The sequence below is a fragment of the Oryx dammah genome, unplaced genomic scaffold (assembly GCF_014754425.2).
Source record: "Oryx dammah isolate SB20612 unplaced genomic scaffold, SCBI_Odam_1.1 HiC_scaffold_19, whole genome shotgun sequence".
NCBI classification, from domain to species: Eukaryota; Metazoa; Chordata; class Mammalia; order Artiodactyla; family Bovidae; genus Oryx; species Oryx dammah.
This window is the reverse complement of record NW_024070203.1, coordinates 53632558-53776736: the sequence shown is the minus strand read 5'-3', so window position 1 is coordinate 53776736 and position 144179 is coordinate 53632558. Positions and strand designations below refer to the sequence as shown.

The 144179-nt window shown below is 37.2% G+C and overlaps 1 protein-coding gene across 5 annotated transcripts; it reads right to left on the bottom strand.

The window, feature by feature from the left end:
- Window positions 1–25307: 25307 nt before the first annotated feature.
- On the bottom strand, window positions 25308–125109 carry PKIA (cAMP-dependent protein kinase inhibitor alpha). Of its 5 annotated transcripts, none has more exons than XR_005724682.1 (5): window positions 124948–125109; window positions 67853–67980; window positions 50792–50863; window positions 33285–33462; window positions 25308–28753 (listed from the first exon to the last, which is right to left on the bottom strand). XR_005724682.1 is itself a non-coding variant. In XM_040261985.1 (5 exons), exons 4-5 carry the CDS (start codon window positions 33433–33435, stop codon window positions 28674–28676), a joined length of 231 nt encoding a protein of 76 aa, XP_040117919.1. In that variant the 5' UTR covers window positions 33436–33462; window positions 67853–67980; window positions 77030–77148; window positions 124948–125080; the 3' UTR covers window positions 25308–28673. The 5 variants fall into 5 exon arrangements, 4 of the variants coding, with proteins under 4 accessions (XP_040117919.1, XP_040117918.1, XP_040117920.1 ...); XM_040261985.1 differs by lacking the exon at window positions 50792–50863 and adding an exon at window positions 77030–77148 and having other exon boundaries at window positions 124948–125080; XM_040261984.1 differs by lacking the exon at window positions 50792–50863 and having other exon boundaries at window positions 124948–125080.
- Between the last annotated feature and the right edge of the window lie 19070 nt (window positions 125110–144179).

Genomic DNA, 144179 nt, shown 5'->3' with positions numbered 1-144179 from the left:
AATCCCATGAGAGAGAAACTCTTTATTCTCCCAACTGTGGTTTAAAGAAGATAACTAGTTCTTCCAGGTCACACAATTAGCAAATGGCAGAGCTTGATTTCAAAGCCCAGTGGTTTGACTCCAGAAGCATATTCTGTCTGGAAAATCAGAGGATAGCATTGGCTTGCTTATTTATAACAGCCTGTTTCCATGATTCAAAGACTGGGAGAATTGACTGATCAGTACTTTTATTTTTTTAAACACTTCTCTTTCTGTTGTCCTTGATTTAAATATTCATTCTATTTCTGTAAAAGGCTTTTTTATTGTATAGTTGCTCATTTCAGAAATGTCAATAGATAATTTAATCTACATTTCCCTAAATTTCTTTTTAATAACTTTAGACCTTTGAGATTCAAAACTACTACAACTGCTTCTTTGTAAATAAAAGCATAATTTATCTATATGTGATTGATGTGTACTCAGTCACTAAGTCATGTCTGACGCTTTGCAACCCCATGGACCTTGCCTGCCAGCCTCCCCTCTCTATGGGTTTTTCCGGGCAAGAATATTGGAATGGTTTGCCATTTCCTTCTCCAAGGGATCTTCCCAACATAGGGATTGAGTCCATGTCTCCTGGGTCTCCTGGATTGGCAGGCTAATTCTTTACCACTGAGTCATGGAGAAGGCAATGGCACCCACTCCGGTACTCTTGCCTGGAAAATCCCATGGATGGAGGAGCCTGGTAGGCAGCAGTCCATGGGGTCGCTAAGAGTCGGGCATGACTGAGCGACTTCACTTTCACTTTTCACTTTCATGCATTGGAGAAGGAAATGGCAACTCACTCCAGTATTCTTGCCTGGAGAATCCCAGGGACGGGGGAGCCTCATGGGCTGCTGTCTGTGGGGTCACACAGAGTCGGACGCGATTGAAGCGACTTAGCAGCAGCAGCAACAGCATGTGAGAAGCCCTCAATACATGAATGTTAATATATTAAAGTTTCTCAAGATGAAATTCAGTCAAAATTAGATTAAAACAAAAATTCATTTGTGCACTGACCAGTAGATTTCCTTAAAACAGACTGTTTATTATAGCTTATTATACTTACATTGGGCTTTCTAGGTGGCTCAGTGGTAATGAGTACACCTATCAAGCTGGAGATGTGGGTTCAAATCCTGGCTCAAGAAGATTCCCCTGGAGAAGGAAATGCCAACCCACTCCAATATTCTTGCCTGGATAATTCCATGAACAGAGGAGCGTGGTAGGCCACAGTCCATGGGGTTGTAAAAAACTTGAACATGACTTAGCGACTAAATAATAACAACAAAAATCTTCATGTTAGCACATAATTTTTGAAATGCTAGGAAATGTTCCTAAGCCTCATTGTTTTCATGTTAACATATTTTATTTTCAAACTTGTGGTTAATTTATGTAGTGCATAAACCTAGAGTGAATGAAAAATCCACTTCTGGTGGAATAAACAATTCATAGGTCACATTTGATCTGATGCAGATTTTAAGATGATTGCAACTGTTTAATCAAATGCTTTAAGACTAAACAAAATGGGGGTTTGGAAAGTATTTAAACTTCTTGTGACTAATTTTATTGGATTCAGCTTTGTTCAAACATTTCTAGTAGCTTGGAAGGAAAATCTTCAGGAACACCAATAAATTAATTCATAGTGAAACACTTATACAACATTAAAGTTATATAAATAATGTTAGCAACCAGAACAAGCAAAGAAAAGGAAATGATGTTTGATCTCCCTCTAGTGGTTTTGCATCAGAGTTTAGCTAGCAGAAAATGCACTAGCATATTGTTGTTAGTGGCTAAGTCCTATCTGACTCTTTGAGACCCCGAGACTGCAGCATGTCAGGCTCCACTGTCCTTTGCTATCTCCCAGAGTTTGCTCAAATTCATGTCCATTAAGTCAGTGATGCTATCTAGTCATGTCATCCTCTGCTGTTCCTTTCTCCTTTTGCTTTCAATATTTCCCAGCATCAGGGTGTTTTCCAGTGAATTGGCTCTTTGCATCCGGTGGCCAAAGGACTGGAGTTTCAGCTTCATCATCAGTCTTTCCAATGAATATTCAGGGTTGATTTCCTTTAGCGTTGACTGGTTTGATCTCCTTGCAGTCCAAGGGATTCTTAAGAGTCTTCTCCACTACCACTGTTCAAAAGCATCAGTTCTTTGGCACTCAGGCTTCTTTATAGTCCAGCTCTCATATCCATACATAACTATTGGAAAAAATCATAGCTTTGGCCAAATGGATTTTTATCAGAAAAATAATATCTCTTCTTTTTAATATGCTGTATAGGTGTTTCATAGCTTTTTATTTTTTAAGTCTTTTTTATTTAAATTTATTTATTTTAATTGGAGGCTAATATAGCTTTTTATTTTTTAATTTTGTGGCTGTGGTCACCATTCACAACAGTTTTGAAGCCCAAGAAAATAAAATCTGTCACTGCTTTCACTAATATGGGAACTACACAAAAATAAATTATATATATATATATATAAGCTTCCCTGGTGGCTCAGTGGTAAAGAATCAGTTTGGCAAAGCAGGAGATGTGGGTTGGATACTGCATTGATGCTTTTGAACTGTGGTGGTAGAGAAGACCCTTGAGAGTCCCTTGGACCGAAGGAGATCAAACCAGTCAATCCTAAAGGAAATCAGTCCTGAATATTCATTGGAAGGACTGATGATGAAGCTCCAATACTTTGGTCACCTGATGCGAAGAACTGACTCATTGGAAAAGTTCTTGAAGCTAAGAAAGATTGAAGGCAGAAGAAGAAGGGGATGACAGAGAATGAGATGGTTGAATGGCATCACCAACTCGATGGACAGGAGTTTGAACAAGCTCTGGGAGTTGGTGATAGACAGGGAACCCTAGTGTGCTGCAGTCCATGGAGTGGCAAACAGTCAGACACGATTGAGCGACTGAACAACAACCACCACCATACACATAGGGCTTCCCAGGTGGTGCAGTGATAAAGAACCTGCCTACCAGTGCAGGAGACTTAGGAGACACAGGTTGGGAACATCCCCTGGAGAATGAAATGGCAACTGACTCCAGTGTTCTTGCCTGAAAAATTCCATAGACAGAGGAGCCTGGTGGGCTACAGTCCATGAGGTTGCAAAGAGCCAGACACAACTGAGCAACTGAGCATGCACGCACAGGACAGAGATATATATGTGTGTGTACATATATATATATATATATAGAGAGAGAGAGAGAAAGCGCAGTATAGATTTTTCTTTCCAGCAGAAAGAATACAAAATCAGATTTTATCGTTGCTGCCTTCAAAGGAACTTACAATTTGGAAGATGGATGTATACACAAATACACAAAGTAATAAGCAAACTTTGTTTATGCTAACAGTGGGAAGATGTTTATGCTAAGCAAAAACTATGCTAACAGTGGGAAGATGAGGGAAGAGAGAAGAGTTTCAGTGGGGATGTTTTTTCCTAATTTGCTTTAAGCCATCAAAGAAAGATATATCTACTATAAAAATATGAATTGTTCACAAATAAGCAGTATATCATCAATGGATATCATATTGGTTTCCTGTTGCCAAAACTATTGCACTAATATGGCATGTTTAAGTGTCCTTCCTGGATTCCTTCTAATAGGGCCTGAGTCTATTGTGGAAACACAGTAGGACATTGAGTTGAAGAAATGATAGCAACAGATGCTGCTAAATATAAACCTGATGCTTAAGAAACCATTATGCCAAGGGTAGAAGTAACTGTTTAATTCCCTTTTGTGGAGCATGTACAAGAATATTTCTAACAAAATGAACTGAGTTTCAATGTGCAGGGGGCCATTAAAGAACTAATCTCTGTACATTTATTTTCCTCTTGGATTCAATATTCAAGGCTGCCATGAGGACCAAGTACAGAGACATTTAACGCATATTGGCCTCTCCTGCTTCCTTACTTTTAAAGTTATCCACTTGTAACACACTTATTTTTTTAAAGTTGTCCTTGATATTTCATTTTAGCCTAATTTTATCTGCATACTTGTGGAGACTAAGAAGGAGAACTCTCCCCATAATTGTCTAGCAATACTTGCTGTGTGGATCTTTTTATAGTCTACTAAAATTTATAGTCTACATAACTTGCGAAATATTTAATCCGTGATAGTTTCAGAGCAGTGTGACAGGGTACCTTCAACCACAATTGAAATCAAAATAATTGCCTCAAGCCTTCAATATTATTTTATCCCATATCCTCAGAATAATAAATCTTTTGAGGCAACTGTAGATAAGAGTTTATTTCCTAGGGAGATTGTTCTCCATGGACATGTAACTGAAACTTTGTAACTAAACCCTATATTATTCTCAAACATAAGCTTTTTGTTTTATGAAATAAATGTGGTAATTCTCAACCAAAATTAGGAAAGAATAATAATTCTGTTATTCTTTAAGTTGCTTTCTATCCCCAAAGGAAATAGCCTATTCTAATAGGCAAATTGGGACTAAAGGGGCCATTTGGTGTCTTGTGGGAAAGACAATTGCAAGACAGCCAGGAGACAAATTTAAATTCTGTTAAGAATAGCAGGAAGTATTTTGGTTCTAAGCAGGGTAGCACCACTTGTGGTTTTGTTAAGTACACAAGACAAGTCAGATCAAGTGTGTAGCTTTTTTGTGTGAATGGAAACAACTCCTGTCTGTCCTAGTTCTTCACTGGAATGCTGACATGTGCCGTGCTTGACAATTCAGATCATTTCATTGGAATCAGAGTTTACCCTGGCCCTTGCAAAGAAGCTATTCAATAGTACAGGAGTGTCCAATTTCATTTTAACAGAAGGCATATAATAACATTCAGAAATGTGAGATTTTCTGGTTATGTTGCTTTTATGGTGACATAAGTACAGTGTGGTAGATAAAGAGAAAAAAAGCATGGTTAGCAATTATATTTCTCAAACCTGACAGAAGTGGTAGACAGAATAATTAGGACATGGTATCCTGTATTAAAATTCTAGAATGTAGAGGATTTAGGAATCTTAGATTAAAATTCTGCATGTATTTCACTAGTACTCCACAAATTTGAACCTTTCAGAGTCTATGACTGTGGATTTGGGTCTTTCAAGTACTTTTAATTCTGTTTATATTGGCTGTCATGGGCACAGTGAAAAATGAAGTGAAAAATGGAGGTATAATTGGCAGTTAAGAATAAAAATTTATTGAGCACTGTTGACTGAAAAAAAGGCACAACCTAAAAGTTGAGAATTAATGTTTTGTTCAGTGGACTTACTGAGGACTTAAGCCTCTCAGATAGCTTTGAAGGACTGTTCTGAAGAGGTAAGTGAGGGGCCAGGATACATAAGAGTTTTTGAAAAAAAGAAAACAGATAACTGCTAATTAGTACACTCTGACATAAATCACAGCAAGATTCTCTCTGACCCACCCTCCTAGATTAATGGAAATAAAGCAAAGTAAACAAATGGGACATAATAAAACTTAAAAGCTTTTGCACAGCAAAGGAAACTATAAACAAGATGAAAAGACAATCCTCTGAATGGGAGAAAATAATTGCAAAGGAAGCAACTAACAAAGGATTAATCTCCAAAATATGTAAGCACCTCATACAGCTCAATATCAGGAAAAGAAACAATCCAGTCAAAAAAATGGGAGGAGACCTGAACAAATGTTTCTCCAAAGACAGACAGATGGCCAAATACACATGTTCAAATCAAAACTACAGTGAGGTTTATCACTTCACACCAATCATAATGGCCATCATCAAAAAAATCTGCAAACAATAAATGCTGGAGAGTGTGTGGAGATAAGAGAAACCTCCTACACTGTTGGTGGGAATGTAAACTGATAGAGCCTTTGTAGAAAACAGTATGGGTGGGAGGGGGGTCCAGGATGGGGAACACATGTAAACCCATGGCTGATTCATATCAATGTATGGCAAAAACCACTACAATATTGTAATTAGCCTCCAACTAAAATAAATTTTAAAAAAAGAAAAGAAAACAGTATGAAGATTCCATAAGAAAATAGGAATAAATCTACCATATGACTCAGGTGGTGCTGGTGATAAAGAACCTACCTGCCAAAGCAGGAGACAGAAGATATGCCAGTTTCATCTCTGGGTTGGGAAGATTCCCTGGAGAAGGAAATTGCAACCCTCTCCAGTGTTCTTGCTTGGAGAATCTCACGAACAGAGGAACCTGGCAGGTTACAGTCCATGGGGTCCCAAGGAGTTGGACATGACTGAAGCAATTTAGCACACACGTACACACACACACCATTCAGTTCAGTTCAGTTCAGTCGCTCAGTCGTGTCCGACTCTTTGCGACCCCATGAATCGCAGCACACCAGGCCTCCCTGTCCATCACCAACTCCCAGAGTTCACTCAGACTCACGTCCATCGAGTCAGTGATGCCATCCAGCCATCTCATCCTTGGTTGTCCCCTTCTCCTCCTGCCCCCAATCCCTCCCAGCATCAGTCTTTTCCAATGAGTCAACTCTTCTCATGAGGTGGCCAAAGTACTGGAGCTTCAGCTTTAGCATCATTCCTTCCAAAGAAATCCCAGGACTGATCTCCTTCAGAATGGACTGGTTGGATCTCCTTGCAGCCCAAGGGACTCTCAAGAGTCTTCTCCAACACCACAGTTCAAAAGCATCAATTCTTCTGTGCTCAGCCTTCTTCACAGTCCAACTCTCACATCCATACATGACTACTAGAAAAACCATAGCCTTGACTAGACGGACCATATGACCCAGCAATCCCATTATGGGAAAACCAAAATTCTAAGACACATGTTCCCCAGTGTTCATTGCTGCAACATTTACAATAGATAGGACATAGAAGCAACCTAGATGTCTATTAACACATGAATGGATAAAGAAGACATGGCACACATATACAATAGAATATTACTCAGCCATAAAAAGGAAGGGGTTTGAGTCAGTTGTAGTGAGTTAGATGAACCTGGAGCCTCTTATATAGAGTGAAGTATGTCAGAAAGAGAAAAACAAGTCTCCTATATTAATGCATATACATATGGAATCTAGAAAAATGGCACTGGTGAACCTAGTAGAGAACAAACTTGTGGACACAGCAAGCGAAGGAGAGGGTGGAATGAATTGAGAAAGTAGCGTTGACATATGTACACCATCACGTATAAAATAGATAGCTAGTGGGAGCTGCTGTATAACACAGGGAGCCCAACCTGGTGACGACCCAGAGGAGTGGGATGGGGGGAGGAGGGAGGCTGCAGAAGGAGGGGCTATATATATAACTATGACTGATTTGCATTGTTACATGGCAGAAAACCAACACAATATTGTAAAGCAATTTTCTACCAATTAAAACATTAAAGAAGAGATTACCACTATTTAAAGAAAACCATATATATCAAGTTAATGAACTTAGTGCTTTTCTGTGTATGGTGAGATACAAGAGTCTGAGTTTATTGAAATTAATCTTCTGATACGCACCTTAGCTTTCTAGGGCCAGGTTCCTGTTTTTCTCCATCCTGAATCCCCTCAGGGTACACTTCTGGGGGTGGCTTCAGAGGCTGATGGCTTGGTGGCAGCAGTCTGTTTTTCTCTATTCTGAATTCCCCCCACAGTGTGCCACAGGGGGCAACTGGGTTGATGGCTTGATCATCCTCAGTTTACTGAAATGGCCAGTGACATTCTTTGTTCACAGCACACAGGAGGTGTCAAACAGTTTATATTCAGTAGGTTAGGGTTAAAGTCAATGATACTTACTAAGTGGAATTGTGTACTTGAGAATCCTATTAGGGAAAGAAGTTTGAATGTTGGAGTCCCGGGTATCGGTGGTCAGAGCAGTCCTTTCAATTTCACCATTCTATTTGGTTTTACCTGAATCTCTAGTTTGTTGTTTTTGTTTTGTTTTGTTCAGATTTTCTATGTTTCACTTATGTCTCAGGCTAGCTTTCCAGGAAGGAAGTACTGTATTTAATATGTTGAGAAAATGCATTCTTTCTGACCTCATATTAACTTTCAGAGGAACTTATTCAGAGGGCCTGTGTACAAGGAACATTGCCCAATGTAATCATCTGTGATTTTGTGTAAAAGCTTAAAAATATTTTTTCTTGTGGGTGATTTCTTATATTGTTCTCTCAGTGCTGAGAATTTAAAGACAAATCATAACTCTGAGAAGGTATTTTTTTTAATGGGAAATTGAGTAACTTGGTTTGAGTCTGTTGCATATTGAGTATTTAATTTCATACCCAGTCCAAGCTTTTTAGGTCACAGTGAGGGACTATTTCAGGAAAGCCATGAAACAGCCTCTACTCTATGGCTTATTTTTAAGGAGGACTTTATCAAATGTTAAATTGTAATTCATTATTATTTATATCTTGTGAAATTGAAACACCAATATTCTTTAGAGCTTGAAATGGGATTTTTAGTTTTTCAGAATAAACACCCCTGAAAGATATTTTAAGTGTTAGAAAAATAAATACTAATGTAGAATTATATATCTAATGAAATTATCCTTCAAAAAAATCAATGACAAGTAAAGACTTTCTCAGAAAAAACAATAGCTGAAGGAATTCAGAGGGAAGGAAAATGATAAAGGACAAAAACTTGGATCTACATAAAGGAAGAACATGAGGAAGAGAAGGAATAAATGATGGTAAAACAAAAGCTTTTACTTTTCTTATTCTTAATAAGATTTATTTCCTTTTACTTATTTTTATTTATTTAATAAGTAAATGTATTTATATTATCTTTTACTTATATTCTTATTAAGAATTATTTTATTTTTCTTATTTTTAATGATAACTGCTTCAAGTGATAATAGCAACAATTTTGGATATGAATAAATTTAGAATATGAATAAAAGAAATGAATGACAATAATATAATGGAGAGAAGAATTATAAATACTCAGTTATACATAATTTAGATTTTATTAAAAATAAAAATTTCTGCTCTATGAAAGACACTATTTAAAAAAGGAAAAGAAGCCACATGTTGCAGAAAATATTTGCAAAACACCTATCTTACAAAGGACCTCTGTCCCAAATATAGAAAGGACTCTGAAAATAAAAAATAGAAAACAAACAACCCAACTAGAAAGTGGGCAATAAATCTGAATAGATACTTCACTAAGGAAGACATATAGATGTTAAATTAGCACATAAAAGGTACTCAAAATTGTTTGTCATTAGGAAATTGCAACTTATAAGGAAGCCGAGAAAGTACTACACACCTATTAGAATGACAGCATTTCAAAAAACTTACAATACAAAATGCTGATGAGGACCCAGAACACCAGGAACTCATTCATTTCTGGTGGGAAGACAAAATGTTACAACCACTTTGAAAGATAGTTTGGCAATTTCTTACAAAGCTAAATGTAGTGTTTATATAATCTAGGGATTATGCTTTTAGGTGTCTACCAACTTAAGGTGAAAATTTTGTCCACACAAAGACCTTCATAAAATATTTACAAGAGTTTCATTCATGATTGCCTAAGCTGGAAGCCACCAAGATGACCTCTAATAAGTGAGTGGATGAACAAACTCTGGCTACAATGCCATATTACTCAGCTATAAAAAGAAATGAGCTATCAAGTCATGAATAGACATGGATAACTGCAGAGTGCTTAAATGCATATTGCTAAATGAATAAAGCCAGTCTGAAAGGCTTTGTACTAAAATACACAATTTCAGTTATATGTCATTCTGGAAAAGGCAAAATTATAGATACAGTAAAAACTTCAGTGGCTGTTTGGAGTTCAGGGGCTGGGGACTTGAGTAGGGGGAGCACAGGTGATTCTTAGAGTGGCAAAACTACTGTATATAATATTGCAATACTAAATATATAATGTTATGCATTTGTAAAAACAGGTAGAATTTTACAGCCCAAAGATTGAGGTTTAATGTATGCAAATTTAAAAATCATTACAAATTTAGGAGACTACTGTGGCAATGTGCACATTTAGCACCCAGATCTTAGTTTCTAATCCTCTTCTCCCATAAAACAGCCAGGGATTCTTGGAGAAATGACAGATTTTTGAGACAGGGCAGGAAAAACACAAACTATCCCTAAATCATCTTGAAATTCCAGAAAGGAAGAAAGCCCTCAGAAAAACTCCACATTGGGAAAACTGGTCAAAGAGGCACAGGAGGCATTAGAGAGAATCCCTGGTGACCAAAGCTGGAAACTACTTGAGTAGTAAACAAAACAGTTTTGTTTTGCATTATTTATTATATATAGGGCTTCCCAGGTGGCTCAAAGGTAAAGAACCTACATGTCAATGAAGGAGACCCTGGCTTGATCCCTGGGTCAGGAAGACCCCCAGGAGGAGGAAATGGCTACTCACTTCAGTATTCTTGCCTGGAGAAACCCATGGACAGAGGAACCTGGCAGACTGCAATCTATATGTTATACAGTCCATAGTTGCAAAGCATTGGACACATCTGAGCACCCACACATGCATGCATTACATATTAAATTATTTAGAATATAACCCAAAATATAAATATATATGACCCATGAGTATGGAATAAATAAATGCATGGGGGAAAAGAGACGAATCTCCATGCAGAATCCCTAAAGGAGTGGCTATATCACTCTCCACTCCTTCGCGTGGGCTTGTACATGATGATCACACATCTTCTTTCTAAATATCACACATCTACTTTCTAAAGGGTACAGCATAGACATGGGAAAGAATAAGAATAACTTTTCAAAGGAGAAACCTGACAGAAAGAACTGCCTGGAAATCAAAGTCGACATCAACATGACATCAAATATATGGCATATGTTGATACGATGTGATGAAAATGGCACTTCACCTTTATGATCTTCTCTCTCAAAACCCAGAACCCGAGTCTAACCCCGAGAAAAACGTCAGAGACAAATTTCAGCTAAAGGATATTTTACAAAATACCTGACCAGTACTCATTAAAATTAAGTCATTTAGAAGAAGGATAAGTCTAAAAAACTGCCAAAAGCTAGAAGTGCCTCAGGAGATCTGACAATATGTATACATAATGCTGAGCGCCGAAGAATTGATGCTTTTGAACTGTGGTGTTGGAGAAGACTCTTGAGAGTCCCTTGGACTGCAAGGAGATCCAACCAGTCCATTCTGAAGGAGATCAGCCCTGGGATTTCTTTGGAAGGAATGATGCTAAAGCTGGAACTCCATTACTTTGGCTACCTCATGCGAAGAGTTGACTCATTGGAAAAGACTCTGCTGCTGGGAGGGATTGGGGGCAGGAGGAGAAGGGGACAACCAAGGATGAGATGGCTGGATGGCATCCACTGAATCAATGGACGTGAGTCTGAGTGAACTCTGGGAGTTGGTGATGGACAGGGAGGCCTGGCATGCTGCGATTCATGGGGTCGCAAAGAGTTGGACACGACTGAGCGACTGAACTAAACTGAACTGAACTGATACATAATGTGATATCCTGAATAAAATCCCAGAGTAGAGAAATGACATTAGGTAAAAAATAGGAAATCTGAATAATATATAAATTTTAGTCCTTAATAATGTATCAATATTTTTTATTTTGAACAAATGTACCATAATAGTGTAAGATCCAACAGAAGACGAGATTGTTGGATGGCATCACTGACTCAATGGACATGAGTTTGAACAAGCTCTGGGAGATGGTGAAGGACAGGGAAGCCTGGCATGCTGCAATCCATGGGGTCTCAAAGAGTCAGTCATGACTGAGCGACTAAACAACAACAATTGTAATAGTGTAAGATGTTAGGTTTGAAACTGTGCTTGTTTTGGACAGGGACTCTCTGTACTGTAAGCTCAATCTGCAAATTTAAAGCTATTCTAAATAATTAAAAAGGAACTTTACGAGACTTCTCAAAATTCTAATATACAGACCTTTTATGAATTCAGAGTCAACCTAACGATAGAGTCATTTTATGAGATCATTGTAGAGTGGAATAGTGACAATTTGATAATAAGACATTATTCTTTTTCTTTAGTTGTGATAATGCTACAGTAATAATATATAAAACAATTTTTTTTTGTTAGAAATACAAACTGAAGTATTTAAAATGAAGACAATATGATGTCTGAATCTTCCTCAAAGTAATCCCACTGGGTTTTAGAGTCTGGGAATGTAGATGAGACCAAATTCCCCAAGAAATGATGATGTTGAAGCTGGATAATGACTAGATGGGAGTTCATCATACAACTTCTTACTTGATTTATGTTTAAATAATTCTATTAACATTTTTAAAATTAAAATGTCAGTTCAGTTCAGTCTCTCAGTCATGTCCAACTCTGCAACCCCATGGACTGCAGCATGCCAAGCCTGCCTGTCCATCACCAACTCCCTCATCTACACTCCCAGACTCTAAAATTAAAGTGTATATTAAAGTATACTAAAGAGCTGTCATGATAAATTAAAGTTGTCCTTATATGTCAAGTTTATTATTTCTTCTCATGAATTTATTGTTTCTTTAACTGTATAAGAGGACATTCTTCAATGGAAATGCAATCCTTTTATATTTCAAAACAATAGTTTAAAAGACAAACAAATTTCACTAGTGTTTAACAAAATATTTTACATACAAGTAAGTTTAGTAATTTGGATTCAGTTAATTTATTGTGTTTATTTCTTATGCTGAAAATGATATCCATTCTATTCTTTCCCTTTTGCAGACCAGCACTAATCAAAGGAATACTGTGAGATATATAGAATAAATTATAAATATTTTCTTTCCCAACTAAACCCTCATATTGCAAAAAAACATGATTTAGGAGTCTAATTAGTCTTGAGTTAATTTATATAACAATTTCAAAGTTACAGAACTTTACAGATTAATTTTAGCTGCTAAGATTGTCAATTGAAACATGTTCCTTCTTTTCAAAAGCCATTTTGTATCATAAGCTTATAAATATTTAAGTTAATTATTTATTAGTTAAATGTTAGTGACATGACATGCAACATATTTCACTATTATTTCTACTGAGGAAACACTTCAAAATTTGACTCAGCTTTTGATAAATCCTGGTTTTAAAGATCACCTCAGTAAATTTTTATTTTGACCAACCTCCTGCATTTCTAATGTATAGTTTTAGTAAGCAATGCTATGTTCCTGTCAAGGCATGCTTGATATTTCCCAAAGGTTTTATTTTATTGCCAAGTGAAGCAACTTAACCAAACAAAGAAGCATACCTTTCCGTGGCCATATCTGATTGACACAAGAGACCTTACTGCAGGAAAATGCATATAAAGAATACTCCATAAAGATTATTCCATTTGGCTAAAGGCAAACCATACTGTAACAGGACTGTGAGGCTTAAGGGAAGATATTTGTGATAAATGTATTAGAACTACCAGGTAAACATTTCAGTTTGATCAAAACTGGTTTCCTGAGGACTTGAGTTTATGTGCATATGTTTATAACCTACAAGCCAATGGAGTGAAAAGGGGAGAACTGTGTTTCACGGTGCCCTTGGAAGGCACTCACGTCCTTGGCTGCTGCTGCTGACTTTTTCCCTTCTTGGTACTAAACTGACCTACCATTGCTTTCCAGAATGAGTAGCCTTTTAAACAAAATTCTAAGACAAAATCTCTTTGTTGTGTTTTAAGAGACACAGGGTATTTTTTTTCTTTTAGAACCGCAAATGGCCACCAGGAGGCAGAAATCTATTACTTATCATTTATCGATATTTACAGAAATATGATTTGACAGAAATAAAAATATATAGTTATGTTTTATTTTACACTTGAGATTTATGAGTGATGATTTAATTATTGTTAAATAACTTGATTTTCCTATCTGAGGAACATGCTTTATTTAACACAAATATTTATTCAAGGACAATTATGGAAAATATTTGTCTAATCAAAATGTCTATTATATACAGTTTACTTAGGATGAAGAGGAGAGTTCTTTTTATTTAAAAATTGTTAACAGTGATAACATTTTAAAAGTCAGCTCTTCTGGTTTAGTAAATAGCTTCATAATCCCTATATATGCTAGCTGTGATTTTGAGGGCTTCAGGCCTATTTTGTTTTTAAATCAATGGAAAATACTTCTTTGGTATGTATGAATAAAACGTGAGTATTAATCATGCAGAGAATACTGTATGCTGGAAATAGGTATGTATTAAAGATAGCTTTCACGACATATCTGACTAGAAGAAGAAGAGTCTCTTAGTAGAAATTGGCATAGGAGGAAAGGTCTATAGATGAAAAGGGAGAATTTTTTGGGTAGTGTCTCACCTATCTTTAGATCAGTGGTCCCCAATCTTTTTGGCACCAGGACTGGTCTCACAGAAGACCATTTTTCCACAGACCAGGGTGAGGGGAATGGTTCGGGGGTGACTCAAGTGAGTTATGTTTATTGATCATTTTATTCCTATCAGTATTATATTGTAAAATATAATGAAATAATTATACAACTGACATAATACAGAATGAGTAGGAGCTCTAAGCTTGCTTTCCTGCAACTAGATGGTCCCATCTGGGGGTGATGGGAGAGTGATGGGGAGCAGCTATAGATGGCAATGACGCTTCCCTCACTTGCCCGTCACTCACCTTCTGCTGTGTAGTCGAGTTCATAACAGGTCACAGACCAGTGCCAGAGGTTGGTCTCCTCTGCTTTAGAGGGTCTCATGAGTAATGGGTAGGCCTGGAGATCTAGGACTGCAGTTAACCAGATTGAAAAGAAGAAACCTTCCTTTAATAAGCCAATTAATCTATACTGTCTCTGTTTTTCCTCTTTTTGATTTCCTTGGTGTATATCAGACTCTTTGCCTGGCCTCAGCTTTACTAAGAGGAAACAAAGAGAAAGGAATTTTGTCTGTACTTAAATTAGAAGGCAAAAAAGAAACATCTCTCAGAGGTGCCAATAAGAAATCAACATCCATCCAATGACTTAGCCTGTCCAGTGATTCCCACTGTCCTCCCAAGGCCATTCCCTGAGGGCTTTGTGCTTTATTGCATTATGGGTATGTATGTCCCCTTCTACTATCTATGACACTGTGAAACTTCAAATGTATCAGTTATAAGAAAAAGTTAGAGCTGAACTGAAACTGACCCTAAGGCAGTCCTGAAGTGACTTTCCTCCCTCTTTTTCTCTTTCCTCCCGATTCAAATTTTGCTTCTCAAAATTTGACTTTCCTACATTAGATTAGAGTACATATTCTAAGTATTTCATTTGCTGGGATCCAATTAAACCAGGTTTTATTAGTCAGTAAGCTTCACACAGTTGGAGATTATCCCTATGGTTGAACCATTGTATAGTTAGCATTCTGAAAGAATCTGATGTGTAGAAGGAACTTATTCATACTTGTTCAAATCGTAAATAAGTAAAAACCTCTGTGCCACTGAGTAGCGCTGCCTGTAAAGAAGTGTAAGCTGTTTGACTATTCTCTCTGAGTTATCTTAGACTATAAATACATATTTCATAAAAGAACACAACAATGTTAATAGCTAATATTTATATTGAATTGAAGGCACTGTTTTCAGAGCTTTATGTGTATTAACTAATCTTTCAACTTTCCCCTTATCTATTATTATTCAACATCCTTAAGAGATGCTATATCACTTCCTTTTGCTGATAAAAAACTGGTACTCAGAATAGATAATTAAATTGGGCAAAATTATACATTTTGTCAGTAGGAAGAAGTCTAAGTTCTGGGTCCATGATAAGAAAATCAATCTCTCCTAAGTATATTTGCCAACTGTTTCCTAGAATTATCAGTCATTTGGAGTTTGACTGAATGGATAGATGAAAAAAATCAAAGGGTCTCTCTGATAGTTGGGCAACTTGTGAAATTTCTGATTTCTGATGGTGATGGCAGTTGGTATCCTCTACTATCATATCTCCCATAGTTGGTAAATGACTCACTGGAAATCTGTAGTGATAGAGGTGAAAACTGGGGCTTCCCGGGTGGCTCAGGCAGTGAAGAATCTGCCTGTAACGCAGGAGACCAGGTTCGATCCCTGGGTTGGGAAGATCCCCTGGAGGAGGGCATGGCAACCCACTCCAGTATTCTTGCCTGGAGAATTCCCATGTACAAAGAAGTCCATGGGGTCACAAAGAGTCAGATACAACTGAGCGACTAAGCACAGAGGTGAAGATGACTCTTGCCACCAAGTGTCATTTATGCATTCTTCCCCTCCACTTTCCATTATGCCCCTGTTCCTCCCCAGTGCTTGGGTTGGTGAGTGTGTGCTAAGTCTCTTCAGTGCTATCTGACTCTTTGAGACCCTATGGACTGCCAGGTTCCTTGTCCATGGGATCTTCCCTACCCAGGGATCGAACCCGCATATCTTATGCCTCCTGCATCAGCAGGCAGGTTCTTTTACCACTAGAGCCACCTGGAAAGCCACTGCCCCTCCCCAAAATGTAGCGCTTACTTCCATACTTCTGGCAAACTTCAGGTTGATCCTAGAAGCTTAGGTTTGGAGTTCGTTTCCTTTTTTTTTTTTTTCTTTCTCCCACAAAAAGTTAGGTAGTAGCTGAGGAGTGCAGAAAGTGCTAGGCAGAGGGATTGAGGGAAAGAAAAATCTGGAGTTGGAAGAATGGAAAATGGCAAGCAATTAACTTGGTATCCTTGAGGATTGTAAGAATCATGAAGTGATAAAACAGAGGAAAGTAGTGATAGGTGAGTGGGAGGAGAGGAATGTGGAGAGACACAATGTAAGTGAAGCTGCTTAAGTGAGAAACTGGTGGAATGAGGCAGGTTGCCGAGTAGGATGGAGTCAAAGAGGAAGACAGTTGTATTAGGATATTGTCAGATTGAACATGAAGGGAGGAACAGATGGTCATGTTTTCCTATTTTCAGCTGCAAGTGCTGTCTTTGCAAAGTCAGACTCATTCAAAATATTCTTGTATGGGCTGGAAGTACAACAAGGCACTGTTCTGAGAACAGGGAGAAACAAAACCCAACACTGTGAAGCAATTGTGATTCCAACAAGTGGCAGGCAGAATACTGTTGGGTGTTTAACACAATGAGAAGTTGTTTACTCAGAATTCACTGTAGCATGGGCCTCAGGGATGCAGTTTGCTTTCTTTGCTCAGGTTGGCTGGAGTTAGGAAATATCTTAATTGATGTGTTTTCCTTGATTAAGCCAATGAAGGAACAACTGAGGAGGACACAAATGTTGGATTTTCTCAGAAATGTATTTTAAATCTCTTGAATCTGCAAGAAGAGCAATGACTAGGAAAAACAAATGCAGTTTCCAAGGAATTGAATCTATTGGGCCAGAGATTGTGTTTTGTAATGAGAAGTGCTGGAGCAAAAGTTTGGGGAATTAAGTACCGAGGAAAAGGGTGTAAGCCTGGGTGGTGGCGGTTTAGTCATTAAATCGTGTCTGACTCTTGTGACCCCATAGACTGTAGCCCTCCAGACTCCTCTGTCCATGGGATTCTCCAGGCAAGAATACTGGAGTGGGTTGCCATTTCCTTCTCCAGGGGATCTTCCGTGGAATGAACCCATATCTCCTGCATTGCAGGCAGATTCTTTACCAACTGAGCTACGAGGGAAGCCATGTAAGCCTGGGACTTTTATTAAAACCTGTTCAGAAGGAAATTGAAATTAGTGTTACAGGCTTCACAGAATTTCCATTTGATCTGTTGATGATTAGGGTGGTGAAAGGTGAAGCTCAGGTGAGGAAATAGGTGGATCATCTTGATATATATATATATATATATATATATATATATATATGCTATTGGTTTAGTGGCCAAGTCATATCTAACTCTTGCAACCCCGTGAACTGGAGTCTGCCAGGCTCCTCTGTCCATGGAGTTCTCCATGCCAGAATACTGGAGTACGTAGCTGTTCCCTTCTCCAGGGGATCTTCCCAACCCAGGGACTGAATCACAGTCACCCATGTTGCAGGCAGATTCTTTACTAGCTGAGCCATCAGGGAAGCCTTTTATATGTATATACACCTATATTGGAGAAGGAAATGGCAACCCATTCCAGTATTCTTGCCTGGAGAATCCCATAGGCAGAGGAACCTGGCTGGCTAAAGTCCACAGGGTGGCAAAGAGTCAGACACGACTGAAGCAACTTAGCATACACCTATATATACATATAGCTATATACTCCTGTGTCCCCAAAGTGAACTCTTTCTCTTTTTAATCCTTGAAAAGGAGAATATATAATTTGTGATGTTACAATATGGAAGTCAGTCCACTTGAACTGTGAAAGTGAAAGTAAAGTCGCTCAGTCGTGTCCGACTCTTTGAGACCCCATGGACTGTAGCCTATCAGGCTCCTTCCTCCATGGGATTCTCCAGGCAAGAATACTGGAGTGGGTTGCCATTTCCTTCTCCAGGGGATCTTCCCAACCCAGGGATCGAACCAGGGTCTCCTGCATTGCGGGCAGACGCTTTAACCTCTGAGCCACCAGGGAAGCCCTGTAGCTACCCTGATTTGAGATATGTGTGTAAAGCAGACACTGGATTTTGAAGAATTGGCACCAAAACAACGCAAAAAAAGAATGTATCACTGGTTTTTGTATTGATTAGATATTAATGGACATTTTAAAAATATTGATATATTGAGTAATTTTACTGCTTTCTTTTCATTTTAATTTGGCTACTAGAAAATGTAAAAAAAAATTGCAATTTGGCTTGTATTATTTTTCTACTAGATAGCACTTGTAGAGCTGGAAAAGCATGGGAAATGTCAGAGAAGATGGACATAGTTTTCAGTCTTGGCTTTACAACACAAAAGCTATGTGATCTTGGGCAAGCCACCTGACTTCTCTGAGCCTTACGCTGGTCATTCATAAGGAGAGAGAATACTCCTTTCAAAGAGGTCATGAGAAATGGGGTTCATGTAATCAAACATGCAGTGCATGTTCAGGACATGATAGTTATTATTGCCCTGAGAGAAGATCAACGAGTCTTCTTCCCCCAGATATGGTGCTGAGACATTTCTTTCTTGTACTTGCACCACATGTTGTCAGCTGAGAGGTATGGAGTCTATAAAACTGAGGGATACTTCAGGGCACGAGCAGAAACATGGATAAAGGACAGCGGCAGCTGCTTTCCCCGGGCGGGATCCTGTCTATGCCTGGTTGCACGCATCTCTCCTGCTTCTCATTTTCCCTCTGACGTCTGTTTCTTTCAGCTGTTGGATTCTTAACCTTGATGTAAGTCCTTGTGTCTGTTTTTATCTTGAAACTCTAAGCCTGCCTGTAAAAACTTAACTCGTTGAGAATTCTTCTGTTTCTGTGGTAGGCACTTTGGCATGGACCCCAGCTGTATCTTGGGGTCTTTGTGCCTGGGACACGTGCTGATGCCCACACTCTTCCCTATGAGTGATTTCTTGGAGCTGGTCTGAGTTTTAAGTGACTTTCATCAGCTCCTGGGTCTCCCAGGTTTCCTTTCTGGGGGTCTCAGATTTCTACTCCTGCATCTGTCTCAATATGTCTCCTCAGAGTATGCTCTAGCTAATTTGGATAGTTTTTAAAAACATATATGATGGCATGTTTTTTTTACCTGTAGACCTCGGTTTCTGTCATTTTGTTTCCTATGTAAAATGTGTAATCTTTCTTTCTTCAATACATAAATATATTTTAAAAAATCATTCCAGTGCTTCACTTGATCTTTCCTGTTGAGTGACATCTCTCCCTAAGAATCTATATGGGATGTTCCATGTTCATCTACTATTGCTCATTATACTTAGATATTTATTACAAATATATATGTACTTGTCTTACCATTACAATTAAATGAGTACATGTCAATAAAACTTAAGGTATCATGTGGCCCTCTCTTTGTGTGGAGCCACGTTCAAAAGAAGTCTCATCTGAAACACAGAAATGATTGAAAGGTATTTCCAATATTTACATTTATCTCTTTGAAAATAGTAAAGGATAGCTAATTAATTGCTATTATAGCTAATAGCCTATAAAAATGCTTTTTTTCTGTCCTTTGTCCACATTACACTGATACAATTCTCTTTTTCTCTTCACTGAAGCCTCTTGTCAAACCCCCCAAACTTCTGGAAACCTAGTTTCACAGCTTTTTCTAATCCTCTATTTCTTAGCTTATTATTATACAAATTGACTTGAACATGTTAGCTGGATAACTTAATTGTTTGTTCTTTTCTTTGGTCTGCTTCAATCATTAACTCAATAAAGAACAATTATGGTATGGATTCTTCATAAATTTTCTTTTTCCTGTTATCATCACTCTAACCTGTGTCTAGATCTATTCTCCCACTTTTGTTACAACAGCCTGGGAGTTAGCTGAGCAAAAAGCAGCTTCTCATTAGACAGTGGAAACAGAAGGAAAGTTCTTCCAATGAGGAATTGAGTCATGATGGGGAAGTCTGGGAATGCTGATAGAAAAAAACATGGTCACCATTGTGTATTTCAGTTTTATTGGTCAAAGATTTTAAAAATTTCTTAAAAGTCTTTAAAAAATTTCACTCCTTACAGCATCAAATGCAGAGACTTAAACTTACTAAAAGCTCAATAAATATTTCCTAAATAAATTTGATGACTTACTGAATTTTATTTAGGGCCATCTGGGAAGGCAGGTTCTGTTTAAGTTGTCACTCCCTAGCTATAGCTATTTTTACATAGCTCTTATGCTCTTAAAATTCATAGTTATATATTGTTTTATGGATTTCAAAGAGCATGCGGAGTAAAAGAAAACTTAGAAATTTAATGGGACAGTCATAATAGTCACACCATCCTACTCAAGTGAAATGTGTAAAATGAATCATGGCAGCCAAAGTGCAAACATGTGTTTTGTTAAAAATTATCTATACCATTACCTTAGCCATTTTTATTTCTTTGTTTCACAGTCAAAAAAGTACAGGATATTTCTTTAGTCCTGATGGTTTCCAGTGTTAATTTGATTACTACTATTTTTCTATTTTTTTTCAAATGATACAGTATTCAGGGAAAATAATTTAAGGTTATATATATGTGTATATATGGGTTTCCCAGGTGGCTCAGTTGTAATGAAGCCATCTGCCAATACAAGATATGTGGGTTCAATCCCTGGATGGGAAAGATACCTTGAAGTAGGAAATGGCAACACACTTGAGTATTCTTGCTGAGAAATCCCATGGACAGAGGAGCCTGGTGGGCTACAGTCCCTGGAATTGCAGTCATACACAACTGAGTGACTGAGCGTGTACCCATATGTGTATATATATGTATGTATCAATGTGCTTTTTTCTTGAGTATACAAAAACATGTTTCTTACATTACTTCCCACTTTTTTCTATAGAGTTCTGCCATTGAAATTCATCATATTCTTATCAGAACTCCTTTGTTAGGCTATTAGTCTATATTAGAGTACACTTCTGTAAAGCATATTCTTAGAAATTCCAATGCACTCTTGTTCAAAGCCCACAAACATATCCCCAGAGATCTCTGTCTCTGGCTAATGTGTTCCCTAGGTCTGGAGACTAAGATACAACCTCCTTTTTTGGGTAATTTCAATTCCACAAACTGAAGGAAATTCATACGACAGAATGCCAATAAATACCTTTACCAAGATAATTGCTTAGCTACATGACACACTCTGACTTGCTCATTTATTTGTACATTGTACTGTATTAAACAGCTCATCTCTGTAAGTTATATTAAATCTTCACGTGTATGTGTGTGTGCAGCATAATTTGGGAATGAAATTTTAAAACTTTATTGCACTGATTAGGTGACAGAAATCAAATGTTTATTTTCTGCAGTGCAATTTTATGCAACTTTTACTATTTTCAAACATTAAGTTTATTTCGGAATTGCATTTTTCTCTAATAGATCTGTGTGGAAATGTGTCTCAACTATATTGTGAGCTTCAGGAGGGCAGACATTTATTCTAAATATTTGTTGAGAATCTAATAGACAATGAAGGTACAAACATTAATGAAAGAGGGCTGCTGCCCTCAAGGAGTTCATATTCTAGTTTGAGAGATACATATGAAAACAAATAGCTGTGGTTTACTGAGATATGTTTGCAGACCAAGTGTTAAGGGAGCAAAATCCATATTATAGTAAGTTTCCTAGGGAAAATTATACATAGAATAGTAAGTTTCCTAGGGCTTGGGAATGGGGAAGCAAGGCCAAAAGTCTCTTTAAAAAGGGTGAAGTTAGGCTAGTCTGAAAGATCAATGAGAATTTGCTAACAAGTATGAAGAACATCTTAAGGATAGGAAAAAAAGCTAATATAGACCAAGGAGTTATATAAAGATAAAATATGGTACTTATACCAAAAAAAAAAAAAAAAAAGTGTTGGGTTGGCTAAATTGAAAGATTGGTCAAATTAGAGGAGTGAAACCATGTGACTTTTTTATTAGAAAGATACTTCTGGTTGTAAGATGGTTAGAAAGAGTGTCAGACAAGGCAGGCCATTGCTTAGACATATTTGATAGGGAATGATTTAAAGCATTAAAGTGTAGACAAAAGGAAGTGGGCAGTTTCAAGAGGTAGTTAAAGTTAGGTGGACTGAAAAAAAATTAGAGGAAGAAGAGTTAAGAGATGTTTGAGAATTTTGATGTAAGGTTGCTGGGAAACCAGTAGCACTATTATATGGGATCTGTAATACAGGAAGGAAGTCAGGTAAGGGAATGGTGACATATCCTGGAGGTAATGTTGTAATGAATTTTAAGATGCTTTTGGGAAACCCATGTTAAGCTATCCAATAAGTCAGGTGATTGCAAGTGACCTCTGGGCCAGGGATGAGGACATGGGAATCACGATGGCTAATACAGTGACTAATGATGTTGGAGTGGAAGAGGAGTATAGAGTGGGGTTGGTAAGAGGAATAAAGATGGAATTCTAGGGCAGTAGTGGGGACATAGAAAAGAAAAGAACTCATCAAGGAGAGTGAGGAGTTGCAAGAGAGAAAAGGACAAAAGATAACAAACTAAATTAAATACTCCTGGGGAAAAAAAGGAAGGCAAATGAGACGTCTCGAAAAAACAAAAAAACCATGGTGAATAAGATTAATTTCCATAGGGTTGGCTAATAAAATGTACATAAACTATCCATTATATTTAACCATTTGGATTGATATATTTGTTTAGGAGGTCTAATTCAGAGGACTAGAATGGGACTGGGTGCAGAGATGTTAAGTGTTTTTGCATGTATGTGACTGCTGTTGGAGGAACTGGTAATATCACTGACAGTTATCCCAGGGTATAATGAAGCAGAGAACTCCAAAACATCACAGGATAATATCGCCCATCTCTGGATGCATGGGCCCCAGGTTAGTACCTACCAACAACCACTCCTATGAAGAAATGGACAGTGTAGGCTCAGAGGATGTAGCTGAGAAACATGGAGAGAACATGGTCAGAGAGAAAAGACACATACATACAAAGATATGAAACTGGTGGAGAAAACAGACTTTTTCTTGGGATATGTAGATTCCATCCTCAAAAAGACTTGTATTATATTGCTATACTGTGCCATGCTAATATCAATCAAAATTATAAAATCATTAATTTTGGTTTTAGGGGAAGCTTGAGACCTCTGTAACATCATCACTTTTTAATTTTCACATTGTCCAGGGCTTCTTTGACCGTTACTGAGAGGTCAGATGTCATTAGTAATGGAAAAAAAAAAATGAGCTGGAAGTCAAACTGCAAGAGAATAAGAAATGAGGAGAAGCATCAAAACAGGGAGTGTAGATTGTTATTTTAGGAAGCAAGCAGTGAAGGAAAGAGAACTTGAGAACCTGAGCATATTTGTGGAAAAGGGTAAAGTCAGTGAAAAGGATAACTAACAGACCTCCTGTTAAGGTCAGAAAGAAAATGGTTTTAAACCTCAGATGAAGGAATAATGTTAGGAAACGGTAAACTTCCTCTGTTTCCAGGGACAGGAAAAAAGAGTTGTGAAGCACTCTGTCTAAACTGAGGTTGCAAACAATGAATAAACATTGTTATAAACTTTTCAGTCATCCAGAAGACAAGCAGAGAGAAGGGAGATGGTTTGGTTGTGTTGGATTGGACAGGAGAGAGATTAAGACAAGAAACCAAGGAAAATTGAAAACATTGAAGAGAAAGACTGCGGGGATTCCAGGCTGAGTTGCTGAGAAAATATCTATCTTGATATGATCAGAAAGTAGATGTGGTACAAATTAGAAAGATAATGAGTGATAGTCAGATCGTTGTTAATTACAACTTTACAATGAGAGATGGCTGGGATCCCAAATCCCCATATCCTGGACTGCTGCTGCTGCTGCTGCTGCTGCTAAGTCGCTTCAGTTGACTCTGTGCGACCCCATAGACGGCAGCCCGCCAGGCTCCGCCGTCCCTGGGATTCTCCAGGCAAGAACACTGGAGTGGGTTGCCATTTCCTTCTCCAGTGCATGAAAGTGAAAAATAAAAGTGAAGTCACTCAGTCGTGTCCGACTCTTGGAGACTTCCACAGACTGCAGCCCACCAGGCTCCTCCATCCATGGGATTTTCCAGGCAAGAGTCCTGGAGTGCCAGTACTGGAGTGCCATTGCCTTCTCCATATCCTGGACTAGACAGATGCAAAACATTTACAAGAGACAAGAGAGACTAATGCAAACCGGTGGCATTGTTTGCTAGTATTTTGTCCCAAATTCCTATGTAGTTATTTTATCCTGGTGACCTGAGTAAGAACTTAAAGGTATACACCCTTTATTGCCTTTGGCTATATCTTTGCCTGAGTTCAGGTTGAGTGGTATTTGGTGCTTGTTTTCTCCTAAGCCCTGCCCTGGTCTCTGTATGTGGGAAAAATACTTTGAAAAGAAAGCAACACTAAGATAAGAGTTTACTCTTTGCTCTTCTATCCTGTTATCCATTATATAGTAAAACCCCATGTCTGTGAGCATTCCTTCTTCCTTCTTGTTGATTCATTTTAGTTTTTCAGTGAACAGGGTGGGTTCATCAGAAAACCTTGAACTTCTAGATAAGTGGTTCTTAAGGTGTGGAGGTGGGGGTGGGAGGGAAGCAAAAAGATATGAAACTCTCACAGGGAATGTTTCCAAGGAGAAGAAGATATTTGTGCATGAATGTATCTGTGTGTGCGTAGAAAGAGGAGGGAGCCCTGTAAAAATTTTCAGGAGATTCTGATAAACACCTGTGTTTCTTTTGAGTGAAAATCACTGTCCTGCAGATGAGCAAGTAAGAAGACAGCAGTGATATTGGAGTTTAATATTTGAAGAGGTGGGATGTCTCTGATAGGTGATAAAGTTCAGGAACTGGGCTACCAGCATGGGATGGAGGTGAAAATTACTGGCATAGAGGCCAGGAAAAGTGAGGCTGGAATACTGGGTACGTCTACCATAGGGTGACTGAGCTTTGGCCTTCTCCTCTGTCACCCACAGCACTTTCCGGAGCATCATGTACATAATGTGTGTTCAATAAATACTCTTAATAGACTGCATACATTTCAGAAAAATGTATTATTTTTAATATCAAGTATGTGAGCATGCAACATCGCTAAATACAAAAGTCATACAAGCTCACAAATGACTTCAGAGACTGCCACTCATAATTAAAGCACAACTTAGGGCCTATTAAGACATCATAAACATAGTTCCTTTCCTGTTTTCACTTGATGATTAGACATTTCCACCCTATTACTTGACTTCAGTCAGAAACCACTGCCTGCAGTTACATTTCTTTACCTCTTATTGCTTCTCCAAAGAGAACAATATCCTTTATGTTCTAAACCAGTGCATTTCCACTGTGTCTGAGTAAGACACAGGTGTTGAGCATTTACTGTGCACAGCTCTAGGGGTGCTACCTAAAAATTATAGGCTTCCTGCCTCTTATCTGCTGAAAAACATTTCTATGAATTTATGATATCAATATGTCAGCACAGGATGCTTAAAACTGAAAAAGGGTAAATTTGAAAAGTTTACACCTGTTGCACATCAGTTGAAAACCTGAAATTTTCACATTTCTAGTTAAACAAAATGAGTAGCATGGAACATAAAAAATCTAAACCATGCTACGTTAGCAGACTTCATTTCAGAAAAATGTCTTTGGGGAAGTATAACTCTAAAAAAGTTTTAATTAAATTTATTATTATTTTTTAAAAATACAATTGCTACTCAATCTGTTATTGCTCATCTAGATAACTTTGAGAAAAACAAATGCCCTTTTCAGCACTGTTTCCTCCTCTAAAATATGAAGACTGATCTAGTCCATCCCTAAAAGTTCCCTTCCATATAAACATGCTCTGTAACTGGCTTCAGATTTATGGCATGTGTAGTAGAAAACTCCCAGGAGTCAATAAACACAGGTTCAATTTTTATTTAATCATTTATTAGCTTTTTAAGCTTGTCAAACTTATACCTTATTCAATCTTAATTTCCTGATTTGTGAAATGGAATAATAGTACCTCTTTAAAAAAATTGTTTGAGGATTAAATGGGAGAATATGTGCTGTGAAGTGAATAGCATAAAGTCAGTTGGTTAACAGGCATTCAATGTGTATTATCAAATCAATGTCTTAGTTTTCTACTCTTTCCTTCTCTCCTTAAAAAATCAATTCCATGTATATTACTGACTTTCAAGTAAGAGATATTATGGTAAAACTTGGAAGATACTATGAACTTTTGCTGAGCAACATTTTAGGATGTGAATCTTTTGGTAATTTTCTGCCTTGGGAATATCTCTGCATTTGAATATAGCATACAAAGTAGCAGTAAGAGGTCAAAAATAATTCAAAGGCTCCATATGACTTCACAATTTAGCAACTATAGATATTCAAAGACGAGCATGATACCACATGCATTAATAATATATCACACAGGAATAGAAATCCTCCATATATACTCAGCACTAATCCTAAACTTTACAAAATCACATGAAATCAATTTGGAATTCCACAATTTTAAGGATGAAGAGAACTTTACCTACATTCACAAAAAAGCTATGAGTGTAACAGAGTATAATAAATAAGGATACTGTAAAAGTGATTGTATGGGTTGAATGTGTTAAATGGACTACCAGAAATTGTCTACAATAGCCTCAGGAGTTTCTTTTCCCACTTGTGAGTGTAATAACAGGTCAATTTGTTTGAACATTAAGTGGATATTTTGGATCCTATTGGGTTAAGCAGAAGGAAGTACTCTAAAATTTAATCTTTCCTATTTTCTCAAAGACTTACACTGTTAATTTTTTTTTTTTTACTATATGCTTGAGGACCAAGTGATATCCATGCCCCTATCCCACTCACTCAGAAAGTACTGTAGAGAGAGATGAGGGCAAACTTACCTTTCATCCTTCATGTAAATACAAAGGAGGGCTGAGTTCCTGGTGTATCCAGGTAGATTACCCGTTGAAACGCTGCTTAAACTATTTCATATGGAATGGTATCTAAGACCTTGAGGACAGTTAAGTGGGGTCTTTATTGTAAAGGGTCTTCCTTTTGCCTGCTATGTGTCCAGTAATTCATGAGCCATTGGCATATCACTGGTGCCTTATTTATTACCACTGAGAAATGATTTCATAATACTGACCAGAGTGATTACACAGCTCATAGAAACTTTCCATTTAAGAACCACAATGTCAAAACACAGCAGAGGCCATCAACAGTATTAATAAGGATTTTGTCAGCTTCTAATGATGATTATTATTGTATCAGATTGCAATTCACACTAATTATTAGTAAAAGTTTACAAACATTAAAAAGTGCATAATAACATTTGGATCTGATAGGGCTGAAAAAAGACATGAAAAATACAACACAAGGGCTTTACTTCTGTGATTGGTGTCCACATGATTGTAAGGTCTGGAGATAAGCTGTCCTCCAAATGTTAGTAGTATCATACAGCACTGTAAGAAATTTGATTTCAGAGAAGAAAATATTTCCAGTGCTTAGTATTATTTTCTATTTTCTTTCCCATATCCCCAGTTCTCAAAAATTCTCACAATTGGAAATAAAAATATTAGTCAGAAAAAGTTCTCCATTTGGGAATAAGACAAAATTTGCAGACTGAACTCTGGTCTGTGCAGACACCAAACAGACTGAATTCAGGTAATATTCACATTAATGGATATTTTCAAATGTCTGTATAATAAGCAAAGGAGTCCTGATGAATCTGTTAGACTTAATTCATCAGCAGTGAATTAAGGGGACAGATTATTTTTTAAAAAAAGTGTGTCCTATCTTGTGTACACCACCACGCTATGGAGCAGAATTTTTAGGCAGCCCTTTAAAAAATGAGTGGTATAAAAATTCACAGTAATGTGCATCATTTTTGTTTTTCATAAGCAATCGAAGAAGGGGGGCAGTGCTGAGCATCTATATTGTACAATACAAAACAGTGTAAATAACAAAGCAGGAACACACAGATACATGATGCTAAAAACAGTACTTTCTGGATGGTTCTTTTACTGGGTGAATACTCAGGCCAGAGATATTTAAACTCTGGGGTTCAACCAACCCTTTGCTATTAGACACAATTAAATCCTCTGACATTGTGAGGGGCCAGATGCTACAGGAAGAATCATCATCTAGATCACTGCTACTCTCTACAAGCATTTCATCATATGGTCAAGTGAAAGGATCCGTACAAAAATGACATCCAAACACAAGCCACATGATTTCAACCATTGCTAATGCCAGAGGTAGAGAAAAGTCTGTCTGCAGCCACAGCCTCTGCCCCCACTTTTAACATAACAAGCAGGTTCCTGCAAAGCAGTACAGCCATTTTCTTCTTCCCCTTTTCACTCTTGGAAATAAATGCATTCCAGCCAGGTCTGGAGATTGGAGACATCGTCAGGTGTTGAAGAAGGTCAAAGTGGAGTGTTAACTTTCAGATTTCGCTGCTTCTCCCTGGGCTTCCCCACTTTGTTCTGTTGAATTTCGCTGTGCATCTTCTTCCCCTTCTGTTAGAGACAAAAACAAGGATAAAGGCAAAATAAAAATGACTGCTTTTATTTACTGACTCTCAACATATCTTTTTGGAAATGTTAGAAATCCTCTATTCAGAAATCCTCATACAGACAAGTACATTTTCTTGGTAATCAATGCCCCATCAAGAAAACAGCTTATGACTTTCCTTAGGATTTAGCCACTGGTGGCTCAGTGGTTAAGACTCCATGCTCCCAAAGCAGGGGCTTGGGTTCAATTCTTGGTCCAATCCCTGGGCATGTGGCAACTAAAGATTCCACATGCCTCAATTAAGACCTGGCACAGCCAAAATATACAAATAAATAAATAAATATTAAAAAGAAAGAAAACAGCTTAAATGTTTCAGCGCCAGTGCTAAGCCACTTCAGTCATGTCCGACTGCGATCCCATGGACTGTAGCCCACCATGCTCCTCTGTCCATGGGATTCTCCAGGCAAGAATACTGGAGTGGGTTGCCATACCCTCCTCCAGGGGATCTTCCCAACCCAGGGATTGAACCCATGTCTCTTATGTCTCCTGGATTAGCAGGCAAGTTCTTTACCACTAGTGCCACCTCGGAACCCCTAAATGTTTCAAGGGAAGACTAATTCTGGTTCTGGGAGAGCGTGGCTCAAAAAGGCAAAAAATAACTGAATTTTTTAAGTGATTAGTGATGCTCTATGCTTTTGATAAATAGCTGGGAAATCTCATGGCCAGGTCATGGTCATGGCATGGCACCTGTAACTTCACCAGTTACAGACATCGAATGTGTCTTTAGGCAGAAATCAGAAGTGGGGAACAAGCTTACCTTTTTATGTTTGACTATCTTATTTTAAGAAATATTTTAAAATTATGTTTTACATTATTTTGAACACATGATGATAACCTAGCTGACTTCTCAGAGGTTTAATTAATTTAAATTAAAAACAACAGTGGAAGGACATCATGTCAGGTGGTTACCCCCTAGTTGGATAGTTATGATGGCCTCTGGCCTGCCCTGATGGAACTTATGTACAAATCCAATAAAACCACCTTCATAATTGCACCCTTAGCAGCAATCTAAACACCAAAATGAAAAAATGCTTTCTCTCCATATTGGGTTACTTTAATGGGTGCAAGCTGCAGGCAATTCTTGATTCAAAGATTTAAATATTTACACGTGTTTACTAAGCAACCATGGCTTAGTAGACAAAATATTTGGAGGTCTTGCAAATTTTTACTAAGAATTTATTACCATCACTCAAATTCATAGAGGTAAGTAGGCTGTTCATTATTTAGCTGGAAACGTTGAGGGCAATTTCTCCTTTACGCTTAACAAGTACATATAAGACACCTCACCATACACCATACTTTGTGCTGTGCTTAGTCACTCAGTCGTGTATGACACTTTGCAACCTCATGAACTGTAGCCCGCCAGGCTCCTCTATTCATGGCATTCTCCAGACAAGAATACTTGAGTGGGTAGCCATTCCCTTCTCCAGGAGATCTTCCTGACCCAGGGATGGAACCCAGTCTTCTGAATTGCAGGCGGCTTCTCTCTACCGTCTGAGGCACCAGGGTAGCCCACACCATACTTTAGGGAAATTTAAAGCAGTTTTTCCACATAAAAATCATATTCTGTTCTAAAGGAGTTTCAAAAATATGACACATTATATAGAATGTTCATGTACTATTTTCATTATTAGAGCAATGAGGATGCCCCCAAGGTGTGCAGATAGCCGAATCTGAGATGTGTAGATTAGCATATGAAATAAGAACTTGATAAACAGGAGGAGCTCTTGGCAGCCAAAATAAAGAAGTCACATTAGGGCGGATGCAAGACAGTAGAATATTAAAGATGAAAGTGACTCCATAAATACAAGATGAGGATCTTGACTCCATGAGGCTTGGGACTTTCTGGGTATCCAGGGACACTTCTCAGGGCTCAGCATAATGCTGCAGACACAGAACTGTGGCTAAATAGATGCTTGTTAACAAATCAAGATAAACATGAGACAATAATATTGTTGAACAAACACTTAAAAAGAAGCCGAAATATTCAGGAACTACAAAGGAAGTCCCATAGTATTCTCAGCTAGTGTTATTTAATTTGTCACTGTACAGTTGTCATTTTTTAAATATTTTAGGCTTTGGGTCATAGTTATTATTTTTAGGTCTTTGTATTTAGAATAATAAAGTCAGTGCTATTTATACTTTGCCTTAGTCTGGACTTTGTGATTTTTTTAAGAAAAACAAAATTCTTTCAGAGTCCACTGAATTTTTGCAATTAACATGTAGAAATATTTTAACATCTGGAAGCATAAAGTTTTCTGAGTTATTTTAAATTATTAATATTCAATTATAGTATATTAACATCAAATATAAATGTATTTATGTATTAATATAAAATTTCAATTTATTTAAATTTTAACATAATCTATATAGATTATATTGAGACTATAATTTCTGTTATAAGAAAGGTCTTGTGGCTAATGGGTCTTAATTTCAGTGAAAACAACAACAACAAAAATAAATTAAACTACACTATGAATAAAAATATCCTCATGTTCAGTTCAGTTCAGTTCAGTCGCTCAGTCGTGTCCGACTCCTTGAGACCCCATGAAATGCAGCATGCCAGGCCTCCCTGTCCATCACCAACTCCCAGAGTTCACCCAAACCCACGTCCATCTAGTCGGTGATGCCATCCAGCCATCTCATCCTCTGTCATCCTCTTTTCCTCCTGCCCCCAATCCCTCCCAGCATCTGAGTCTTTTCCAATGAGTCAACTCTTCTCATGAGGTGGCCAAAGTACTGGAGTTTCAGCTTTAGCATCATTCCTTCCAAAGAACACCCAGGACTGATCTCCTTTAGGATGGACTGGTTGGATCTCCTTACAGTCCATGGGACTCTCAAGAGTCTTCTCCAACACCACAGTTCAAAAGCATCAATTCTTCGGTGCTCAGCTTTCTTCACAGTCCAACTCTCACATCCATACATGACCACAGGAAAAACAATAGCCTTGACTGGACGGACCTTTGTTGGCAAAGTAATGTCTCTGCTTTTGAATATGCTATCTGGATTGGTCATAACTCTCCTTCCAAGGAGTAAGCGTCTTTTAATTTTATGGCTGCAATCACCATCTGCTGTGATTTTGGAGCCCCCCAAAATAAAGTCTGACACTGTTTCCACTGTTTCCCCATCTATTTCCCATAAAGTGATGGGACCAGATGCCATGATCTCAGTTTCCTGAATGTTGAGCTTTAAGCCTAAGAGTGGCTAAATTAATGTAGATTATTTAAAATAGAATATTTATATAAAATATAAATTTAATGAAAAATTTTAACAAATTCTCAAAGATTGATGGAAAAAAATATATCTACTTCTTTATGCCACCAAATTGGAATGATTCCCTACAGGCTTTCTCAGAGTTAGCAGTTAATTTTAAATATTAACTCCCAGTAGTAAAGATAGAGAAACAATGAAAACTAAAATATACTTCAATCTGTGTGCTCCACAGAAGTGACTGTTATGGTTTTATTTTCAACCTGAATTTGAAAAGACCAAGGCATAACTTGCTGACCTGTAATCACTGAATAAAGTTCTGTCCCTAAGCATTTTAAGATAGTGTTGCTGAGCTAGTTCATTCATATATGTATGTTTTGACTCAGTTTTCCAATACTATAACTGGAAGGCTTTGCATAAAAATTCTAACAGCATAGAAGTTACAACAACAATATCAAGTTGTTATCACAAGTCAGAAATTGATCAGTGTTTTTCATATGTATAACACTATTGTTCCTTAATCATGAACTGCTTTTTACTTTAAAAGATTTTTTGCACAAATTTTTTTTTCAGAGAAATACATTCAGCTTTGATACTTGCAAAAGCTATGGATGGAAGAACTATCAGGGGATTCAGAAGTATTTTGACATGTCAAACTTGTTTTACTTTTTCATTGGTAAAGTTAGATTTGGTGGGTAGGACTTTGGGGCCCAAAAATAAGACAGCTTTTCAAACTCAGTCTATGATTCAAGGAAAACGAAAAGAACTTCTTACTTAAAGTTTGTTTATGTAACCAACTATTTTACTTTTATTCTCAACAAAAATGGTCCTAGAGACCCTTTTATTTTGAAATGGTTCTTGAAATTGAGGTCTGTCAGACTCACCTGTGAATCTTGTTAAACATCTAATGTTGTTAAATGTCAGAGGTGGCCAGTATTGTCCTAGCTCCAGCTTTGTTAAATGTTCTTCATATTTAAGAGCTTTTATAGAGATAAGGATTAAAAAAAAACAAACAGTCATGTGTTTCATTGACTGAATTAGTAAAATCAGATTAAGGTCTCTGCATCTGAGTAGGAAACTCTGTAAAGCAGAGTGCGTGTGATTAAGAGATTAGTACCTGCCTTTTACCTTACCTTATATATAAAACTGTTTATGACTCTCTCTATTAGGTTACTTCCAAAGATGTTTTTTTTTTCATGCCTTAATCCTACTTAGTGAAATGCTGCAAATCACTCCATTTTCACAGAGAGATGTCAAACAACTCACCTGTCTTGTTGATATCAAGACCTGCTAATTTCAAGGCTAATTCATTGCTGTTGCCACTTGCAGAGGAAACCAGGATATCATGTATTGCATTTCTTCTACCCGTTCTTCCTGAAGCAATAAAATCTGCATATGTAGTTTCCACATCAGTCATTGCTAACAAATATCCACATAGCAGGGGCTACAAAAAAGAGAAAAAATCATAGGTAAATATAATGGCGGACAATGGTAAACACTTAATAAAAACACTTGTTAAATTACTAGCCTAAAATATGAATGTGAAATAACTGTCTTGCTTACATGTCTACAAAGCAAGTAATACTTTGATTACTGACAGTCAGGGAATGTTTTCTGTGAAGAGCCTGGTAGTAACTATTCTAGGTGTGGAGAGTATATATAGTCTTTATCCAACTACTCAACTTTGTGGTTGTAATGCAAAAGCAGTCAGAAAGAATACATTAAATAAAAGTAATAAACTCTATTTATAAAAATAGGCCTACGGCCAGATTTGGCCTGCATGCCATAGTTTGTGGCTGCTGGAGTAGGAAATGGCAACGCACTCCAATAGTCTTGCCTGGAAAATCCCATGGAAAGTGGAGCCTGATATGTTACAGTCCATGGGGTCATAAACAGTTGGACACACTGAGCAACTGAGCACACAGTTTGTGGACAACTGGTTTAGATCCTAAAATTCTCCATCTCTAATATCATTTTAGTCAGTCTTCACCCCAGAGAGAAGAACTTGAGATCAGTAGCATACCAAGGTAGTAGGAGTGGAGCGGAAGGGTTCCATCCTAGAGGTAAGTAGTAAGCAAGGGTGTTATTTGCAGAGAATATAAGAACAATAATGAGACTGGCCAAAATCCAGTTTGCTTTTTATTATCACCATGCACCCGCAATTCTAAGCTGTACCGATGATCAAATACTTTTCCCACCCAGTGCAGGAGGATAGCTCCCTCATTGCCCTTTTGGAAAGTCATTCCTTGAGAAGAATAATCTTTCTTGATTGAATCTTTGAAACAAAACCTTCAAATTTAAAAAGGAGTCAATGAATGTGAGTTTTCCCAAACAGATATGGTAACACACATACTTAAATATTTAATGAAGAAATATTTTCAAAGTAGAATATGAGATACATGTAATTACAAAAGATCACCAAATGTAAGTCTTTAAGTTCATTTTCTATGTTAAAAACCCATGTCTTTTCCTGAAGGTCAATGGCAGATGAATATTAATTTTGTTTAAACAGAAATTTAAAATAACACAATTTCTCTCCTACTCCTAGAGAGTCAAAGTACATTTGATGACAGTTTAAAATTAAAAATGCATAACCAATAATCATGAGAAAGGAAACTTTTCAAAATATATGAAATGTAGAAGAGGCTAAAATTGTGGAACCCATCATGGACATGCACACTGTCACTCTGAAATAAAATGATGCCATTTACAGTGCAATTCAGGATGGTAGTCAGGCACCTTCCTTAAGACTTACTTCTTCTTCCAGTGTGTAACTAGAGAGCTATTAATTTAATCTGGGGAAATATTTTATACTCTCCTGTAAGAGCAAGCTGAAAGAGGAAAAAGGGAAGAACATAATACAAGCTTTGAAATAGGCAATATGTGAATACTGCACACTTTACTGTGACTATATTAAGGATAACATTGGTTTCCAATCACTTGACTATATTTACCATTCTTCTTTATGGCAATGTGATTTAATGGAGATTTAGCAAAATCTCCAAATGCTTCTCAGAAGATCCTAGGTTTAGTCCTGGCTTTGCCATTGGGTTATGGAGTCATAGTCAAGAAATCACTTGACCTTCTGACCTTCCATTTTCTAATCAGTAAAGCAGGACAGCTGGATGACATAATCATTAGTGACACTTTAAGTGAAAGTTTTAAAAAAAAATGATCATTTAAAACTCTATCATTTCTAGAATCTTGAATTTGGAACTCCCTTCTGTGACCATTACCACTTTTTTTTTTTTTCTTTTCCCCTTACTCTCAGAATCTATTCTTCACACTGGTCATATCTTTAATTTCTTTAACCTTCTTTCCTTTTAGTTCCCTCCTAGCCCACCACTTCATGTAGTGTCTTATTAGCATCAAGAAGTGCCTTTGCTCTACTGTCACCCTGACTTTCCTAAACATCACCCGGAAAACAGCACAGTGCACTTTCTTTGATCTCATTACTTGGTGGCTGAGTGTTACCAGAAAAGGCCACAAAATTGTGCCAATTGGCTCAACTAAACATTTTTTTACTCAATTATTTGCATATATTATGAGTTGTGCAGAAATTCTTTTGTTTCACTGTGGTTGACTCTTCACTATGCTGTTCTCTGTGGGAAGCATTTCAAACCTTCTCTACTCCACACAACCAGATACTACCTGCCTTAAGAGATGACTCTGAATCTTTCTTCTTGGAAAAGATTAGGATATCTGTTACAAGTTCTCTTAAGTTTTTTCCTATCTCAAATATATTTCTCTGCAAATGACTATTTTTTTTCCCTAGGTAAACTAGCTGCTTTCTTTTTTAAGGCATGCGACTGATTCTGTGAAATTAAAAGATGTTTGCTCCTTGGAAGGAAAGCTATAACAAACCTAGACAGCATATTAAAAAGGAGAGACATCACTTTGCTGACAAAGATTTGTATAGTCAAAGCTATGGTTTTTCTGGTAGTCATGTACAGATGTGAGTTGGAACATACACAAGGTTGAACACTAAAGAATGGATGCTTTTGAATGGTGATGGTTGAGAAGACTCTCGAGAGTCCCTTGAACTTCAAGGAGACAAAACAAGTCAATCTTAAAGGAAATCAAAGCTGAATAGTCATTGGAAGGACTGATTCTGAAGCTAAAGCTCCAATACTTTGGCCACATGATGTGAAAAACTGACTCACTGGAAAAGACCCTGATGCTGGGAAAGATTGAAGGCAGGAGAAGAGGGCAACAGAGCATGACATGGTTGGATGGCATCACTGACTCAAGGGTCATGAATCTGAGTAAACTCCAGGAGACAGCGGAGGACAGAGGAACCTGGAGTGCTACAGTCCATGGAGTCACAGAGGCAGACACGACTTAGTGACTGAACAACGACAACAAATTGTTCTGTTTCCTATTACCTCCGATAGGACCTTGCTGAATCCTTTTTTTTTCCCCCTCAGCAATTTGTGTCTTGTTTCTCCTCTGGATTTCTTCTTTAAGTTTACAAGCATGTTCAAGTGTTACCTTACTTAAAAAAGTGAACCAACGATTCAACTCAATACCCTTTCCTCAACCTTCATACATCTTTGCACTAACTTCTCTTTTCTTCATCAAACTTATCAGAAGGGTTCAGCTACTTTTATTTTCTCATTTTTCTTGACCCAACCTTTAGAATTTTTCTATTCCATTGGCCTTTGTGTGGGATTTTTTTTTTTTTTTTACACGGACTGCTTTCTTACAGATCACTAAATGATCTGTATTAACATTAAATAATTGCTTCAAGTTCTTGTGAGGGTCCATCCTGTTTGAGCTCTCTGTGACATGATACTGCTAGTTGCATTCTCCTTGAGACTCTCCCCTATCACAAATTAAAAGGTATAGGGGCAAAACAGGAATCATGGAATCTAGGGTTTCCATTTACTTGTTATGTCATGTCTAATCCCTCTGTACTCAGTTCTTTATTTATAGATATGATAATATATTTAGTTCCCAAGATGATCATGAAAATTTACTTGGATTATGTATCTCAAGAGCCTAACACAGTGTTTGGCACACGGTGGAAAAGTGCTGATTAAAAAAGAAAAAACAACAGCTGTCACTTACTTAGCTTTCATACCTTAGTGTCCTGGTTCCATCCCATTTGACCTTTGTATTCTTTACAGATTTCCCTTTCTAGGGTTATCTTTAGAAATAAGGGCACATTTTGTGGAGATTTAGAATCAGTCATTGACCTTGTTTACTCACTGACTTGAATAACTCATCTAATTTCAATGCTTCTAATTTCTCACTATGAATAATACAAAAGTATGCATCTCCTATATAGAATGTTTTCCCAAGCTACTCACACACAAGAGAAACTGCCTGCTGAATAGGGACTTCCACTTGGTTTTGCAAACATTTCAAATTCAATAAAGAAAAGTTAGACAACAATAAAACACACAAATAGAGAAAATCTGCTTCATTAATACACCATGTTGACCATGTGCTATGCTTTGCTTAGTTGCTCAGTCATGTCTGACTTTTTGCTACTCCAATTTTTTAGTTATTTTTCTACTTAATATCCATGTCTAATCATTTGCCAAGTCATGTTGGTTTTTATTTGATGTCACTCATAATTATTCTCTGTAAAACATAAGAAAAACTCTCACCAGGATTAGTGCTAAGTTTTCCCATAACCTGGGAAGAACCCACTTCTGGTGCATTAACTTTAACCACTCACTCTCACACTTTGTATGTTACAGAATAATACATTTATCTTCCCAGATCTTCTCTGATGGTACATTTGCTCAAGGCTGTTAGTCTGCTTGTTTTTTGGGGTGGGGGAGAGGGCAGCATGCATGGTTTTAATCATTCTGACCAGGAATTGAACCCATGCCCCCTGCATTGGGGGGATAATCTTAACTACTGGATCACCAGGGAAATCCCCAAACTTGCCTACTGAAATGGATTTAGCCATCAAAATTCAGCCAAATCCCATCTTTTCTTTGTCTTCTCTCCCTATCTCATCAGTTAGTATTCCCATGGCCCTGATTTGTGCCAATTAAGAGCACTAAAATTCTAACTAGCATTATGGTTGACTCACCTTCTAGACATATCACAAGTTCTGACAAGACAGGAACTGCATTTTGTTAGTATTTTAACTGCAAAGTATTCCTAGTAGAGCTATTAGCACATTATAAGTGCTGAATAAAAGAATGTTGAAAAGAACTGAACAATGAGGAAGAAATATATTGATAACCTTTCATCAGTAGCCACAGAGCACATCCCTATTCCTGATGGAACCTAGGTCTTCTGCACTGCAGGCAGATTCTTTACTGTCTGAGCTACCAGGGAAGCCCTACACTAAATTACCAAATTCTAAAACTCTGGAAAGTTTTATAGATTAAGAATTTGAGGACCAGAGAGTTCAAGTAATCTGCCAATTTTCACATAATTAATTGTTTGGAATGAAGGTCTGCAAATTCCCAGTCCACTCTTTCTGTTCTACCAGGTTGCTTGTCTATGGGTAAGCTACGAATTTGGATGGTTTTTGACCTTGAAGTAATTCAGTACCATTAAATATAACAATATTTTCATTACTTACTTCACCACAATTAACAAACACAGTACTTAGTTTCTATGTTACTTTAAAGATTTATAATTGGATATCTTTACAGATATCTTTCTATGGTCATGTTTTGAAATAAGGACACATGCTGTGGAAATTAAGAATCAGTCATTGATCTTCTTATATCCAGCAAATATATCTGATAAAAAGAGTTACAGGAATAAGTTAATCTCACATCCATTGTTATTGTCTTTCATTCTTAGTCTCTTTATGACTTTTTAAAACATAGGCTTTAAAAATAGCACAACTGCTATTATTTCTCATCTAATAATAATGCTATGAAACAGGCAAAAAATCCTTTTTTAATTGATGAAAGTAAGTTTCAGGGATGTAAAATGTCTGCTAAATGGAGCACAGACTATGGCTTAAACCTAGGTCTGTGAGTTTTGCATAAAGAGTATTGTATTCTGCAATAAAGTTCCTTGTTTTTTGTCATTATTGTTTTTTCAAATATAGACTGTCATAATAATACTCATGTATGTAGGAGTTTACTTCTAATTCACGTTGCTGATAACAGATTTAACAAGATTTGAAATATCAGAGTGAGACACAAAAAAGTGGTGACATTTTCTATGAGAAGATATGAATTTAAAGGAGTACTCTGCTATGACTTATAAATCTGGCGATGTTAATTCCTAGGGATGGTGGTAACTCTACTTGTAAGAGGGGAGCCAATGACTAAATTTGAATTTTCATTAGGGTACTCCTAAAAAAATGAGCTCATGGAAAAAGAAACAGGTTTATGAGTGATGTATTGATACACATATATTGTGTTCACCTTTGAAATGTGTATGCCTAGTTTTCAATTGGATTGAGTAAAGACAATAATGAGAATTATAAGAGAGTACTTCTGTAAACTTCTCTTCTCCTTAAGCACTTATGAAATATATTTGCTAGACTGATGTGCATCCAATTATAAACCTCAGAAACTAAGTACCGGGCATTCAGTTATGGCACCCACTATAATCATTAATATAATAGTTATTTTTGTAAAGTAGTATACCACTCTTCTTACATTTTCTTACAACAGCTGACAAATAATGCATACGTAAATACATGAAGGAAGAATATAATTACATTTTGAAATAAGATATATAGATGCTAGAAACTGGATCTTTTTTTCCCTCTCTCCATGATTACACTTCCTTAGTGAGTTCCCATTAGGTGCTCAAAACAGTAATTTTTACATGCATAGCAGCTATCTTTCCATGTCCAACTAAACATTTAGACACAGGTCTTAAATTTATTGAAATGACTACCAGAGACTGGAAATAACTTTTACAGCATTATAATCACTGTATAATGAGTTCTTGTTTGCTTAGACATTCTGGGGAAACTGTTGCCAAATGTTTTGTCTGACAGATATTCACCCAAAAATGACAACAAAAAATATCTAATAAGTGTCGGCAGCTGGTAGAAGTTTAACAGAGTAGCAATGAGCACATATTCTGGCCTTATATAAAATAAACTTGGAAGAAAATTTGGAAAATGTATTACCAAAGGTGGGCCTTGATTCTTCATTAGACTTTCCTGTTTATGTTGCTATAATTACAATTTTCTAGACATGACAAAATTGTATTTTGTCATGTCTAGAAAAGATAATATTCTTTTATTTAATATCTAGAAAAATATAATATGCTTTTTTCTAGTTATACATAAGAGCTATTTATACTAACATCCAAAGTCTGATTAGAGAAAGGAAAAGACATTTTATTATTTAACTATTGTACTGTTTAAAATCAGATTAAATTTTAAAGCATATCTCTAAATATTGATATCTAAAAATCCAATCAGAGCTCATGACTAAAAAATAATCTTTTCTTTTCACCCCTCTTAAAAAAGTCTCACTCTCCCTTTTTAACAAAGCAAACAGTATATTGGTCTTCTAAATTTTATTTTGTTTGTCTAATGGATTTCTAAAGTGATATTATTCATGTTGGACTTTCCCTTATTTATGCCCTTAATCCTTTTAAATATCATTTACACAAATTGAGAGAATAAACCAGAAGATTTCACCCTAGTAGAATTTATAGATTTAAATAGATTGTACTTACGTCTCCTATATTAAACAAATTAAAGCGTCCACACAGATGTATCCTAAAAGAAGTTGGGTCTATGAAGCTGCTTAAATGATTTTTATAGTGACATTGAGTCATGAGCCAAATGGTGACTGGATAACATGCTAATTTTACTCCTGTAAATGGGGACATATGAAATGAGACTCACAGACTTGGAAGAAAGAATGGAGAGAATGTCATCACAGGCACTGAAGTCTTCTATTATAAATGGTATGATTGCTTTTAAAACAGAAGGAAAATACTCCCTATTTATCATTTATAAATGCAATTGCATGACTTCCCAATTGTTACTTTATAAAATAACGTTAAATTTGTTAAAAGTCCTTGAGTAGTTTACTATGTGCTTAGGGCTTGCTCTATACATTAGTGTTTATGAAACATTTTGGTCTCAGATATCCATTATATTCTCAAAAATTACTGAGACTGCTGATGAGATTTTGTATATATGGTTATATCTGTCAATATTTACTATATGATAAATTAAGACTGAAAATTTTAAATATTTATTAATTGACTTAAAAGATAAATAATAAGCCCATTACATGTTTCCACAACTAATATATTATTTGTGGAATAAAATATATTTTCCAAAGCCAGAAAAAAGTGAAAAGAATGGCATTATTTTACATTTTGAAATTCTCTGGCTTAGTTTTGCAAATGTCTGGCTTAATAAAAGACATCTGGTTTCTCATATCTGGTTTTCATTCAATCTGTCTCAATATGTTGTTTTAGTTGAAGTATATGAAGAAAATCTGGCATCACACAGATTTCTTAGTTGGAAAAGTGAGGAGAACTTTAATAGCTTTTTCAGATAATTGTTGATATTTAAATTTTGAAATGGGGAATCTAAAAACCGTATCAATACGCTTCCCATACTGCTTTATTAAAATCTATTGTCTACTTTGCACTTTAAATGGATCTTTTGACCACATATGTTTTAAAAAATATCATTTGGAAAAATATTGGTTCACTGAAAGTGAAGTCACTCAGTCGTGTCCAACTCTCTCTGACCCCGTGGACTGTAGCCCACCAGGCTCCTCCATCCATGGGATTCTCCAGGCAAGAATACTGGAGTAGGTTGCCATTTCTTTCTCCAGGGGGTCTTCCCGACCCAGGGATCAAACCCAGGTCTCCTGCATTTCAGGCAGATGCTTTAACCTCTGAGCCACCAGGGAAGGCCATTGGTTCACTGGGTTACACAAAATTTTCAAATGGTACCATAGATCATTATACAATATTTCATTTGTTAGTAATGCCATCTATCTCATCAGAAAAGTTTTTAAGAATTGGGAAACTGACAAGTTCACAGGAGCAGCTAACACATTTTCTAAAATTGTAATTTTTGTTTGAAAGCTCAGCCTTTATCATTGGCAACAGATACAGTTGGATTTTTCCTCTTCTGAAGTGACAAGTTCACTCTGTTCATTTTCAAGAAAGTCTCTGCCAAATACCCAAGTTTGAAAATCCACAGTTTGCCTGTCAGGTCTTTCAAGTAAAAATGGTGATTCATGAGAAAAGTTGCAAATTCAGCTCTTGACCCAAGGAGTCATACAAATATGTAAGACAACCATGCGGTTGGTACGCTCTTTAGTGATATCATCACGTAGAATATTAAAAAGACCTCTACTCAAGAGTGGAGATTGTATATATTTTTAATATATTAAATATCTTTACTGTTTGATCATGTACATTCTTAGGTAAATCTTGCATTTTAAAAATACTAACTCTTGAATGTGTGGTGGTGAAGAATACCAGGCTTACTAGCAGAGTTTGCTGCTGCTGACTTGATTCATGCTAAGGTATCAGCAGTTTTCCCTACTATGGTTCTGCACCATTACTGCGAACGAACATCAGTTAGTTAAGTGAAAAAGGCAAATATCATCAGTATTAGTATGAAAATTATTTTGAACTTGTGAATCCACTGGAAGTATCTCAGGGAATGACTGAAAGGGTTTGTGGGACATGCAGGAGTTGGGGGACCAAATTTTGAGTACTGCTGATCTACACAGTAACAGAAAGCTGTCCAACCAACACTACAGAGAAGGGAACCCTTTAGTAAAGAACTTCACTAAGCAAGTTTTTTGATTCCTAAAATATTTTGGAAATATCAGCTATTTCCATGCTAAGCACTATCTTTTTTTCTTTTCCTGTATAAGGTATTACTTATTTATCTAATTCAGGCTTACAAAGAATCTAGTAACTTTTTCTAAAAACAACCCCCCAGTCTCACATATCGGAGGGTTTCAAACTAAGTCTCAGGAGCTCAGAACAGGGTGCCAGAACTTAAGCCTACTTTAATTCCCCCTTTTTCTTGAACTGGTTTATTTCCCAGTGACACTTTGGAGTGAGTGACAGTAAAGAAATCAAGAACAGCACTCTATTAATAGCAACAATTTGAAAATTTCCACAGAAGTCTTCCTCTGCTAAAGCACAATTATAATTCCTGCACTAGATTATGATACTGCATGCTCTGGAATACCATTTACTATAATGGGACCCTTATTGTTATAAGAGTTGGGATAGTGTCCTATCAAAAGTACACTTTAAGAAAGCAATCTCGTATACTGAGTTGTAACACACAATGATGCCGACACATATTAATGCTGTCAAGTCAAACCCTCTTTTGTTCTAAATCCAAGGCACTGACTTTTTTTTAATGACAAAGTATTGGCAGAATGAATTTTGCCTAACATGAGGAAAAAACAGCTAGTCTTTGATGGTTTTTCACAGTAACTCTTTTACTAATACTACTAGAAATAACCCATCTACATTTGTCAGAGGGAGTTCTTTATATCATCCCTGATCTTCAGTGTATAATAAAAATTCTCAAGTTCAAGAATTTCCAACATTTGATACTAATGATTATTCTGTTTTTCCTCTATTCATCATCTCTGATCTCCCAGTCATGTGATAATTGTGATCCTTATGCCTTCATTTAAGATTATATATATACTTCCTTAAATGACGTGGGCATATCTTCATATTGTTTTTGTAAATTCATGACCTAGTTCATTGTATTATTACTTAACTTCTTCTCTCTTCCTTTAGCCAGATTCAAATCCTTTTTGTTTTCTTTCCACAGTACCTAACAAAACTTTGTAATGAGAAATCTGAGCCTAAAAATGTTACGAAGCCAGAAACACAGGCTACCTTGCTTGAGGAAACATTTACAGTATCTAATTAGGCAACAAGTGACCTCAAAGCCACTCATGAATTTCTCTGCTCCTTTCTAGCTGACCTGTTTACCATCCCTAAAAACAACAATTTATTGTTTTGCATTTTTTAAGTCTTATTTCATCTTCTTACTCGCCATAGAAAATCCTGCCTATTGATTTTATGGAGAATGCCAAGGTCATCCTCCATAAATTCCTTCAGTTTCTCTTTCTATATCGTCACATCACAACTACCATCTCTTTATCTGAGTCCTTTTGCCAGCACGAATACTCGACTGCTGCTGCTGCTGCTAAGTCGCTTCAGTCGTGTCCAACTCTGTCAAGCCTCGTGTCCAATGCTGTCAAGTCGTGTCCAACTCTTGACAGCCTCGTGTCCACGAGGCTCCCCCGTCCCTGGGATTCTCCAGGCAAGAACACTGGAATGGGTTGCCATTTCCTTCTCTAATGCATGCAAGTGAAAAGTGAAAGTGAAGTCGCTCAGTCGTGTCCGACTCCTAGCGACCCCATGGACTGCAGCCCACCAGGCTCCTCTGTCCATGGGATTTTCCAGGCAAGAGTACTGGAGTGGGGTGCCATTGCCTTCTCCATTTGCCAACATGAATACTCGACTAAGGCCCCTATTATTGTTCCTTCAATCCTCTTGTGCCCTCCTGCCTTTTCTCTCCTTCTCCAATGCCTATAAAATTGCTTACATTTTACCTGTTATACAATATATTTCATCTTTTAACTCTTCATATTCTTACAACACTCACCTTTTGCTTTCATTTATTCGTAAACTTACAAGAGGTAGATACTAATTTTCCCACATCCTTTACATTCAGTCAGTTCAGTTCAGTTCAGTTCAATTCAGTTCAGTTCAGACGCTCAGTCGTGTCCGACTCTTTGCGACCCCATGAATCGCAGCACGCCAGGCCTCCCTGTCCATCACCATCTCCCGGAGTTCACTCAGACTCGCATCCATAGAGTCGGTGATGTCATCCAGCCATCTCATCCTCGGTCGTCCCCTTCTCCTCCTGCCCCGGATCCCTCCCAGCATCAGAGTCTTTTCCAATGAGTCAACCACCTTTTTGTTTTTGTGGAAGACAATCTTTCCACAGACCAGTGTGGGGGTTAGGGGAAGAGATGGTTTCGGATGATTCAAGCGCATAACAATTATTATGTACTTTATTTCTATTATTATTACACTGTAATACAGAATGAAAGAATTATAAAACTCATCATAATGCAAATCAGTGGTAGCCCTGAGCTTGTTTTTCTACAGGTAGACTGTCCCATCTGGGGGTGATAGAAGACAGTGATACCTAAAGCATATTGCTTATGCCCAGTCTACTCCATAATCTCATTTTGGTTACCGTAACTAGGCTGTGCAGCCTGGTTCCAATCAGGTCACAGACTGCTACTAGTCTGTGGCCCAGGGGTTGAGAATCTCTTCTTTACATTGCTTTGTTTTAATTCCTCTCAAGTTTAACTTATATATCTATCAATTTACCAGAACTAATCACAAAATTACAGATTAATCACAAAATTCAATGGACTTTTCATAATAATCATCTATATTAAATTACATATAACATTTTACATTGCTATTCCTCTCTCCTTGAAACCTTTCTCCCTTGGCTCTGATTGTGATTGTACTCTTGATTCCCTCATAGTCTCCTTATATTTCTTCTTGCTCTTTCCCTCCCTTATCTATTAAGTGAAAGTGAAGTCACCCAGTTGTGTCTGACTCTTTGTGACCTCATGGACTGTAGCCTACCAGGCTCCTCAGTCTATGGGATTTTCCAGGCAAGATTACTGGAGTGGGTTGCCATTTCCTTCTCCAGGGGATCTTCCCAACCCAGGGATCGAACCTGGGTCTCCCACATTGTAGGCAGATGCTTTACTGTCTGAGCCACCAGGGAAGTTATTCTCTTTTGTATTCTTTATATTCTGTTTGGTAATTCCATTTGTCCCAATTGTCTTAATTTTCAACTGTGTATAGATAGCTATGAAATCTATAATTTGGGGGCAAGATTTTTTTTTGAAGCGTAGCTTGGGAATTTTTACTGTCTATTGGATATTTCCCTATGGATGTCCTTAAAAACCCAAATTCATTAAGTTCAAATGGAATTGCTTTGCTACATCTCTACCTCTACTCCCAAAGCTATTTATTATCTTTATCATTTTGGCTCAGACAGTAAAGAATCTGTTTGCAATGCAGAAGACCCAGGTTCAGTCCCTGGGTTGGGAAGATTCCCTGAAGAAGAGAATGTCAACCTACTGCAGTATTCTAGCTTAGAAAATTCCACAGAGAGAGGAGCCTGGTGGGTTACAGGCCATGGGGTCGCAAAGAGTTGGACACGATTGAGCGACTGAATTGAGCTGAACTTCCATCTCACTAGTTCTTCCCACTCAATCAATTCTCAAACCTCCTTAATTCTATCCGTTCAATGTTTCGTAAATATTCTTCATTTCCATTTTTTCTCTGGTCACTCCCTTTATCTTCTCTCTCAACTACTACAATTACAGGCTAACCACTTAGTTATCTAAACTTATTCTTCTCCAATTTACCCTTTACACTATCACCAGAATTAACTTTCTAAAACATAAAATACTCAACAATCTTCAGTGGTTCCTAGGAGGAACCCACAAAATATAGTTTTAGGTTTTTTGCATGGCCTTCTAAATTTGAAGCCAGCCTAATTTACTTGCCTTTTTCTCCTATACTACCTCTCCCAAGCATACAAAGTTAGATCACAGTAAACATTTTGCAGTATCTCTGGTGTTCTCTTATTGGTCTTCTCAAGCCGTGTTCTCAACCTGGAGTGATCTTCTCTCCCAATGACAAAATCCTCCTCATCTTTCAAGCCTAGTTTATAAGCCACACCACCTCCCCATCTCCAGGTATTATATAATGAATAATTTTATTATAATATCTATTTGGCACTATGGACTGAAGTAACAACACATACATGGAAGCATTAATTATCTTCATGGTGCTCTTCTTATATATTCTGTGAACTCTGAGTCCTTTGAGTCCCTCAGAATGCTTGGCACAAGATTCAATATATTGTTCTTATATCTGCCAAAAGTATATTATAGATTTATTTTTAATTATCTTACTCTAGATCTTAATTGTTAAAGTAAATTTGTCAAGGTTATACCATTTTCAATGGTAAAGGCAGCTCAGAAAGCACATTTCTTTATTCATATTTATTTCATTTTCTTGTCTCACAATACTTTTCATCAGTATAAAGAGATGAACTATTATTTCCTCTAATTCATGTTTTCTTCTGTGTATCCTTAATTATGACAAGATTCTTAAAAATAAGAGCAGCAAAAAGCACTCCAGAATTCCAACTAATCTATTCTATTTTCAATTTATGGAAGGCTACTTCTTTTTACATTATTTTATAGAAAATATATGTGACTAAGTAAATTAATGCATGGAATGATTTGTTCTGTCCTTTTGTTAAGGTTTTTGACATCATTTAATATTTCAATAGGTTTATAAATCATTTATTAGCTGATCTTTGAGACATCCCTGATGAGACAGTCAATTAGCTGAAGAAGTACTGCTGGTTGGCAAGTGACAAGTAATAGTACTTGTACATTACAGATGAAGAAACTAAAGCAGAGAGAGGTTAATCAACTTGCCTGTATCTTACACAGTGAGTGGTAGTACTGATGATGTCAGAATGGGGCCCTGGAGTTATTCACATCAAAACCACAAAAGCATCAACAGCCTGGTGCTGGTGCTGTTTTTTATTATATAATACTCTTTAAAGCCTTTGTTTAGTCTCCTTTTCTGGTTCTTTATGAAGCCAAAGAGGAAATATACTTTTAAAATCTGTACCTTCTCATTAAACTAAGACTACTTTTCTACATTAAATAAATATTTAGCTTTTGAAAGGATGTTTGAACATCAATACATTTCTTCTCAAAATAACTCATTATTAACTTTTCCATCTGATCAAATCAATCTCAGTAATATTGTCTGTTCTGTTCAAAGTTGTAACTATGACCATAACAAAACAGATATTGTTTACTAGTTATTTATCAATAATAATAACAAAAATATCAAGTATTTGCCAGAAAGGTCACTAAGACATTTATGTGAATTACATAAATTTATCAACAAGTATATCAAATAGGATGCTCATTATCTCAGTTTTAAAGATAGAATAATGAAGGTTTAGAAACACTGTTATGAAACTGATAGGTGATTTAACCAGTTACAAAACCAATCGACATTTTCCAACATTCATTTTGGAACATAATTTTTTATTGACAGCTTGCCATCAGCATTTATTTTAAATATGTAAGCAGTTCACATACTGTGTTGAGACTTACTATGTAGGGTGATATTTTATTGATATCCCTAGAGAACCCGACTTTTTAATATTGTCATCAGATACTCATATTCATTGACACTGCGATTCATTTCTTGATTTCTACATTTTTTCTGCAAACATTTTGCATTCCCACTTCCACATATCTGGTCTACCTATCCATGTGATGGTCTTTATCTTCAGACATCTTGCTGGTGTAGCTCTTCAGCACTGTGACAGTAAAAGCACATTCACTAGGGAATAAGAGTTTGAGAAGGACTTAGAAAATTGCTTGACACCTGAAAAATGGCTCTGAAATATGAATAAAAATCTACAGAACTGTGATAAAAACTTTTTAAATTGATACTTCCAACTAATATTACTACAACTCATCAATGGTAATGTTACTTAACTTTCTATAATCATATCTATAATCATATTGAATATGCGATTTGGTCAACTTTAATAAAAATAGCATATTGAAAAGCAGAGACATTACTTTGCCAACAAAGGTCCATCTAGTCAAGGCTATGGTTTTTCCAGTAGTCATGTATGGATGTGAGAGTTGGACTGTGAAGAAAGCTGAGCGCCGAAGAATTGATACTTTTGAACTGTGGTACTGGAGAAGACTCCTGAGAGTCCCTTGGACTGCAAGGAGATCCAGCTAGTCGGTTCTAAAGGAGATCGGCCCTTTAGAAGGAATGTTCTTTGGAAGGAATGATGCTAAAGCTGAAACTCCAGTACTTTGGCCACCTCATGCGAAGAGTTGACTCATTGGAAAAGACTCTGATGCTGAGAGGGATTGGGGGCAGGAGGAGAAGGGGACGACAGAGGATGAGATGGCTGGATGGCATCACTGACTCGATGGACGTGAGTCTGAGTGAACTCCGGGAGTTGGTGATGGACAGGGAGGCCTGGTGTGCTGTGATTCATGGGGTTGCAAAGAGTCGGACACAACTGAGTGACTGAACTGAACTGAACTGAGTAAAAATAAGGATGATTTTTAGTTTGCATTGGAGTATAGCAGATTAACAACGTTGTGATAGTTTCGGGTGAACAGTGAAAGAACTCAGCCATACATACACATGTATCCATTCTACCGCAAACTCTCCTCCCACCCAGGCCGCTTCATAACCCTGAGCAGAGTTCCATGGGCTATATAGTATGTCCTCACTGGTTATCCATTTAAAATACAGCAGTGTGTACATGTCCATCGGAGACTTCCTAACTATCCTTCCCCATATAGTACCCCACCCCCAGCAACCATAAGTTCATTCTCTTAAGTCTGTGAGTCTCTTAATGTTTTTAACGTTCATTTGTATCATTTCGTTTTAGATTCCACTTTTAAGGAATATCATATTGCTCCTTCTCTGTCTTACTTCACTCAGTATGACAATCTCTAAATCTATCCATGTTGCTGCTAATGGCATTATTTCATTCTTTTTAATGGCTAATATTCCATTGTGTATATATGTGTGTGTGTGTGTGTGTATCATATCTTATTCATTCCTCTGTCGATGGGCATTTAGGTTGATTCCATGCCTTGGCTATTGTAAACAGTGTGGCAATGAATACTGGGGTGTATCTATCCTTTGGGACCATGTTTTTATCCAGCATATTTTAATTCATTTGATAACATTTAGGGTGAAGCTTCTAACAGTGCAGTTACCTTGGACTGAGAAAGGTTTAAAAATGGCCCTACCCACACTCAAATAGAAGTGACTTCACTAGGATGCTGAGGCAGAGATGCTGGCCCTGGAGAGTGACAGAGCAGGTGTGCATTGGAGAGAGCTTTCCCATATATGAAAGTCAGGGATTCTTATTGAGTGGGGATCATGAAGGCAGGGGACTCTATAATGAGAATCCTAGGATTGCTTCCAAATTTCTAATTTGATAAATGACAGTATAGTATTCTTTGGTGAATACTGAAGTCTGCCTGCCAATGCAGGAGGCTCAAGGGACAGGAGTTCAATCCCTGGGTTGAGAAGATCCCCTGGAGTAGGAAATGGCAACCTGCTCCAGTATTCTTGCTTGGAAAATCCCACAGACTGAGGACCTGGTGGGTTACAGTCCATAGGGTTGCAAAGAGTCAGACAAGATTGAGTGATTGAACACACACAAAGGAACAGCAGTAAAAGTCTAAGAATGACTTCAGCTTATCACAATGCCACATTTAAAATACATTTATCATTCTTTTCTGAATGAATGAAAATGCATTAATTAAAAGCACACATAATCACACAAATGCTAATATCTGCTCTTTTACAATCATGTACTTTCTGCATAGTGTCTGTCTATTCCAGTTGAAGTAGTGCTTGAATACTTCAATATGCCTCTTTTCCGCCAAAAAGAAAACTGTTTTTATGACTGTGTTTCAACATATTTTAAATATATGCATAATCACTGCCAATTTATCTACTTTGCAGATAGTAGTTTCCTATACAATATTCAATAGCTCCCTTTATTGAAAATGTTATTGTTCAGTATTATGATTAATGTTTTTCCTTTTTATTATATGTCTGAATGTTAGGGTTATTGATTAATCTCTTTATTAATGGAATGATCTTCAGCACAATGTTTAATACTCTTCTTATCTATCATCATTACATGTTATCTTGAAAATTTTCCATACATTTACTTTAAATGGGATTTTCAGATTTTTCAGGCATTTTGAAATCAGTAGGATAGGCTTCAGTGAGAAAATGAAAGGCTGGAGGACAATATAAGTTAAACAAATTTAAGCAGTTAAAAAGGCCATTTTTTATCTAGCCATTGAAAAATATGTATTATTTATATAATATATATAAATAGTTTCCAGAGAGATAACTGAACAAAATACCTTAAAATATGAATTAAAGAATGTTGTAAAACTTGTATATGATAAAGACAGTTTTTATAAGCTTAGACGATAAATAATAAGTGCATTTTTGCATAGGAGAGAAGTCGTTACCTGGGAAACCTCATGACATTTTGTAGATTATCAAAATCATTTACCAATCAATTTTGAGCATTTCTCCTATCAACTATATTATTAGCATTGGAAGTTACTATTATGACTGTATTTCATTAATAGGAACACTGAAGAAACTATTTAAAGTGCTAAAGATTGGTTTTAACAAAGAAAACCGATGAAGATATTACAATGAACTGAAGAATTTAAAAAATCTCAAAGTAGAGATCTTTCATTGACTACAGTATAAATAACTTGAGGGTACAGAGCTTCTGTTTTTCTTGTTGTCCTCCAAATTTCCTAAGTTTTATATGCACAGTGCAGGGTACTAGGCACAAATTTAACAAATGAAAAGTACTGAATTCATTACCTTGTGGTACAAATTAGGATTTCTTTTGTATTGACATAAGTAGAAGATTTTAATTTCAGCATTATGATTTATTAGTGTCTTTTTCTTGGCTTCCCTGGTGGCTCAGGGGGAAGATTCTGCTTTCAATGTGGGAGACGCAGGGGATATGGGTTTGATTCCTGGATTGGAAAGATCCCCTGAAGGAGGGCACGGCAATCCATTCCAGTATTCTTGCCTGGGAAATCCCATGCACAGAGGAGCCTGGCAGGCTACAGTGGATAGGATCGCAAAGAGTTGGACATGACTGAAGTGACTTAGCATGCATGTAATGTCTTTATCTAATTTCCAATTTTGTGTCAACCAAACTTATTTGCATGACAATTAGAGGACTTCATGTTTATTTTATCTTCCAGTATTTCACTTTTACATATCAGTTCATTAGTTCACAATTCTGATATTTTTATAGCACAACAAAGACTATAGAAACAGAACAAGCCAAAGAACTCTAAATAAAGCAGATTTCAGAAATGAAATTAGAGCTATGCTTAGTTATACTGCATTTAAGTGCTTCATCCAAAGAGAGACCTCCAGTCCTGTTACATGTATTAATCACCCAGGGTGACTTTTAAACTTACCAGTGGCTGGCCCTTCTATCATATCTGATTTTAGTCTAGATGATAGTAATTATTTGATCAAGAACTTTATTTTACTGGCTGTAAAGGTATGCATGCACACACGCACACACACACACACACACACACACTCACACAATCACCAGTACATTTAAAAACTGTGGGGCAGAATTAATCATATCTATTGAATTTAAATGTCATTTACCAACTTATTAAAGTGCAAGGAAGCAGGTAAAATAAGTTAAAGATAAGACTTCGGTTTTTTAAATTAATTTTTACAGTCTTATAGAAATCTTTATGAAATTAATGTAAAATTATGGTACACAAAAATCTCTTTGCTTTATTTTCTTGTGGTGGCAATGCAAACAATGGAAGTTAACCTGGGATTTAAATTAAGGAAAATATATTGTATCAAGTTTAGACACTGTCTAACTTGCCATTATATTTTTTTCAAACAAATAAATTTTTCTTCTCTTCCCCCTCTTTCCATCTCCCTTTAAAATATGACAGCTCTAACCTCCCGCTGCCTCCCATCCTCTCCACACACACTTTGTTGCCTGATACTTATCTCCTCTACTATGTGTTTTTGTACTTACTGCTACACAATAATTTAACAATAAAAGATGGTAAATGCAGGGAGAGGTGTTTGAAGAATGAAGGAAACTGTCCTCACACATTTTTAACACAGAAATACAATTTTTCAAAAATGAATTATAAAATAGCAAAATTAAAAAAAAAATTGTAACTAAAGCTTGCTGATAATATTATCATCCCTCTTAAAGAAGCAAGAGGGATAAGGCACAGAAGGAATGTGGTGTTGAGGGCAATGAAAATAAGCAGTTATTGCAAACTATTATATGCTGCATTCGATGGATTCAGAAGATAGAGGCTTGAGTGCTGTCATTATTTCTTGTCTGCTGTTTGATGCTGGGCGAAATATTTAATTTCATTGGACTTCAGTTTCTATGCCTCTAAAATGTGAGTTTCCAGGCTAAGAAAATATTTCGAATCTTTTTTATGACTAAAAGTCACTGACTTTAGTGTCTGTATCCTTCACAAAGGTAGCATTCTTATAAAACGCCTTTGTAGAAAGGAAAAGCTATATTTAGAGAGTCCACTCTGTGTCCAGGGTGCTCTCAAGTCATACTGCTATTTATAACCAGGTGTAGGCCAGTAGGACAACACATCTGCTTTAACTAATAACCACCCAGGTTTCTTAGAGTGAAAGATAAGTTTTTCATTATTCTAAGTGTTGACCTTAGAAAGTATTGAAAGCAAGAATTGTTTTAATTTACTTCCCAAATTGTCCAGTTACATGGACTGATATGAAATGTGATTTAAAAGGTTTCATGTAAGTTTGAACATATAGCTACTGTTTCATCATAGACCTCTTAACGGATAAACATATGCAACCATTTTGAATTTCTGCATGGGAGTGCTCTGTATAGTTTCTTTCCCTTATAAATTTCATGCCAATTTACTCCATCGCTAAAGGCAAGTAGACATTCATAAATTTCTCTAAGGACTTATTTTCATTTCTATAAATCTTTATTTTATTTTGATACTGAAAACTTTACCAAATTCATAGACACTGGTAGAGTGAAAAACAAAATGCATAATTAGGGGGAAAAACTTAAAAATCTTGAATAGAAAATAAGATATTATGCTGTTAATAACATAAATCAACACAAATAGACTGCAAAGTTGACCACAATTTTTTACAATGGTATAAATGAGTTTTTAACTTTGCGATTCTCCAAGAAAAAGAGAATTACCTAACTTAGGGATATTTTCCTCTTATTTTGTATTTTTATAACAATCTCAAAAATTATAGAAGTTAAAATGACAATAAAAACAATTTATTTCCCAAACCATTTGAGAATATCTGCCAACACAATCTCCCCCAATCCTCTAGTATTTCCTACAAACATATATTCAATATATTCAAATATAATCATAAAAATTAGGAAATTAACACCAACTCATTACTACATGGCTAGCTAATATTGAGTCCCCTTTCCATTTTGTCAGTTGTCCCAGTCAAGCCATTCATAATAAAATGATCAGGCCAGAATCATATATTGCATTTAGTTGACCTGTCTCTTTAGTATTAATCTCAAAAATTTTCTCTGGCTTTCACTAAATTTCATTAACTAGAAAATTTTAATGACTATAAATCAGTTATTTTGTAGGATTTAATTTGTATTTGCCTCATTAGATTCAGGATATGTGTAATTAGCAGGAATAACACAGTGGTGAAGCTCTTGTTCTTCTTACTGCATCCTATCAAACAATTTTGGCAAATTTTAACTTGTAACCTTACTGGAATATTAGTTTACTCATTTGAGTAAGGGGTATCAGTCAGTCTTCTCCATTGTAAAGTTATTTTTTCTCCTTTAATATTAATAATTTTGTGGTAAACTACTTTGTAATTATCTAAATATCCTGTTCCTCATCAAACATAATTTGATCCTCTTTCTCCACTTGATGCTCAGTTGCATTTCATTGGTGAGTTGCATGATAATTAGTACTGAATCTGATCTCCTTATATCTCAGCAAATACACCAGCCTGCTGTACAGTCACTAAGTTGTGTCCGACTCTTTGCAACCCCATGAACTGGAGCCTGCCAGACTTCTCTGTCTTTGGGATTTCCCAGGCAAGAATATTGGAGTGGGTTGCCATTTCCTCCTCAAGGGGAAATTCACACCCAAGAATCAAACCTGCGTCTCCAGCATTGGCAGGTTATTCTTTACTGCTGTGCCCCCAGCTTGGTGTCTCTTAAAGGACTGAATACCATCTGCAACAGAATCAACTGAGGTACTCGCTAAAATTCAGATCCATGGACCCTGTCATGATATCTGTTCAGAAGTTCTGTAGGGGGTAATGGGTATTTGGAAAAGACTTTAGCTAATTCTCATGAATTAAATATTGATACTGAAACTATGTCTAGTCACTCAAAGTTCAGTGTTTAAAACACATAGGTCTCATCAATTACAGTTCCTTTTTGTTTTAGCTTTATCAATTCACATTTGCTATTTAACCAACCTGTAAACTGCTACATGTGTGAACAGTCTCCAAAGTAAAATGTATCTATCTTTTCCAAAAATATCTTCTACCAAACAACTCTACAAAATGAAATGTAAATGCCACCTAAGATCTCTGTTGGGAGGATTCTTACCAATTTTCAAAATCTTCCAGGTTTTAGGGAATAGCAAGTGCAAAAGTGATACTGGAAAGGCCATTGCAGAAAGAAATTCTGGGTGTGGTTATGAGACAAGAGAGGGCAGGAGAAATATTGAATAAAGCAGGTAAACAGGTAAAAATAGTTAAGTTTCTATTCTAAGAGTCATGGTAACAGGTTTTGAGAAATAATGTGATATGATTTATGCTTTTTAAGATTATTCTGGCTATTGTACTGGTTAAAGACTATAAGGATTGGGTTAAGGGGGAAGCAGGAAGATTGTTGAAGAGGCTGCCTATTGGATTAGATGAGGCAGTAGCAATGGCTTGGAGTAAGGTGAAGATGGCAATAGTAAGACGAGAGGTAGATAGATTCAGAATGTATTTGCAAGTCAGAGCTTACAAGGATTTTTAAAAGACTGGATGTAGGAATTGTGGGAAAATAAGAGTTTAAGGATGGATCTAACATTTTTGGCCTGAACAACTGGATGAGTTATGGGGGTAAACTAGAGTGCAATGAGTGGATCAAAGCAAAACATTTTGCTTTATTTGCTAAATTGGAAATGTCTATTGTGCATAGATTGTAGATACTTAGTGGGAAATTGGAATTAGGAGTCTGGAGGCTGTGTGAATGGTTAGGCCTAGAAGTATGAATTTCGGATTCACAGACATCTTCTCATTAATGTAATGGAACTAGAGTAAAACCTATAAATAGTGACAGTGATAAGGGCTGGGAATGATCGTTAGGGCATTCTAACAGACATTGAGGGGTAGGATGATCAGTCGTAAGTCATGTCCAACTCTTTATGACCCCATGAACTGCAGCTTGCCAGGCTTCCCAGTCCTTCACTATCTCCTGGAATATGCTCAAACTCACATCTGTTGAGTTGCTGATTATCTAACTATCTCATCCTGTCACCCCTTTCTCCTTTTGCCTTCAATCTTTCCTAGCATCAGGGTTTTTTCCAATGAGTCAGCTCTTTGCATCAGGTGGTCAAAGTATTGGAGCTTCAACTTTAGCATCAGTCCTTCCAGTGAATATTCAGGGTCGATTTTCTTTATGATTGACTGGTTTGATTTCTTTTAGGACTGGCTGGTTTGCTCTCCTTGATGTCCAAGGGACCTTCAAGAGTCTTTCCAGCACCACAGTGCAAAAGCATCAATTATTTGGGCTCAGCCTTATTTATGGACCAACTCTCACATCCGCACATGACTACTGGAAAAACCTTAGCTTTTACTATATCAACCTTTGTTGGCAAAGTGATGTATAATTCTGCTTTTTAATATGTTGTCTAGGGCTTCCCTGGTGGCTCAGGGTTAAAGCATCTGCCTGCAACACGGGAGACCTGGGTTCAATCCCTGAGTTGGGAAGATCCCCTGGAGAAGGAAATGGCAACCCACTCCAGTATTCTTGCCTGGAGAATCCCATGGACAGAGGAGCCTGGTGGGCTACAGTCCACGGGTCGCAAAGAGTTGGACATGACTGAGCGACTTCACTTTCACTAGATTTGTCATAGCTTTTCTTCCAAGGAGCAAGTGTCTTTGAATTTCATGAGGGGTGGGAGGCATCACAAAGGAGACTGCAAATGGCAAGTGAGGAGGGGAGAAATCTAGGAAAGTATGGTGTCCTGGTAGCCAATGAAACAAAACATTAATGCTGGGAATTCTGAGGCTCAGTTTCCAATGTTTCCTGAATTGATGATAGTTTGAAACATGATATTTTTTAAAAAGAATTACCAAACAAAAAAAGGGAATAATTTTCTATCACAAGTGATTGATTGCAGTAGCATGGAGAATAGAAAAATTTGTGAAAGGGGAATCAATAATTTAGGTTATAACAATTTTAAACAAAAGTATTCATTAAAAAAAATGTACAGAATATTTAGTCATTATATTTTGTTTTTGTGTTAAGTGTAGCTACAGCATGCTGTAAGTGAAAGATGAAGGAGTACAGGTTAATGTCAAATAAGGGAAAAAGGTAAAATACTTGAATTCTTTATAGATTCTTTAAATAGATTTCAAACCTTTATTGGCTTTGAATCTTATCATATTTCAAACATAATTTTCTAAATAATCATAACAATTTTAGAATCAGAATAAATCTTATGTACCTTATATAAACCTTACTTGAATACATACAGAGTTCATTTTTATGGGTGAAATTATGACTTGAGGCTTTTGATTACCAAGGATTATTTCTTATTGCAACACATTATTTAAATTTATAGATGATTGAAAATAAAAGAGCTTACTAGTGATCTCTTAATTTTCTTTTTACAAACTATTTATAGTAAGTATTTAAAGTTCGGGGAAAATTAGGACTGTAGCCTTCCAGGCTCCTCTGTCCATGGAATTCTCCAGGCCAGAATACCAGAGTGGGTAGCTCTTCCCTTCTCCAGGGGATCTTCCCAACCCAGGGATCCAACGCAGCCTCTCGCATTGCAGGTGGATTCTTTACCATCTGAGCCACAGGGAAGCCTAAGAATATTGAAATCGGTAGCCTATCCCTTCTCCGGAGGATCTTCCCAACCCAGGAATTGAATGGGGTTTTCCTGCATTGCAGGCAGATTCTTTACCAGCTGAGCTACCAGAGAAGCCCAAATAATCATAACAATTTTAGAATGAGAATAAATCTTATATACCTTCCATAAACCTTACTTGAATGCATATAAAGTTCATTTTCATGGGTAAAACTACGATTCGTGTCTTCTTATTACTAAGTATTATTTCTTATTGCAACACACTGTTTAAATGTATGGATGATTGAAAAAAAGAGCTTACCAATGATCTCTTAAATTTTTTTACAAGCTAATGATATTAAGTATTTAACATTAGGAGATATAAGCTCATGAGGATTAAAATACAGGAAGAGCTTACAAGAGGGCAAAAAGGTAGGGAATGCATTTCTACATGGTTATACAAATATGAGATTTCAGGGGAAAATTGCATTTATAGGGTCATGAATCAAGTGAACACTTGATTCAAGAAGTAGTTTAGGAACATAAATATGGTTCAAGAAATTCATGGGTAGTCAAAGCTGTATGTTGGATTATTTCAAAAAGTTAGAGGTAACTGTTAAGTAACTTATTTTTTTTAATAACAGAATAATAGGCACATGAAAAGATCTCATTATGCCACTGACAAAGATAAAATCTCAGGACTGCATGGCTCCACAGTCTAATAGTCTAGATCCTAATGTCCAACATAGCATCCCTTATTAACAAGTGGCTATTAAATACCTGAAATGTGGGCAAGTGTGATTCAAGAACTGAATTTTTAATTTTATTGAATTTTACTTAATTTACATTAAAGAATTTTTTTTAAACATGTGTGACTAATGGTTATAGATTTGATAGCACTAAGGACCTGCAATGCAGGAGACATTGGTTCAATCCCTGGGTTGGGAAGATCCTCTGGAGCAGGGCCTGGCAGCCCACTCCAGTATTCTTGTTTAGAGAAGCCCATGGACAGAGGAGGGTGGGCTACAGTCCATGGGATCACAGCCAGACATGACTCAGCGACTAAGCACAAGCACAGTATAAGAACATTTCCATTATCACAGATAATTCTATTATTGACCAGAGCTGACCTATAACATTTTTATCTAATTTTACATTTATTCCTTTTTGCTAAGAAACTTCTCTCTCTTACTAAGAAGCAATATTAGCAAGATGGATAGATGTAAGCTCAAGATACAAAAACCTATTGGATTCTCTAATCCAGCAAAAAGAAAGAGCTTAAAAATTATTTAAAATAGAAAAAAAGGATTTCTGTGTGTTGATTTTATATCCTGCAACTTTACTATATTCATTGATTAGCTCTAGTAATTTTCTGATGGAGTCTTTAGGGTTTTCTATGTAGAGGATCATTTCATCTGCAAACAGTGAGAGTTTTATTTCTTCTTTTCCAGTTTGGATTCCTTTTATTTCTTTTTATGCTCTGATTTCTGTGGCCAAAAATTCTAAAACTATGTTGAATAGTAGTGGTGAAAGTGGGCACCCTTGTCTTGTTCCTGACTTTATGGGAACTGCTTTCAATTTTTCACCATTGAGGATAATGTTTGCTGTGGGTTTGTCATATATAGCTTTTATTATGTTGAGGTATATTCTTTCTATTCCTGCTTTCTGGAGAGCTTTTATCATAAATGGATGTTGAATTTTGTCAAAGACTTTCTCTGCATCTATTGAGATAATCATATGGCTTTTATTTTTCAATTTGTTAATGTAGTGTATTACACTGATTGATTTGCGGATACTGAAGAATCCTTGCATCCCTGGGATAAAGCCCACTTGGTCATGGTGTATGATCTGTTTAATATATTGTTGGATTATGATTGCTAGAATTTAGTTAAGGATTTTTACATCTATGTTCATCAGTGATATTGGCCTGTAGTTTTCTTTTTTTGTGGTATCTTTGTCAGGTTTTGGTATTAGGGTGATGGTGGCCTCATAGAATGAGTTTAGAAGTTTACCTTCCTCTGCAATTTATCGGAAGAGTTTGAGTAGGATAGGTGTTAGCTCTTCTCTAAATTTTTGGTAGAATTCAGCTGTGAAGCCGTCTGGACCTGGGCTTTTCTTTCCTATACACTAATAATGAGAAAATAGAAAGAGAAATTAAGGAAACAATTCCATTCACCATTGCAACAAAAAAAAATAAAATACTTAGGAGTATATCTACCTAAAGAAACTAAAGACCTATATATAGAAAACTATAAAACACTGGTGAAAGAAATCAAAGAGGACACTAATAGATGGAGAAATATACCATGTTCATGGATTGGAAGAATCAATATAGTGAAAAAGAGTATACTACCCAAAGCAATCTATAGATTCAATGCAATCCCTATCAAGTTACCAATGGTATTTTTCACAGAGCTAGAACAAATAATTTCACAATTTGTATGGAAATACAAAAAACTTCGAATAGCCAAAGCAATCTGGAGAAAAAAGAATGGAACTGGAGGAATATACCTGCCTGACTTCAGGCTCTACTACAAAGCCACAGTCATCAAGACAGTACGGAACTGGCACAAAGACAGAAATATAGATCAATGGAACAAAATAGAAAGCCCAGAGATAAATCCCCGCACCTATGGGCACCTTATCTTTGACAAAGGAGGCAAGAATATACAATGGATTAAAGACAATCTCTTTAACAAGTGGTGCTGGGAAAACTGGTCAACCACTTGTAAAAGAATGAAACTAGAACACTTTCTAACACCATACACAAAAATAAACTCAAAATAGATTAAAGATCTAAACGTAAGACCAGAAACTAAAACTCCTAGAGGAGAACATAGGCAAAACACTCTCCGACATACATCACAGCAGGATCCTCTATGACCCACCTCCCAGAATATTGGAAATAAAAGCAAAAATAAACAAATGGGACCTAATTAAACTTAAAAGCTTCTGCACAACAAAGGAAACTATAAGCAAGGTGAAAAGACAGCCTTCAGAATGGGAGAAAATAATAGCAAATGAAGCAACTGACAAAAACAACTAATCTCAAAAATATACAAGCAACTCCTGCAGCCCAATTCCAGAAAAATAAACGACCCAATCAAAAAATGGGCCAAAGAACTTAAACAGACATTTCTCTAAAGAAGACATACAGATGGCTAACAAACACATGAAAAGATGCTCAACATCACTCATTATCAGAGAAATGCAAATCAAAACCACAATGAGGTACCATTTCATGCCAGTCAGAATGGCTGTGATCCAAAAGTCTATAAGCAATAAATGCTGGAGAGGGTGTGGAGAAAAGGGAACCCTCTTACACTGTTGGTGGGAATGCAAACCAGTACAGCCACTACGGAGAACAGTGTGGAGATTCCTTAGAAAACTGGAAATAGAACTGCCTTATGACCCAGCAATCCCGCTGCTGGGCATACACACCGAGGAAACCAGAATTGAAAGAGACACATGTACCCCAATGTTCATTGCAGCATTGTTTATAATAGCCAGGACATGGAAACAACCTAGATGTCCATCAGTAGATGAATGGATAAGAAAGCTGTGGTACATATACACAATGGAGTATTACTCAGTCATTAAAAAGAATACATTTGAATCAGTTCTAATGAGCTGGATGAAATTGGAGCCTATTATACAGAGTGAAGTAAGCCAGAAAGAAAAACACCAATACAGTATACTAACGCATATGTATGGAATTTAGAAAGATGGTAACGATAACCCTGTATGTGAGACAGCAAAAGAGACACAGATGTATAGAACAGTCTTTTGGACTCTGTGGGAGAAGGAGAGGGTGGGATGATTTGGGAGAATGGCATTGAAACATGTATAATTAAGAAATGAATCGCCAGTCCAGGTTTGATGCAGGATACAGGATGCTTGGGGCTGGTACATTGGGATGACCCAGAGAGATGGTATGCGGAGGGAGGTGGGAGGGGAGTTTAGGATAGGGAACAGGTGTACACCCATGGTGGATTCATGTTGATGTATGACCAAACCAATACAATATTGTAAAGTAATTAGCTTCCCAATTAAAATAAATAAATTTAAATTTAAAAAATAAAATAGAAAAAAAGTTGCCTAGGAATAAATCCAAATAAAGATGTGCAAGACATTTATGGATAAAATGACAAACCCTTATTGAAACATAAATAAATGGAGAAATACATTTTATTTATGAATAAAGAGACCATCATAATGATGTAAAATTTCTCCAACTTCATTTAAACATTCAATATATTTACAATAAAAATATTTAACAGAGGTTTTGCATACCAGCTAATTCCGATATTCATATGAATGGGCAAATGTCCAAGAATAGCTCAGACACACCTAAAAAAAATCATTCCAAAGTGATCCTGGAAAACTTAATTATCCATAAGAAAAGAAAGAAATTGGGAAGTATATATACAAGTCAATTCTAGATACATTAATGGCTTGAATATAGAACACAGATACACTAGAACTTTCAGAAGAAAATCTACTATGAAAGTAAGACAAAAAAGGCACTAGGCTAAAAGATAAATTTGATTTCATTAAAATTGAGAGCTGCTTTTATCACCAGATAACATTAAAAAAGAAAGCAAGACATAACTTTTTTGTGTCAGATATAGCTGATAAAGGATTATTTGCTTGTATTTAAAGAACAATACCAGAGCTTCCCTGGTGGCTCAGCTGGTAAGGAATCTGCCTGCAATGTGGGAGACCCAGGTTCACTCCTTGGATTGGGAAGATCCCCTGGAGGAGGGCATGGCAACCCACTCCAGGATTCTTGCCTGGAGAATCCCCATGGACAGAGAAGCCTGGCAGGCTACAGTTCATAGGGTCTCAGAGTCGGACACAACTGAATGACTAAGCACAAAGAACAATAAGAAATAAGTAAGAAAAAGATAAACAACAGAATGATGGAGAAAAGATATTTTCTGGAATTTCACAGAATACGAAACACAAGCAAATATTTAAACAAATGAAGGATTCTCAACCTAATTATGACCAGTGTCATAAGAAGAGGAAGAGACACAAAGATGCACACACACAGGGAAAAGGACATGTGAAGACACAGCCAGAAGGCAGTGGCCATCTGCAACTCAAGGAAAGAGACCTCAGAAAGACCCCAAACTGCCAACACCTTGATCCTGGCATTCCAGCCTCCAGAACTGAAGGAAGATAAATCTCGATTTTTTTAAGCCATTAAGTCTGTGGTATATTTTTTTAGGGGAAACCGAGCAAACTAATACAAAAACTGGAAGAGAATTTATACTGACTTGATTGCCCATTCTTACTGGTGAGGCTCTAGAACAGAAGGACTAAAAACAGACTCTATAGTTTTGGAAAACACTTGGCATAATATTTTAAAGTTGAATATTTGAATTTTCAGCAATTCTACTCTTAGTGTTGTGCTCTTTTACTTATGTTAAATAAAATCTTGCACATGTGTACTAGGAAACATTAAAATAAATGTTCTTGGAAGTACTGTTCATAATAGGTCCCAATATCATTAATAGACTAATAAATATATTTTCTTATATTTATACAATATGGAATTTTCTCCTCTGCCCATGTGATTCTCCAGGCAAGAATACTGGAGTGGGTTGCCATTCCCTTCTCCAGTAAAATGAATGAACATGAGTTAAAACAAAATGTACGAACCTTAGAAACATGACGTTGAGTAAAAAAGCAAGCACAGAAGACTAAAGTATGATATCAATTTTATAAATCTCAATAACAAGCAAAATCACATAAAGATTAAATGAATGCTGAATAGAAAGTTAAGATGAAAGTGGTTTCTTTGGTGAAAGAAAGGTGAAACCTGGGTAGAGAACAGAGAGAAAGTTCAACAATTTTGATTCTAGTTCTTAATTTTGGTGGTGTGTTTGAAGGAGTTTATTTTATAGTTTCTCATAATTTACATCCAATTTAATATATTCTTTGGTATATTACCTAATAATACTTTAAAATCAAAATCCATTAGGTACCAAAGATAAGTCCCAGACATTAATTATAGAAAAGAGAGTCCACTTTGAAACAACATACATATTTACTCACAAATCTTCTGCAACTGAAGCCTTTTAGCTATGAAATTCTTCCCCTTTACTATGAGGACTTTATGTTCCATAACGAAGCCATCTACTTTGGGATAATTTCCCTTCTTTATTTAAGTGATATTAGTCTTCTGGCTATCTAGAAATTTTAAAAACAACTGATAACTACATCTCCTGCCCATAAGATATTACAGGGAAAGGATGAAGCAGAGAGGCAATGTCATACATTATCGATAACACAGACAAAAACATTATTGGTGCAAAGGTATTTTTCCATATAGCAAGTCTGAATGTTATTAATATATATCTATATAAATATCAAACATTAATAAAAGAAAATTAGTACATCAGCTATTTTGCAATTAGTTCCAGGGCCCTATTTTACATTACTACTTCATATCTGAGAGAGTTTGTGTATGTGTGTGTGTATATCTGTATATCTGTGTGTTTGGTTTTGCAGAAATGGCATTATGCTAAATTTTACATTTCTTTCTTGAATTACATGGCTTTTTGTTATCCCTTGGGAAAAAAGAATCTAGCAACAGCAGTTTACTACCTACCTGTGGAGAGGTACAAACAGCAATTTTAGCTGCTAGTGATTCTGAAATTGCCCTTAACTTTGTAAAAATGCTCCAAGAATCATCTTTTGCATCCATATTCAAGTCATTTCTGTGGACAAAGATGTCTCCTGTTATATCAGTAACAAAGGATGTTATAGTCATCAAGCCGCCAGCCACTACAGCCACCCTCAAAGCTGTACCCTGGGGGGACTCAAGATGGAAAAAACAGAATACTGGCCCTAGATATTTAAACTGCATATCAATCCAATGATTCCAATGAGCCCAGATTCTTGCATCTTACCAGATATTGAGAGGTGCTAAATTCATTAACTTGAGATGTCTAGTTTTTTTAATTAACAGTGATCTTTTGGTATTCCGACTACCTGTTTTTCTTGCAAAATGTCCTAAATATCCTGGCTCCTCCCTTACCTCTTCATAACAGTCCCTCAGAGCTATCTGAGAAGCTGTCTCCTGACTTAAGTCTTCAGTATGTCTGCTGAATAAAACAGAATTCTCAACTTTTAGGTTGTGCATTTTTTTCCAGTCAACATTTAATTGCATGGCTCGTGTAGGTAAATGCCTAAATGTAATAGGATGAATTGTAAATTATTAAAACTTGATAGATTCTGTTAACTCTATCAGTAGCTGAGATCCAGGCTTTCATCTCTGGATACTTCTGTCATAGACTGTGACAAATATGAGGTCTATATTGGTCTTAAAATTATTCTTAGAATTGTGGGGTTTCATTCTTTCAACGAATTGTTCTATTTGTCAGTAATAGTGCTAGGTCCTGAAATACAGAAGTCAACACACAAGAAAATACAAGGAGAAAACGCAGTTTCTACTATATTAACCTTTTTTCATTCACTCAGTTCAGTTCAGTCGCTCAGTTGTGTCCGACTCTTTGTGACCCCATGAATCGCAGCATGCCAGGCCTCCCTGTCCATCACCATCTCCCGGAGTTCACTCAGACTCACGTCCATCGAGTCAGGGATGCCATCCAGCCATCTCATCCTCGGTCGTCCCCTTCTCCTCCTGCCCCCAATCTCTCCCAGCATCAAAGTCTTTTCCAGTGAGTCAACTCTTCGCATGAGGTGGCCAAAGTACTGGAGCTTCAGCTTTAGCATCATTCCTTCCAAAGAAATCCTAGGGCTGATTGCCTTCAGCATGGACTGGTTGGATCTCCTTGCAGTCCAAGGGACTCTCAAGAGTCTTCTCCAACACCACAGTTCAAAAGTGTCAATTCTTCGGTGCTCAGCCTTCTTCACAGTCCAACTCTCACATCCATACATGACCACAGGAAAAACCACAGCCTTGCCTAGACGGACCTTAGTTGGCAAAGTAATATCTCTGCTTTTGAATATGCTATCTAGGTTGGTCATAACTTTTCTTCCAAGGAGTAAGCATCTTTTAATTTCATGGCTGCAGTCACCATCTGCAGTGATTTTGGAGCTCAAAAAAATAAATTCTGACACTGTTTCTACTGTTTCCCCATCTATTTCCCATGAAGTGATGGGACCAGATGCCATGATCTTCGTTTTCTGAATGTTGAGCTTTAAGCCAGCTTTTTAGCTCCTCTTCACTTTCTGCCATAAGGGTGGTGTCATCTGCATATCTGAGGTTATTGATATTTCTCCTGGCAATCTTGATTCCAGCTTGTGTTTCTTCCAGTCCAGTGTTTCTCATGATGTACTCTGCATAGAAGTTAAATAAGCAGGGTGACAATATACAGCCTTGATGTACTCCTTTTCATATTCGGAACCAGTCTGTTGTTCCATGTCCAGTTCTAACTGTTGCTTCGTGACCTGCATACAGATTTCTCAAGAGGCAGGTTAGGTGGTCTGGTATTCCCATCTCTTTCAGAATTTTCCACAGTTGATTGTGATCCACACAGTCAAAGGCTTTGGCATAGTCAAGAAAGCAGAAATAGATGTTTTTCTGGAACTCTCTTGCTTTTTCCATGATCCAGTGGATGTTGGCAATGTGATCTCTGGTTCCTCTGCCTTTTCTAAAACCAGCTTGAACATCAGGGATTTCACGGTTCACATATTGCTGAAGTCTGGCTTGGAGAATTTTGAGCATTACTTTACTAGCATGTGAGATGAGTGCAATTGTGTGGTAGTTTGAGCATTCTTTTGCATTGCCTTTCTTTGGAATTGGAATGAAAACTGACCTTTTCCAGTCCTGTGGCCACTGCTGAGTTTTCCAAACTCATTTCATTCACTAATTCACCCTTAAGTAATTCAACATGGTTTTCTTATTGAATATTGACAAGGAGTCAAATAAACTCAGCTAAACACTGAGTCTATAACTGCAGATGAGACGGATAGGCCCTGATTTTGATGTCACTACTATCTTTTGTCCTGCCATATAATGGGACATCTTCATTATTCCTTTTACTGTAAGGTTTTATCACAGACTCTGAAAAATGGAAAATGTCTTGCATATCAGTAAACAAAGGATGTGACAGTCATCAGTATTGCAGGCATCACTGATGGTAAACTGGTGAGCCCTGAGGGAACTCAGGAAAGAAAGACTATCTACTATCTAGCAGAGATCAGACTGCAGCCACTCTCTATGGTCAGCCCTGAGGCAGCTCAAGATATGAAAACACAGGATACTGGTTCCATATAGCTGAGGTGCATACCAAAGGAATGATTTCAATAAGCCCAGATTCTTGCATCCTCCCACACATAGAAAAGTGCTAAACTACTTAACTTGAAATATCTGATTTTTCTTTAACTAACAATGATCTTCTGATGTGTGGTCTACCTGCCCTTTGTTGCAAAACTTCTATAAAACCTGGCTCCCCTTCTCACTGCCTTGGAGCAGTTCTCTCAGGGTTACTTGAGATGCTGCCTCCTGATCTTGAAGTCCTAAAAATTCCCACCAAATAAAATATAACTCTCAACCTTTAGGTTGTGAATATTTTTAAAGTTGACATTGCTAATAAAAATACAATTGTCAGAGGGGTTCTGATGTGCACAGGGAACAATGAACTCCTCTTTCCCATGTCCCTTTCTCCTCCTTGTAACTCCTTATGTGAACTCACTTTGTGCCAAGACCAAGAAGATGTGTCCCAATAAGAACCAAGCTGATTTCCTTAGAATGACTGGAACTATACCTCATTTAGGAGACTTGATGCTTAATTGTGATAAGCAACTAGAAGATCATGAAAAAAACCTATAAAAACTATTTGTCTTGGGAGAAAATACTAAAAAGGGTTAACTGCTGTTCCATATACCTAAGCTCATGGGACTAAATCACAGGCACCAAGATCACCAAGGGTACGTGGCAACAATGAGCTAAAAATGGAAAAAAAGCATCATACTGTTATTGTACTCATTTTCCCCCAAGGTACTCTCTGATAAACACTACAACCTCCAAGGGAACTGGGGATAGTTTCCTTGTAGGGTAGGTTATAAATCCATCTTTTCCAAGCAGCTGTATCATATCCAGCTAACAGCACACTTTATTTAAGGTGATTGTATGAGATTAAGTGTTCCTACCTGATTGGAAACCTTCTTGTCCTCAATTCATTGGCTATCCTGGATTACTTTTTCTTGAATCAGACCTCCAGACTTCTACCAGAAACTGTTCCTTTGGAGATACCAGGCCTTCCCAGAAACTCAGAAAACTGAAATGGATACAGAAAGAGAAATTACTTGTACATATAGATCTCAATTTTTAGTTTTAAGTAAACATCCAAGCATACATCTTCTAAACAGTATAATAGCTTTCGGAAAATTCATGCTTTCTAAGTTTGCATGGGCTTCCCAGGTAGCACTAGTGGTAAAGAACATGCCAGTGCAGGAGATGAAAAAGTTTACATACTCATAAACTTAACATATTATGATAATAGTACAGGTTGCTTCATGTGTCTTCAACCCAAGCAAAGACTTCAAAAAAAAAGTCCCTGTTACCCTTTGTTCATTAAGGCACAAAGTGAGGGCAAAAAGGCAGGTTTCTAAGTTGTTTTCTTTAGAATTTTCTTTCTTCAGTTTTCATCAAGATCTTTAGGAAATTATTAATTTTGCTAAACTTAATTATTCATGAAACCTGCAGAAGAGTATTTCACGGAGACCTGTAATTTATAGTATCCATTGCATACATGCACTATGAGCTTGTCTTTTCTAGCACTGGCATACACAAAAGTGTCTGTGTGTGTGTGTGCGTGTGTGTGCACATGTGTGTCTCTTTGTGATGAAGTCGTGGGAAGAGAATGAATCTGTTGGCTGCTATTCAGTGATTTAGAAAGATAACAGAGTTAAGAAAAAGACTACAAGTGAAGCAGTCAAGTTGTGAGATTGTGTTTCCACAATAATAATAGCAGTTTCCTTAGTAACCAAGGGGGCAGTCTCCTCAAATTATAGTCACACCTGTTAAACCATCTGCGTGTAAATTTCATACTATCATCAATGGAAAACAAATGGCCCTATCTCTCCTTTCCTTTATCCATTGGCCATTCTCACATAAGCTATTTTTCTCTTCAAGGTCATGCTCTTTCCAATCTGTTTAAAAGTATTAGGATACAGGCCGAGTGACACAAAATGAGCCAGGCCTTCATACTTGTAGCAGTGATGGCTATGTAAGGAGCACTGGATTGGTAGGATGCTATAATTTGAATTCCCCTAGAAGCAGAACCTGAGGCAAGAATTTGAATGCAAACTGTTCATCTGGGAGGTTCTTCCAGAAAACTCAGGAGTGGAGTGGGATTTGAGAGTAGAGATATGGAAAGAAATCAATAGATATACATTACTAAACAGATTTCTCCTGCAGGAAACTGCTGTCAGTCCTCCCGGGGAGTTCTCTAAAATTCTATGGAACATGTCTCAGAGTTATTCCAAGACTGAGTGAGAAACTTGAAGTACTTATCTTCCAGTCCCCTTCTGTCCTTGGTTGAGAGCTACACCCAGATATATTAACTCCTGTATACTTCTGACCTGTCCTAGAGTGGCTAATTGCAGATGTTAGATGATTATGTCAGTATATACTGGAATGATGAGGCTGGGGAGATATGAGTCGAGCACTGATACCGTCTGATATAGTGGGGGCAGGAGGTATTATTAGTTACTGGCTTGCAAGTCTAAATGGATAACCTTAAATTCCTGGGTTAATGGTTTTACCTGGAGGTATTTAAACATGGTATGTCAGTAAAAATTTCCTCTATCAAATGACGTTTAGGATCCTAAGACCTTATTTTTTTGAAAAACTATGTGTTTGAACAGATTATTAAAAGATAAAATGATTAAGATTTCAAGCTGACAATTTATGCATTCATTCATTCACTCATTCAACAAACATTTATTGAACAGCTAGAGTATATCATGGGTTAAGCTAACACTAGTGTTACTGTTACTAAAATTATTATCTTGCCATCTAGAAATAAATGTAATGTGACATCCAAATAAAATTCATAATTACAGTAAAAATTATTACAGAATGCTATAGGAAGATGCAGTAAGATCTTAATTTTTGCTGTGGACAGTATATGGGAGATATCAGCAGGGCTTCCTGTAGAAGTCAATGGAAATGTATATGTAACAGGAAGGAAGGGTGTATTTTTAAGGAAAAGAGAAGATAAATTCATGGTTGCAAGAAAATGAATGGTTAAGAATCAGAGCAGAAAGGAGATCCATTTATAATCAATATAAGAAATACTCATTGGAGTATAAGAAACGAAGACAACGGAGAGGGTGTCAGAAACAATATCATGAATGGTCCATGTATGTATAGTAAGTGCTACGGTTGAATTTCTGTGTGCCCCTCCAAATTCATATGTTAAAATCTTAATTTCCCATTGTAGGTGGGGTCTTTGAGAAAGATTAGATCATGAGGGCACAGCCCTCAGGAGTGGTATTAGTGGTCCTACAAACAAAAAGACCCCATAGAGCTCCCTAGCCTCTTTTGCCATGCGAAAGTACAAGAAGTCTGACTTAGAAGGCCCTCATTTGACATGCAGTGCATGAATGTGAAGTCATTTCAGTCGTGTCCAACTCTTTGTGACCCTATGGACTGCAGCCCACTAGGCTCCTCTGTCCATGGGATTCTCCAGGCAAGAATACTAGAGTGGGCTGCCATACCCTCCTCTAGGGGATCTTCCCGACCCAGAGATCTAAGCCATGTCTCCTACTGTCCCTGCATTGCAGGCAAGTTTTTACCACTGAGCTACCAGGGAAGCCTCATCTGACCATACTGGCACCCTGTTCTTGCACTTCCGGTCTCCAGAACTGCTAGAAATAAATGTCTGTTGTTCATGAGCCACCTAACCTGTAGTGTATTCTTACAGCATCCCAATGGACAAAAAGAGTTAGGATGTGAGATTTTTACTCCAAGGATATTGGAATCCATTCAAAGATTTTAATTGAAAATTTAGAAGAGAAGAGAGAAAAGTTCCACAACACAATCAAGTATTTTCATAAGATAAATTTGCTTATTTTAGTTTTAGAAAGATCATTCTGGAACGACTGTGGCTGGATTGCTAGAGAAGGGTGATAATAATCCTGGCTGTAGAAAGATGAGTACACTTACACTGTTGGTAGGAATGTAAATTGATACAACCACTATGGAGAACAGTATGGAGGTTCCTTAAAAAATTAAAAATAAAACTACCATATGATCCAGAAAACTGGGAATAAATCTTGAGAAAACCAAAATTCCAAAAGACACATATACCACAGTGTTCATTGCAGCACTATTTACAATAGCCAGGACATGGAAGCAAGCTAAATATCCATCAAAAGAGGAATGGATAAAGAAGATGTGTGTATGAACATACACACATACACACAATGGAACAGTGTGTGTGCATGCTAAGTTGCACACACACTATTTTCCAGTATTCATGTAAGGATGTGCGAGTTGGCCTATAAAGAAAGCTGAGTGTCAAAGAATTGATGCTTTTGAACTGTGGTGGTGAAGACTCTTGAGATTCCCTTGGACTGCAAGGAGATCAAACCAGTCAATCTTAAAGGAAATCAGTCTTGAATATCCATTGGAAGGACTGGTGCTGAAGCTGAAACTCCAATACTCTGGCCACCTGATGCAAAGAACTGACTCACTGGAAAAGACTTGGATGCTGGGAAAGATTGAGGGCGGGTGGAAAAGGGGACGACAGAGGATGAGATGATTGGATGGCATCACCGAACTGATGACATGAGTTTGAGCAATCTTGAGGAGTTGGTGATGGACAGGGAAGCCTGGCGTGCTTCACTCTATGGGGTCGCAAAGAGTCAGACACAACTGAGCGACTGAACTGAACTGATGCTAAGTTGCTTCTATCATGTCCAACTTCTTGCGACCTTATGGATGGTAGCTCTCCAGGCTCCTCTCTCCATGGGATTCTCTAGGCAAGAATACTGGAGTGGGTTGCCATGCTTTCCTCCAGGTGATCTTCCTGACCCAGGGATCAAAATCCATGTCTCATGTCTCCTGCATTGGCAGAGAAGTTCTTTGCCAGTAGCGCCACCTGGCAACACCTAATGGACTATTACTCAGCCATAAAAAAGAATAAAATTGGGTCATTTGCAGAGATGTGGATGGACCTAGAGACTGTCATACAGAGTAAAGTAAGTCAGAAAAAGAAAAACAAACATCATTTGTTAATGCATATATATGGAATCTAGGAAAATGGTATAGATGATCCATTTGCAAAGCAGAAATACAGATACAGACATAGAGAAAAACTTATGGATACCAAGCGGAAGAGGGAGGGTGATTGGGGTTGATATATACACTATGGATGTGTGTGTGCATGTTTTGTCACTCAGCTGTGTCTGACTAGCTCCTCTGTCCATGGGATTTTCCCAGCAAGAATACTAGAGTAGGTTGCAAACCTGGTGGGGAATCAGAGTGCTGCCTTTTCTGGAGGGCAGGAGTTGGGTGGCATGGAAGATCATAGCCTCACTTGGCCCAACCAAAATCACAGAACGTAGGGAATGGGTGCAATATTTCCATTGGCATTTGGCTTGAATAGTATGAAAAGTGAAAGTGTTAGTCGCTCAGTCACATCTGCTTTGTGACCCCATGGACTAAAGCCCATGGGATTTCTCAGGCAAGAAATGGCTGGAGTGGGTTGCCATTTCCTTCTCCTGGGGATCTTCCCCACTCAGGGATCAAACCCAGGTGTCCCGCATTACAGGTAGATTCTTTATCTGAACCACCAGGTACCCTCCACTGAATGGTGTGTGTATTGCTCAGTTTTCTGTTTTTAGCAACCCCTTTCTTCATACTTAGGCTTAGGAGAACAGGGTGTGTTTTTTTTTTTTTTTTTTTGGAAGCTTTTTGTGTGTTCTGTTGGTGGTTATGGATTGGAGGCTCCTGTAGTACCTTCTACAGGAATGTATAGGAAGCGATAGGAAACACCATGTCATTCCCCAAGTCCCAAAGTCCCTACTAACTCTGCGTTCTCATTTCCACCTTTCAGTGTCTTTCTTTGCTTGTTTGTTGTTATGTTCAGGGTTTTAGTTTCAAGTGAGAGAACCTTGGAGAAATGAGTTGCTTCATTTCTTGGAAGCAGAAGTCTAGAGACCTATTGATGTTAAAAAAGCACTGCTGACTGTAAATTAAAATTTGATGACGCACACCTTGCCCTTTAAGAATTATTCTGCTAGATAATGTGGCTTCCCAAATTTGCTACAATTTGATTTTCTCACTTCTAAAAGTCAAGTGTTTTGCTGGAGTTGCAATTTAAAGATAAGCAAGAAATGGGGCTAAAATGATCTATGTGATTAACAGATTAGAGTTAGAAACCTCAATATACATTCATATTTAGTTTAATATTCATATTAGCTTAATACACAGTTATGTAGAGAGAGATTTATAGATATGTGTATATATATGGTTAATACACATACATATTATCTCTTTGCTCTGTCAGCTGAGAAGACCTGGAAGCAATGACATTTGAGTCACAATTAGCATACTCCAAACCCAGATCCTCATGTCTAATACCATTCTCCAATAAGAAGATCTAGTTATCCTTGAAGAAATAGCTGATTTTAGGACTCGGGCAGTAAATATACAAGATGAGCTTAGACCATCATATAGGGTATGGAAGTGTAAAAACAAACAAACCATCCAATTGGGGATACATCAAAGTGGCACAAAAGCCAACTGAAGGAATTCATAAGGTTCAGGACTAAAGCAATTTGAGCAACAAATAAAGTAGAATTGGAGGATTACCGTAAAAAATAAAAATCCATGAGTTCTTCTGATGTAAATAATTGGATACATAAATAAATAAATGAGAACAGACAAAACTCCAGTGAAAAAGAATTCCAAATAGTTTATATAGACACTCCATCTTAAGCATAACTTCCTATTCCTTAGTTGTGGGCCAAGGATACTAACTTCCTTCCAAAAAGTACAAGAAAAAAGGGGGAAAAGAGTAACTCTACAATTAAGAAACCTGGAAAGCACTACCTTCGCCAGGTGATCAAGATCAACCTCAGCATTCATAATGCACATTGATACTGTGCACATTGATGTGATCTGACAAAATAACCCTTCTACGCTGTGGTCTTCCTCCCCAAAACACAGAATTCTAATCTTATCATGAAAAATGAATCAAACAAACCCCAATAATGGGCATTCTACAAAATTCTGACTAACTCAAAATTGTCTACATCACCCAAACCAACGAGTCTGAGAAACCATCAACCCCAAGAGGATCCTAAGGAAAAATGACAACTAAATGTAGTGTGATGTCTTGAATGAAATCCTGAAACAGAAGGGAATTAGGTAAGAACTAAGGAATTTGACTAATGTATGGACTTGAGTAAATGATAGTGTTTCAAAGGGCAGAAATTATTACAATTTATAGGTAGGCAATTGATTGTGGGCAATGTCTAAAGTACAGTGAAATATTAACATACAATGCTCTATCAACTTTAATGTGTTTTATGTTTCCAAAATGATGAAACGTTATTTCAGTCAATAAATAATTGACTTTTCCCAAAACACTCACAAGGAAATGATATTATCATTTGACAGTAGTTTCACCTAAACTGGAGTTTTTGGTACTTGTGGTTGCCAATGGTACTGGAAAGTGGGTTACTTCTACAAATCCTCTCCATGGCAAAACCTTACCTTCACAGGGTAAATCACAATAGGTGCCTAAAGCCAAATGACATATAGCTATGCAGCAAGATTATGAAGCATTTTACTTAAAGGCACAATAGAATGTAGAAAAAGCCATTTCTATCTTTTCTGCTCAAAGGTCACTCACCATCTTTTTATCAGCCATCTCAAAAGTTCTCCATAAATTTAGACTATATAGTATCACTCAGGGACTTCCTAAGTGGCTCAGTGATAAAAGGATCCATAAAAGAATCCAGCTGTCAAGGTAGAAGACACAGGAAACGCAGGTTCAATTCCAGGGAAAATCCTTAGAGGAGGAAATGGCAACCCACTCCAGTATTCTCGCCAGGAATATCCCATGAACAGAGGAGTGTGAGCCGCAGTCACACAACTTATTGAATGAGTGCTGGCACAATGCCACTTAATGGAACTGTAGCTCAATGTTCTATTTTAGCATGGTTGATATGATATTATTTGTATTAGTGCTAAATAAGTTATTTGACACATTTTTTCCTTAAAAAAAAAAAAAGGCAATTTTTCCTAGTCTGGCCCTGGGCACATATGTGAGTTTGCCATTTTCTTCCATAGACTATTTGTTCCACTGTGTTATATTTTTTCTACCTTCTCAAAAATAAGCATTTAATCATTCATCTACACATTCATGCATTCATACATTTATTAACTTAATCTGTTGAACACCTACATACGGCACAGAAAAAAGGCAGAACGCTAATCTGAGTTACATCGAAAATAATGAACTCAGTTAAAATTTTTGCTGATAACAGGTGTTACTTGATTTACTGGAAATTGCATTTCATTATAGGAACTCACTGACTTGGTTAAAATTAAACACAGAAATAATAATAAAGTAATAAAAGCACTAGTCATTTACTGAGTGCCTGCTTTGTACCTGACTCTGAAAAGAAACTCTGAAATCACTATGGATGTTTTGAGGACTGTCTGATGTAATTGTAATCTCCATTTTAGAGATGAAAATAACAAGATTCAGAGACACTAGGTTACTTGCCTAAAGAGAAGGGGCCCAGATACTATAGAATTGGAAATAGAATCTTAAACTTTATAATGCCAAAGTCTGTGTTTTTAATCAAAATGTGTGTGTGTGTGTGAGAGAGAGAGAGAGAGAGAGAGAGAATGTTTAATAAAGAATTTTTGGAAAATGGCAAGAGAACTGCCAGGTATTCATCAAAGCATGATTTAGGAGCTTCTTACTGTACAAACAATTGTGGATCATATGACTGAATTAAGGATCTCTTACTTTTGAACTAAGAAATCAAAAGCTTCCAGAAGTTGAATCCAAGTTTTGCACTTATATAAGATACTTCCTACAGAATGCTGAAGCATAAAAACTAAAGAGCTCTGAAAATAATGGAAGCATTCTTACTAGTATGATTTTGTAATGTGGATAATAAGGGATTTAAGAAATTGGCAGATGCACCTGCAGACTCATTTGTTATCATTTCTGTGAAGGGCAAGATAAATGAATAAAAAGGAGAAAAATGAAAAAAAAAGTGCCTAGCAGTTTTAGGTAGTTTGCTTAATCTCCAGACTAGGCAAGATTAAGCACAAAAAAATGTCTTGAAATTATATTTTTAAAGAACTTACAAGTGCATGTGGTCTTTTTATACCAAATAACTTGGAATTATGAAATGTCTAATTAAGTCTAATCTTCTCTGATGATAAAATCACTGATTTTATTTGAAACTATGAAATGAAAAAATGAAGTAATAATCAGAAATTCTTAAGAAAGGGAGTAGAAAAAACCTATTATGCCTCTAAAACAAATTATAAAGAAGAGCCATGTTAAAAACATTTTGAAACAAACATAAAATCCTTATTACTGTTACAGAGCTTTCAAAACCTTATCTTGTTTTAATTTTTAATAAATATTGTTTATATAATTACTGTCACAAGGTAGACAAAATTTTAAGTCAGCTTTCATTCTTCCCTCATTAAGCGTTATTCTATTTTGCTTCATAGTCTTGTAATTATAGCAACTGTGTAATTTTCTAATAAGTGGGTATAATTTACTATTTTCCTATTAACAATTAAAAGTGTTTCCAATTTTTGTTATTACAAATGATGTGATAATGAGCACTTTTATTTATATAGTTTTCTGGATGTAAATTATTTATTGGCATAAGGGTCCAGAATTAGAATTAATGTGTAATACACTATTAACATTTTTATCTTCCTAGACATTGACAAATTACTTGTTAAAATTTTTTGCCAACCGAAGATATTTTGTATAATGTTTGAGTTTGCTAAATTAACAATGTGGAAATCTATGTTCCATTTCTTTGAATTTTTTGATAATGGAGTGCTGCCTTTTTGGGGTACGTGTGACTAGGAGGGCAGCTGTGTCTGTGAAGGGTCCCCAGAATGGGTGTGAGGTAAGCAGAAAAAGTTTTTAAGAACACTAATTGAATATTCTGTCGATTGTTATCTCTTATTCTTTTCTACTTCTTTATAACATAGCCGGGCAGGTGAAAAAAATCTTTTGGCAGGGCAAATTGGTATTCCAATAAATTAACGACCAAACCACCTTCAAATGGTTTTTCAAGACTGGAAAGACTGCTCAGACTTACCAGTAAGTTCTTCCTAATTCTTCTTAAGGATCATTTTCTTAGAAGCTTTACCCACTCTCCTCAAATTTTCCTCCATCCTCTCTGCTTTCCTCAGACTCAGCTGGTGAGTTGATTCATATCTCATTAAGAAAATAGAGGTCAGTAAATGCCAAACCCATTAATTCATTAGCATTGATCTTTGTACTGCCTTTGAAAGTGAAAGAAAAGTGAACATGAAAGTCGCTGTTCTACTCTTTGTGACCCTATGGACTATAGAGTCCATGGAATTCTCTAGGCCAGAATACTGGAGTGGGTAGCCTTTCCCTTCTCCAGGGTATCTTACCAAACCAGGGATCTAGCCCATGTCTCCCACATCACAGGCAGATTCTTTACCAGCTAAGCCACAAGGGAAGCCCAAGAACACTGGAGTGGGTAGCCTATCCCTTCTGCAGGAGATCTTCCCGACCCAGGAATCAAACCAGGGTCTCCTGCATTTTAGGCAGATTCTTTACCAACTGAGATATCAGGGAAGCCCTGATAATTAATTATGTTGTTCAGTAGGTCAGGTGTATTAAATGCATTTTCAACTTAACAATTGGTCTATCAGGACATAACCCTATCCTAACTCAAGGAAAATCTCTCTCTTTGTGTGCTGTGTGTGTGTGTGTGTGTGTGTGTAGAGAGAGAGAGAGAGAGAGAGAGAGAAAGAGCAGACAACCAGATATACATATACTTGGGCAAACTGATCGCAAAGAGTTGGACGCGACTTAAATTGATTTTAAAGAGGATGCCAATAAGCCTCATGGATATGGTAATTTAGAGGCTAAGACCTAACCCACAAACCCTCCAAAATGAAGGTGTTCAGGCTATTGAGAAACCAAGCTCCTCTCTTAGCTACCCAGGCACTGCACTGAACAGAGAAGAATGTAAAAGGAAAATCTAGTTCAGGGCCAGACTTGGGTCTCCTGCATTGCAGGCACACGCTTTACCATCTGAGCTGCCAGGAAAACCATTAATTGATAACTTGTAAAATATCAGAAAAAAATGGAGTGGAACATTTTGTATTGAATAGGAACTACTAAGTCATGTATCAGTACTAAGAATGATTCTTATTGAATGAAATTTTTTCATTATTTTTTGGAAAGAAAAATATTCTTGTGTTAGTGTTTCACAGTTTCTATTCATTCACATTTTTACTCATTTATTCAACAAACATTTCCTAAATACCTTCCATGTGCCAGTGTCTGTTGTAACCCTTGGAAGACTCAGAGGTGAACAAAGCAGTTTGCAGGTAGTAAATTTTAAAAGGCACAAATGAGTTCATATGCAGTTTATGAACTATAATCATTTTTCTTAACTAGACTGTATTAATATACACCTGGTGACCTTGAGGTCCTGGGACATAAAGTGGGTTGCCATTTCCTACTCCAGGGAATCTTCCCAGCTCAGGAATCGAACCTGCATCTCTGGTGGGCATTGGCAGTTGGATTCTTTACCACTAGCACCACCTGAGAAGTCCATTATTAGATTAGGGAAGCCCAGCCATTTTCAAATAGTGTGATTTGAAAAATTCTCTAATTTGCTGGGGTTCAGGAACATTATTTTATTACTGGGGCTGGATGGGAAATTTAGAGTGAGAAAAGAGATTATGATGACTGGTTTGCATCTATTCTCTTTCTGAGGACGAAGTGATGAGTAGGGATGTCTACTCTGCTGTTGGCCCAGTGCTTAAATATCAGAACTAGTTTTATCTAGTAAATATGTGTTGAACAACTATTAAATATTAGGCACTGAGTTGAAACCAGGAATATAAAGTGAATAACTGACAAGAGCAGGTATGACTAACAAGAACCAGACACTGTGCTAATGCTTAACATGTACTATCTCACATTCCATTAATTTTCACATTAGCCGTATGGGGTAGATACATTTATTACACCATTTTCTGCATGAGGACTCTGATCTTTTATGACTTCTCCAAGTTTACACAGCTAATTAGGGGCATAGGCAGTATTTGGACTCTGGTCTGGTTGTTGTTATTGTTTTCAGCGGCTAAGTCGTGTGCAACTTTTTTTGCAAATCAATGCCAATTCTCTTAACCATTACTATTGACTTTAAGTTGTAGACAAGTTCAGAATTATATGTATAAGGGGACAACCAACCCTAAGACCATTTGGCAAAAACTGGCTGATTGAGGTTTATGTAAGATGCACTCGGAGTGAAGCAGACGGAGGGAGAGGCCCCAAAACACATTCTCTGTATTAAGGGGCAATGGAAGAGAGTAAGAATTAGCCTACAGCATCATGATGTTGAAGATCAAGAAAAAGTGTTTCTCTCCTTTGTGAATAGTTATCAGATTATTTCTACTTCAAAATATCAGGAAGAAATCATAGACAAATGAACAGTTTGTGGAGGCACCTTATTTAAGTTTGAATCCTGGCAGATGTAGAGTTCATAATACCTACCCTGACCGGAATTATGAGGTGTAGTTAAGTAACCTTTCATTTTTCTTTAGCCTTCAAGCAAAACATTTTCTGATAGTTATAATTTAGAAAAGCCTCAAGAGAAAATATTTAAAGTCCACTATCTCAGAGGAAAGCAATTTTGCAAAAAGATGTATCAGTGAAAGCAAGACCAAGCACACACCAACGGTTTAGTGAGATTACTGTTTTATCATTGCTCATGTTGTTTCTCCACACATATTTCTGGAAGAAAGTTCTTAATGTTCATCAGTTTTCAAAGAGATAAAGACCCACACTGGTGTGTCAGAAAGAGCTTTGCCCTGGAATTAGATCAGTTTAGGTTTTGCTACTTACTATGATTAGTTCTCATTCTCAATCTTTCTGAACCTGTTTCCCATCTGCAAACAGGATAACCCTATCAATTAAAGAGGGATGTAGTTAAATTAAATGACATATATAAATGAAATATATACCTACAGACTGAGAACATGCTTCATAAATGTTAAGTGATCTGCAAGTATTTTGCTTCCCTGAAATGGAAGAAACCTGTTCTCATGTTTTAACCAATGGTCTAAATATCAATGTGATATTTAGTTGAAAATTAAATTTGTTCTTTCACTGTCTATCTGCATTTTAATATATTCTAACATATTCTCCTTAGTAAATTGTATCAATATTAGTAATATTTGTCATTTAAGCTATTACTGTTCATTTGTTTAAAGGTATTTCAATGGAGATACAGGAGATGAGATGAGAGTTCGATTCCTGGGTCAGGAAGATTCCCTGGAGGAGGAAATGGCAATTCACTCTAGTAGTCTTTCCTGGAGAATGCCATGGACAGAGGAGCCTGGTGGGCTACAGTCCATGGGTTCACAAAGAGCTGATGTGCACATGACTAAGTGCACATGCACAGTGTGATATGTCATTACTCAAAGGGATGCCAAGGTTTTGTCAAAGATTTCAATGAGATATAAATACATCTTAATCAGAACTCACTTTCAAAGAAGAGGAGAACAATGATTGAATATGTAGAAAGGAAAAAAACTTTTCTACAAATTCTGTTTTTATTTGCTCTGATGGGGAAAAAAGATAGCTTATAATTAGTCTAATTTACATTAGTTTAAAAGAAAGTGCCATATAAATTGATAATGCAAAATAAATCAGGTTTCTTTAATCAGTAATTCATATTTACAAATATTCTTTCCGAAAAGTGCCAAAAGGAAGCACTGTTTTGCCTTCAAATTTCCAGCCAGTGTTGTATTACAAAGGTTAATAACTCAAAAATACAAATAGAATCATGTGGCAATCAGGAAATGATTTGTGTACCAGCTATTTTAACAAAAGGCTTGCAAATATAATAAATAAATGCTAAAAGTCAAAAGAATGCCACATGTGTATGAAAGCAGAGCATTCAGAATTATAAACTATCTTTGGAGATTAATTACAATATTCTTTCAGAAAGATTTGTCTGAGTTACTGTTATTTAAATGGGGAACACAGAATTAGCTGATCTAGGTTATCATGTTCATACTATGATATGACCAAAAATATTTATGTGATAATATATGTGGTAGAAATGAGTAGAATTCTATAGGAAGAACTAATTAAATTAACTAAATGCCACCCCACACCTGTTAGAATGGCTAGTATCAAAAACACAAGTGATAACAAGTGTTGGTGAGCATGTTGAGGAAAGAGAAAGACAGGCATTGTTGGTGAGAATGTAAATTGGTGCAGCCACTATAGAAAATAGTGTGGAGGTTCTTCAAAAAAAATTAAAATACAACTAACATATGATCCAGCAATTTTCCTTCTAGCTATATATCCAGAGGAAATGAAATAACTATCCCCAAAAGATCTGTACCTCGTGTTCAATGTAGGATTTATGACAGTCAAGATATGGAAACAATCTTACTGTTTTTTGATGGATGAATGGATAAATAAAATGGGGTGTAAAACAACCTACTATTATTCAGCCATTAGAAAGAAGGAAATATGGCTACTTGTAGCCACATGGGTGGACTTGGGGCATTATGCTAAATGAAATAAATCAGACAAAGATAAATACTTTATTATCTCATTTATATGTAAAATCTAAAAAACTGAACTTATGATAGAAAGAATGGATTGATGGTTGCTAGAGCAGGAAGCTGGAGATAGGGAAAATGAGTAAAGATGATCACAAGATAAAAACTTCCACTTATAAGATAAATGAGCAATGGGGAGGTAATGTGCAGCTTGGTCACAATAACCATATTAACAACACCATATTGTATGTTTGAAAGTTGCTAAGGATCTTAAAAGTTCTTGTTACAAAAACAGAATTTATAATTATGTTAATTGAGGTTAACTAAATTTACTGTGGTAATCATTTCACAATATATACATATACCAAATCATCACATTCTATTTCTTGGACAAATACAATATCATAAATAAATTAAATCCCAAGAAAACTGGGAAAAAAGATTTCATTTATACTTTTGCATAGATATATCAAATTGGGTTTCTTCACAACATTATTAATAATTATAGATAAAAGAAAATACTACAAGTTTGTTGTTGATGTTGTTTGCTTTGCAAGTCCATAGATACTCACCTCCCACACTAAGAAAGAGGGAGTTAAGTTTGGACTTGCAAATGCTGCCCCATGGGCCCTGATGCTGTGATATAAACATTTAGTCCAGACCTGAAAGAGAGCTAAGTCGTTTCAACACATTTACGAAAACAGTCATGTTCAAACATGAACAAATGAATAGACACTGGTTATTAATTTTTTCACACTACAAAAAATATGCCTTCAGTTTTCACCAGAGCCTCAGTTTTCAAGTTATCAGGTCACAGTTCTTAAGCAAGCAGTACAAGGCTTCCACCAAGTGCTTTCTCCCTACAGTGAATAACTTTCCAGTCTCCCCGCTAATGCTCATCCCTTCTCTCCTTAATGTCTTGGCCAAAATGTAACTATCAGACCAGAAAACTCTTTCTCAGTTTCATTGCCTGTACATGATCATGCTATCTTAATCACCTGGGCACATTTATACTATCTATAGGGCTCAAACCTAGGTCTCCCGCATCGCAGGCAGATTCTTTACCATCTGAGTCACCAAGAAAGCCCAAGAACATTGGAGTGAGTAGCCTGTCCCTTGGAAAAGGCAATGGCACCCCACTCCAGTACTCTTGCCTGGAAAATCCCATGGATGGAGGAGCCTGGTGGGCTACAGTTGATGGGGTCGCTAAGAGTCGGACACGACTGAGCAACTTCACTTTCACTTTTCACTCTCATGCATTGGAGAAGGAAATGGCAACCCACTCCAGTATTCTTGCCTTGAGAATCCCAGGGATGGGGGAGCCTGGTGGGCTGCCATCTATGGGGTTGCAGAGAGTTGGACACGACTGAAGCAACTTAGCAGCAGCAGCTGTAGCAGCCTGTCCCTTCTCCAGGGGATCTTCCTGACCCAGGAATCTAACCAGGGTCTCCTGCATTTGCAGGTGGATTCTTTACCAACTGAGCTACCAGGGAAGCCCTTTAGATTAAAGAATGCTTGTAAAGTACTTAATGCTCTGCTCAGCTCAGCTCATTTCAGTTCAGTTCACTTCATTTGCTCAGTCGTGTTCAACTCTTTGCGACCCCATGAATTGCAGTACGCCAGGCCTCCCTGTCTATCACCAACTCCCAGAGTACACCCAAACTCATGTCCATCGAGTCAGTGATGCCATCCAGCCATCTCATTCTCTGTAGTCCCCTTCTCCTCCTGCCCTTAATCCCTCCCAGCATCAGGGTCTTTTCCAATGAGGCAACTATTCGCATGAGGTGGCCAAAGTATTAGAATTTCAGCTTTAGCATCAGTCCTTCCAAAGAACACCCAGGACTGATTTCCTTTAGAATGGACTGGTTGGATCTTCTTGCAGTCCATGGGACTCTCAAGAGTCTTCTCCAACACCACAGTTCAAAAGCATCAATTCTTCAGCACTCAGCTTTCTTCCCAGTCCAACTCTCACATCCATACATGACCACAGGAAAAACAATAGCCTTGAGTAGACGGACCTTTGTTGACAAAGTAATGTCTCTGCTTTTGAATATGCTATCTAGGTTGGTCATAACTTTCCTTCCAAGGAGTAAGCGTCTTTTAATTTCATGGCTGCAATCACCATCTCCAGTGATTTTGGAACCCCCCCAAAAATAAAGTCTGACACTGTTTCCACTGTTTCCCCATCTATTTCCCATGAAGTGATGGGACCAGATGCCATGATCTTCGTTTTCTGAATGTTGAGCTTTAGGCCAACTTCTTCACTCTCCTCTTTCACTTTCATCAAGAGGCTTTTTAGCTCCTCTTCACTTTCTGCCATAAGGGTGGTGTCATCTGCATATCTGAGATGATTGATATTTCTTCCGGCAACCTTGATTCCAGCTTGTGTTTCTTCCAGTCCAGCGTTTCTCATGATGTACTCTGCATAGAAGTTAAATAAGCAGGGTGACAATATACAGCCTTGACGTACTCCTTTTCCTATTTGGAACCAGTCTGTTGTTCCATGTCCAGTTCTAACTGTTGCTTCCTGACCTGCATACAGATGGCAGGTCAGGTGGGTCTGGTATTCCCATCTCTTTCAGAATTTTCCACAGTTAATTGTGATCCACACAGTTAAAGGCTTTGGCATAGTCAATAAAGCAGAAATAGATGTTTTTCTGGAACTCTCTTCCTTTTTCCATGCTCAGCTCAGCACAATATATTCAGTAACTGCTGACCAGCATTATTGTTATACCATTTATATTAAAACTAATCTGTGCTGGTTTAGGAACTGCTTTACAATTCTACATATTTTTACAAACCTGTGTTCTTTGTCCCCAACTGAGGTAAAGGAAATAAATTAACATTTACTGATTATCTACAGTGAGAGTATAGAATGCAGTGTAGGGTATAAAATTCATCATGTTCAAGAGTGAAACTGACCTGGATTTGAATTCCAGTCCTCTCACTTGCTTAGACTTCTCTACTTCTCAGTTCCCTTAATGATGATTAGAGATAATAGCTATTTCAGGGACCATGGTAAGGATTAAAAATAATTATAATGCTTGAATCCAGAAGGAGAATTAATTACCTCATTTAATGTAAACTATTAGTTCGAGTTCTGAGAATCTGATAACAGCTCTGCATCCTTTCTCTAAAAATAATTAGATAGGTAGATAACTACTCATATTCATGTAATTCCAGGGCTTTGCTAATATGAAAATCAATCAAAGTCTTTAGTTGGCACAAACAACTCAGAGAAATTGTTACAGGGGCAAGAATGATCATTCCTCTTGAAACATAGGCTATCATCCTGTAGAAGAACAAACAACATTTTAATGTGGTCAGATGTGAGTCTAAGCTATGTGATTCCATAATGGTGTCTCTACTAGGTCTTGATTTGACTGGGATTGAAACTTCTGACTTTACTGTCCTCATCAGAGACTTGAAAACCTGGCAGACAATCAAGTGCAATCTATAGTTAAAGGTCACTAGTCTAAAAAATGGGTATTTTAATATTCTGACAAGAGTATTATGAAGATTAAGAGAAAGCAAAATGAACTCTCCTAGCACGTGATAGCCAAGTAATACATCTTTGAGCTCTTTATTTTTCCTTCTTACTTATGCATTTCCTTCCCTGCCTTTAGTTCTTACTGTGTTCCTGTCCCACAATGCTGAAGTCATTGTAAAGCTTTTACTCAGATAATCTCGTGTAACCTCTAGCAGAATCAACAAAGAATGCCTAAGAAGTTATTGAGGTAAACAGTGTCATTATTACATCTTTTAGATAACCCGATTTGTCTAGAAATGTAACTATGTGATTCTTTTTTACCACTAGTTGCTCACCATCCATAGGCACACACTGGATATATATCAAATACATTAAATTCCTGGAAAATTATCTGTGGTGTCATTTTGTGTTCTATTTGTATACTACAGTTTTCCTAAAATTAAACTATTATCATTTCTATCCCTCTTTTGTTTAAAACCCTCAAAACATAACTTCTAATTAATAGTTATACTGGTTGGCATTATATTAATTTTTCTTTGTTTTTTCTCTTATTGTAAGTATCATCTGGCTCAAGTCAATGAACTGGGTTCTCTACACATGAGGAAGTTTGAAGAGGAAAATAGGATGAGTAGGGTAAGAAGATACTCACATACAGAAATGGCAGAAGCCTTAGCAGTAACGAAACTAGTGAAGTTAGAGGTGATTAGTAGTCAGGAAAATTTTGTCAGTTTGTTGCCATTAATTGGTCAACGAGAGTCATTAGGCTCACAAAAAATAGAAAGAGTGGAAAATCTATCATCACTGCCAGCCTTTCCTGCTTGTTATCAGAACAATTTTCTCCTAGTTTATGAAACAATAATAGTTTAGTATTAGAATTTAACCTAGAGCCTGTTATATAGAGCGAAGTAAGTCAGAAAGGCAAAATCAAATATCATATATTAACGCATATATATGGAATCTAGATAAATGGTATGATGAACCATTTACAGGCCAGGAATAGAGACACAGATGTAGATGATGGTCTTGTGGACACAGAAGGGGAAGGAGAGAGTGAGAAGAACTGAAAAAGTAGCATTGACATATATACACTACCATGTGTAAAACAGCCAGTGGGAAGCTGTTACATAACATAGGGAGCCCAGTCTGGTGCTGGTGCTATGTGACAACCTAAAGGGGTAGAAAGGGGGTGGGAGGGAGGGAGGCTCAAGAGGGAGGTGATATATGCCTGATTAGTGTTGTTGTACAGCAGAAACCAACACAACATTGTAAAGCAATTATCCTGCATTAAAAGTAAATTTAATTAAAAATGCCATCAACATAAGATATGGAGATATGTGAGTTCTACTACATTTTCTTTATAAATTCAGTATTATAAATTCACCTAGATCACACATCATCAATTCCAGAGTAGAATGATTTAGTTGAAAGATAAAATTCATGCAGAGTACACTAACTGTTTAAACTTCAAAAATATTTAAAAGGATTGCTATATCTTGTCACACTTTTCTTTGTAAAATATGTCAGAGCCAGACTTCTCTTTGGTTAAGAGCTACTGTTCTATAGAGAACACGCCTATTCATATTCACAATCATCAGGCAAATCAAGAAACTGACTTCTTTAGATCAGTGCTGTTTTCCTCACTTCTAACAAAGAAAAGAACATCTGATAAGAAAAACAAAATCCCCCTTTTCTACTGAAGTATAGACGATTTACAAAAGATTCAAGAATACAACTTAGTGATTTGATATTTTTATAGATTATACTATGTTTCAGTTCAGTTCAGTCACTCAGTCGTGTCCAACTCTTTGCGACCCCATGAATTGCAGCACGCCAGGCCTCCCTGTCCATCACCAACTCCCGGAGTTCACTCAAACTCACGTCCATCAAGTCGGTGATGCCATCCAGCCACCTCATCCTCTCTTGTCCCTTTCTCCTCCCGCCCCCAATCCCTCCCAGCATCAGAGTCTTTTCCAATGAGTCAACTCTTCGCATGAGGTGGCCAAAGTACGGGAGTTTCAGCTTTAACATCAGTCCTTCCAAAGAACACCCAGGACTGATATCCTTTAGAATGGACTGGTTGGATCTCCTTGCAATTCAAGGGACTCTCAAGAGTCTTCTCCAACACCACAGTTCAAAAGCATCAATTTTTGGGCGCTCAGCTTTCTTCACAGTCCAACTCTCACATCCATACATGACTACTGGAAAAACCATAGCCTCGACTAGACGGACCTTTGTTGGCAAAGTAACGTCTCTGCTTTTCAACATGCTATCTAGGGTGGTCATAACTTTCCTTCCAAGGAGTAAGCGTCTTTTAATTTCATGGCTGCAATCACCATCTGCAGTGATTTTCGAGCCCCCCAAAATAAAGTCTGACACTGTTTCCACTGTTTCCCCATCTCTTTCCCATGAAGTGATAGGACAAGATGCCATGATCTTAGGCTTCTGAATGTTAAGCCTTAAGCCAACTTTTTTACTCTCCTCTTTCACTTTCATCAAGAGGCTTTTTAGTTCCTCTTCACTTTCTGCCATATTATGTTTAATTATTATAAAATACTGGCTATAGTTCCTTGCACTGAGCAATAAAATCCCTCTTTTCTTAAAAAGTGGAAAATAATGAAATGTTAGAAAATTAGTTGGCTTTCCCTCATTAATGATCAATAACTATGGAATTCACGCACATAAGTTAAATGGAGGCTTCTTTTCCCCCATGTTTCTGAATACAAAATGCATCCATATTCAGTAATCATTTTCAAGGTAAATTTTTTTGGGGGTAACAATAACCATAATGGGTAATATGATCAGTTTGTTTCAATTTACATAAGTACTAAATATAAAGTAATAAAATGTAAGGTTTTTCTACCTTTTAACTTAGTATACAAGACAAAGAAAATTAACTGTGCTTTCTATCATATTGTAGTTTTTGCTCAATTACTACTGCCAAAATTGTTGAAAGATAGTATTAACTGTTTGTGTTCTTTCAGAGCAAACCTCTTTCATAGCAGTGCCATAAAAAAATCAATAGCCTTAAGAGACCTTTCAAGGAAATCATTGTTATTGATTCATATTTCAAACATGACCCAATTTAGCAATAAAATGATGTTGAAGCTAACTGTTTCTCCTCAATGAATTAATAACTTTGAAAGGTTTAAATGGCTTTTCCTAGATGACAGAGGTGGCTTCCATATACATACACAATGGACGCATACACACAAATAACATCCCGATATCTGCTTTAGCATCTGTAATTCCACACTGAATTTTCTATGCCATTAACCAACATGAATGCCACATTGTTCATCTCCTTTGCCCTGCTGACTGGTTTCGGGGCTCAGGAAACAGGGCAATTTTAATATTTTCTTCAGTAGACCTATAGCCTATTCATGAACTAAGAAGAAACAGTTTTATTTCTCTTTTCTGGTATCTTGAGCCTTTCCTATGACTGCATCTCTCCAACTATATAGCTTGCAGAATTAGTATTATGATTGGAGAAGCAGAAAAGTTCTGATGCCTAAAAATGTCTTCCCATCTACTAACTGATGGTTGGCAGTCAACTCTCATCCCTTTATCTCTGAAGCACATCACTTTACCCTCAATCTTTCTTTCCCATCGAAATTAAAATACTGGTGGTGCTTTAAGGCCTTAGTCACTTTTACCTCAATCTGAATGATTCAAAAGTAAATTTTGATGCTGTGGAGGAGGAATGAGGACCTGAGGGCATAAGAGTTCCACAGAGGGTATTAGGAAACAAAGAGGACAGAGTAACAAATAGACTCACAGGGGAAACTCGGAAAGTGGAGCATGATGAAGCAAGCAAACGTCAGTTTTGCCTAAGGTCTATTCTAATTAGGTGGAAAAGAAAGTTCTGAAGGTGACTGTTATTCCTGTGTATAAGTTTGCCTGAAAAGCAGAAAAATGAGTGATCTGTACCCCTGCCTATTATAGATGTATTGATATAAAATTATAACAGTGCAAGGAATGCACAGATTAGCACATGGCCTCCGCCACTCTCCATTTAGTAGCCTGCTCACTTTGAGCATCTGAAAATGGACTGTAGAAATCTGGTTCATCTTATTTTAAACTTCTCGTTCCCCAAATTTGAAACAATGTTTATTTAAAACAAGTCTCTTTAAAAAGACTGCAAAAAGACCATACAGTATTCATTGAAAAGAACCTAACATTTACTACTGTAATATATTATGTATAATTTATTGACTATTTCTCCTGAATATACATTTAATATTTAAAAATCTAATATTAAGTATAACTGTAATATTATTCTGGTGTCAACCATGTCAAAGCTGTGAAATCCTTTGCTACAAATATGTCTCTGGCTTATACTATGGCTTCAGTGTTAGTTTCCACATTTGCCAGCAAGTTACTTTTCATCCTAGTAAACTTCTAATGAATCATGGATAAAATACAAATGGCAGAGAATTCTCCATTTCTGTTCATAATTTTAAAAACATCAACTAAAAGTGCAAAACTTTAATCATTTTCTGTAGCTTTTCCTCTTCCTAAACCTACTTGCTTCTTTCATCAATATTAAGTTTCTGGATTTAACTATCTGTGACTCTCCTTTAATGTGTTCTCTGTTAAGGCTTTTTCTCCCTTTTGGAATTGTTAGTAGGAGAAGTGGTATTTTTGTGGGAAGAAAACAGCATCTTCTCTGCTACTCGTCTGTCAGGGCTATAGGGCTACATCCTTCGTTGCATAATCAAAAACCTGGCCTGGCATCAGCTAGTGGGATTAAAAAGCCACCTTTTCACTTCCTTGCAATTAAAATATTTACATTAACTTTTCTTTAACAATACATACAGCACCCAGTGTGGGTTGTGGCTCATGATTCTGCTTCTCTGACTCATGATCTTAGACTTTTTGCTTCCAACTTCCTGCTGATGAATGAGCCCTTTACCAATTGCTAGGGGCCAGCTCTGTTTGCTGCTACTGGTTCCCAATGGTTCAAGGCCATGAGGCATCTCTTGAAAGTATTTCTTTGCTATGCCTACAAAGTATTTTTCTCCCCTGCTCTCCCTCCACCCTAGGGTTCTATTGCTTATTTATAGTTAGCATCTGTAAATAGTACTTTGGGTTTGTTTCCTTGATGGGCTGGCTGTTTTCCAAGATTTTGTTGTTGATCTTATCTGACATTTTAAGGATGACCTTTTGGTGCTGTTAGAAAATGTCTCAAGAAAAGGAAAACAGATCTGCTCATCTAACCCTCTTCTGAAAGCTGTGCAAAAAAGCCAGTTGTTTTAAAAACAGAATGGCTGGTGAAACAAAGGGCTGCCCATATATCTGCACCTGCATGTTTTTAGCTTCCAGAAACTAAAAAGCAGTTCAGCAACATGTAATCAGGCACAAAGAGAAAAACAACAAAAGCAAGCCAGTACTGAAAATCTTCTGTCTGATACTTGAATGTATTGGTGAACAAGCCTGCTACTTCTAATACTTACATAAAGACAGTAGTCCAATAACTGATTCAGTAAAACAACCAATTTCGCCATGAGGAAAAGGAATGATGCTACTTAGAGTTGATGGCCATGAGCTTTAGGCATTTTAATGTGGAAATAATCTGGAGGTCTCCTTTTATACACGAGGAATATAAGGTCTATGGTAGTTAAATGAATTGTCCAAGCCAGAGATGAGACTAGGGTCAGAGTAGAGGTTTTCTGCCAAAATGTTGAGCTTATTCTTTGACTGAGTTTCTTAGGTGTTTACATATTACATCAAGAGAACCTGTATGTGTTGTATTTGTTTCCATTTACTAGCAGAAGCAAGTCAGTGCTTTTTCAGGTACTGTAGTATAAAATCAGCCGATTCAGTCAAACTAGTCAAAAATTAGTCAGTCTTGGAATCCCAAAAAGATAATGCTTTGTAGGATTTTTCTTTCATTCATTCTTTTTTTTTTTTTTTATCAAAAATGGGTATTAGATAGATAGACAATGCATGTTTGTGTGTATGCATGTATACATATATATATTTATATGTTGTTCAAATTTAAAATAATATAGCTTTGCTTTTTATAGTTAAACTATGTATGATGACATAAAATAAAATACACCATTAATCAAATATATTTGAAGTATATATTTTGTAAGTATCTTTGTTTCTTTATATCTCTACAGCTTTAAAGAAAATGGGACAGCATAGAAATATTTTGCATTTTTAAGCTAACACGGATAAATACTGTTTTGTAAGTGCCCTAAATTACATAAAGACTAAAAGTACCATTGTTCTAACTACTCTATGGAAAGTGGTTGATGTTTAGCTATGAAATAATGTACCAATCTCAGGAAACAATTCTTAGGTTAAAAAACTCATTCTCTCCATGATATCTTTTCATGAAGACTTAATTCAAAGAATTTGCCTTTATAAGATCTCGATCACTTTTCTCCATTGTTTCCATCCACGTTCCTGTTAAGTGAGCTTGATTCTGTTGCTAAGCAACCTTGCAGTCTTGTCGGGGCATGATGATGAACTAATTATTTTAAATATGCCTTTTGGATATGGTCTCTTTAAGAATATCCTCATATGTTTGTCTCAGAAGCTGTGTAAGAGGGTTTTTCATTTCAGCTGACAGTTCTATAGGAATATGTGATAGAATGATGTTTTCCAGAACAGTTGGAAGAATACCAAGAATGCACTGGAAAAGCACTAAGTCTTACTTCCTCACAGTAAGCTTTTTTTCTGGAAAAGGGTAAAAATCAGTCAGATGACAAGTCAAGAAATTTACCAAAGCATTTCAAAGAAATATGAGGATCATCAGTATTTCTTTTATTGACTAGATTAAATTATTTTTTCCTTTTCATCCCAAATTCTTATGAAAAATAGACAAGCCATATTATGTTGAAAAATAAGTTCCATATAAGCCAGACATGGGTATTTGAAATTATCAGACTTCCAGATAAGACTAAATGGTTGATTAAATTGTCTCCATCTGGCTTGCTCTTGTCCCAGACATCCCTTCCCAGTTCAGGAATATTTTCCTTTAAACAGTTTATTTAACCAGATGGGACCAATATCAGAAGTCTTAACATTTCCTGTCTGATACATAGGGATATATAATATAAGAGGACTGTCAGCATAACCCTAGCACATAGTGAGAGTTAATAAATAGCATTCCCTGTGTGTATCTGAAAAAAAAAAAAAAAGATGTTCCTTTAAACAATCATTTTGGTGATAAAGCAAAGAAACAGATATTTCAGAGAATGTCCTAAGTATAAGAGAAGAGCCCTTCTGATGTTATCTCAGTATCCATCCAACTGTGATGTGCAGAGCTGATGGTGCTACAAGAGACAGAGCCTCCTTGTGTTGACAGCACCTTCAAAAGTTTTAGAAGGTTCTCCAGGTACTCCTCCAGGGCTTTTGTTTCAGCAGAGTTGAGTTCAATCTCTCTCCAATTGCAATAGTTTTGAATAAATGTCCCTTTTGCCTAGTTACTTCTGTCCTTTGATAAGATGCATCCAGGTTTTGTACAAGGAGAAAGAAACAATGTTTGCCCAGTAACCTACTCACTACTGCCTAGCACTTGGGTCAACTTTTGTAACTGCTGATTAAAATAAGTTCATCAAATCAATGTCTAGAGGGAAATGTTTCCAATGGCTCTAAACTCTTTCACCAGTAATAAAAGAAACTTCAGAGTTCACCAACTTCTAACTGTAACTAGAATTATTTTTCAAAAAATATATTTCTTTACACTTCTGCACAGAATGTGCCTTTGCCTCAAAGAGACTGTGAGAGTAGGCTCAAGTACTGATTCTTGCTAATAGTTTTATACTCATTCTTTTGGTATTTCAATGACTTCAAGGGTTCAGAATCATGAATAAAATTGGGAGCAATTCCTAATGATGTTAACCATCTATAAAGTACTCAACAAGAACTCTCCTTACTATACTCTCCATGAAGCTCTCTAGAGGATCAATTCAGGCACTGGCATCATGGGCAGTCTAGACTGAGAGAGGATTTCAAATAATTGCCTATTTTTGTATTTAGTTGCTAAGTTGTGTCTGATTCTTTTGTGACCCCATGGACTATAACCTACCAGACTCCTCTGTCCATGGGATTTCCCAGGCAAGAATACTGAAGTGGGCTGTCATTTCCTTCTCCAGGGGATCTTTCTGACCCAGGGTCAAACCACATCTCCTGAATTGACAGGCAGATTCTTTACCACTGAGCCACCCGGGAGGCCACAAATAATTGGATTTAGCCAAAATATTGAATTTCAAAAATGAATGGAAATCTGGAAGTTTCTAAATCACTCATAGCAAATTACAAATTTCTTCAAGAAAGATTGCATAATAAGGTTCCCTGGTGGTTCAGCTGGTAAAGAATCTGCCTGCAATGCAGGAGACCCAGGTTCAACTGCTGTGTTGGGAAGATCTCCTGGAGAAGGAAATGGCAACCCACTCCATTATTCTTGCCTGGAGAACACTTCGTGGACAAGGGAGCACGGCAGGCTACAGTCCATAGGATTGCAAATAGTTGGATACAACTGAGTGACTAACACACACATTGTAGAAATTAATCTGAAATTCAAATTTAATTCTAAGGTAAATAAAAAATGTATTCCATCTTCATACCTCTTTTTCATTATAAAATTTAAAAGACCAGAATCTTCCTTCTAATGTGCACAGTTGCTGTACTTGCTTTTTCTCTTTCCAAAAAAAGTTTTACTAACTTAAGGACATATACAACATATGGCACCTCAGAATTAAGGAAATATGGGAGAATGATTTTGATTACCTCCTCATGGTACATGAAAATTCATCACAATTCATCACTTTAAACTTTCTTGGACAGTTTTTAAAAAGATGTCAGTCATTTAACTAATGCAAACACTCATATACATATGTAGATCTTTCCTGTTGGGGAACAGACTTCTATTAGTGTAAATAAGTGGTAATTAAAGTTAATGTGTTCATTTTATGTAGCTATACTTTATGATATACTAGAAATATGGTTTGAACATAATGATATATGCTTTTTAAAAATAAACTACAGACACATATAACCACCTCACACTTCATATATTTGTCCATTATGAGGTTTAGAATATATTTTACTATTTAAATGAGTGAATAATAATAGTAGATAATAATCACATCTTTGCTTTTATCATATATTGTGGATGTAGAGTCTTTGGTCAGAAATATATCCTCTGGTTATAATAATATCATTATAGGAAAGTGCAGTATCATTTTAATATAAAATTTAACATGAAACTAGGACAGATTTTCAGCAAAAGAAGGTAGTTGCATATATTTGACCTTTATTGGCAGCCCTGTTTCTGCCCAGTAATTACCCAGTCTTTACATACACATTACAGTTCGGTGTTTTTAAGAAAATCTAGCTTTCTTTGCTCTTATCGCCTCACAAAATACTTAGCAAACACATAGCTATTAGCTCAATGTGAAGTGACTCTACACATGAAATATTTTTCAAAAGCTTACTTAACCAAGGTACCAAGTAATTTGCCCAGAATCCAAAACAAATTAGTTTAAGAGCTTCCAGGCTCCTCTGTCCATGGAATTCTCCAGGCAAGAATACTGGAGTGAGCAGCCATTCCTTTCTCCAAGGGAATTTTCCCAACCCAGGGATCAAACCCGGGTCTCCTGCATTGCAAGCAGATTCTTTACCATCTGAGCCACCTGGAAGCTCTTAGTTTAAGAGCTAAGTGTGCTAAAAAGGGATTCCCAAGTGGTACTACTGGTAAAGAACCTACCTGCCAATGCAGGAGACATAAGAGACACAGGTTTGTTCCTTGTTAGGGAAGATCACCTGGAGGAGGGCATAGAAACCAACTCCAGTATTTTTGCCAGGAGAATCCCCATGGACAGAAGAGCCTGGTGCGCTACAGTCCATAGGGCACAAAGAGTTGGCCACAACTGAAGTGACTTAGCACTGTGAAAAAAATTCCTATAACACAATAGATTCCAATGAGACATGGTTTTATTAACACTGTGCAAACTCAGCAAACCCAGATGGGGTCTTTGTGTCTTTACATTGAGTTTCTTTAATTGGCAAATGCTTAAGAGCACACTTTAAATGATATTCAATGAGATCATAACAAATCCAACAGGAATATAGGGGAAAAAATCATTCACATATGCCCTGATCATTTTCTGCTGAGAAAATTCGAATTCCATTATGAAGGTATTAATATATTACAGGTTCCTGATATTAAGTTCATATCATTTGAGAAAGATTAGTAAATACTGTATCTGTGCAGCTTAATTCTTCTTGAGATATACATTTAGAAAAAATACTTTATCAGTTTGAGAAAATGCAGCTATTACACATTTATCTAAATATTTACAGTTATTTATCATATTTTCATGATTATGAAAACATTTTATCAATATTTTATGAAGTCACTGTAAAACAATTTAGTCTTAGAATTTTAGAAAACAAATAGACCAATGAAGGTACTTCTAGTTCAATCTGTACAAATGAAAATTCTGAAGCTAAGTAAATTAGACAAAGTATGTTGCTATTTCATAAGTTAAAGAAATTTATTTAATGATTATATTTTATTGGTTTATGACACATATTTCATGTGTACAATATTAAATTTTGACATTCATATACACTAAACTGTGCTCACTATTAAAGTCTACTTTTTGTCTGTCATATTTTTACCCCCTTTGCCCATCTGGCCCTCACTCTACTCTCTTCCCTCTGATAATCACTACTCTGTTATCTGTATCTACTTGTTTGTCTCAGTTTGGCTTGTTCATTTGTTTTGTTTGTTTCATTTGTTTTTATATGCTACATATAAGTGAAATAATAAGATACTGGTCTTTTTCCATCTGAGATTCATTCTGGTTAATATATATGGTCCATCCATGCTGTCTACAAGTGATAGCTGAATCATGATAGTTTTAATTTTTTGAGGAATCTCCATTATCATTTACGATAGTAGCTACACTAATTTACATTCTCATCAAAAGGACACAAGAGTTCCCTTTTCTTCATTTTCTCTCCAACACCTGCTATTTTTGTCTTTTTGATAACAGCCATTCTAATGAGTTTGAAGTGATATCTCTCTGTGGTCCTGATCTACATTTTCCGGATAATTAGTGATGTTGAACATTTTTCACATGCTTGTTGGCCATATATATGCCTTCTTTGGAAAAACATCTATTCAGCTTCTCTAATCATTTTTTAATTTATTTGCTTTTTTGTTTTTGAGCTGTATGAATTCTTTATATATTTTGGATATTTAGAAAAAATGATTTGTAAATATCTTTTCCCATTTGATAAGTTTTCATTTTGTTGATGTCTCCTTTGTTGTGTAGAAGCTTTATAGTTTGATAATAGTCCCATGTTTAGTTTTGCTTTCATTCCCTGGCTTGAGGAGCAATATCCAGAAAGATATTGCTAAAACCAAAGTCAAAGTAAGTACTACCTATATTTTCTTCTAAGAGTTTTATAGTTTCAGGTCTACCCTGGAGTCTTTAATCCATTTTGAGTTGATATCTATGTACGGTATGGTATACAATAGTGGTCTAATATCATTCTTTTGTATGTGGCTGTACAGAGAAACTAAATTTAGGTGATCTCCATCCATTCATCATGTTTGAAATCAATTCGGATTAACTTGGAAAACTTCATCATGAGGTTTGAAAGTAGAGGACTTTTTACTGTCTAGCTGAGTTTTACAAGTGGTTAGGGCAGAGTTATAAATCAAATTAGTGCAAACAACTTCCTAGGTAGTCCATGTCAGTCAGTTTGCTAAATTTCAAGTTATTAATTGCTCAACTTAGCATATGACTTTAAAAAGGGAAAGTCTCAAATTAGCAACAAATTTTTGTATGCCTCAAAGCAGTAGGGGTTCACAGAAAAAAATCTGTTAAACTTTCCCCTCATTTGAAATATAAATGATTAAGATACATATTAATTTATTCAGAAAAGTCATATTTTTTCCAATGGAAAAATTCTTCTTTTCTTCTATGCTCTCTAAAACTATTTATGTGCAAAGCTTAACAAATATTGGCTCAACTCTTTTTTTCTGATTCAAAACTTCAGTACCAGTGAAGATCAGCTGTATGACTAACCAGACAGTAATCTCCTCAAATATTCTTTAACCCACTCATTCAGTCTTTTACATGAAGTATCAGCTCAGTAAATGTTGAATGAATGAGTGGACAGATCCCATTCACATAGAAGACAGAATTCTTTAAGAATCTGAGATTTAATTTGCAGTCAAATGCTTAGAAATGGAAATAGAAATCAAAGATCCATTTGATTTATAACATGATCTCTGTCCTTAGCAGATGGTTAAAAAAGGTTAGTTTTACCATTTGCTTCAGAAAAACATACTAAGTGGGTTACCTGTAAGGGTGATCAGGTGCCAGTTTCCATGATGAATCCTGAACTCTAGGGGTTTCACATTTGGCCCTGCTCCTGATTCGTATGGCTTAACTCATTACACTGCTGCTGCTGCACAGCTCCTTATTTTGAGGTAATAGGTCATTTGACTGTGCTTTATTGGTTTTGTTTTTAATGTTACACGGAAAGTTAGAGTCAAAAATTTGTATGTATTTGAGAATACTATATTTTGGACATATTGCTCTTTATAATAAACCCGTATTTATAAAAATCTACCTTGAACTGGAAAAAAAATTACTAACTAGAAGTTTCCTCTTAAATGTAATTACTGACAGTGTCTTCCTCCTTAACCATGGGCCCTATATCAGGACTGCTTATTTGTGCAAGATAACAAAGTTGATACCACAGGATTATGTTATCAGAAACAGATTTTCTGAATGCAGTCAAGAAACCACTCAAAGTTTTAGCATGATCAATAAAACATTAGTTGCTATATTGTACAAAGCCACATATTTTATTTGCTTCAGGAAACTTTTCATTGTATAAAGAGAGCAATTGCACGGCCAGTGGGCTGGACCAGCTTTTGAAAACTACAGGAAACATGGGATTTATAAAATAATCTAAGAGACACTTCTGATCTAAACTCAGAGAGAATAGGGTTAACACATAAATTCTTGCAGGAATTTTGGACACTGAAAAGATCTGTCACTTAGGATGGCAATTCAGCTTAACAAATGAGGCAATGAAACTGATGGAATATGCCCTTTCCAAGGAAGACATTACAATGATTTCCCCATTGATGCTACCACAATTTCTACAGGCATCTGTTTCCAGGAGGTTATACATATTATCCCGGAAAAATGCTTAGAACAGAAAACTGAGTCTTTATAAAGAATCAGAAGGGCTTTCCTGGAGGCTCAGTGGTAAAGAATCTGCCTGCCAATACAGGAGACAGAGGTTCGATTCCTGGGTTGGGGAAATCTCCTGGAGAAGGGAATGGCAACCCACTCCAGTATTCTTGCCTGGAGAATCCCATGGACAGAGGAGCCTGGCGGGCTACAATCCATGGGGTCACAGAAAGTCGGACACAGGTCAGTGACTAAACAACAACAAAGAATCAGAAAAATACATTAAATGTCTCTGGATAAGGAGAATTGAACTCTTTAACTTACAAAAACCATTATTATCATTATAGAATTATATATTATTAAAAGTTTATTATTAGATAAATACTGTTATGTGCAGGGAAGGCAGATTGGCATCACATTAAGTGTTAAATCACTGAACATTAATCAACAAATAAAATGTGCTAAGCCTACAGTAAAGGGAGTCTCACTTCTGACCTCAAGGTTAGGCCACTATATACCAATCTCAACAAAACTTTTTATCAAACTTATTGTATCTTATCCCTCACTACATCAGAACTGTTTCAAAAGAGATCTTGTTAGTCACACTCCTTAAAAAAAAGAAATCCAAGCCATGCGTTTCCTATGAAATCTTTGGAGGTTGCTATGACAATGTTATTTCTAGCTCAGCCCACAATTCATATTCTTCAGCTCTTACCCAAAGTAACCTGGTTCTACTTGCTAGGTGCCGTCTTCTAAGACTGAAAAAGATATTTCCAAAGTTTTCTCCAGAGATTGGGTTTGGAAAATGATGGCATTATTAAATGCTGACATTAAAAAAAAATCATTTCTATTTTGAGCACCCTAACATAGCTGTCTTCATTTTGCATAATCCTTTTTTTTTTAAAACAAGAATGCACATTTTTGCATGGCTGCAATTACAGCAAACATAGGGTTTGGCATTATTCCTTCACCACTTCTAACAACAAATGCAGTTTACATATATTACAGTTTGGGGGATTATTTCATATTAAAGAATATATGACATTTAGTGGATAAGATCTATATGAATTTAGTCAGTTCCCTATTTTAGTTATTAGATTTGCGTTCTTTTTTTCCTTATTACAGTTAGATTCACAAATAACATTACTACAAATTATTTTTAAATATTTTTTCCCTACAGGATTATTTCTCTAGAATGAGTCAGAGGTTATGATTTTTTTGGCTTGTAGATCTGAATGTGTTTAAGTGAGGCAAGTACAGTAACCTATATTCTCCATTGCCTTCCCCCAGGCCAACAATGCACATTTAGATTACCTGTCTGACCCTTAAATCATTTGAGTTTTTGACTCCTGGATTACTGGATCAAAAGCATAAATATCTTTATGAATTTCAATGACAATTATCATTTAACTCCTCTAAACCAGTTATATGTATATTTCAATGTCACCAACTTTCATTCATTCAAGTGCTTTCCATATGCTAGGTGCTGTACAGGCACTGGTGACACAATGATGAACTAAGACAATAAGCAAGGAGTTACAATGCATTGTGAATAAACAGAGCCTAGAACAGGGAGCTGGGGAACCCATAAGAAGGGCGGAAAAGTTTTCTCCAAATAGGGTTATTACATGGGGAAGTTGTGGCAAGTAGAAGTATCAAGAAAAGAGAATTCTAGGCAAAGAGAGTATCACATGCAATGGTCTGGAAAATAAAAAGTAAAGCACATTTTAGGTCATGAGAACGTAGAGGGTGAGGTTAGTGTTGAAAGACATTAATATATATGAAAAAACACATATATATGTACTTAGATGTTTGTTTTATAACATCATAGCCACTATTAGGTGTCATTTAATACTACTCTTGGTCTAACTTATTAATTATATAATCATGTTACACATGTAAAGTAGATTTAATAGGCATCACATCTGAAGAAATAAAAATCCTGGCATAATCTTGGCATAATCAACAGAATGAAAACTGCCTCAGAGATTAGAAAAAACTCCCCAGCACCAGAGCAAAGAGAGGTTTGTGCAGGCTGAAGACAGCATAGGCTTATATGTAGGAGAAGGGGAGATGATGAAGCTCTAGAGATAGGTTAAATAGCTGAAGTGTCTAGAGAGCCAGGTAAAGGAGTTTACTTTGGATTTAATCAGTGGTCAATGGAATTAAAATAGGAATTTTAGAGGAAACACAATAGGAATTGAAGGAAATGCTAACTCCTCTCAGGACAGCAAAATTCAGAACATCCTAGTTTTAGCACGGGAAAACAACCCCCAGATAACTGAAGTCGGAAACCACGCCCACTTAGGGGTTCTCTCGTTTTGATCGTCACTTCTGCCACCATGGCAGCCTCTTAGCTTCCATTCTAACAATTCTGTGCAAGTATGGAGAAAACAAAAACATCCTGCTTTGTTTCACTTCAGTACAAATGGTACAGAAGAGACATCAAAAGAATTTATGAAATGGTAAGAGAGAATAACTGAAACAGCGTTGAGAAATACATAAACAGTCTAGTTTACAAAGAACTAATTTATCTGTTATAGAACAGTTAGCCTGTAGTCCATGAAACTCTATACTGGACACCAGGTATCTGTTAACCCTAAGAAATAATATGTAAGACATTACATGCATTTATATAGTCTTTGTATAAAGGATGCAATGGAAGATGGAAAAATTCTTGTAACTGTTTGTTATGCAAGCCAAAAGATGGGGCAACTTGGCAGAAATAATACTATAAGGGATATAAGTCATTTGGTCTGAGTGTACAGCTCTCTGGGTTGCATTATTGCAAATTTTGCATTATTATAAATTTTAGAATGTCTGGAAATGGAGTTCTTACCCAGTGTTCAAGACATACGGGGTCTCTGAGAATCTCTTTGAAATCACACTGGACGTCTTGTGCAGGGGTATGTGTGTACGCACATTTTCTGAGAACTCATTAAAAGGCCCATAAGCTCTTCTGTGGCACTTCCTCATTTCACTTCCGTGCTGGGCCTCCCCGTTTCTGAAAGAAGTTTCATCCTCTGAGACGCTGGGCTCAGGCAGCAGGTGGTGATAGCATTCCGCCTCTAAGACTCTGCACCTTGTAAATGTTTCTAAGAAAGCAAGCAGCCATCAGTAGTGAACGTCAGTCAGATGATGTTCTGTGTGTATGAACTGTGTTTGAGGAAATTAGCGAATGGAGAAGAGATGGGAAGTGGAGACTTCCCATAATAGGAGACTATTATTAGGGCTGAAGTGAAAAGTGACAGAATCTGAACTATGATAGGGGACTTTCCTGGTGGTCCAGTGGCTAAGACTCCATGCTCCCAGGGCAGCAGGTCCAGGTTCCATCCCTGGTCAGGGAACTAGATCCCACATGCCACAACGAAGACTGAATATCCAGTGTGCTCCAGCTAAGACCTGACACAGCCAAACAAATAAATTAAATAAATATTTAAACTATGATGGGATAAATGGAAACAGAAAAGTGAGGATGGAAAGAGTGCACATCTTAGTATTTGGTGTATACCGCAGCATGCTTTTAAACCAAGTTATCATTTTGTGTTTGGAAAACAAAATTTTCGAAACTTGTCACCAATTGGGACAAAAATGAAATCAAAGAGTCAGTCAGTGCTTGGCGTATAATAAGAATGTATTAAATGTTCGAAAGAAGCACACTACCATTGTGAAACTACAAATTTTAGTATTAACTATCTATTAATTTGTAGAACAGACAGTAATTGGACTTTTATATTGCTAATGGTTATAATAATTTAAATTTTGGTTATCTTTTACAAGTTCATTTGACCACCACTGATCACTGTTGCAATGGAGTTCTGAAAGTTTAATTTTGAAATGTGAATGAGAAATAAGGTCATAGTATAGGTGAAGATAGGTGAAAACTATAAAAACTAGAGAGCTTGGTGAACTATAGTTGACGTCATTTAGAAATGTATGCTTAGGCACTGGTTCTGGAAGCTACAGGACTGACTTGACTATGGAAAGGGCCAACATTAGTTTCTAACATTAAATTAAAAATTAGGGGAATACGGAGATTATAAAATAATAATCAGAAAGTGACATAAATGTATGAAGCAGACAGGCTCTTCTTACACTAGAGAAAAAGAAAGCTAAATTTCTGGCGGAGATGGAAGAAGAATCATTTGAAACAATCCAAATTTTGAATGGTCAAAAGATATTAATAATAAAGAAAATCTTAGTTTGTTCATTAGGAACATGGGAGTTTAAGTCAGTAAAAACTAGTCTCGAAATGATAATTCTCTAATTTGATAATTCTGGACTAATTGGAAAAAAATATAAACTATAGTGAACATTTAAGTCAATGTTAAGGAAAATTATATTTGAGTACAGTTTAGCTGTTATTTCACAAAGCTTTTACAAAAGTACACATTTAAATATATATATATATATACTTCTATATACAGTATAGTATATAGATAGGGCTTCCCTGATGGCTCAGACGGTAAAGAATCTGCCTGCAATGCAGGAGACCCAGGTTCAGTCCCTGGGTCAGCAAGATTTCCCTGGAGAAAGGAATGGCAACCCACTCCAGTATTCTTGCCTGGAGAATTTCGCAGACAGAGGAGTCTGACTGGCTACAGTCCACGGAGTCACAGAAAGTTAGACACAACCAAGCGACTAATAGTGATTATACATTTTAATGCAGTGAGAGACAGTAAGTACTATGACAAGAATATGCTTATCAGTTCCGAACAGATTTGAGGAATGAAAGTAAGTTGTGTAAAACGAAAATCAAAATTGAGTCGGTATTGCTAGGAGAGTTCTCTCAAATGGAGCCTCTGAGGAGGCCACTGAGCAAGTGTGACTTAGCACATCTCAGCTGACATGGACTCTGAACTTTGATCACTTATTGTTTTGACGTAAGCATCCAGAGCAAGTTCCAGAAACTCAAGATACTTATCAAACCCTTACCCTAAAAACTTGTGACAGAGAATCCCTTAAGGACAAATATTTCCTTTCCTGCGTCAATCATAATTCCTGCCAGATAGCTTTAACAACCTTGTACCTTTTATCTTTATAAGCAATGACTCTTTCTTTTCTACAGAGCACTCTAGATTTTACCTGAATTTGTATCTCCAGAAGTACAATTTTTGTTGTTGTTCAATCGCTAAGTTATGTCTGACGCTTTGTGACCCCAGGGACTCTAGCCCACCAGGCTCCTCTGTCCATGGCGATTTTCCAGGCAAGAATACTGGAACGGGTTACCATTTCCTTATCCAGAGGATCTTCCTAGATCAGGGATTGAACGCAGGTCTCCTGCACTGCTCTTTACCACAGAGCCACCAGGGAAGACTAGCTCCCAAATAAAAGCTTGTTCTCTGCAGCCTCCATACTGATTATTGTTTGACAATTGTGCACCATAGTTTATGAATATGCGATGCAAGTTCTTATCTCTGGATCATGCCTGAATATCCTTTTTTTTTGTTTAATTTAAATGCTATTTCCTAACAATGATTCCCTCCATGCATTGAGATAGTTCTAATTTTCACCTTAGATCTAGTCATGTGACAAAGCAATTATTACACTCATTTTCTCAATCCTTTATGTGCTGCTTTTTATTCATACTTTGATACAGCAAAAATGTTACTGTTGAGGAAACTGTTTATTTTACCTATTAATTTGATCTGACCAACTTTTTCTTGTACATTTTCTATGTTACATTTAATCAACTTGAAGTTCTCACAGTTGATTTCCAGACCTACCAGTACACCACTTCTGCCTTTCAATACTCACTCACTGCATTTCTATGCACTTCCTTATTATTTTTGCTGCCAATTGCTCATAATTTAAAGTCCTCTTGTAATATCATGCAAAATTCACTCACATATGTAGGAAGAACAGATATAATATCTTTCTGCCAAGGCACACACTCATTTACAATGCCCAGTGGTTTTTTTTCTGTTGTGTGTAGGATCTTTCTGCTGGGATGGGTCTTTATCATCTTTAAACATGCAAATCTCAGTTGCATACACTACCTTAACATCTCCAAATTCTACCAGTCTCCGTGGCTATAAAGTTTAGAACAAGCTTTGACTCCTAAAGATCTGCTGTGTTCTGAACGTTTCATATGTTGAATTCCTATGTTGAAATTCCTCTGTTGAAACTGTAATGCCTGTGGGGGGGTTAGTCGCTAAGTTATTTCCGATTCTTGCGACCCCATAGACTGTACCCTGCCATGCTCCTCTGTCCATGGAATTCTCCAGGCAAGATTACTGGAGTGGGTTGCCATTTCCTTCTCCAGGGTATCTTCCCAACCCAGGAATCGAACCTGGGTCTCTTGCACTGCAGGCAGTCTTTACCAACTGAGCCATAAGCCTGTGAGTGTGTAATGCCTGTGAATGTGTGTGTTAATTGCTCAGTCATGTCCAACTCTTTGTGATTCCATGGACTGTAGCCCACCAGGCTCCTCTGTCCATGGGATTCTCTAGGCAAGAATACTGGAGTGGGTTGCCATTCCCTTCTCCAGGGGACCTTCCCCACCCAGGGATAGTCAGGAGAACTATTCCAGGTTTTACTAGGCTAATCTTCAAGTTAGTTATTGTAAGTGCCCATTCTTTTGATTTTTATTATTTTTATTTAATATTTTTTTATTATTTTATTGCCTTTTATTTCATATTGTTAAATATTTTTATTACCATTACTCTCTTATCCCTCAGGGAAATTTTAGAAGTTTAGAGAAATGAAGAGTAGCTTCTTATGATAAGAAAAAGATTAAGGTGGATTATTGCCTATTCACTGAACATTTACGAGGAGTTGTCATATGCCAGGCATTCAAACATTGTGCTTTTGACGTCAGAAACCGTCTCTGCTTTCAAGTGGTTTGTGGTAAACTGGAAAGTTTCAACTGGACCAAACAGTATAACATAACCACTAGATAAGTACCAGGAGAGCGAACCAGGGTGGGAAGGAGGACACAGAGAAAAAATGAGTTTATCATGAAATACTTTTGAAGAATAGGACACCTGATATGTGTTTTGGAGGAAATGCATAAATGTGAAGACAAAAAAAGTTTTAGAAATGAGTATTATAGGCAGAGGATACAGCATGATTTAAAGAGCATAAATAGCAATAGTGCTAAAGAACTGCCAATAGTTAAGTATGACTGAAGTATAAAATCCTTTGAGTAAGTAATGCAAACAGTGCCAAAATTTTCATGGATAATCTATGGTAAGGATATACCACCTTTCTTTTTCATCCTAGAAATATTTACTGAGTGACTCTTATGTATCAATGATTATTGTAGGTTCTGCAATAAAAAAATTCAAGACTCCACCCTCCTGAAATCTGCATTCTACCTAGGGAAGAGACAGAAAATAAACCAACACCAAAATATACTGTGTGGCAGATAGGACCAAACATACGGAGAAAAACAAATCAGGGATGGAATGGAGCATGTGTCGGTTAATATGTGCACCTGCATGGGGACGCACAAGTTATTTTTATAGGATGATCAAGGCCTCACTGATGTGGTAACATCTGAGCAGAGACGTCAAGGTAGTCATAACCTATCTATCATCATACCTTCTAGTATCTAGTATGTGTGTATGGATTACTTTTCTTAAACATTTACAGAAAATGAAATTATAAATGCCTTGGGATGAGAGGATGTTGAGAGTGTTGAAAGCACAAAGAGGTTGGTGTTCCTGGTGTGGAAAGAGTGAGAAGAGCAGTGGATTAAGTGGAGAGCTGGCAGTGATGAAAGTGTTGTGGATTCGACAGGGTTTTTAGAGTCTCTTTCAGTACTTGTTCCCATGTGGCTCCCCAAGTCTTAGACAGAGTCAAGGAAATAGCTAGCCCCATGCAGCGGAGAATGGGTATTTGGTAACTTTTGCTAAAGAGTTAAACTTAAAAGCCATAGAGTGAGAGAAATTTTGCTAAATTTCTTCCTTCCTACATCAGAGTGGGTGATAGATGGATTAATCCAAAGAAATTTTTCACATAGGGAAAGCACCATCGAGATTTTTGTTTTGTCTTGTTTTTAATCACAGGGAAAAGAAATTACCATTACCACTTTGAATCTGAGAAAGAATGGAGCAAAGAGAGGTTAAATGGTCCATTAACTGGTAACCTGGGTTTAAGAGGGGGAAGGAAGGTCAGGAGTGTTCTATTCTGCTGCCCTCAGCCTCCACTCAGAGGAAGGCCATTTACCTTCAATGATCTCCCTGCGGCAGTCATGGTGATCTTCCCCAGAGTTAGGACAGCTTGGTGACCCAGATTAGAGGCTGCAGGCAGCTTTTCACAGCTCTCAATCTTTCTGCTTCCTAAATTCCCATTCCTTTTACTTGAGCAACGGTTCATCAAATACGTAATAGCAGCAGAAGTTTCTCCTAGAAACTTGTTAGAAATGCAAATTCCCAGCTGAGCCTTCGGAAATCATTGTTTTGACAAGCCTTCTGACTCTCACTAAAGCTTGAGACCCACATTGCTCTTCCTCTGGGTCGAAGAGAGGAAGAGAGAGAGAGACAGAGAGAATGCCCAGGAAAGTACACTAGGAAGTAAATTCTGATAGCTTTTTATATAGCATTTTTCTGTGATAATTTACAAATGATTGAAGAAAAACCATAAATTGAAACATTAGTTACTTTAAGGTCTCTTTAGCAGAAATCAATCTTATTTCATGGCAGGTATCCTATACTCGGATCTATTACTTAATAGGTCACTTCCTCATAGGGATGACTAATAGCAATTCAATAAAAACTGCTGTTTATATTTAAATAGCACTTTCTGTTCCAATATGTCAGAATGCTTGACAAGTAGTCAAAATGCAGCTCACCAATATTCTCAAGCCCATGGCCATAAATAACACACATCTACCATCACGGCTGTTTACGGGTAGATTTCTTGTCTGGGAACTTGAAGTGCCTCCGCTATCTCTGTAGAAAGTCAATGACTAAAGGAGAAAACATCATTCAACTTAGTTCCCACAGGGAACCAAACTGATAAATTACTCACTGGCTTCTATCATTGTAACTCAAGGATAGATAATGATGTTCATCAAGGAAAAATTCCAAAGAACATCATTCTTGCACTACCTCTGATTCAACCCGATTTTGATAATCACCAGGCTCAATCTACATTAAACTATGATATGAATGCTCTGTAATTCCCTCTTACTTCTGATTGCACAGGATCAATGCCTCCTGAAGAATAAAGAGTAAAGGGTCACTACACTGATAGCCTTGGTGTTTAGTTGCTAAGTCATGTCCAACTCTGTGAGACCCCATGGACTGTAGCCCATTAATTATTTACAAGATTAATGACACTACTATTTATTATTAATCTTATAAAACTCCTTGTGTTAGATGTCTTTTACTCCCAAAATGCCAACCATGCATATTAAACTGACTTCTTTTTGTTGGTTTTGTGTATGATTTGTGTACATCTTCCTTGTTTCAATTTTAATGTTAAGTACCATTTCTGAGACTGTTGATTGCCACATAAGAAATGTTTAATAAAATTTCTAAATTATCTTGTTTAAAATCTACAGTCATCCTAGCTTGAAGCACATAAACACAGATATAGGTTCCAGTTGCATGAGCAGTGTAAAAGAGTTGTGTCTGACTTTTTGCAACCCCACAAATGGTAGCCCACGAGGCTCCCCTGTCCATGGGATTTTCTGCGCAAGAATACTGGAATGGGTTGCCATGCCCTCCTCCAGGGAATCTTACCCATCCAGGTATCAGACCTGAGTCTCCTGCATCTCCCGCAATGCAGGTGGATTCTTTACCCACTGAGCCACAACTGCATGGGAGTATGTACAAATTATCTGTTGATTAAGATACAGAACATGTCAGAGATTTGGAATTCCTGATAACCTTGAGTCAGAGCTGAGGTAAAAGCATGTTACCATTTTCTGAGTATATACTAAAAGAAGAAGTTGATGAGAGAGCATCCAAGATTTTCCAGGCTCCAAGTGGAGCTTGACTCATCTGCATGCAAATGGCCAGTAAAACATAAGAGGAGCTCACTGTTCTGCTAGATTAAGCCCACCCTAGTGCATGAAGCAAAACAGAAACAAGAGATTGAGGCCTCGGTTCTGAGGATCTTCACTCCACTTACCTGCTGTAATAGAACCAGGCAACAGACAAGAAAAAAATGTGGGAACTGCTGTTGTGTGCCTTTAAATAAACACAGTGACCCTATATAACAGAACATGGTTCAGTGAATGCTCAAATACATCTGACCAATCAGAGTAATTCCTCCTTTCTTGGTGGAATAGCTCTGATAGAAATGGACAGAGCTGGACTTGGGAGTGCGAAATGGGTGCTTTCCCTCTTTTACAGGTTCTAAACTTCTTCAATTTTCCTATGATTTAAGCCGAATTAGAATTTATGTACTTTTGAAAAAGGGTAGGTATTAAAATTAAGTAAGCTGAGAGTGTTAAGTGTGGGAAAAAAGATAATAAACTTAAGGTAGAATTATTACCATGAGAATTACCAGAACTGTTTTTGTTCCAAAACTGCACCTGCCATAGCATTTTAATTAGAATTAGATAGAAATTGACTTGCTGTCTCCATTTTGATAATATTACCAGAAACTTCCCTTGAGGAAATTTAAAATTATTTATTCTATGTAAATCTCTTCAAGTCCTTAATTTGAACCTTATCATAAGAGATAACACACAGTATCTACAAGCTGGCAAAATTCTGACAATTCTGCCACCCTTTATTCTTTCTCTTTTTCTTCTTTCTCTCTCCTTTCCCTCCCCCCCACCCAACCTCTTTCCACAAAGCTAGTTAATGGGCATATGACAAATAGTAGGTATCAAACTCTTATATTCATTATAAGGGTTGGGAATGTGGAGTTTCACAAAAACAGAGACTTGATTTTAAACACTTATCTGCACCATACTAGCTGTATGACTATGAATAATTTAATCTTTCTGTGCCTCACTTTGTCCATATGTAAAATACGTAATAATAGTGCCTGCCACTTAGGATTATTTTGAGCGGAAATTACATTTTTTTTTTTAACATGGACCAGTCTTTTTTCAATTTGGTGTAATACTGCTTCTGTTTTATGTTTGGGTTTTTTGGCTGTGAGGCAGATGGGATCCCAGCTCATCTACCAGCAATTGAACCTACGTTGGAAGGTGAAATCTTACTGGACTGACAGGGAAGTCCTTCTAATTGGTTGTAAAACAGTTGTTTAGTATAGAGAAATCATAATAAGTATTATTTTTCACTTCTTTGTATATATAACATTTAGTATTGGGATTCATAGTCTCAGAATCTAAAAGATATGTTTAGCTAAATGGGGAAAAGACAATTGTTACAGTAATTATTTCCTTACTTCCTTATTTTGTTTGTTTAACTGAATACAAGAATCATAATTTCTTGACATTATCTGTTGTCAATAAACAGTATAAGACCATAATATTATTTTTGAAAAGGCACTGAATATTTGAAATGAAGAAAACTAAGAAACAGTAGTAAATAAACTTTTTATTTTACCAATCCCAAGTGAAAGATGAAGTTAATGATGATATATGGAAAACTCTGGAGAAGTCATACAGAAAGAACTCCAACTACTTACAGCACACTTGAAATTCAAATGACAGTAAATGACTAATTCTTAAATCAAGAACCTTTCACTGAAATTAAAAACATAAATGCTTTCTTTTTCTTGCTTTCTGTAGGAGGTGAAAGTATTCAGTAGGTGTCAAGACTATTTTAAAAAGCAGGTTATAGTGATGATATTTCAGGAGCATAAAAATGCTAAGGCAGATCTCATAAAGATCTGTTTAAACTATGCTTAATAGAAACTTAGTGACTGAATGACTAACACACACACAGAAACTTAGTGAATTACATTTCAATTGACCAATGTAGTATAGGAGAGAATTTCCTGTGAATTTTACATTTTGTTGTTGTTGTTTAGTTGCTCACTCGTGTCCAACTCTTTTTGGGACTTCATGGGCTATAGCCTACCAGGCTTCTCCATATATGGGTTTCCCAGGAAAGAATACTAGAGCCGGTTGCCATTTCCTTCTCTAGGAAATCTTCCAAACTCAGGGATTGAACCTGGGTCTCCTGAGTTGCAGGCAGATTATTTACCATCTGAGCCATTAGGAAAGATACCAATGTCAACATTATGTCCATGCAAACTAGACTGGCATGTTACTTAACTCAGCATCAGCACTGTCAATGTTTGTTCATTAAGCAATGCAGTCCTTTAGGTAAGAGGCATGGTTCTCTGTAGAAACTTACAGACACAAGATACACAAATGGGAATAGGGTGAAAAACAACATAGATTTTTTTAAAAAAATTAAACCTAGGAACTTATCTAATATGGCCATTTCTTTGGACTGAACAAAGAAATTCATGCAAGTTTTCCTGGTTCAGGCTCCAGTGAGGTCTCTGGGCAAATTGGTAACTAGAACAAGATTCAGGTCTATTTCCACTTTCTCTTAAATGAGTCCAGTTCCTATTGCACAGAGGAAAGCACTAGATTGGCCATGGCATGAAACAGGTTTGAAATCTGGCTGATACTTAATAACTGTGCCCTTCTTAAACGGACAATTTGCTAAATTTTATGAACTTTAATTCCCTCCCACACCCTGTGCTAAATGAGTAAATTCCTTTTTCTACCAACTCTAGAGAATTAGGGTGGTCTGAAGAGAATATGTATGTAAAAAATGCTTTGAACATTATTTAATGCTTTAAAAGTATTATTTATCATTATCATTTCAGGATGAGGGAAATCTCCCCCTCTTCTAATACATTCAGTGTTTTTATGACCAACCTAGGTCTTCCAGAGAGCTATGTAAAACTTGAACATTTTAACAATACCTGACAATGTTTAAATATTAAAAAAAAAATATCCAAGCTGGCACATTTCTTCTTAAACAGTTCCAAAAGTAATACATATATATTGCAATGAATTTGGAAATTCAGAAAGAGATTAAAAAGCAGTAAGAGTCACCCTGACTCTGTTTCTTGAGTTAACCATTGATAAATGATTTTTAAAATTTCTTTAGGTCTTTTTTCTCTATGTATATGACACTGAAAACCAAGCTGTAAATATGCGTGTATTATTTAATATTATCTTCTCACTTAACATACTACAAAAAACAATTTTAATTTATTAGTTTCTGTATTGTTTCTTATTCTAAGCATTTAAAAATACTTAATAGTGAAGGTTACCTGTGAGCTATTATATAAAGTTCAGCATATACTATAAATATATTAGAATTCATATACTTTATCCCTATGTTTATAAGTTCCATAGACAATTCCAATATTTATAGTTAAAGACCATGAAAAAAAATTAGTATTTTTAAATAAAAATAGTTAAATGGAGGGGATCTTCCTGACCCAGGGATCGAACGCGTGTCTCCTGCACTGCAGGCAGATTCTTTACCATCTGAGCCACCAGGGAAGCCCCAGATAAAGACTGCTTTATTTAAAAGCTGACGTGAAACCTCTAGAAAACTTCCTTCTACTTAAGTGAGGTGGTAGATATATTACCAAAACACCACCGAAATATAGATTACAATTAAGTTTAAATAAAAATATGAATATGTACCACAGAATTGTTGTCTACCCATTATACTATTAACAATTGGTAACAGGAATATTATAGAGAATGATTGAACATTAATAGTCATATGTCAATTACTAAGATCATATTTATGTGATACAATGATTTTGCAAAGGTAGAGTAGCAAACATCTGTGCATTTTTATTGTCAAAGGCTGCCTGCCAACTGGCAATTCATTTCATAGGCTGTGGTCTAAAATATATCATTTACTGATAGCCAAGAGACATCTCAGTATGTCATTAATAGTGTGGAAGCTCTAAATCAGGGATATTTTTGTCTCTATAATTTATTTGCAACAGCAGCTATTAGAAACCAGAATAATAACACTAATAACCTTCAAGTTAATTTTGACTCTACATCATAGCAATTTCAACGGAAGTTAATATATTCACATATGGAATAAAAATTCCTAAACTATATAGTATTACAATTGATGCAGTGTGTTTTTATGAAGTATTATATGTATAATACTTCATTAAAATGATTAAATGAAAACAATATAGAAATGTCATATTTGTGTCCTAGAAAGGATGTAGAAGGCATTTCTGACAGTATAGGTTAATACATGATTAATCATACTACTTTTATTTATAAAGCATCCAAACATTAGACATCTATAAGATATTTCTTTACCATCAAGAGAATATATTCCAGAATTAATTTTAAAGTTTGCTTTTACTGTGCTTATGTTTTCTAATTGAGAAGTCTGCCCTTTAAGCATCTTTAAATCACAGAACTAATCAGATAGAAATCAACAGGAAACCAATAATCCATCTCACAGATTTGTTAAAACTTTGTATAAAACTGTTATGAATCTAAGAATGGAAAAAGCAGAATTATTAATCCACAAGTGGCTATTTGAAAAAATCTAGTTAATAGTAAACTACCTGGGTTAGGGTGGTGAGGAAGATCAAAATGAATGTCAGACCAAGTTTGCTTCTTTTACTTGAAAAAACTGCAGTATATTGGGTTGTCCTAAGGGAGCTGGTGATGGACAGGGAGGCCTGGCGTGCTGCAATTCATGGGGTCGCAAAGAGTCGGACACGACTGAGCGACTGAACTGAACTGAACTGAACCTGGGACTATGTAACTGCCAATCTCATGTTTCTAGCTTTACTATGAGAGTGAATTTTTTTAGGTACAAATGTAGAAAGAAACTAGAAAGTTCCAAAGTGCAGTTTCCTTCCTTCCTTTCCCCAACAACAAAAAAAATGAGAAATACCTAACCAACAGATCTGATGGTTCCAAAAGGGGCAAGTCTCTATTTTGAAACACCATTCAAGTGAGAACATTCCAAATTAAGATTCTGTGAGACACTGAAAATTATAGTGTGAAATATAGAAGAATAAATTTCTAATGCACCATAAAATGTATTCCTCAAAACAAAAGAGATAACAGAAGCCCAGAGCATTTAATGGATAAAATATAATCAAATGAAACAGAAACATGTTCCAAGCTGAAAAGCAGCAATACTGCTATTCTCACATAATTGTACAGCAGTTATAACCCAGTAAAATCAGGTTTAAAAACACTTAATATGTATAAATCTACATATACATATAAATATGTAGAAATAACATATGTAGTACCTGAAATATACTGTATTCATATAGTAAAGAATCACTTTAAAATTTCAAAAATATTCTTTTAAGTTTTGAAAAATACACAGTGAAAACATAAATTTTCTTTGCAAAACTTGACTCTGGAAACAAAGATTATTCAAATGCTTCTCCAATAATTTGTTTATCTTAAGTATAATCAAATATTTGAAACAGAAGACAGATGTTCATGAAAACAGACATGTATAATCCATACATATGTATATATATTAATAGACACATAAGTGATAATATAATTTGTAATACACATAAAATACTTAACTTACTATATAGCATTACATCCTGATAAACCCACTGCTAACTGAAAATATTATAAATTGCAAACATACTACACCCAGGGCTTCCCTGGTTGCTCAGATGGTAACGAATCTGCCTGCATTGTGGGAGACTGGGGTTCAACTCCTTGGTCCGGAAGATCTCCTGGAGATGAGAATGGCTACCCACTCCAGTATTCTTGCCTGGAGAATTCTATGGACAGAGGAGCCTGGTGGGCTACAGTCCATGGGGTCACAAAGAGTCAGACATGACTGAGCCACTGACACTAATGCTAGGATACCCACAATCTACCAACCATGATAGTTTAGCATAGCATACCTTCAGCATACCCAGAACACTCACATTAGCCTACAGTTGGGCAAAATCAACTAATACAAGCCTATTTTATAACCTATTGAACACCTCATTTGTTTTATTGAACACTACTGAATGTGAAAAACAGAATGGTTGTAAAATGTGTCAGTTGTGATGCATGGCTGACTGGGAGCAGAAGCTAGCTGCTGCCGCTGAGCATCACCAGAGAGCATCAAGCTGCATGTTGCAAGCCTGGGAAAAGATCAAAATTCAAAAAATGTTTTTTCCACTAAGTGAGTATCACTTTTGCACCATCGTAAATCTGAAGAATCGTTAAATTGAACCATTATAAATTGGGGAATGTCTATATGTATAATTTCTGTATAATATTTGTATATACATGTATGCACATGTATATTTAAAACAAGAATTTTCACTGTGTGCAACATATCATCTGAAGATCAGATTATACACAAAATCTATGCATCAAGCCTTTGGTGACTAGCTAATGAACTCAGCATTCAAATGGGGATTAAAAATATTGGTTTAGGAAGTAAGGACAAACTTTTAAAAATGTCTTATACTTTTTACTTACAAGAATAAGGTTAGGTACGCATGATTTGTGGCTTCCCAAGTGGCACAGTGGTAAAGAATCCACCTGCCAAATCAGGAGACACGGGTTTGATCCCTGGATCAGGAAGAACTCCTGGAGTAAGAAATGGCAACCCACCCACTCCAGTATTCTTGCCTGGAGAGTTTCCATGGACAGAGGAGCCTGGTGGGCTACAGTCCATGGGGTCGCAAAGAGCTGGACACACTGAGCATGCACGCATGCACATGCTCACATGCACACACACAGGATTAGCCTCTACCAATAGCAATAACTTACTGCCAATTTGGCAAGAGCTATTTATCACCACAAAATCCTCACTTGTTGAACAACTACAGCTCATATATTAAATGGAAGGTTTTAGGCACTTTTTGTACTTGTTTGCTTAAACCAAAGTGGTTCATATAAAAGTCATATAAAAATATAAAATTATGTGCTTTTTAAGCTAAACAAAATTGTTATCACACTACAACATGTCTGTGTACTCAAAGTAGAGTTGTTGTAGGCAGGTGTTTCTGGTACTAGTTTTCATATTAATTGAGGCTTAATTTTTTTATTTCTGTTTAAAGGTGTTGCTAGTGATTGAATCTACTCAGGAGCACATAGTAATGAACAGTACTTCATTAAAATTCTTACATGTACACTCTAAATTCTTTGAGATTCAGTAAAATAGAAAGATACCATATACCAAGATTTCTTTGTATATGATGTACAGTAGAGTTACAGATTAATTTTCCTTTTTGGACAACTTAATGATATTAACATTTTAAAAAAACTTGAATAGTTACACATTTTTAAAAAAAGGTTGGGGTACAAAGCAGATAGTGGGATTATCTTCAAAGGCTTTTGTTAGAGGAAGTGAATGTTAACAAGATGTTAGCTCCAGAGTTTCAACACTGTATTACAAAAAAATTAAATTGTCAACTATTGCTTTTAAGACAGAGAACAATTCCCACTTTCTATAACATTAGCTTCTGAAATCAATACCTATATTCAACAACCTTGATATCATGTCTGATCATGAGTCAGTGAAAAGAGTGACTAGACATATGGTACAATTCAGAAAGCGAGTAAGATGCCAACTGAGTTTTCCCAACTCATCCAATCAACTACTTGCAGAATTAAAAATAGAAGCTAAGTCTAATTCCCACAGCTTCTGCCAGATCAGAGCCTAACAACTTTGCATTGCAGTAGCTCCAACCTCTCCTGCCACTCACATTACCTTTATTGAGACACCTTCCTATGAAGTTCAGTCATTTCAAGGTTTGGTTTAAAATAGAGAAAAGTAGGAAGAGGTTCACAAAGTTGGGGAACAATTGTGGTAATGAGATCTCATTGTAAATTGCTCAGAAAAATTAAAAAGATAAAAGGTGGAAACATTTATTAATCCTTACTATGTACCTTCTTTAATCTTCATGACAACCTTATGATTTTCCTGTTTAAATGTCAAGAAACAACTCACAGTGGTTAAGTAACTTACCCTAAGTCATAAAGATAGAAAACAGTAGGGATATGATTCAAACTAGGTGGGGTTCAAGGTCCAAATTCACTTCCTGAAAGACATGATTGGGATATAAACGGTAGCCCAAACTCCCCAAAATAAATAAAAAAGAGAGAAAGGGAAGAGGAGGGCCTAGTAGCAAACCTTGAAGATAATGTTTAGAACTTTTTGATTGACCTTAAAAGTGACCAACAGCTAGCTGCCTGAGAGTTTCAAGAATAAAATTGCTATTAAATTAGACAAAAAAACTCTTTTATTTACACTCACACACTTTGAAATCAACCAGATTGCTTTCCTTCCATTAATGCTATACTGCCATTTTATTTCATTTTCGATTTCATTTATTAAGAGGTAATTCAAACACAAGTATTTTATCTGAACAGTTTATTGATTTTTATTTTTTACTATGACCAAGATGCCAATCTTCCTCCCCTTATTAAATGGACTTTTTAAATATCAGCTTATTTTAGTGTTAGATTTTAATTTCTGTAATGAAATAGTGACTTCACAAATACGGAAATCTTTATAATCTTTAAAATTTGACTGGCTTTAAATCTGAATTTGGATTTGGTGAGTCTGATGGATTATTCTCAATGACTACTGGACACAACCAATTCAAATTCAACATTATTTCTGCAAGTCCCAGAAGCATTAAATTTTGTGAATGAAAAGAGCATTAGCACCCTGGTTGTTTTTCACTACACTTTGATTACCAGAGAATCCAAGTGTGAAACCTCATGGAGAGAACTGTAAAAAATGGCCTAAAGACATCACTGACTTCTATTTATTCATATTCGCAGTATACAACAAAAGGAACAAAGCAGGCTGTGCTGCTGTTACTATTGCAATGACCAAGAACCCTCAGTCTCACACTCATCGCAGTCCATTAAGATATGGGCTAGTTGATTACCTAGGCCAACGTTAAAATGCTTGTTTTATGTCTGTTTTTTAATGAGCGCTTGATTAGACAGCACTAAGGACAAAAGTACATAGGGGAAATGTTTGTTAATAGTTCCTCCATCCCAATCAAGTAAAGAAACAGTATACTTTAAATATTGCTGTGAAATGTCTAGGGTGTGTCTGCCTGTATTCTTGCAACCCTTCACCTTTACGTAGCTTTTCAAAAATATGTTATAACATGTTGCTTCATCCTTGTTCTTTTAGCATGTTAATGTCTAATTAAGTAAAGCACGATGCAATCCCCAGCAAGCTCTCAGTTTCTCCTTTCTGGGACAATGCAAATCAAGACAGCCTTCTTCTAAGGAAGGTAGTTAAAAGTTTCGCCAATTGTGTTCACACTTCAGATATTCCAACATTATGTAGTTAAGCTTAAATAAGACACCCGCATCTTTGGGATTTTATTATTCTGTTTCAAAATAAAGTTTAAAAGATACTCTAAAGAGAAACTAAGAAAAAAACAACAAAAGATATACCATAATGCAGGAACTTAAATATGAAATAAGGTAGTTTTAAATTAAAAATTCATCTTTTTATTTTTAAAATTAATCTAATTAAAATCTTAGATTTCACTTAAAATTGGCTAAAATGGTAAACTTTATGTTATGGGACATTTTACCAAAATAAAAATAAACTATAAAATAAAGTAAAAATTTACCTCATATTAGGTATATTATGAAGTTTCCATAAACTTGCATTTATTTTAGGAACTTATATAGCTATTATCATATTTCGGGACATATAAAGACAGCAAAGTTTCAATAATTTGGCCATCTGATGCAAAGAGCCAACTCATTTGAAAAGACACTGATGCTGGGAAAGATTGAAGGCAGGAGAAGGGGGTGACAAAGGACAAGATGGCTGGATGACATCACTGACTCAATGGACATGAGTTTGAGCAAGCTCTGGGAGATGGTGGAGGACAGGGAAGCCTGGCGTGCTGCAGTCCATGGGTCGTAAAGAGTCGGTTGGACACAACTAAGTGACTGAACAACAACAAAGAAAGCAACAGTTTAAGTAGTCTTCTTTTGAGTTTTTTCTCTCCATCTTTCCGTCTCTCTCTGTTTTTTCTAGGTTAATGGTCTTCTCACACCTGTCTTTGAATACTAGCATCAGTAGGAAGCAGTTAGCTCGTACTGGTTTCCTTAAGTATCAGCTAAAAATCTTAATGTACTTTTATACTGCTAATTGTTTTAGAACCTGAGGGGGATGCAATTTCTTGGTAAAAGCAAGTATATTACTGTAGATAGCATTATTAGAAAGAAATACTAACTTTCAGGAAGACATATATCCATCCTAAGGAAACTGGATATATTTCAGAGTAGACTACACCACTCAATTGCTGGCAATGCTCTTCCACATATTTGGCAGTATAGTACTCCAAGTCTGAGAGCTGTTTCTTTTTCGTAAAAATGATTTTGATTGGAAAATCCTAAATAAATCATTTGGAATATATAACATTTAGAGCTCCTTCTGGGATTCCTTTTCTATGAATCAAGGTTCTTTGACTCACTATCCTCCTTGGCACTTGCTTCCTAGTCTTCTCAGCTGCCTTTGTGCCAATGCTAGTGAAGAGTTCCGATTTTAGGTCCTAAAGCTGGGATAACAATAAAAGGAGAACCTCATCTCAAGTACCAGATATATCATGTTGTGAAAGTAAGCCCAGAGTGTGGTGACATCACCAAGGTCATTCCTGGTTCTACTCACCCTCACAGGAGGAACAACCAATAATTATTTGGAAACAGGACACTATTTGAGAGAATCCTAGAACACAGAGGTAAGGCTGAAGCACCTTTGCACCACAGAGTCCAAGACAGACTGTATTAGACTAGGCCAGTGGAGCATCACTGACGGTCTGGTTCTTCCAGGAGGAGAAGAGAACTGGGGGACTGCCAGCACTGCCCCTAGCAGTGGGGTAGCTTCGTGGGAGCCACTACTTTGATCTGCTCCACTGGGTTTGCAGGGGAATCTGCAGGGCTTGACCACTGAAAGTGGGACTGTGATGAAGGGGTAAGGGGTAGGCAACAGCCAGCACATGGATTGTGACAGACAGAATTCATACCTGCAGTGCCCAAGTAATGATCACAACTAGTGTCTTTGTTCATCTATAGAGCCAGGTTAGGGTGCACTATAACCAGGGAAATCACAGGGGTACAGATCCACCTGATTTTCATATAGCCCTAGAGCCTGGTTTGCCTACCCCCCGGGAAAGAGCACAGTCACAGCCTACCAATGTGGAGAGTGACTTCTGGCCATCTGAACAAAAGGGCTGGCAATAAATCCTTGAAGCTGTGTGGCCCAATGGCACTCTAACCAAGAGGCAGGCAGACACCCCCAAAGCAAAGAGTAACAGGGGTGGAGGGTTCCTATACTATGCTTAGGCAGGAGGATTAATTCTTAGCCAAGGCTGAGAGTAGCTCCCAGCTCCTCCCAACTGGGGAGCCTGTTTGAGAAATTAAGGGTAGCTGGAGTAGCCCTTCCCCAGTTCACCCATCCCCCCATCTCCACTCTGTGAAGAGAGTCTTCCTGCCCTGAATGACTAGAAGGGTTGGTGACAACTCCTAGAAATTGTGTGGGTCAGTAGTGAGCAAGCCTAGAGAAGCCACAGCTGATAGTTTGCAAAGAAAAGCCAGTGGCCTTGTTCAGTCAGAGAACCTGGCGCGTGGATCAGGCTGAATTAAGACAACAAAAGAGCTTTACTGGCTTTAAAGTTGCTTCTCCTGCTGCTATGCCTGGGTAGGGAATTTAATTCATAGCCCTACTCATCACTGGAAAAAAGACTTCAGTCTGACCAACCAGGAGTCTAACCAGAACACACGGGAAGTTGTAGAGCCCATTCAACAGCCCAAGATACAATGGCACTTGACCCCCATCTGCAGAGCAAAACCAGTGTCTTCACCTGACCAGGGAATTCAGTGCACACTCTGGCCTGACTTCGGTCCCCAAACAGGGGGATGTGTGTGCTGTCCTGGTGTCCTGCCAAGAAACTAATTCATAGCCCCATATACTACTGAATACAATTACCAGTAAAGTCTGGAGGAGGAGCCAAATTAATCAAGTATCCAGATACCAATGTAAGGAATAAAGGATCACAAAAAGTAGGCAAATATGACACCACCAAAGGAAACTAATAAAGCTCCAATGAATGATCTTAAAAAAAGTAAAGATCTAGGAACTGTCAAAGAATTCAGAATAATCCTCTTAAGGAAGTTTCAGTTCAGTTTAGATCAGTCACTCAGTCGTGTCCGACTCTTTGCGACCCCATGAATTGCAGCACATCAGGCCTCCCTGTCCATCATCAACTCCCAGAGTTCACTCAGACTCACACCCATTGAGTCGGTGATGCCATCCAGCCATCTCATCCTCTGTCGTCCCCTTTTCCTCCTGCCCCCAATCCCTCCTAGGATCAGAGTATTTTCCAATGAGTCAACTCTTTGCATGAGGTGGCCAAAGTACTGGAGTTTCAGCTTTAGCATCATTCCTTCCAAAGAACACCCAGCGCTGATCTCCTTTAGAATGGACTGGTTGGATCTCCTTGCAGTCCAAGGGACTCTCAAGAGTTAGTGAACTACAACAAAACACAGACAGCTAACCGAAATTAGAAAAAATAACAGTGAACAAGACAAGGTGTTTGACAAGGAAATAGAAATATATATTAAAAAAACAGGAATACTAGAATTAAAAAGTACAATAACAATAACTGAATTGAAGAATTCAATAGAGTATCAAAGGTAGATTCAACCATACAGAAGAAAGGATCAGCAGACTAGAGGATAAGACACTAGAAATTACCCAATGAAAGGACAAAAGAGAAAGAATAAATGATATACATGTTATGGGAATTCCAGGAGAAAAGAGAGGAAAAGACAGAAAGTATATTTAAAGCAATAATGATTGAAAACTTCCCAAACCTGGGATGACAAATGGATACCAGATCCAGGAGGCCCAAATGACCCCAAATAGGTTGGACTCAAATATGTCTACATTGAGACACATTGTAATTAAATTGTCAAAAGTCAAAGACAAAGAATTTTAAGAACAGCAAGAGAAAAGAGAAAAGGTACATAAAAGGGAACTCTGAGATAATTGGATATTCACATGTAAAAGAAAGAAACTGGACCAATAAATCTTATAACACTCACAAAATTAACTTGAATTGGATTAAAGACTCCGGTGTAAGATCAGAAACTATGAAACTGCTAGAAGAAAACATAAGCATAAGGCTCATTATATATTACAAGGGTCTTGGTAATGACTTTTTGGATAAGTGGAAGTTTTATGATACTTACTATGTTTTTTAATATGGATGAGCCAATATCCATTTAAGGGCATATAAGTTCACAATAACTTTTGCTGAATATGACTATTTGAATGTACTTTCACTATTTATTTATTATATAAGGATTTTAAACAAGTAAAGTGGTACTTGCAGACATTATTTAGAGCCTAACTTGGCTTTTGACTTCCAAGGTAGCACAGTAGCGAAGAATCTGCTTGCCAATGCAGGAGATGCCAGAGATGCAGGTTTGATCCCTGGGTTGGGAAGATCCCCTGGAGAAGGAAATGGTAACCTACTCCAGTATTCTTGCCTGAAAAAAATTTCATGGACAGAGGAGCCTGGTGGGCTATAGTCCATAGTGTTGCAAAGAGTCAGCACAGCTGAATGACTAAACAAACACATACACCCAACTTGGCTATTAGAGTAGGTGGATATATACCCCTGGAAAATAATAATTAATTTCTTCACTAAAATCAAATTGCTGAACACTTAGTTTGCATATACATAGCTAAGCACTGTATTATGAGTTGCAGGTAATAAAAAGTTGTTAGTCACAGACTCTGCTCTCTAGAGCTGTTTTACAAGAGCAGATCATGTTCAAACTAAAGGGCAGACCAAAATGGAAAATGCCATAGGAATTCAGACAAGGGAGAAACACATCTGAGACATGACGGAAGGTGGATAGGCTTTTGGAGAAGGCTTCATGGAAGAAGCAGTATAAGATATGAGTAAGTTTTCAACATGTGAGTCAATGGAACAAAGAAGACATAAGGGTGTGATGTCCTGGGGCACAAACTGGAATAAAGATTACTTGGTCTAGGCTGGTCATGGGCTAATTTAAGGGGATTTATAAGAAACTAAAAAAAATTCCATGGTCAGAAGAGCCTGGTGGGCTCCAGTCCAAGGTGTCACATAGAGTCAGACGTGACAGCATGCATGCATAATGACGACAAAGTTACTGATAACACTGACCACCCACCAGACTAAATACATTTTTATGGGATTGGAAAGCAACAGGCTGATTTCAAATCTATCTTGTCAAAACTACAAAACATTCCTACAGTTCATTTAACATCTAACAGTGCACACCCTTCTATTTGGTGTTCCTCCTCCTTAATACCAGGTGATTAATTTTTCCTTTCTCTGGGAAACATTTTTAAAAAAAAAGAAAGAAAGTCATAAATCAGTCTCAGTCAGGATATCACACAACTGTTTCTTCCCAAGGCTTTGAATTTAGAAACTTTTTCCTCAGAAATTGTTTAAATGCAACAAGGTCTAAGTTCAGAAATCCCTTAAATTTATTTATCTTACTTAGTTGTACTACAATAGGAAATTATATTTTCTATCTGGTTTTGTTTCTTCCCTAAAGGCTTCTCCAACTGTAATCTATAACTTAGTGCCTTCATCTCACCTGTAAAATCACTGGCAGGTAAGACGATTTTAAGCAGCACCAGTCCCCTAGTCATGACCCACTTCTTGCCAAACAATTTAGATTCTTCAGAAACCAAGTAACAGATGCTTTCAATTTCTAACCATCATTAGCATATTTTCATGTGCTATCTTCAACATAAATATGCCTTTTAAAATTACAGAAATTTTAATTGTACTTAAGATCAATTGTACTAACCTGTGTTTCATAGACCATGGGCTATTATTTTAAAAATGAAATATTATTTACTATGCTTTTCACTTATTACTCAGAATAATTATTCATATGGTTAAATATTTTACAATTAGGTAAGAAAGGTCGTAAAAGAAAGGGTTTTGCTGTTTTTGTTCTTTGTTTCCCTGTCTAGTTGATGTGCCTGTGTCAAAATTTCAGAATCTTGAAAATTTAATATCTCAAACCCAAATCATATTCAACGGATAATAATAATAATAACAACAAGCCAAAAAATTTTTTGGTCCGAAGGTTTTCATGATTCAGAGGAACAGTTCCTGGAGTGGACCACTTGGAGTGAAATTCCACCCCCCACCCCTACTCCTTCTGCCTCATATACTGAAGGTAGGAACAAAGAAACCAACTCAAATCTTTCCACAGTGTATTTATAAATAGAGAATCTGTAATCAGAAAAACAATAATGATAGATAATAGAGGTAACATGATTTTGCAGAACCGGTATCTATGTCTAAAAGCCATATTAAAAAAAAAAAAAGAAAAAGGTAAGCAGAGGTCAATATTTTAGCTATAAAACCCTGGTCCTCTTTTTCATTTATCTCCTCTCTCAATGTGTTAAAATTGCAGGGGTTTGGAGTCAAACTGTCTCTATAATTTCAAATGTAAAAAGAATAAATGTCTAAATAAAATATTATTAACAGAGACACCACAATTCGGCTTATTGCAACTGTTCTCCATTGGGGAAGTGGCATATTTGCAGTTCCCATCACAGCCATCTTAACCATTTCACAGAATATCATTCAAATGCATGTCCTTAGGTGGGCCACAGGAATGGGCACTTGAGCTCAGTAGCAAGGCATCTGTGGGGAAATCCGAGGTCGGAACCCCTAAAAACTTGAGGATGCCCCAATAACCCGAGGCTTAGACTGGCCAGCTCCCCTAGCTTTCTCACTGTTTGTGGGGAAAGCCTCCGGAAACTCTTTTGAGGTACTGGGGGAATCCTAGGACAAACGCATTGCTTGCTTTGGCCGGAGGACTTGCTTCATACCCTACCCAGCTAGGTGTCTCACAACCTTCTAAAAAAGGCTTCAAGAAAAATGGGATAGGCTGGCATTCACTTTCCTACTTCCACCTTTTCTTAGGCACAGGAGCAAACTACATTAGGTATAGCTCTGTTTCTCACAACCCGACGGATTCTGCTGTGCTCGAAATCCGACTGGGGTAGCTGCAGTGACTCCAACGAAGCGAGTTATCGGAAACCATATTGGTACTGGACTGAAAGGATTGTTTTCATGCCCTGTATTTGGGGGAAGGACACAAGCAACAATCCAAAGGTGGTAGAGGGCAATGCCCTTTCTGAGTCCTTGACAAAATCAGTCATGGAAAAGAGGTGGTGGACAGGGGCTGACAAGAGCTGGCCAGTGGATAGCCAGAGCATCCACGGGGGGAAAAAATTTCAACTAAATGATTGACAAGAGAAATGAAGGGAAAAGTGGAGACAAGTGCTGCACAACCCAAGCTGAACTCCAGAAGGCAAGTTTCACCTCTAATCTGAGACTCTTTGTAAGGGTTAGGTGTTGAAGCGGGCGTTTGACGTCGAAATGTTCATGGAACCCATTCTGAGCACTGGAAAGGGAGAAGACGGAGGAAGGCAAAAGAAGAGGGAAGATTTTCGATGACTTCTCCAGGCTTCCTGCCAAGTACCTGCTGCTCACAAACCAGAAAACACCCTAGCGAAGGTTGAAGGCAGCAACGTTAAAAGTGCAACTCAAAATTATTTTACATTTTGAATACTCTTTTAATATCTAAGTGAGTCTGGCATCGCAACGGTCGATTATCTTTAATAAGAATATAGAGGCTGACCGCTTTCTTTGTCTGCCCCAAAACACCGCTCTTCCGTCTCAAGCACTTGATTAACATTTCCAGTTGTTGCTCCTTCACCCCAATACAGAATGCAGCAGGGACAGTCGCCTTCTTCCCAGGGTATCAGAAACCCCATTATGAACCGAGCGCAGAGCACCGCTCAGCGTGGCCGAGGCTAATGATAGCTCTGCAGCTTACCTTCTCCGGCGCGATCGAGGCAGCGCACGTCCCAGGCGTCCGCTGCCCCGGGCTGCAGTGCCGCGGAGCCGGGCGCTGCGTGGTCAGCTCGGCCGGCCCCCACCCCACCTGCCAGCTGCTGCAGCCGCTCCCGCCGCCGAGCTCCGGCCGCATGAAGTCATCCCCCGCCCCGGGCCGGATCGCCACACTCCGCGCCAGCCGCGGGGGGAGAGGGACCTCTCTCGGCTGCGGGCAACCGCTCCCGGAAACTGCAACCGATAATTGCCCGGGTTCCCTGCTTTGGGATTATTTTCTATGAATGCTTTTTACCGAAGAAGCGTCGCCGGAAGGTGGACTGAGAGAGAAGCGGCCGAGAGACTCTCTCTGCAGAGCGCCTCTCCCCCGAGCGCTCCCCTGTCACTGCCGCCTCATGGACAGCTCCATTCCGGCGTGTGGGTTTCCCACCCTCCTCATCTTCCTTATCAGTATTGTTCATTTTGCTGAATTTGAGAGTGAGATTCGCTTTGGAGCTAGCATTCGAGCACTCCGAAAATATTTTAAATTGGCAACTAGATTTCGAAGCCCCTTGTAGCAGGCTCCACTTTACTCCCACACACACACACCCCCACACACACCTACTCGCGCACGTACACACACAGTCAAACCACTCACAATTATGAAAGCCAGGACTTCTCGCTCTCTTACCTACGTAATGGAACAGGAAACTCCCAAAGGAGTGGAGAAGTAGGACCGGCTAGAGAAAGCACTCAAGCAAAGACAGGGGTGGCCCAGGATTTTGTTGCTGTTCAGTAGAGCACTTAGTGAACAGATGTTTCCCCTCTTAATACCTCCCATACCAGCCCTGCCTTACATGGGATGGCTGCTCTGGTGAGAGCTATAACATTTGGAAACAAAGAAGCTGAATCCCCATTAACAGACGGCTGTATCTCTTTCTTTCCTAAAGGATTTTTATCGGAATTGCTTTGAGAATAATATAAGCATATATGCATATAAGCCCTTCTCTGTTTAAATTGGCAGGTTTCTCTGTCTGTCTCTTTCTTAGTCTTCCAGTCTCCCTCCCTCTCCTAAACTGTTTAGATCAACAATTTGGGGATTTAGAAGAAAAAAAAAGTGCCAAAGAGATGCCCTCTTTACAGCTAAACCAGGTTTCTTTTCCCAATGTTGAGCTAGTCCCAATGAGAGAGGCTCCTGGACACGGGTTCTGTGAGTGAAGTTCTTATACTCAACTTCCTTTCGGAATTGCCCATCACTGCAAGGAGATCAAGTAAGTCAACCCTAAAGGAAATCAACCCTGAATATTCATTGGAAGGACTGATGCTGAAGCTGAAGCTCCAATACTTTGACCACCTGATGCAAAGAGCGCGTGGACTCATTAGAAAAGACCCTATTGTTGGGAAAGATTGAAAGCAAAAGAGGTCAGCAGAGGGTGAGATGGTTAAATAGCACCAAGACTCAGTGGACATGAATTTGAGCAAACTCCAGGAGATAATGGGGAATAGAGGAGTCGCATGCTAGAGTCGGTCCATGGGTTTGTAAAGAGTCAGACTCAACTTAGTGAATGAACAACAACAATAACAGGTCTAGGCCAGTTTTATGCTTGAATTTGTCCAGAAACCTAAAGAGTGTAATTGCACAAGGCTAAGGCAGTACACTTAATCTAGGGAGAGCCCTCAAACCTCTGTTTAGCGGCTCCAAAATTAGGAGGTAGTGTAGCAAACAGAATCCAGCAAGACTCAGAATTCTTGACCCTAGAATGCAAGCTAAAACAATCTAATTCATTTATACGAGCTTCACTTTCATAAAATTACACCATGATTACCACCAAAGAGTAGGGGATATGTATCAAAAGACGTCTGTAGTCTGGGTGGGAATAATACATCTTTGATTTCATGAATCTATAGCTGAAACAGTGTTTAGCATTTCCTTTAAGTATACATGCAGATATCAAACCACAATAGTATTGGGATGCCTGTGACTTTGTCACTAGTATATGTCACAGATAATTTCCTATTGCAGTTTTTGTAACTATCTCAAAGTAACACTGAAGGAGGAAACAAAACAGGCTCTATCTTGAAAACAGGACTCCATCTTGGGCCGAACTGTGGACTTTGAGCTCTATGCTCAGTACCTATGAAAATGACATACTAACTGGAAAACCAGGCCCCGGGAAGGAAGAGCCCCGGGGCTGTCAATTGCCTAAAATAATACCCTAATTATCTTTATTTTTTTGGGCTCCAAAATCACTGCAAATGGTGATTGCAGCCATGAATTTAAAAGACGCTTACTCTGAAAGGAAAGTTATGACCAACCTAGATAGCATATTAAAAAGCAGAGATATTACTTTGTCAACAAAGGTCTGTCTAGTCAAGGCTATGGTTTTTTCAGTGGTCATGTATGGATGTGAGAGTTGGACTGTGAAGAAAGCTGAGTGCTGAAGAATTGATGCTTTTGAACTGTGATGTTGGAGGACTCTTGAGAGTTCCTTGAACTGCAAGGTGATCCAACCAGTCCATCGTAAAGGAGACCAGTACTGGGTGTTCACTGGAAGAACTGATGCTGAGGCTGAAACTTCAATACTTTGGCCACCTCATGTGAAGAGTTGACTCATTGGAAAAGACCCTGATGCTGGGAGGGATTGGGGGCAGGAGGAAAAGGGGACGACAGAGAATGAGATGGCTGGATGGCATCACCGACTCGATGCACATGAGTTTGAGTGAACTCTGGGAGCTGGTGATGGACAGGGAGGCCTGGCGTGCTGCGATTCATGGGGTCGCAAAAAGTCGGACACGATTGAGCGACTGAACTGAACTGAACTGAACTGAATTATCTGTGTAACTGAATAGAATCATACATTCTATTATGCTTATTGGAGTATGACCACAGGCCTATTAATAATTGTCCACTGTTAACTACCTAGGCTTAAGCCATATGAATCACAGGTTAACTTTGATTGTATCTTTCTTTTTCCTTTGTTCAGGCTAGTTTCAGGGAATTTGGGGAGGCAGGTTTGTGCATGTACGCTTAGGGTATATAAGGTTTTCACAAAAACTGGTCCGGGCCCTTGGCTAAGAGAAGACTCTGCCTTGGGCCCACCAGTGTAATAAACTGCACTCCACTATCTGCATTGTCCTTCTGAGTGAGTTTGTTTCTAGGAACGCATGGCTACAACATCACTCCTGGTGTTACAGTCAAATCACCATTGTTTTTTTAATTTACTAAATAGACTGTATATTTTTAGAATGGTTTTAGATATACAGAAAAAAATAAGATAGTGCTACTGAGTCCAAGCTCAGTCTGTTCACTACACAGCGGATCAATAAGTTGGGAGACAAAATTTTGAAGAAAGGAGTAACAACTTTATTCAGAAAGCTAGCAGACCAAGCTAGCAGGCTAACATCTCAAAATACCTGTCTTATCAGGGTCTGGATTCCAGGTTCTTTTATAGAACAGAGAGAGGGAGAAAGTGAGGAAGTAAAGTAAAAAGACCATTTATCTCACAAATATCTTCTGGAATGACCAGCCTCGGGGTAGGGATGTGTTAATTTCTTATTTCTTGCAGCTGTTCTCATTTGGGCTTCCCTTGTAGCTCATTTGGTAAAAGAATCTTCCTGCAATGCAGGAGTCCTGGGTTTGATTCTTGGGTCTGGAAGATTAACTGAAGAGAAAATGGCAACCCATCCCAGTATCCTTGCCTGGAGAATCCCATGGACAGAGCAGTCTGGTGGGCTACAGTCCATCAGGTCCCAAGAGTTGGACATGACTTAGCAACCAAGCCACCATTCTCCTGTGGACACAGTCAAAGTGTTTCCCTGAACAAAGACACTTTGTTTTAACATTCAGGCAGAAAGGCAGGGTTCCCTGAGGCAGGCTATTATGTATAAATAGTACCCTTTTAGTAAATAAAAGTGATGGGAAACAGAGGGTAAAGTAAAAGAAACAGATTCTTCCCTGTAACAATAGTTTGGAATTCTCCTGTAGTCCATTCCCAATTTCCTCTATTAACACTTTCCACTAACAGTACTTTTGTTACACGTAACTAGCCAATATTAATACAATAATATTAACCTGAGTTTGTACTTTATTTGGATTTCTTTGGCTTTTGCCTGACATCCTTCATTCTGTTTCAGGCGTCCATCCAGGACACCACAGTATGTTTCATTATCAAGTCCCTTAGGCGCCTCCAGGCTGTGATAGTTTCTCGGGCTTTTCTTGTCTTTGATAACCTTGACAGGTTTCAGAAGTAGTGATCAAGTATTTTGTAGCATACCTCACTAATGTAATCTGTCTAATGCTTTTCCATGATAAGACTGGGATTATGGTTTATTGGGAGAACACTCAGATAAAGTGCCATTTTTATAACGTCAGATCAAGGGTACATACTATCAATGTGATTTGACTGCTGATGTTGACCTTGATAACCTGGCTGAGGTAGTGTCTCAGATTTCTCCTCTGTAAAGTTGCTCCTTCACCCCTCCATACTACACTTGTTGGAAGGAAGTCACTATTTGAAGCCCACACCCAAGGAGTAGAGAGTTTTGCTTCACCTCCTTGAGGACAGAATATGTACATAAGCTATTTGGAATTCTTCTGCATAGGAGATTTGTCTGTGTGCTAAGACACTTCAGTTGTGTACGACCCTTTGCAATGTACTACTGATGCTCTGTAGCCCATCGGTCTCCTCTATCCACGAGATTTTCTAGGCAAGAATACTGGAGTGGGTTGTCATTTTCTCCTCAAGGGTATCTTTCCAACCCAGAGTTCGAACCCACATTTCTTATGTCTCCTGCATTATATACAGGTGGGTTCTTTACCACTTGGAGCACCTAGGAAGTTCTATTTTCCCCTAAATATTAATTAATTCAATTGTTTATATCAGTATAGATACATGAATATTTATTTTCTACTTTGGGTTATAATCCAATAGTATTTTATTTTGTTGTTTAAATTGTTCCAGTTCTCACCATTGGGAGCTTTCTCTATTGGTGCCTATCTTTTTTTAACATACACCTTTTGGATGTGTGTGTGTCTGTGTCTGTGTATGCATGTACTTGTGTTTATTGTGTGTGTGTATGAGTGTGTTTAACACTTCCTGACTTTCTGGTACCACAAGATGCTCCAGGCTCATTTGTGTATTTCCTGCCCCAGTTCTCTAAGGAACACTGATTCCTTTTATTGGGAGTGGTAATAGAAACCAAAATCTGGGTTCTAGATGTGCTGATTGTTAATGGGATATTATTTCTTTAGGTTCTCTTAACTGAGAGAGCAAAGAAATATATGTCTATACTAACCCATGGATATACACATATCAATAAATATTACTGTATATAGCTATTAATATATCTGCTTCCCTGGTGGCTCAGTGATAAAGAATCTGACTTCTAATGCAGGTGATGCAGGCTCAGTCTCTGGGCTGGGAAGATCCCCTGGAGAAGGAAATGGCAATCCACTCCAGTAACCTTGCCTGGAAAATCTCATTCACAATGGAGCCTAGTGAGTATAGTCCATGTGGTCACAAAGAGTCAGACACAACTTAGTGACTAAATAATAAATTGATATACCTATATTGAGCTGCGTATATACTGATATCTGCACTATAATCCATTAACAGATTATTTTAGCTTTCTCTTTTTATTTATCCATAAATTCATATTTCAGTATTGAGAAATGTGGCTTCCACCATCCACCATCTATTTAGTTAATTATTCAATTCTCATGCACATGTATCAGAATTGTTAACCTACGCCCGCAACAACAACTATTTTTAAGTATAGTAGTTAATAGAAACTCTGTTACATCTTGCTATTTAATGAGTTTAAATGCCCATACATTTCCAAATCACAAATTTGGTTTGTAAGTTATTCTAATAACTGTATTTAAAATTAATAATTAGGGACTTCCCTGGTAGCCCAGTGGTTAAGAATCTGCCTGTCAATGAAGAGGACAAGAGTTTGATCCCTGATCTGGGAAGATTCCACATGCAGCTGAGCAGTTGAGCCCAAGGACCAGAACAGCTGAAGCCCACATGCCCTAGAGCCCTTCTCTGCAATGAAAGAAGTCACCACAAGGAGAAGCCTGTGCACTTCAACTAGAGTACCCCCTGGCTCACTGCAGCTAGAGCCAGCAACAGAGACCTGGCGCAGCCAAAAGTAAATTAAAAAATTTAAATATTTAAAACAGTAGCAATTCGTTTCATTTGAAATTTGTATATTACATTTTATAAATTTAAAAGTGTTATTTTAAGAAGATTTAGATTGGCTTCTCTAGATTGTCAAAGGGATTCACAGTAAAAAGAAGGTTAGAATCTCAACTGCAGGAAGATTATTGTGAGGTTATAATGAGATGATGTGAAGTTATCTGGTACAGATGTTAAGAAATAACAAATAATAAATACCTTGAAAGAGAGAACATGCTAAGCCTTAATAATTTACAATTTAGTTGAAGGACTTGCTAGGTATCAGGTATTGGAGGCAAAAGTTCATGTAATGTTAAGGGGAGGATGAGAAGATGAGGGAAGCCAGAAGACCAGGATGACTGTGAAGGTAAGGGGTTTTGTAGTTGAAGAGACTGGGCCTTGGATCCTACCATTCATAGCCTGATTTTTCCCTCTTTTTGAAATAAGGAGAACAATGGCTATTCCATAGGCTTATCCTTAAGAGCCAAATTAGATGTTTAATTGTGTCTTTTAATTTGTGTGCGGCAGCGGGGATTGAGTGTGGTAATTTGGGACAATCCCATAACATACCATATTGTCCTTCCTACTATAGTTTTAATTCTATGAAGTTGGATTTACTGGGGTTTCTTATAATAGTTTAGTTTCCTTCATCCCTCAGAGTACTCTTGCCAGGTGATTTTTGTTTGTTTGTTTTTTAATTGGAAGACAATTGCTTTGTATCGTTGTGTTGGTTTCTGCCATACATCAACATGAATCAGCCGCAGGTATGTCCCCTCCCTCTAGAACCCCCTCCCATCTCCCACCCCCATCTCACCCCTCAGTGTTGCCACAAAGCACTGAGTTGGGCTCCTTGTGTCACACAGCAAATTCCCACTTGCTCTCTATTTTGCATATGGTAATGTGTATGTTTCCATACTATTCTTTCAATTCTTCACCCACCCCACCATGCCCACAAATCTGTTCTCTATGTCTGTGTCTCCATTGCTGCCCTGAAAATGGGTTCCTCAGTACCATCTTTCTAGATTCTATACACATGTGTTAATATACAATATTTGTCTTTCTGTTTCCAACGTACTTTACTCTGTATGAAAAGCTCTTGTTTCATCCACCTCATTAGGACTGACTTGAATGCATACGTTTTTATAGCTGAGTAATATCCCATTGTATATATGTACCACAATTTCTGTATCCATTCATTTGTTGATGTACATCTAGGTTGCTTCTATGTCCTAGCTATTGTAGAAAGTGCCATAATGAACACTGGGGTACACTTTTTGACATACATCACAGCAAGAGCCTCTTTGACTCACTTCCTACAGTAATAGAAATAAAAACAAAGGTAAGCAAATGGGGTTTAATTAAACTTAAAAGCTTTGCACAGCAAATGAAACAATAGACAAGATTAAAAGACAACCCTTAAGATGGAAGAAAATAATTGCAAATGAAACAACTGACAAAGAATTAATTTCCAAAATATACAATCAACTCATACAGCTCAATACCAGGAAAACAAACAACCCAAAATCAAAACATGGGTGGAAGACATAAATAGACATTTCTCCAAGGAAGATATACAGATGGCCAACAAACACATGGAAAGATGCTCAATATCGCTCATTATTAGAGAAATGCAAATCAAAAGTACAGTAAGGTACCACCTTACACCAGTCAGAATAGCCGTCATTAGAAATAAATGCTGGAGACGACGTGGAGAAAGGGGAACTCTCTTGCACTGTTTGTGAGAATGTAAATTGATACAGTCACTCTGGAGAACAGTATGGAGATTCCTTAAAAAACTGGAAATAGAACTATCATATGACCAACCTAGATAGCATATTCAAAAGCAGAGACATTACTTTGCCAACAAAGGTCCGTCCAGTCAAGGCTGTGGTTTTTCCTGTGGTCATGAATGGATGTGAGAGTTGGACTGTGAAGAAGGCTGAGCGCAAAAAAATTGATGCTTTTGAACTGTGGTGTTGGAGAAGACTCTTGAGAGTCCCTTGGACTGCAAGGAGATCCAACCAGTCCATTCTGAAGGAGATCAGCCCTGGGTGTTCTTTAGAAGGAATGATGCTAAAGCTGAAACTCCAGTACTTTGGCCACCTCATGAGAAGAGTTGACTCATTGGAAAAGACTCTGATGCTGAGAGGGATTGGGGGCAGGAGGAGAAGGGGACGACAGAGGATGAGATGGCTGGATGGCATCACTTACTCGATGGACGTGAGTTTGAGTGAACTCCGGGAGTTGGTGATAGACAGGGAGGCCTGGCGTGCTGCGATTCATGGGGTCGCAGAGTCGGACACGACTGAGCGACTGAATTGAACTGAACTGATGACCCAACAACCCCACTACTGGGCATATACCCTGAGAAAACCATAATTGAAAGAGACATATGTATGCCAGGTTCTTTTTATTCATAGAAGTCAGTAAGTGTTGAGGGTGCTAGGGGAAAAGCATAAATTAAAGCTATCAAATGGCAGGAACTAACTGCTTCAGATACTGTACCATGGAAAGAGACATAGGGGTAAACAGAAAATTACAAAGTGAACTGAGAAATGTCTTACATCAACCTGTAGGGTTTGCGTCTGTGTGCTTGGAACTTGACATACAGCAATATGCCAGATAAGTTAATGAGTAATGGCTAAGGTAAATAGATCAATTTTTTAATCTATGACTTTTCACTGCACAATCCTTTTTGTTTTGGTTTTCGAAAAAAACAGTCTTCAGATTATGACTTTGAGGACTGCAATGCTTCCTTTTTGATATCCTGGAATTAGAGGTGGAATAGCGAATGATACTGTGAGTTTCCACAATGGACAGACAATATGAAACCTGAGCCAGAGGCCCTCCATGCCTGAAGCTGTCAGCATTAGAACCACTGCTTTGGGTTAATGAGTCCTTCCAGAAAAGACTCATTAACATGCAAACACGCTATCTGAAGGAGTAACCCTGTATCCAGTATCTCATTAGCAGGCATTAACAATTTAGTAGAGATTAGCTTCTCAGATTTATTATGGAGAGGAGTTGCCAGGGTGATTTGGCCCCCACATCTGTCACCCACTGACTGCCAGCTCTCCTGACCTCATAACTGCATAGGGGTCTGCCCTAACTAAGCTAGAAACCTAGTTAACTAGGAAAGAATTGAGCGCTCAGTCCAAGACAATCAATTTTGCTTTATATAATTGATTTATGAGAAAGGATAGGAGGAGGATTTCTATAATAATAGTACTTTTATGTGTGTTGAGGGGAATAGCTGACCAGCTTAAGTTGATTAAATATGTTCTACAGAATTCTAAAATTTTAGTGACAAACATCTGCCTTTTCAATGAGGTTAGAAAGTATATCATGTAAATTATACACAAATGTAGTTCAGGGATAGCAAATCTATAGTAACAGAAATAGAACTGTTTTCAGGTAATTATAGGTAGGTTTAATTTTCTGCATTAATATGAAAGCACTGATATAGGAGTATTTGAAAATGATCATTGTCTGAAGATTGGTATTTGATATTGAATATCTATAGCAGAAATAGGAAAATGAGAGAAGGGAAGTGGTTATAAACAGAACAGAAACTGTTTCTTTAGACATTGCTAAAAATTCACCTTGTTTTTACTGGTAAGGAGTTGCAGATAATACCATATCTATATAATACAGGTAGTATTCTGTAATTGGAACTCTAGATTTAATTGTAAAATGTATATATTTACTTAAGTGAGATGCTTGGTAAATGGCATATGATATATTCAAATGGCATTTGATATATTCAAATGGCATTTGATATATTCAAATGGCATATGATATATTAGTTACACTTGGTGTAACTAATTCTCAAATAAACTCTTTTTTTAAAATTATCTTGTGAAGTCATGAAATAAAACAATCAGGCCAATGATTTTTAAATTTCTTAACCTCAAGTTTTTAACGAATCTGACAAAACTAAAACCAAAATCTCTCCTGGAGAAAAGTACGGTTTGAAAAAAACTTTTCTATTGTGATAAATAGATTCTGTGTGTGTGCTCAGTCCCTTCAGTTGTGTCCAACTCTTTGTGACCCTATAGACTGAAACCCACTAGGCTCCTCTGTCCATGGGATTCTCCAGGCAAGAATACTGGAGTGGGTTGCCGTTTCCTTCTCCAGGGGATCTTCCATACCCAGGGATTTAACCCACATCTCTTCAGATCTCCTGCAATGCAGGCAGATTCTTTACTACTGAGCCACTGGGAAGCCACAATAAATAGATTATTGAATAGTTTTTTATAAATAATTGTCTCTATTTTTCAAATCAAATTTAAGCTAATAAGAAGAGGAAACTTAAATTCAATTAAAAAGCAAATTTCAGTGAAATGCACTTGATCATCAGGCAAGTTGATATCCATTTTTTCAGCAGATATTGAAGGAGTGTCTAATTTGTGCCACTGTTTTAGACACAAGAGATACAGGAGTGAACAAATAGATCTCTTCTTCATGGAGCTTACTTTTCAGTAGAAGGAAATGACCATAAATGCATAAATATAGCCTGCTATTTGGTAGAAAGGACCATGAAGGAGCAGCATAGTGATGCAAGGGTTGGGTCAACTATACAGAGTGTTTAGGGAACATTTGAGTAGAGATTTGAAAGAAGTGTGAGAACAAGCCATATGAATACATTGGAAAAAGAGGCTTGGCATATGTAGGTGGTTGGGCTTATACTATCTGCGTTTCAGAGACTGGGAGGATAGTTTGTCTGAGTGAAATGAGCTGGTTATGGCATCACTGACTCAACAGACATAAATTTAAGCAAGCTCTGGGGGATGGCAGAGGACAGGGAAGCCTGGTGTGCTGCAGCCCATGGGTGGCAAAGAGTTGGGCATGACTAAGGGACTGAACAACAACAAAATCAAAAGGGAAATTGCTAAGTAGAGGGGATTCGAAAGTTAAGTGAATAAAAAAATAATTTAGGGCCTTTAAGGCAGTGGTCACAAGAGAACTTTAGCGGATTAGGGGTCTACTTTTGAGCAAACTAAATTTGTGATACCTATCAGATCTTAATGAATATGTGAAGTTGACAACTGGATATACTCATCTGAAATTCAGTAGCAACAGACAACATGGCTATAGATGAAAATTTGTAAATCACCATGGTATGTAAATGGAGAAGGAAACGGCAACCCACTCCAGTATTCCTGCTTGGAGAACCCCATGGACAGAGGAGCTTGGTGGGCTACTGTTCATGGGGTCACAAATAGTCAGACACGACTGAGTGATTAAGCACATGGTATGTAAAGTCTTTAGAGTTAAAGATGAAATCACTTTATAAGTAGGTGTAGGCAGAGGATAGATGATGTTGAAGGACTGAACCACGAGACACTCCAACATCTAGAGGATTCACCAGAGGACATAAGAAGAGAGAAGAGAAGTAAGAATTAACAGGAACCCAAGAGCCAAGTGGTAGGTGTTAGAAGGAAGAGAAAGTGAAAGAAAGTGAAAGTGAAGTCGCTCAGTCATATCCGACTCTTTGAGACCCTGTGGACTGTAGCCCTCAAGGCTCCTCTGTCCACGGGATTCTCCAGGCAAGAATACTGGAGTGGATTGCCATTTCCTTCTCCAGGGGATCTTCCCAACCCAGGGATCGAACCTGGGTCTCCTTCATTGCAGGCAGACGCTTTATGCTCTGAGCCACCAGGGAAGCCCCAGAAGGGAGAGAAGTGACTATTACTTCTACTAGTGGATTAAGATGAGAACTAATAATTTAATACAGGGCTTGGAAACATAGATATCACTAATAACCTTGAGAAGAAAATAGTTTATATATAGTGGAGAGGACAAAAACAGATAAGTGGGAGAAACAGGTAAGTGGGAAAAAGAGCTACTTTTTTTTTGAATAGTTTGCTATAAAGAGGAGCAGAGCGATGGGGCAATGATTAGAACTGATATGGGAACAAAGAAAGAATTCTTTTTCTTTTAAGACAGAAGGTATTAGATCTTTGTATGCTAATAAGAACATCTGGTAGAGAACAACTAACGGAAGATTCAGGGAAGAGGAGATACAGTAGAAGAAAAATCCCTGATTAAGCAAGAGAGGAGAGATCCAGTGCAAAAGAGAGGGTTTTGCCTTAGAACAGAAGACATACATGTCTTATGCTAAAGTAGGAGGGAAGGCAAAACATGAAGTTTCAGGTAGACCCAGGTAGGGAGGCAGACTGGATGTTTGGAGTTCATAGATGTTCTATCCTGATCCCTCCTGTGGTCTCAGTGAAACAAGAAGCAGCTGAGAATTTAGAGAGAGGAAGACATGTTATAGACGTAAAGAAAGAGGAGTTACAAAATTGTTGTCTAGCACAGAAGAAAAGAGAATTGAGTAAGCAGTCAGTTTTCTAATAAGTACTGAGAGTTCACATGGGATAAATGAATGTGAATTTAAATGAGACCAATTAGCAAGGTTGCTGTTTTTTTTTCTCTAGTCATGTTTACGTGTTTGACACAGATGCTGAATTGGCATAAGTTACATTTCACTGGGCCTGGCATTTTGCACAGCCAATACCAACTGAGAGTGAGGGCCAAGGGACTTCAGAGAGTCTACATGGAAGCGTGATTCTAACGGCGGACCATGTGTTCTAACCATGGAGAGCAGGGAACTTAGGAATTAGGCCTTGAGCGCTACACTTGTTTTATTTGTTTATTTTTCTATACTTGATTTTAACTGTATGTTGGATCACAAGACCGGAAAATGTGGACTGATACTGGGATTATAAGAACAAACATAGTTAGAACCTCCTCCACAGTTCACTCTGTTACACAGGAATTCTCTGTGTTTCTTTCTGCTAAATTCCTGACTGCAATTTCTTGACCTTTACGTCAATGACATTATCTGAGGTGACGTATGCATTTTTGATAAAGTCTGTTAGAAATGCATTTTGCAAGACTACTTTTAATCTTAAAGGTGTTAGAATAGAAATAAGTATAATAGAGCTTTCAGTGTTTTCAAGTACTCTGCTTATCTCTAAAGAGACATTTGTCCACTGTTACACCTAGCTCTAATCTCCAGGTGTTCTTCCTCTGGCACTGAAAATAAGAGTAAAATGTAAAAGCTCAACAAATATATTATCTTCAAAGAGATATGTAACATGTTTTCTTTCTAATATGGGTCAAATCTCTCTATTGATACCATTTTCATTTTTTTCTCAATATAGCAAGTTTATTATTCGCCTCTCCGGTCTCCAGCATTGCAGGCCGATTCTTTACTTTCTGAGCCACCAAAGAAGCCAGTTTATTACTTGTTTTCTCTTCATTGTGTGTATACGAGGCATGTTTGCCCCCTGGTGGATGATTCTGGAACTGTCATTGTGAATTTTTTCTTGTTTTTCTTAGAGAAAAAAGACTGAGAGAGTAAATATTGTGGTCAACGGGAATTATTTTTGAAGAAAGGTTGAGGTTGACCAAAAGAGGTTGAAATCACTAGATGTTTAACCTTATTTAATTAGTTTGAAAACTTGGGGTTATGTTAAGAACCACACTGTAACTGAATCTGGAAGATGGTAGTAAAAAATGTTTAAAATTTGAGAACACAGAATTGTGAAGAAAGCTAGTGTCATTCTTAGTTAAATATTGAAGAAGCTTAATGTTTTTAACTTAACTCAGTAAGATGAGATGCCTTTTCTTAAATTAGTTTAAGATTATATACATGTAAATAAAGGAAAGTCTGCCATTGATTATTCTTCACTTTCTACATACAGAATTATACAAGTTATAAAAAAGTCCATTCTTAGGACTCTGTGAACATGGAGTCTGATTTCCCCTAAGTGTTTTCTTTAACATACTAGGAAAAAGTAACTTCAATGTGCTGACCTTGACATTTATGACTTACATGATTGGCACTGTTTTAGTTTCAAGGAATAAGACCAGTTTCTTTCCTCAAAAGAGCTGCAAGTTGGTTGAGAGACAAAGACTGAAATTAAATACCACTGCAGAAGTTAGTACTTGATGTAAGCTGATGTAAGTGGCAGAACATGTTTTAAGTTCATTCTAGAGGAGTAGTTCAGAATAACTTCATAAAGGGGAGACCTGAGCTATCCTGGGAGATCTTTAAATAGATGAAGAGTGGAGACAGAGGGCAGGCAAAGGCCGTGAAGCTTTAGAAAGCAAGTGTACCCAGCCATGGTCTCGTGCCTTACTCACTGTTCTTACAGGCCTAATAAGAACACCTGCTGGTAGCTTCATCAACATCATCATCATTAGCACATCATGTTAATAATGAATGGATATTTTTCCAGGTAGTCAAATCAACTTTTTGTATGTAGCACCTAGATGTTTTCTATCATCTGCCTTATGAGTTCAATGTTGTAATTATTCTCATTTTACATGTACAAAAATGAAGACTTAAAAGGATTAAGTAATTTGTTCAAATCTAGGTGTGTGCACTTTCAACTCCATACTCTGTCCCCCTGTGCTTAACAGGTTTGATGATTTGCTCGTGTTAAGGGCTCAAATATTGGTTGATAAGCATAATAATCTCATATAGGGTAAAGTGAAATAATCTACTTTGAGTTTATGATGCAGTTTGGTGAACGTACTTAAGTGCCAATAGATGAATAATAAGACTGAGAAACACAAAAATAGAAAGCGAAAATTTGTGTATATATATATATATATGTCTTTTGAGAACAAAGAATTCTTTTGAATGTCTAATTTCTTAGTAAATATCAGGATATCTCACACACATCATTAGGAAGCATCAATGAAGCTTCACCTGCACCCTGCAACAGGGTAATATTATAGATGCCCAAAAAGAAAACTCACATTTTCTGTACATTATAGAAAGTGCATACTCTAATCACTGTTTAAGAATGAGTAATTTGGGGACTTCTCTATTGGTCCAGTGGTTAGGACTCCATACTTCCACTGCAAAGGGCATGGGTTTGATCCCTGATTGGGGAACTTGGATCCCACATGCTGCATGGCACAGCCGAAAGAAAGAAAAAAAGAATGAGATAATTTGAGTTTATAATTTCCCTTATCAATTAGTACATATGAATCATGTTAGGTGAAGAATTATTGGTTGATTGGACCTTTTACATTTGAATTCTCTAGAGAGAATAGTAAACAACTCCTTTTAGGCTTGAAATACCACATTCAGCAAATGAATAATATTATGCTGAATAAAGTGATCAATTCAGTAAGCTGTCTGGAATCTAAAATATATAAGAAGTAACTGAAGGAACTGGAAATAGAAGAGATGAAGAAGTGAACGTGACCGTGGCTGTAGACTCTTACAGGAATTGTCCTGTGAAAAAGAAGTTAGACTGTCCTGCACTGAAGACTTTAGACCAATTAGACAGACTTAAGCTGATAAAAGGATGAACATTTTGATAACTAGAACCCTTCAACAATAAAGTAAACTGTATTTTAAGAACATGAACTCCCTGTCACTGAAGTAACAGAACTTGACGTTAAGAAGTTGGAAATGTAAGAAAGAAACTTTACAGTGAGAAAATTCTATGATTCAATGAATTTTCAAAGCCTCATAAATGTGTATAGCTCATGCCTTTCATTCATTGTGACTCTTAAGTATATGATGCCTTGAAATGGCCATTCAAAGATGTCTGCTGTGCCGTACTCCATGGATTTTTTTTTCCCATGAATATTAAGACTTGTTGGTTTTTGTTGCTAAATTGTGTCTGACCTTTTTGCAACCCCTTGGACTGTAGCCCTCCAGACTTCTTTCCATGGAATTTTCCAAGCAAGAATATTAGAGGGTTGCCATTCCCGTCTCCAGGGGATCTTCCAACCCAGGGATCGAACCTGTGTCCCCTGCTTTGGCAGGTGGATTCTTCACCACTGAGCCACCAGGGAAGCCCTACTGTTATGACTGGTCTGGTATAAATCTTATCCCCATTGAATTAATATTATTCCAAACAAGCAGCTTTATTCCACAAGGAAGCAGAAAAAAGGTTCAGAAACGTTCAAACTAAGTTTTTATGTGTTTGCAAATAGTTTACCAAAAAACGTCAAACATTACAGTATAAGTTCCCATGTACCCTTTATTCAACTTCCCCAAATGTTAACACTTTTATATTACTATAGTATGATTGTTCAAACCAGAAACTTTACATTGTCACAATGCTACTAACAAATTTATGGAATCACATTCAGAGATTGCCCATTGCCTTATAGTCCTGATTAAAATCCAGGATCCCATATTGCATTTGCTTGTCATATCTCCTCTTTCTTCTCTAAATCTAGGTTTGTCATAGATTTTCTTCCAAGGAGCAAGCATCTTTTAGTTTCATGGCTGCGGTCATCATTTGCAGTGATTTTGGAGCCCAAGAAAATAAAGTCTGTTACTGTTTCCATTGTTTCCCCATCTATTTGTCAAAAAGTGATGGGACCAGATACCATGATCTTTGTTTCTTGAATGCTGATCTTTTTCATTCTTCTCTTTCACCTTCATCAAGAGGCTTCTTATTTCCTTTTCACTTTCTGCCATAAGGGTGGTGTTATCTGTATATCTGACGTTATTGATATTTCTCCCTGCAATCTTGATTCCAGCTTGTGCTTCATCCAGCCCAGCATTTTGCATGATGCAATCTGCATATAAGTTAAATAAGCAGGGTGACATTACACAGCCTTGAAAATGATCAACCTGTACACCTCTGAAAAATAAATTTGCAAAAAAATTCCAATATTGCTGTACAGTTCTTTTTGCCTTTTGCTTTCCAGTATGCATTAAATGTATGTCTAATTACAGTATATTAAAATATTATTTTCCAAAGTTAATTAGGTTAGTTCTTTCCCACCCCCTTTAGTGTGATTTGGTTGTTTGTAGTAAAATTAATTTCATTTGATACTATTTGTGTTCCCTTTTAGGCTATTTCAAAATTATGGATGATTTTCATTATTTATTTACTTGGATATTTTAAAAAAAAAGTTCATTGTTTTAATCATAATTATATAAAAAAGTGGGACTTCCAAAGTGGTGCTAGCAGTAGAGAACCCACCTGCCAATGCAGGAGACATAAGAGACTTGGGTTTGATTCCTGGGTCCAGGATATTCCCTGGAGAAGAGAATGGCTAACCTCTTCAGTTTTCTTGCCTAGAGAAATCCATGGACAGAGAAGCCTGGCGGGCTACAGTCCATGGAGTCTCAAATAGTCCAACACGACTGAAGCTACTTAGCATGGGCACGGGCACTCCTCATCCTTTCTATTAAATATCCATTCACATTCTTCCTTTCATTTTGTCCAGTTTCCATCTACTTCCTGAACCCAATCAGATAGTTACACTAGCTTCTGTTTTATACTTTCGGCAATTCCTTTTGAACAAATGAGCAGATACATGGCAATTTTTTATAGTCCCTTCTTTCTTACATTAAAAATAGCATACTATAGATACTCTTTTGAACTTTGTCTTTAATATATGTAGGAAGTCACTCTGTATCAGTTGATGGGGATTGTCTTAATTCTTTTATTTTCTTCTGTAGTGTGAAAAATCCAGCACTTTATGCTCAACTCAGACTACTGAACCAGAATTTCTGGCAGAAAAGCTGATAATTCATATAGTCAATAAGCTCACCAGGTGATTCTCTTCAATGGAGAAATCTGAGGAACCCTGCTCGACATCTCTACAATTAAGACGTCTAAATTTAAATTTCAATTATTTCTTCAACCAAACTGCCCCACCCTGCAAATGTTTTCTTCTTCAATGAATGGTGCCATGATTTACATAATGGTTAACTCAATGTAAAAGCCTAGGATTTTTGAAACTGATCCTCAGTTTCTTACTTTTCTTCATTTTCTGCATAGATTGTATCATTAGGTCCTCTGGAATCTCACCTCATCTTATCCCATCTCTTCCCATCTCATTTCTCTCTCTCTCTCAATACAGGTATAATGTTCCTCTTCATCTTCATTGCCACCATCTTAGCCACTGCTATTTCTCCTTTGTTCTACTTGAGCAGACTAGTATCTACAAATTTTGATTATTTCAAATATCTTTTCACTTAATTGCTTTCTCTTTCATCTATGATAAAGTCAAAATCCTTAGCCTTACAGATTCTGGCCTTGCTTTTACTTGTAAGTTGCACTTTAACTTATAAGCACATACACACTCACACATGTGCACACACATACAGGTATAGTTGGTATTTTTAGTTAAGGCTTTGTTTTCCCTCTCATCCTAGCATGAGAAAATTAAGAATCAATGTCCAACTAAAGAAAAAAAACAACTTTAAAAATAAATTTGAACAATTTCTTTTTTCCTTCCAGAACATTTATCTAAAGTGCTCATGTGCTCAGTCATGTCCTACTGTCTGCAACAAGGCAAGAATAATGGAGTGGGTTGTCATTTTCTCCTCCAGGGGGTCTTCCTGACCCAGGGATCGAATCCAAGTCTCTTTTGCCTCCTGTATTGGCAAGTGAATGATTTACCAGTAGTGCCACCTGGGAAGCCCAAGTAGTATTATCATTAGTGGCAGTATAGATCCTTTTTTTTTTTTTTCCCTCTTAGACATCAAGGCATGGTGAAGAAGTCTCATTAGACACCGAAATCTAAACTTTCAAAGCTAAATCCCTCTCTACTCTTCTGCAGTATGCCATAGTGATTAAAGTATAGGAATCTGAATCACAGGTCTGGGTTGGTCTAATCTTGTTTCATATAAGCTTTGTAACTTAGACAAGTCATTTATCTCTCTGTCTTAATTTGTTCAGCTATAAGTGGAGATATTAAGAATATTGACACTCAAGGTTAGTGAAAGAAGAATGCATGTAAGGACAGTATCAAACACTTTAAAAACTGACTAGTTCAAGTTCTCTGTTGTTGTTCAGTCACTAAGTCATGTCCAACTCTTTGCAACACCATGAACTGCAGCATACCAGTCTTCCACTATCTTCCTGAGTTTGCTCAAACTCATGTTCATTGAGTTAGTCATACCATCCAAGCATCTCATCCTCTGTCACCCCAAGTGGTGCTAGTGGTAAAAAATCCACCTGCCAATGCAGGAGAAAAACAAAAGAGACTCTGGTTCAATTCCTGGGTTGGGAAGATACCCTGGAGAAGGAAATGGCCACCCACTCCAGTATTCTTGCCT

Bases quoted from the DNA above. Each gene is read 5' to 3' on its own strand.
- PKIA (XM_040261983.1), bottom strand. From the start codon at position 40,748: ATGACTCAATGTCACTATAAAAATCATTTAAGCAGCTTCATAGACCCA. The intron at 33,463-40,646 runs GTAAGTACAATC...TCTTTTTTGTAG, and splicing joins ATTTGTTTAATATAGGAGAC to CCCCTGCTATGTGGATATTT. The intron at 28,754-33,284 runs GTGAGTTGTTTG...TGTCTCTAACAG, and splicing joins TCTTGATATCAACAAGACAG to AAGGGGAAGAAGATGCACAG.